Raw genomic sequence first — 135,791 nt, forward strand, 5'->3', positions numbered from 1 at the left:
ATACATAGAACAAAACAATCATCACCATCAGATGGCTTATTGGTCCATGTTATATGAGCACCGTCAAAGGAATCATGCACGGTATCACCGGGCCCCAGGTGGAGGTTGAATCCATTGGTGTTGTTACTGTTACTACTGTAAGCACAAGAAAAGAAAGATGCTGAATCAGATTTCTCCAAGATAGGGAGAGAGGAGATATATGTTGCCACCTTGTGGTACAAAGGATTCTCATGAGAATCAGGTCGGTACCGTGGCACGGTGAAGTGTTGGTACGCTTGGAGGTGCTTGCCTACCAACCGCCAGCACCGGCTTAAGCAATGGAGGAGGAAGCGATGCGAGCATATGATGCGTAGGAGAGAGACGATGACAATGAAGGAAACAAGAGGAGAGAGGAAAGTCAGGTTTGGAGGCACCATTGCTATCATGACAATGATGAAAACAAGAGAAGAGAAGATAGTCAGGTTTGGAAGCGCCATTGCCATGGTGTCTAATTTTTGGTGCAACCTATTAAAATTAGAGCTGTCAACTAGTATCATACGGATCGGGTTAAAGCATTTTCATATTTGTACCCGTTAAGTTATACAAAAAAAAAACTTTATTAGTACTTATCCGATAAGTAAATAATTTTATTTATCTGTATCTATTTTATTGAATACGATACAGATCAGATAAACGGATAAAAAGATATTAAATAGATATATATGAACTATAAATAAAATTATATTATATCATGTATAGTACATATATAATATAATTACTTTATAAGTAACGGGTATGTAATAATTTTTATTTGCATGTATCCTTGTTATGTTAATCGAAAAAAAAAATTTAATTTTATCTGTATCCGATAAATTAATGAATAATAATTTTATAGAATACGACAAGGGTCGGGTAAACCGATGATAGAGTGCCATTAACACCTTTGATTATAACTTTTGCCTATGAACTCGTTTTTCAAAATAAATAAAAAAAAAAAAACTATTATTAGAATTTCAAAAAGGTCAAGTAGGCGGAAATAGCTTGCTAAAAAAGGACATCACTACAAATCGGCTAGACACTCCAAAGTTAAAATTAAAAAGGGTTTTGTCAAATAAAACAGAGAAAATATATATAGATAGGGACTAGATCCAGGAATAACATGATAGCTAAAAATGAGGAATAATGTAATTCTAAAAGGAGAAATGAGAGAGAGAGAGCATAATTTAACATTAGTATAAAAAAAACAAGAATTGTGGAGCAATAGACTTATCTAATTAGAACGAAGGAATTTAAGGAAATAAGATGAATAGTCCGATAGAATTATTTTTATATTCGAATTTGATTCCATATTATTAGTGTATATTCTACTTTTATCTTTTTAATTTTAGTCATATATATATATAGAGAGAGAGAGATAGACTACCATGATTTGCAAATTAAAAATTAAAGTGAGTATTCTAATTTGCACTCATATTTCTAGTTCCCAAGTTCAAATAGTCAATCCGAACTTCTCAACATATTCTTCATATTGAAATGTGCTTGGAGACCAAATTTTACATTTTTTTTTTATTATTTTTTAGAAATTTTCAAAATCAGTATTTTTCTGAATTAAAAAAATAATAAAAAATTCAGAAAAACACTAATTTTGAAAAAATCTAAAAAAATAGTAAAACACTGATTATACCTATTCTTTTTAGTTGCATTCGATTTATTAAGGATGTATGGTAGGAACGAAAGAAGCATGATGCCAGGATATTATTTATATTGAGATCTAACTGGTAAATACTTTGGATTGCTCTCTGCCAAATAGTTCACATAATTGCCTACTCGAAAGAGTTTAGCAGAAAAATTAAGCATTGTTAGATAACATTTCGAGTAATTAACGACGTATATAAACACAACTACTTTTACCAGAAAGAGATATCTTCACTATAAATGATATTGCTCGAACTAATACCATATAAAACAAACACAGAAACTGACTGGAATAACTAAAGAGCCAAAAGATGTAGCATACTTAGATTTATGCAACTGTAATCACCAAAATATACATGGTAAAGAATACGAACGAGAAATAGCAGGCTTCAGAGGCTGATGTTCCAAAAGACATCATAAAGTAACTTGTATCATCAGAAAAAAGAAAAAAAAAACCACATATCTTGTCAGTTGCCACTAAATATGATGTCAATTTTACCAATATATAGCCCAAATGAGCTATTACATCAACCTAACACAATAAACTTACTTTTTTCTTCGGCTGTTTTATCAAAAACCCTAGCTTCAAAGATCCACGAATTCAAATGCACCACATATTGATACTACAGTCGACCCGACTGTAAAATGAAATACTGTAATTATGTTATCAACAAATGACTATGTATCAAATCAACCATTCGGCAAAAATCAGAAGTGCTTCTTTGGCGATAATACAAAGTGAAAATAATAAGAGACTCAGTAGAAGAACCCAAGCAAGAGATTTTCTGAAATGAAATATTAACATAGCCAAAGTCAACAAATCAAACAGGTACAATAAAAATATTCCAACTAACACCACAAATGCACATAACAACAGAGAATAAACAACCTTTTTTTTTTTTCTTTGACTACATGTCACATTCTGAGATTTCACCCAGAGCATTAGCAACAAATTTTGAACTCGAAAAGAATTAAGTCATGAAAACTCATGTCTCGATTATTTAAGCCATAAGCCTCTTTTAAGAAATTTACCTTCAAAATCGGTACCGCAGCAATCCTGGCCAAGCGACCAAAAAAATTTGCCACAATTGTATAGTACTAACTACAAACCATAAATTAACAAAAGAGAAGTAATCTAGTATTTTAATTAATCCATAGCTAAGACCTAGAAAGGCACGTATCTCTTCACAGTCTGTTTGCCAGCCATTGCTGTCCCAGCAAGAATTCCTCCGATAGCACCGGCAATAGCAGCTGAGCGGGGCCCATTTGCAGCCCTAAAGAGAGCTCCTGTCCCAAGGCCTGCTACAACACTGTTGATCCAGTCATCTCTGTATTCACCAAAAAAAGAAAAATTCTTAGGTAATGTTCTCTATATAAGTTATATGATTTTTGAAGAAAAATGTATGCAAACCAAAGATATTGAAAAAACTCCGATACAATACAAGTACTATTCTGCAAACTAAAAGGATAGAAACGGAAAATTTTTAGTATATACCCTGAAGTAAAACTTCAAATACCCCTTCTATCCTTAAAATAATAAAATAAATCTTGCATGCCCTGTATTATATTCAGTGTCATTTCCTCATTTCATTAGAAGGTCATTAGTAGCCCAGGTGTCACATTTTAACCATATTATTGTAGATTAGAGAGTGAGGTTAGGGGCATTTGAGCATCTTTCCAAGAAAATAGGTCCAAATGAGGCATATAGTTAATTGTAATTCATATCGTGACTCTTTTTTAATTTGAATTGAAGCGGTGAATCGTGAATTGAAACAAATTGTAAGAAAAAATTAACAAAAACAACCAATTAGAACATACAGGAAAGTTTCATCCAGAAACCATTATAATGCCACATAATATCATGTCTATGTGGTTTAACACTAAGAAATGGATATTCAAGCATGCATGCAATTAATAGACACTGCATAACTGTAATTTCACAATGTAACCCACGTGATTTATAATTTTAAATGTCAATGTTTTAATATACACTGAGACAAGTTATGACTTCTGAAACGCCATCACATATGTTGCGTTTTGTATTGTGCGAGCATGATTGGAAAATAATTAATTCAGGTAATAAGAATAACAATTGGATATTAAATAAGTTCAATAAGCACAACGTTATCATTTGTATCAGGAGACTAATATTTTCCATATGAATACTGTATTTACTACACTCTTTTGTTAAAGTCAATAAAGTGCCGTTCTAGCACACAGAAATTATATGACCAATCAATAGATTGTCATGGTTTCGCATAAACCAACAAGAAATTATATTTTTTAAGAATATGTGAACCATGTCTAATCAAAATATTTATACTAGTTCTCCTTCCTGCCCAAGCCAGCCATCATTCCTACCTATATTATTTCTACAATTGTATAGACATCTCACCGTTATAAATAAAATTAATAGCAAGTCAAGAAAGAAAGGACAAATATGACTCCAATCTAGGTGAAACACCATTTCCTTATATCATCCCTCTCTTCATACCTTCACGGCTAGGGTTTTAGTCCAAAAAACGAAGTCAGAAATATGAAATAGACAACTGATGAGTGGGTTCGATCCCAGCAAAAGTGAATCAACAGAATCAAACAATTCAGCTACCGTGAATCGTTACCATAAATGGATTCGGCTGAAACAATTCAGCGGTCCAGCGATTCTAAGGCGATATGCATCAACAAGGGTGACAACATAATCAAATCGTGCAAATAAGAATCGTGAACCACACGACTCTAATCACAGTGGAACTCGCATCTGACACATATTGGATGCAGATATACGTCAATTCACCTATAATGCATGTCATATCGATATGCCTATCGCCAGATATCTGGCTGAAAAACACTACCACAAGTGGACTCCACAACACTAGGGAGATTAATTTAAGGTAAGGCGATGGTTTTTATAGGCACACGAGTGATCCAGACATTGTTCCTATTCCATGTGGGACTAATAAAGTTGTGCAAAACCGGAGTAACTCAAGGAGTCCCCTCCTATGTAGTGAGTCGATGCTTCCATTTATAAATATGCCTTTTTTGGTTTAGCCCCAATTTTTTTTAAAAATCTACCAGTCCTATGAATGTTTTGTTTTATCCCTGAACTTCAAATTTCAGCTTTGTTTTGTCTCTAAAAGTTCTATCACCTATCCAGCATTTTATTCAAAATAATTACATGTGCCTTTTTGTTTGACTATTCATATTCATAAAACTAGAATTTTAGTCAATTTTTTTGTATAAAAACAATTTATATTTATACATGTATAACTTATCATATCCTTGAATTTCATAGCATGCCGTATCGCCGCATCCATCTTATCATATCCTTGAATTTTGTAGCATGCCGTATCGCCGCATCCATAGTGTATCCGACGTGATACTTGCATATGTATCCGTGCAACAGAGACCGAGCTTTTCGTGTTATTTAGGAAATGCACACACGATGCATCAAGGGATGTATAGGTTAACTTCCTTGTCTTTTAGAGGTTACAAATGATACTTTTAAGCCTTTTAAAATGCATGCATGGTATTTTCTAAAGTGTGTGTGACAAGTATAATATTTCAAACTTTGCATCAATGCACGGATATGATTTGTTAATCAACAAAGGTAAAGATCCAAGTAATTTCTAGTCTAACAGTCAACTGCCGAACCAACTAAAGAATGTAACTGGTATTATTTCTGTTAAAAACACTGGTATTATCTAACCATTGACTAATATTAATTGATACAGTTGAAGAAATCAGTGTCAATTCAATAAGAACTAAAGCTGAAAGATAAGATCAAATTGAAATAACCTGTCACGAACCGCGACCATGCCACTCTCCATACCAGCATAAAGCAACCCGATCACTCCTAGCTTATTCCCAAATCTCCTCCCATCCTGACCACACGAATTGAGAACACGGTTGAGACGAAGCTTCGTAGTCTCTCCTGGTTCAGCAGCCTTTACAGCACGGCGGAGTCCTACAGCGGCGCCACTCACAGCACCACCGAGGTATCCAACCCCGGTGTAATAGGTGAGGTTCTCGCCCCAGGAGCGTCTCTGAGCAAGCGCTTCCTCTTGAAAGAGATACTCTGGTGAAGTAGGGAGATCGTATATGGTTCGATAGGGAATGTTGAGGTCTTGATAGGGGTTATATTGTCGACGCCCCGATTCGGTGGGGTGATCGCGATCGGATTGACTGTCGAAGAGTCTTGGATCCGCCATTGTTTAGGGGTTAAGGGTTAGATTGTTCTCTTAGTTGAAGGTGGAATCGGAGGCGAGAGAGGCGAGAGACGGCGGAGAAGAAAGGGAGCGGCGAGGAATGCCTCTTGACCGAGACTTTACAAATATGCCCCTTTGCTTGACCTACTGTAGCCTAGAGGAGTCCAGGAGAGGGCAAAAGGGATTCTTTTGATATTCTGAACTTAAGTCTCAAGTTCTCAACAACACTTGAACAGCCGACATTCTCATTTTTGGGCTCTATTTTCTTTTGGGCCAGAGTCATGCTCGAAGAGGCCCACAGGCATCGAACTCTCTGCTGGGTAATCCACTAACCAGCCCGGCCCGCTTTGTACCATCTGTTTTGATAGATTCTCCTTCTGACGGCTAGCTAGTTCAGATGGTTGATATATATAGATGTGGGTTTATTTCATAGAGTAGATTGTGATACGTCCTAACTCCATCATATTAATTCTAGGTATTGAGATAGGTTGGTTGATGAAAAAACCTGCATCAAACCTATCTCTGAAATTAACACACCCTTTAATAGGGTCTCCTTATCGACTCCTTGTTCGGTTTATGGGATCCGAAGAGATTAAAGCGCAGTAGGTCTAAGTACGTTCTAACCGAGAGGGTTTAGTCTGTGCGAGTTAGTTGTGTATTTATTATGTATCCAGGTGAAACCAAGTGCATATTTGATAGGTACGTTATTCTATCCTCTATGTATCGTGTATTGCTGAGTTTGTGGTCCCCGAGCTCAGTGAACTTTGGAGTATTTATAAGCCAATTAATATGTCAGTTGGGTCTCGTTCGGGCATTCGGCTGGGCTTTCCTCACAGCCCGAGCAGTCGGTTCAAGTCTCGTACGGATGACTCGAACTGACTTAACTCGCAGGCTGGTAAGCCGATTGGAGTTGCATACGGACAACTTGTACATGCCTGCTTCTTGGGCTTGCTATCTGGGCTTAGTACTTTGCTCATAATGGTTTTATAAGGCTTTTTAATTAGTACATGCATGGCCCTATCATTAGCCCCTGAAACCGGAATGTATCAGTGTAATATTTTCGGCGAATCAGCCCCTAAATATTTTGTATTGCGGTTCAACTAAGTGAGGCTAACTCAGTCATAAAAGAACAACCTTATAAAGAAACACGGACAGGGAGACCCAAAATGTCTTTTATGTTCACATGAAGATAAATCCATCAACTACCTGTTCCTTAATTAATTGCCCCAAAACAAAGCAAATATGTTCAACAGTGTGACACATGTACAGATATCACACACTTTGCACTAACCTAGCTTAGCTCCCACTTATAGAACTGCTTTATTATTAGTGTATACACTTTGCACTAACCTTAGCTCCCACTTATAGAACTGCTTTATTATTAGTGTATAGTGTTGTATGCTGGACTATGTTACCACCCGATACTCCAATATACGGCCTGTACCCCCGTATCGGACAAGCGCACGTCCGATACATATCTGTATCCATCGATACGGATCAGTCTGTCTGGACAAGCATCCGACACGCACGATAAACCAGCGACTAATCCATGCACCGCGCATGAACAGAAGTATAAAATTTTCTTTTAGGCGCTGTTGCAGGATTCGAACCCAAGGTAGAAATTTCAGCGCCAAGGACTTTTCCACTAAGCAGCTAAGCCACTTCAATATTTTTGTTAAACTTGAGTATCTTTTGATATATAACATATACTTTCGTTATTGTGCCCAGTATTTTTTACATTTATATAATTGAATTAATATTATAATTAAATTAATAAAAAATATATAATAGACATATTGTATCCTGGATTTTTAAAATTGTCGTATCCGTATCGTATCCAATACGATACCCGTACCCGTATCCATGCAACATAGATTTTGGATAATATAGAAATACAGAAATGACATTTGTTTTAAACAAACATCTTCTAAATCTGCTAGAAATATAATTTTACTGATTATGTCTTTGGTTGCTTATTGGACATATAATGTGAGGGGAGGAAGGAGAGCTGGACATACCCTCTCAGAGGAGCCAGACGAGCACTGACATCTGGATGATAATTGCAGCAGATCCCATTTTGCAACCTGACTTACCTCTAGCCCTCAAATGAGAGGCTTAGTTCTAATTTACCTTCCTGACTTTTGGTTATACATTGAACAACATTTTATATGGTTATCTGTTTAATTTGTTATGCATGCTTTTAGCACAGCTGTTGTGCTATATTTTGGAAGAATAACTCTGGTTTACATGCTGTTTGTAATTTAACTTTGTTTCATTAATGTGAAACGGACTTTTTAGTCCCTTTTTTTTCCAATATATATATATATATATATAGAGTTAGGCTGGGGTGCTATGGATAGCATAGTGGCCTCCCGTGCTACGGCTCAATATTCAAGTTTTCAAAATCCAAACGGTCCATCCGAACCGTTCATCTTATTCTCCATATTAATATCTGCTTGGAGACCAAATTTTATAATTTTCTGAATTTTTTTACTATTTATTAAGTATTTTACAAAATTGTTGATCCAACGGTGGCTGCACAAAACAGTAAAACCGTTGGATTAGCGATTTTCAAAGTGGCTTAATAAATAGTAAAAAAATTCAGAAAATTATAAAATTTGGTCTCCAAGCAGATATTAATATGGAGAATAAGATGAACGGTTCGGATCGACCGTTTGGATTTTGAAAACTCGAATATTGAGCCGTAGCATAGAGGCCACTATGCTATCCATAGCACCCCAGCCTAACTCTATATATATATATATATATATATATATATAGAGTTAGGCTGGGGTGCTATGGATAGCATAGTGGCCTCCCGTGCTACGGCTCAATATTCAAGTTTTCAAAATTCAAACGGTCGATCCGAACCGTTCATTGTTTAATCCATATTGAAATGTGCTTGGAGACCAAATTTTACATTTTTTGGAATTTTTTTGCTATTTATTAAGATGGTTTCAAAACGCTGTTTTCCAGTGGTGCAGAATTTTAATAAAAACAGCAATTTTGAAACCATCTTAATAAATAGCAAAAAAATTCCAAAAAATGTAAAATTTGGTCTCCAAGCACATTTCAATATGGATTAAACAATGAACGGTTCGGATCGACCGTTTGAATTTTGAAAACTTGAATATTGAGCCGTAGCACGGGAGGCCACTATGCTATCCATAGCACCCCAGCCTAACTCTATATATATATATATGATAGGTCTGTATATATATACCATTGGCAATACAAGTATTATCCGTGTTTAGTTATTCTTGAATAACTCTGTAGGAATTTCTTTGGAGAAATTTCATCCTGAATTAAAATGAAAAACAAGGGAAACACAATTATACATATATATACAAGCAACTATGTGCTCCTATGGTACTGACTTGCTTTTGTAAAAAAATAATGAGACTCTAGCTACTAGCTAGGTTTTATTTTTTTTTCTCTCTCTTTTTCCCCACAAAAAGGTTGTGTTCTAACCAAGCTGGCCGGTGCACATGTAATTATATATATTATTCTCTTTCCGAATAACTCTATTAATTGAACCAATAGACCCTATTAATTTTACCAGTAATAGGAGTTCTGGTTTGGAAAACTGATCTTCAAAAGAACCATTTGGCTTAGGATATATTTTTTCAATCTACCAGATTGAATGGAAATGGACAAAGTATTGGCCGACATTATAGGGGCCTCATCCGACTCATCCTCCTTAGCTCGGGCAAAGGCACCGGAACTCGAATCCCCATCCAAAAAGTTCACCACAAACATTGAGCTTTCGGGTGGCACATACACCGGCGTGCGACCTTCCAACATCTCAACCACCTCTGTCATGCCGGGTCTTAGAATTGGGTTCTCTTGAATGCACCAAAGAGCCAGTCGAGTTAAGATTGTAACTTCTTCTTCTCTTATCTCTTCATTCTTGATCAAGCTCTGGTCGACTACCTCCATTAACTCACCTTGCATCATTTTCTCTCTGACGATTTTTGGGAAATACGAGTTCCGTCTTTGTTGAGTCTCTCCATCCGTCACCAATATCAAGTTCCTTCGCCCACCAACCAACTCAAAAAGCACCATTCCGTAGCTATAGATGTCAGACTTGGTCGAGATAGCATTAGGTACCAGCATCTCAGGAGCTAGGTATCCAACCTGTTTCATATGGTAAGATGTTTTTGAAATATACAAAGTAAACTAGGATAACTCGATATAAATTTGGTTTTAGAAAAATAAGGTTTGGCATGTAACCAAAGAGATAAATTAATAATAATAAATAAACAAAACAATTTGAGTCACCAAAATACAACAATTAATCATTAATTTTATAAATAATTAATAATTACCGTTCCCCTTGCTCTGGTCATGACACTACTCTCATCCTTCCCAATTAGTTTTGAGATACCGAAATCTGATAGCAGGGCCCGGAAGTCTCCATCGACAAGAATATTTGCTGGTTTGACATCGAGATGCAAAATCCGATGATGGCATTCATGGTGGAGATATGCAAGTGCCTTGGCAACATCAATTGCAATGCGATACCTTAATGCCCATGTTAAACGGCTTCTCTTTCCATCGTCACTGAAAATCCATGCATCAAGAGACCCGTTTTCATGGAACGGATAGATAAGGTAGCGGTCCCCTCTTGTAGAGATGCAAAACCCCAGAAGGCGCACTAAATTGACATGTTGCCTACTTGCGATAATTGTCATCTCTGTTCTAAATTCTGTTTCACCACTAGGCTGCCATTTGATCCGCTTTACCGCAATGGTAGAACCATCTGCTAGTGTCCCCTTGAACACTGCACCAGAAGCACCTTCACCTATGGGTGATTGAAAGTTTGTTGTTGCTGTTTCAAGATCTTGGATTGTGAACCTAGTGGGTAATCCGGCCATCTCGAGGAAATCGTATTGCTCGTCTTGGGTTTCCTGCCCATTGTAGACTTGCCACCATGCCTTTATTTTTGGCGCACACATTAGCCACAACCACGGCACGAGGGAGAAACAACCAATGATGCTAGCAATCCATATAAATAATATTTCCTTGTCATACCAGTAGAAGCGGAGAAGAATACCTAACATCAAGGTTGCAAGGAAAAGTGATGCAATGGCTGCTACCTTCCTCCTTCGGTCCCAGATTTGCTTTACATGATAAATAGTGAGTATTACATATACTATAATTGATACGATCACCGTGAAAATTTGATTAAATTGTCCGGAACCAGAACGATTATCGAATATCAGAAGCATATCTGTTATGATTGCTGTGGATAGAACCGTGCGCCGCCTCCAATCATGTGAAAATCTCATCATCAAAAAGTGATGCATGGTCACCACGTCGATACCATTGATTAGGCGGGCTACAAATGCCCATGTCCATGGACTGATATAGAAATGATTTGCAAATATCAGTATGATTAAACCCAGGGATAAAACTACCATCAAACTTCTCCATTTCGTAGTAGATATTTGGTTGGCTTCGAGATAACAAATGGCAAAGTATATCAAGGTATCAAGTATACTAGTTCCTAGATTGTTTTTTATTATATTTGCAGAGTTTAGGATAAATTGAACTGGTAGTAAGACAACTACTACAATTGAGATTATGATCTCTAATTTTTGCATGGCTATATGATTATTTTTTCCCTCAATTTTGATGTACTTTTTCAGAGTTGGAATGGGCCTTATACCTTGAAAACAGAGTTTATTAGAAAAATTATAAAAAAAGTAAAATTTCTTAGTCTAGTCACCTCGCTTCACTGTCTTGATTTACTTAGTCTATTGAAATTCCTTAGTCTAGTAAAATTCCTTAGTCTATTCAATTTCTTTGGAAGGAATAGTTAGTGGACCCACAATTCACGGTATTGATTTACTTCGCTTCATCTGTGATTCTGTGTAGATAAGGATATTAATATAGTTTTACATTTCAATTATAGGGAGTGCTATTCTAAGATCACAAATTGAAGTTTTGAGCGCTGAGAAAGAACTTTATATATAAATACCTAATTTACCCTTTCTCTCTCATATTAACTAATATATAAATTAATGCATCTAATAAAATAAGTGAGAGAGATATTACCAAATTAAACAAGGTTCTGAATTATTCAACCGACCACCAAATATTATATTCTTGTTTTTTTATGAATATCTTTTATGTACTAAATATTATATTCAACTACAAAAGCATGTTCGTATCATAACATAAAGTGTTCATCTACATTAACAATAGCATACTACATAATAACATAACAACGGCCATAGCTAGCATTCTGATCGGCAAAATCCACCTGTTCATGCAACGAATGGCAAACTTCCGTATAAACCATTTTCTTAACAGATCACTTGTTATTCTACTTCGGGTTTTAGCTTAGCTTATAACTACGTACACATTCTCAACCAAAGTTCTTCATCTTTCATACCACATTGATCATTCCCTCTGGCTCTCATACTCTTTTCTCAATTGTCAAAGTCTTTCGTGCTTGTTTAAAGTCAAAGAGTATTTGGAATCAATTAAGAGATTGCTCTTAATTTGTTCAATCAAGAAAATTTTCTTTGTAATGTTACGTTTCCCACTCTTCGGACAAAATTGCAATCTTCTTGTTCAATGAATGTGAAACCGAATCGTCTGCCCCCGGGGGGCAGAAAATTCCTGCCCCCAGAGTCTCTGCGGGGTGGGACCGGTTACTGTTTAAGGGTTTAACTATTGTTACTGTTTTTAAATGGGCCCCATCCGCAGAGACTCTGGGGGCAGACAATTCGGTCTCAATGAATGTAGTATAGTACTATATATGGCTAGCAAAAATATGGAGGCTAGACCCGATACAAGCAGAATCATACCAAAATTTTTACGCCAACATTGACTATTTTTAACCATCAGTGTAGGGTACCTACAGTGACTGTTTTTAAAAAACAGTCAGTGTAGAGTGCTTACAGTGACTGTTTTTTAAATCGTCAGTGTAGGCTATCTACACTGACAGTTTTTTACTCGTCAGTGTTGAGTATCTATACTGGCGGCGCCATCACTGATGCCTCAATAACAATCAGTAAAGGGGTTTTTTAACAGTCAGTAAAGGGGTTTTTTGTACTAGTGTATAGTCTGAAAGATTACTAAACTAAAATTGAAAATATTTAATACTTCTGAAAATAAAGAACAAAGAGAAATGTGGGGGTATAATTAAAAATAATAATTAAAATAATTGTGATCAATTTTATTGATTGAGATTCATTTTAATCAATTAATCATGATGACTAATTAGCTTACATGATTCATAAGATGTCAATCTGATTATTTGATATATAACAACATAATATGAGGGTTCGAATGTTTATTTAAATATTTATAAACCTATCCTAAGTCATATATGGCATGAAGGTCATAAATGGATTAACTAACTTTTAATTGCACAATGTTGATTATGAGTTTCATAAAATGATAGAATGATCTTATATATAGTAAATTGTGGGGATTAAAATATTATGAAAATATTAAACTAATCCTATGATATGTATGACATAAATATTGATATAGATGTTCTTAATTTTATGAGAAATTATGATAAGAATACGAAATGTGGGGGTGTGAAATAAAATGTACACATTTAATTGATCATAATAACTAATATATATATATTTGATTATGATTATGGCTAATATGTATTAAATGAGATTATATTATAGTTTTCTTGTATATTGCAAAACATGTGAGAATTTAAATTATCATATATTATGACATGACACGAGGTGATAAAAATTTATTGAGATATACTATGCTTAATATATCCTTATGTCTTAAATTACTTTGATTGTATTAGAATGCATGATTTTGACATTCTATTGAAAATACTATTTTTGTCAGCTCATATATTTTATTCTAGGGAAAATTAGATCTATGCCACCCCAAAACTATGAATTTAGAAAAATACCACCCCAAAATTCAACTTTTGCTAAATGCCACTCCAAAACACTGATTTTCAGAAATTTGCCACAAATACCATACTATTATACATTTGTAAATAAATAATATACAGTAAAATTGAACTGACCAAAATAACCTTCTTCAATTGCAGTATGAGCATTTTGACCTGCATTCTTTTCTTTAGTAGCAGATTCATTATTTGGCAAATTCAAAGTTGAAAACCAAATTGGAGGGTATCGGATTTCCAGTATGATCATTTTTGTCAGCATCAATGGATGCAACTTCTGTAACATTATTTTTCCTGCGCCTTCTTCTCACCAAACTACCAGTGCTTGTACCAATGGCGTCATTATTAGAATTAGAAAGGCCAAATATATTCTTTGACATGTTAACTGGAATGTTATCTGTATATGTAGTTGTAGGAGGATAACTTTGCACTACAGCAAAATGATCCATCTGTGACTGATTTTTGGGACCAGTCCGATCGTTGGTCACAGAAGATCCAAAAAAATAAAAAAAAACGAAAGAAAAAAAAGGCAACGGGGACAGATTTAACTCACAGCCTTCTGGGACCGGCGCCCACACCCTTGTTTCCAAATATACTGGTACTGGTACACTTAGATTTGTTTCCAAATTGAAATGATTTCTGTTGTACAAGAAATAGGTACAAGTATTTGAGTGGCCATACACACGTGTGATGTCTCGAATTATGTCCCAATCTGGACCATTAATGAGGCACCTTTGAAGCATTTGTTCTGTATCAGCCAAATCTAAAGACTGAATTTGAACATCATGAGTTTTTAACCATCTTGGAATTGCTTCTAAATCATAGTCAAATATCTGTACAGATTTCAAATTTTGGAAATCTTATCTCTGGACAGCTCTCTAATTAATGAGGTAGAAATCTTATCTCTGGACAGCTCTCTAATTGAAATGCTTTCAAGCAAGGCATCATATCAGGTCTTTCTATAATCCAGTCCATGACTCCAAATTATTCAAGCTTTGAATGTGCTGCTTTTCCAATTTTGGAAATGCAATTTCTTGGCCAGTGCCCGTAATATCAGGTTCGATATCTCTTAAATCGGAAGCATTGGCTATATATAGAAAAACCAATTTCGGTAGTTCGCCAAGTGGGGGTAGGGTTTGGCAGAACTGTTTTATCGCAGCACAAATTGAACGGAGAAAAGGTCAGAGAAAAATAAATTTTGAAGATGAAGGTTATTTTGGTCAGTTTAATTTTACTGTATATTATTTATTTACAAATGTATAATAGTATGGTATTTTTGGCAAATTTCTGAAAATCAGTGTTTTGGAGTGGCATTTAGCAAAAGTTAAATTTTGGAGTGGCATTTTTCTAAATTCATAGTTTTGGGGTGGCATGGATCTAATTTCCCCTTTATTCTAAAGTATGTGTGATTAATTTTATGTCACATGATGCTACAAAATTAATGATATGTTTTTAAAAACATTATTTCTAATTATTTTATGTGGTGAATACTATTTTGCAAGTTTCTTTGACAAATAAGAGAAAAAAAATACTTGCATTCTCGAGCAATAAATAATAATTCATTGACATTAAAATGTTGATGATGGACTAAAAAAATTAAAGTCCTTATATAGGACGAAAGTCCTAGAGTCATCGAGGGGGGTGGGATTTAGCCTAATGGGCCAATCTGGTGTGGGAACCCAACCTCTGTGATGGGCAATCCCCTGAAGGGGGTTCAATGGGTAAGAACAAGCAGATAGGTTGGCCAAGGAGCACAAGAATATTTTAGATATGGAACTTCCGTTCCAAACCCATCCCTACGGTGATCAGTGCTCCTGTGTAGTGTAATAAGATGAGTGTCCCAAGTCGATAATTCGCGAGATGTGACTCTACACACATCCCAGATGGAACTCTTCTATATGAGAACGACCGTATATAAAAGGCCGCGGCTACTGAATTTAGGCAACCCGTAGAATATTCTCATGAAAAAATCGAGTTAATGTGCATGGCCTCAAACGCACAACCCGCGATGTAGTTTTTCTGTACTGTGTGTGTAATAATGTAAGTTCCGATCAAAGGAATCGTTGTTCAAGACCTGGTTCACTCCGATCTCCTCGGACTGAAATTATTGACACTAAGCGAAATCAAAACATTTTGCCCAATGCACAGTATAAACAATGGTAGCAGAAATATTTATATATATGTTTTTTAGTTTATTTATTTATTTTAAATTAAATTTTGAATTTTGTGGGGGATTGTTAGAAATTTATTTTAAAACTCAAGATTTAAATAAGAGTGATGCTTCTATGGACATAAGGACCTATTTGTAAAATGAACATATTTTTATTTTCAAAGCTCAAGCAGTCGATCCGAACCGTTCATCTTGTTCTCCATATTAATATGTGCTTGCAGACCAAATTTTACATTTTTCTGAATTTTTTTACTATTTATTAAGATGGGTAAAAAATTCAATGGTCTGAATTTGATATTTTTTGTACCCATCTTAATAAATAGTAAAAAAATTCAGAAAAATGTAAAATTTGGTCTGCAAGCACATATTAATATGGAGAACAAGATGAACGGTTCGGATCGACTGCTTGAGCTTTGAAAATAAAAATATGTTCATTTTACAAATAGGTCCTTATGTCCATAGAAGCCTTTGCCTTTAAATAATATTTATCTTAATATTAATGGTTTTTGACATTATGATTTATAGAGCTAATTGTGAATTAATTCATTTAATTCAGTTTCTACATAGATGTTCATTATCTATTGCCTCAGAAAATCAAATCCAATAGATATTGAATATGAGCTGTGCGTGGCATACTGTTCTTCATTTTAATCAATTGAAAAGCATAGCACAGCACTTTGCGCAAGTAACCGTTTGAGCTAATACGTACATGATGACCATTCATTTCTCAAATTCAATTTCTTTAATATATATAAAAACTGAAATAGAGAATGAATGACTATGTTAATTGTCATAAATGCACATATTTATCTTGTGTTAATGTCATTTGTCTATAAATAACACATGATACTTCAAGAAATGATCATCCAACAATCCATTCAACAATTCACATTCTCTTGCTCTTCCTATTAATTAGCTCTATAATTCATAAATTCAATTTCTATTCTCCCACAAATAAATATTTTATTTATAGAAAACATATTATTCTGCTATCATTGTTGAAAGAAGCTACATCAACCTCTACCACGGTTGCACCCGAAGGTAGAGGAATACCGGCGTAACTTGGGGCAAGCCTAACCGATTATTCCTGTGCTTAGGACAGGAAGTTGCCTTAGGTCCGCATTTTGCAGCTTCGGGTAATAAAGTTTTTATTATATTCTTGATTATATTTTTTAATATAATTGTTATTTATTTAATGATCAAAATTCAGATTTAAAACTAGTTGGTTAGTAAATATTTTCCAACACAAAACAGTTGAGCTCAAGAAAGTCTAGAACAAAGTAAATTAACTAAAAACAGGTAAAACTTAGTAAATTGCAAAGACAAAAATCTCTCCCAGTAGATATTGGTTTTCTTTGTTCTCTGACCACCATTGGCTTGTACCAGTACCCTTTTTCTTGTACCGCTTACTGCCTTTACATTTTGTTTCTCTGTCTATTTTCCTTCGTTTTCATTAACTTCCATAATAATATATGTCTTCTTTGGCAATATCTTAAAAATGGATTTTTCTCTCACTTTTTTTTATTAGCTGCATTAATTTCTTAATTACTTAATATGAGAGACAAAGGGCAAAATAGACATTTATGGAGAAAGTTTTCTCTCAGCCCTCAAAACTTTAATTTGTCCTCTTAGAATAGGACTCCCCCTTCAATTATCTGTATCCGAATAGTAGATATATAATATATATTTTAATATATATTATAAAAAAATTATGTTATTTACTATTATAATTAGAAAAATATTTTATGAACTTTAATATTTTTATATTATTTTAATAAATATTCAATCTGATTCAGATCCATATTCGTATTTATATGATATATCTGATATCCACTTTGTATTTGTATTGAAAAAAAATGTAGATATAATTTTATCACTATCCGCTCCGTATAAGCTCCGTTTTCAACCCTACTGGCTCCAAGATTTTTATATTTACCCCAAAAAAAATATTTTTTATTAAAAATAACCACGATTTGGCAAAATTTTTAAAAATACCCAACCCGCGAAAAAAATCCGCGGCCCGGGATTTTTTATTCCGCCCCGTGGAAAAAATCCGCTGCCCGGAAATTTTAATTTTTTTTTTTTTTTGGAGATTATGCTTTTGAGCCCAACTTTGCACCTCTGGTTAACATAGCAAACCATCTTCAAAAATCATGAAAATTGACCGACATGCAGTCTTAACATCGTAAAACAAGACTGTAAAGTTTCACACAAAATCTCAAAACAGATCACAAGAGATCATCTCTTAAATATTGCCCGAACTGCTGAAGGAGTGCTTCTGAGCCCAACTTTGCACCTCTGGTTAACATACCAAAGCATCTTCCAAAATCATGAAAATTTACCGACATGTAGTATTGACATCGTAGAACAAGTCTGTGAAGTTTTATTTAAAATCTCTGAACAGATCGTGAGATATCATATCTCAAAAATTGCCCGAACTGCTGAAGGAGTGCTCGTGAGCCCAACTTTGCACATCTGGTTAACATAACAAAGCATCTTCAAAAATCATGAAAATTGACGGACATACAGTCTTAACATCGTAGAACATGACTGTGAAGTTTCACAAAAAATCTCAAAACATATCGCGAGATATCATATCTCAAAAATTGCCCGAACTGCTGAAGGAGTGCTTCTGAGCCCAACTTTGCACCTGTGGTTAACAGAGCAAAGCATCTTCAAAAATCATAAAAATTGACCGACATACAGTCTTAACATCATAGAACATGACTGTGAAGTTTCACAAAAAATCTCAAAACAGATGGCGAGATACCATATCTCAAAAATTGCCCGAACTGCTGAAGGAATGCTTCTGAGCCCAACTTTGCACCTTTGGTTAACATAGCAAAACATCTTCAAAAGCATAATCTCCAAAAAAAAAAAAAATTATTAAAATTTCCGGGCCGCGGATTTTTTCCACGGGGAGGAATAAAAAATCACAGGCTGCGGATTTTTTCCGCGGGTTGGGTATTTTTAAAAATTTCGCCAAATCGTGGTTATTTTTAATAAAAAAATATTTTTTTTGGGGTAAATATAAAAATCTCGGCTACCGGCTGAAGTCTATATATGTTATTTTGGTAAATTCTCAAATTTTGATGTGACAAATTTAAATATTCTTAATGCTAAGAAAAATGGGCCCAATTAAGTCAAGTTTAGCCTCCGAAATTTCTCACGGTTATTCCGCACTGACGCACTCCACCATTTCTCGAATATTTAATTGAGGGAAAAATTATAGAAAAATAAAATTTCCTTGATGTAGTTGTCTCGCTCTCTATTCAATTTCTTCTTGAAGGAATAGTTGGTGGATCCACGATTCACCGTTTTGATATACTTGGAAATAAATATGCTGTTATATTCCTAACAAGAACCTGTTATTCTGATTTTAACTGTTGATTTTTATTGAAATTTGCGCTTAAAATATTTCCTTTTTGAGATTCACGTACAAACAAATTTGAATGGTTAAGATCAGAATAACAGATTCATATCATTCTTTTGAAATAACAACATATTTATTTTCAGTTTACTTGGCTACATTCATGTAGGATTGTTATAGATTAGTTTTTCTTACAGCTGTGAAAAATCCGGCTTGAAAAATGTTGATCTGAGTTATTTGTGGCGGTATTTCTAATAAATCAAATTATATAGTATTTCATTTATTTTTAAAGAAATATATCAAATATTTCTAGTATTTCAATAAACAATTATAAATATTAATATTTATATTTAATTAAAAAATTTGGAAAATAAAAACCGCTAAATTTTTTTGTGGTTTAAGAATTCCTATTTTGAAACCACAAATATTTTTTTGTAGTTTTAGACTGAATTACTGCAAAAAAAATTGCAGTTTGGGTAGATTTAAAAAAAACTCGAAAACCTGGGTAGTTTCTGAAATTTCATATTTTTTGGATATTAATAAAAATTTCGGCTAATATGGTTTTACATTTCAATTATCCGTATTCAAATGGTATATATATATATATATAGAGTTAGGCTGGGGTGCTATGGATAGCATAGTGGCCTCTATGCTACGGCTCAATATTCGAGTTTTTAAAATCCAAACGGTCGATCCGAACCGTTCATCTTATTCTCCATATTAATATCTGCTTGGAGACCAAATTTTACATTTTTCTGAATTTTTTTACTATTTATTAAGTATTTTACAAAATTGTTGATCCAACGGTGGCTGCACAAAACAGTAAAACCGTTGGATTAGCGATTTTCAAAGTGGCTTAATAAATAGTAAAAAAATTAAGAAAATTATAAAATTTGGTCTCCAAGCAGATATTAATATGGAGAATAAGATGAACGGTTCGGATCGACCGTTTGAATTTTGAAAACTCGAATATTGAGCCGTAGCATAGAGGCCACTATGCTATCCATAGCACCCCAGCCTAACTCTATATATATATATATACCATATATTTTAATATATTTATGAAAAATTTATGTTATTCACCATTATAATTAGATAAATATTATGAACTTTAATATTTTTTTATTATTTTAATAAATATCCGATCTAATTTGAATCCGTCTGATATATCTGATATATGCTCCATATCAGTATCCACATGATGGAAAAATGATGTGAATATGATTTTACCACTATCCGCTCCTTTTTCACCCCTACCGGTAGGGGTGCAAACGGATCGGATACGGATTGGATAGTGGTAAAACCATATCCGTATCCGTTTTTATTTTCCAAATACGGATACGGATCGGATATTAGATGGATACGGATACAGATCAGATATTAACCGGATACGGATACAGACATCCGCTTTTTATAATAGTGAATAACATAATTTTTTTCATAATTCATATTAAATTATATAATATATATTTACTATTTGGATACAGATAATTAAAATTCAAAACTATATCCGTATCTGTATCCGCACGGATATTCGGATATCGGATATCCGTATTAAATTTTCGGATACGAAGTCGGATACAGTCGGATAATATCCAACCCGTTTGCACCCCTACCTACCGGCTGAAGTCTATATATATGTTATTTTGGAGGACCTATATATATGTTATTTTGGTAAATTTTCAAATTTTGATGTGACAAATTTAAATATTCTTAATGCTAAGAAAAATGGGCCCAAGTCAAGTCTCGCCTCCGAAATTTCTCACGCTTAATTCCGCACTACGTACTCCATATAATTCTCGAATATCTAGTTGTCTCGCTCTCCTCTCTCTTCAATTTCTTCTGGAGGGAATATATATATATGAGGAGGGTTCAAATGCCTCCATGTTTTTGTGCCTCCATCATGCCTCCATCTCTCTCCATCATTTTCAAAGTTCAAACAGTCGATCCGAACCGCTCAATCTAACCTCCATACTAAAATATGTTTGGAGACCAAATTTTATATTTTTAGGAATTTTTTTACTATTTTTTTAGATAGGTACAAAAATACTATTTTTAGATAGTTCAGATTTACTGATTTTGTACCTATCTAAGAAAATAGTAAAAAAATTCCTAAAAATATAAAATTTGGTCTGCAAACATATTTTAGTATGGAGGTTAGATTGAGCGGTTCGGATCGACTGCTTGAACTTTGAAAATGATAGAGAGAGATGGAGGCATGATGGAGGCACAAAAACATGGAGGCATTTGAACCCTCCTCTATATATATATATATATATATAGAGGTTGGCTAAGATCAAAGTGGTAGTTCCTGAGCTTTGGTGCTACCAATTCGTTTTTAAATTTTTAAAGTTCAAAACGTTGATCCGAACCGTTCAAGTTGTTCTCCATATTAAATTGTGCTTGGAGACCAAATTTTATATTTTTCTGAATTTTTTTACTATTTATTAAGCCACTTTGAAAACAGATGATCCAACGGTGGCTTCTGATTTTACTGTTTTGTTATGCCACCGTTGGATCAGCGATTTTCAAAGTGGCTTAATAAATAGTAAAAAAATTCAGAAAAATGTAAAATTTGGTCTCCAAGCACAATTTAATATGGAGAACAACTTGAACGGTTCGGATCGACGTTTTGAACTTTGAAAATTGAAAAACAAATTGGTAGCACCAAAGCTCAGGAACTACCACTTTGATCTTAGCCAACCTCTATATATATATATATATATATATATATATAGTTGGTGAATCGACGATATTTCACGGTCTTGATTTAATTACTTGGAAATAAATCTGTCGTTATTCTTAACCGGAACCTGTTATTCTGATCCCAACTGTTGCACATGGAATACTTTCTTTTTAATATTCATGCATAACAAAATTTGAATGGTTGAAATCAGAATATATAACAGATTCATGTTATTCTTTTGAAATAACAGCAGATTTATTTCTAATTTACTTGGCTAGCTACATTCATGCAGGACTGTCATAATTTTAAAAAAAAATATTACCTTCTGACTTGTGAGTACAGTAGTTGACTCATAAAAAGGGAAGAAACAATTCCTAATTCTTGGAATTTACTCAATTGACCTCAAAATTAATACAGTTTACTCAACTAATTAATTATTTTTACATGCTTTTCTCTACTGTAACAAATTAAACCATATTCTCAAACAGGTTCTGTTAGTGTTGGCAAAAAAGTTTGTGGCTCGTGTTTCGATCGTAAGTCATAACTGACTTGTTCGATGACAGCTCATTCGTAACTAGTTCGGTTTAGAATTAACAAGTTCAAGTTGGAACTAAGCTTGCGAGCTAGTTTGCGAGCTAGCTCGGCTAGGCATCAAGTTGTGTATTTCTTTGAATTTATGTGCATTTTATACTGTTAAGTTCAAAAAATTTGTAGAATTTATTTTGTTCTTAAAACAAGGTCTAGTCAGACACAACAAGCCAGTTTATCGACTCGAACTGAGATTTAAGCTCAAATCTCTAAAGTCATCTCGCTCGTGACTCAGACTGAATCAGCTCATGATCGACGAGTTTGAACAAGGCGGTTGCCACCCCTAGTTTCTGTGATGCAGTATTTTTTTTTTCTCCTGTGTTTTTATTTTCGGATAGTGATAAAATCAGAATTTAAACTATTTGACTAGTATTATTATCAAGGGTGAAAACGGAGGGGACAGTACGATAAAACCATATCCATATCTCTTTTATTATTTTTCGGATACGGATACAGATATGAGGGCGAATCATATCGGATATTAATTAAAATAATATTAACAAATATTAAAAAATATTTATCTAATTATAATGATTAATAACATAATTTTTTCATAATATATATTAAATATAGTATATATCTACTATTCGGATACATAAAATTGAAATGTAAAACCATATCAGTATCTTTATCCATGCGGATATTTGAATATCAGATATCCATATCTAAGTTCTTGAATACGGATCAAATACGAATTGGATATTATCCATACCATTTTTACCCCTAGTTATATATATTACAAAATATCTAGCTAAGTTACCGTTTTGTTACAGTTTGTACTGTTTCTACTTTTGGTACGTGTACACTGTGCAATATACCATTGGTATATTCTCTAGAAAACAAATATGCCAACTCAATGATGAGCGACTGAGATCAAATTCCTTCTATATCTTTATTTTTTTCAAATAAAATATCCGTGTGAATAAAGATAATATTATTATTTAACATTTCAATTATCTGTATCTGAATAATAAATATATACTATATATTTTAATATATATTATAAAAATTTATATTATTCATCATTATAATTAGATAAATATTATGAATTTTAATATTTTTTTAATATTATTTTATATTATTTTAATAAATATCTAATCTAATCCGGATCCGTATCCGTATCCATCTGATATATCTGATATCTGTTTTGTATGTGTATCTAAAAAATAAAAAATAAATATAAATATAGTTTGACCACTCTCCGTTCCGTATCCGCTCCGTTCTAATATAACGATAGGAGTTGTTAACAAAAACATATCAATAGATATTTTACAAATATACCTTTTTGCGTTTGCTTGATCTTCTGTAGCGAATCGCTAGGGCCTAGAGTAGTCCAGGATATGAGAAAAGGCAAAGTTATCATTTTTGGGCTCTCGTTTTGTTTACATTTTATTTTGGGCCAGAGTCATGGCCCAAGAGCCCCACAGGCATCTAGCTCTCTGCTGGATAATTCACTAACCAGCCCGGCCCGCTTTGTACCTCTTACTGTCCTACAGGACAACTCGGTCACGTCTCAAGTTTGAGACTACTGCCTGGAACTAATTTAATTTTACGGCCTCTTCACTTCTCAGTGACGGACTCATGATTTTTATTGGACCGGTAAAAAATTATCAGATCCGATTTAAATGCTAATTGGATTTAAACCCATTAATTGATTAGTTACTCAATGAAAAAAATAATGTTTTAACTTATACTTTCAAATACTCTGACTTGTAATTTTTTATTCTTTAATTTATAATTCTAACTATCAATTATAATTCAAAAAAATTATTTTAATTTTAACTCTAAATTTAACCTGAAGAGAGCTACCCCTCCCCAGGACAATGTGGGTTCGCCCCGGCCTCTCCTGCTACAAATCAAACATCCAGAAGAGAGCTCTCCCCCCCACCCACCCACCCCAGACCATGTGGCTCCGCCCCTGGCCTCTCCTGCTGCATCTGGTGGTGGTGGTGCACCATCTGTTTTGAGAGATTCTTGTTCTGGCAGCTAGTTCAGATGGTTGATATTAGATGTAGGTTTATTTCATAGAGTAGATTGCGTATGAATTAGGTGTCTTTGTTCATAATGAAAATAATTTTGAATCCTTTTAGTACTGGTATTGGCAAAATTGTGAACAAATTACTACTTTTGAATGGTCTACAATCTTTAGATCAAGTGATTTTCTACTATAATCTAAAAAAAATAATCATGTTGAATATTTCAGATCATCTATTTGAACTTTGAAAACAAAGATATTGATGCATAAAGCGCTATGCATAGTATTTTAGTACCATAGCCTCACTCTTTCAAAGAGAAAATAATGTTGAGAAAAATTGGCTTGCTTGTGGGACAGTAGTTATACCGTATGGTATTTGAAAATTTTGGTAAATTAATTAAGGTGCTAGTTTGACTTGAAGAACATAGGCTACAAGCTTAATCCTTGTAAGGAGATTCTTGTAAAATCATCGCTCAAGAAATGATAAAAAAATAAATGCATTAAAATTAATTTAAAAAAAAAACTCCCGTATTTGACCATTTGACTTGATACTAAATAAATTCGAAAAATTATAAATCTTGTATGGAAATTAACACGCTATCTATGAAGTAGATATGTTTGAACGTAGTTTGAAGATGATTCGACAGGTCTTGGAGTTGGCAATGTGAAAATTTTAATGAACTACAGTTGATTATCTTACAATTCATTATTAGGCAAACAACTTAATGCATTACCTTCCATATTGATGTTATAAGGATTTTTTGGGTTTTATATAATTGAAATATAAAAGATATCTAAGTTACCATTCTACTTTTGGTACCTGTGTATATAGTGTGTATCGTTGGTATTATTGTCTAAAATTAATAGATGTTATCTTTCTTATCTAATTCTAATTGCTTGATTGATGATGAACAGTTGAGATTAAAACCCCTTCTATATCCTTATTTTTTTTCAACACAGTCGCTTTCTCTCATTTTTCCCTCTTCTGATTTTTTTCTTCCCTTTGAAACTTTCATTGCAAGTCTGCAAGTATATGAGTCTATCCAATTAAAAGGTGTTCACATCATTCCCCGCGCAATGGACTTATCAAACATAGGTAACAATTAATAATAATAAGAAGTTAATAAAAAAAATATTATTATTAGTAGTACTATTATTATAAACAAAAATTATAGTAATTATATAAAACTACTAAGAGTCAAACAAGATATAAAATTTTGGAAAATATTTGTATCACACTCAAACTTCAATTTAAAAGGCATGCACTATATATGTTACTTGTTTTATCTTACTTATTTTGTTTTACATCTAGTTTCACTGTTTAAGTAATGATTTAAATTAATTTGTTTGAATAAGAGAGCAATTTAGAAATAAATTTTTGCTGAAAGTGGACTCTATAGACAGAGTAAGTTTAAAGCAAACTAATAGTATAAAAAAAAAATTAACTTATTCCACTGCATTTTAGAAGATGACCCCTACTATTTTACATTTTTATCGCCGCAATCAAACATATTTGCTATTTAAATTTAAGGAGAATTAGATTACTTGCTCTATTTACTCATGTTTTACATCCTCATTTGAAACAGCTTAAATCATGACATAATTATTTCGTCCGAAAAGTAAAAGATAGAAAAGTAAGTATGTATCTATGACAGTTCTACATTAATGTAGTCAATTAAATCAAGAAGAAATTGAATAGAGAGCGAGATAACTAGACCAAGGATTTTTTTTTTTTTTTTAATAATTTTTCTCTCAATTAAGTATTCGAGAAACTTGACTTGGGCCCAATCAAAATTTGAAAAATTTACCAAAATAACATTGACTTCAGCGTAAAATTAATTATCTTTGAGGGTTCAAATGCCTCTATTTTTTGTGCCTTTATCATGCCTCTATTTTTAAAAACTTTAATAACTCAAAATTTAAATTTTAAAATTCAAAATAAAACCGTTGGATATGAATTACATCATTTTATTTATGCATGTGTGAAAAAATATTGCATTTTAACTTTTTTTGGTTGTCATCTTGAGCTTGTAAAAATGTATACTAATGTGGATAATTTATAGACGTTGATTTTTCAACTTATTGATTCATATAAAAGAAAATTCAAAATGTGATAATTTTTTATAGGCACATAGAGAAAATAACATAGATCACATTTAACGGTTTTATTTTAAACTTTGAGTAATTTAAGTTTATAAAAATGAAAGCATGATGGAGGCACAAAAAATAGAGGCATTTGAACTGTCCTCATTACCTTTACTAATAAACCATTTAGAGAAAATTCAAAGTCTCCCCAGTCCCCAACAAGTGGGTATGGTATCTTAGTAGTTAGTTCCTGGTTTCTACCCATGTATAATCTCTGTTTTAAAGGTAAAGCCCATTCCATCTCTGAAAAAGCACATCAAAATTGAGGGAAAAAAGAATCATATAGCCATGGAAAAATTAGAGATCATAACCTCAGCTATAATAGCTGTTTTACTCACAGTTCAATCTTACCTAACCTCTGCAAATTTAATCTCAAACAATCCAGGAACCAGTATATTAAATACCTTGATATACTTTGCCATTTGTTATCTCCAAACCAACCAAATATCTACTAAGAAATGGAGAACTTTGATGGTAGTTTCATCCCTGGGTTTAATCATACTGATATTTGCAAATCATTTCTATATCAGTCCATGGCAATGACAATTTGTTTCCCGCCTTATCCATGGTATCGACTCGGCAGCTATTGAGCATTTTTTGATGATGAAATTCTCACATGATTGGAGGACCACGGTTTTATCCATAGTAGGAATTATCGGTATGGGGATCGGGATCGGTCCCGGCCAATACTGATATGGGATCAAGGTATCGGATCGGTATCAGCTCAGAATCGGCTCAGGATCGGAATTTTTTTTTCTTTTTCTTTATGATTTGCTATGTGAGGATCGGCTCAGGATCCGATCGGGGTAGGCCGATACCGATACATATCGGCCGATCCGTATCGGTATCGGCCGATATTTCCTACTATGGTTCTATCTGCAGTAATCACAACAGATGTGGTTCTGATATTCAATAATCGTCAAGATTCAAGAAAATTTAATAAAATTTTCACGGTGATCATATCAATTTTAGTATATGTAATGCTCGCTTTTTTTTCATGTAAAGCAAATCTTGGACCGAAGGAGGAAGGTAGCGGCCATTGCATCATTTTTCATTGCAAGCTTGATGTTAGGTATTGTCCTCCGCATCTACTGGTATGACAAGGATAAGTTATTTGTATCAATTGCAAGCATCATTGGTTGTTTCGATCTTATGCCATGTTCTCAAAGGATTCTTTTGATATTCTGAAACTTTCAACTCTCAAGTTCTCAGCACTTGAACAGCCGACATTCTCAATAGATATAAATTATGAACTGGGAAAGTTATCATTTCTGGGCACTCATTTTGTTTTTGTTTTTTGTTTCTTTTGGGCCAGAGTCATGCTCAAAGCCCCACCGGCCCAGCCAAGCCCAGCCCAGCCCATTTTGTACCTCGTACAAGACAAAAATAATTAAAATGTTTTTATTAAAATTCTGAAGCATTGAAAAACAACAATTTTCAAATTATCTTAATAAATAGTAAAAAAAATTCAAAAAAATGTAAAATTTGGTCTCCAAACACATTTTAATATAGATTGAACGTCTAACGGTTTGGATCGACTGTTTTGACTTTGGAAATTGGAAAACCGAGTCGTTTGTTCCGGAGACTAGGAAAAAACATTTTAATATAGATTGAATATATATGTCTGTATATACCATTGGCAATACAAGTATTATCCGTGTTTAGTTATTCTTGAATAACTTTGTAGGGATTTCTTTGGAGAAATTTCGTCCTCAATTAAAATGAAAAATAAACGAAAACACAATTAGACATATACAAGCAACTATGTGCTCCTATGGTACTGACTTGCTTTTATGAAAAATAATGATACACTTCTAGGTTTTTTTTTTTTTCTCTCTCTCTTTTTCCCCACATAAAGGTTGTGTTCTAACCCAGCTGGTGCACCTGTAATTATATTATTCTCTTTCCGAATCACTCTATTAATTGAATCAATACAGACTCCATTAATTTTACCAGTAATAGGAGTTCTGGTTCGGAAAACTGATCTTCAAAAGAACCATTTGCCTTAGCATATAATTGTATTCTATCTACCAGATTGAATGGAAATGGATAAACTATTGACCGACATTATAGGGGCCTCATCCTCCTCATCAGCTCGGGCAAAGGCACCAGAACTGGAATCCCCATCCAAAAAGTTCACCACAAACATTGAGCTTTCGGGCGGCACATGCACCGGCGTGCGACCTTCCAGCATCTCCACCACCTCTATCATGCCGGGTCTTAGAATTGGGTTCTCTTGAATGCACCAAAGAGCCAGTCTAGTTAAGATTGTAACTTCTTCTTCTCTTATCTCTTCATTCTTGATCAAGCTCTCGTCGACTACCTCCATTAACTCACCTTGCATCATTTTCTCTCTGACGATTTTCGGGAAATACGAGTTCCGTCGTTGTTGAGTCTCTCCATCCATCACCATTATCAAGTTCCTTCGCCCACCGACCAGCTCAAAAAGCACCATTCCATAGCTATAGATGTCAGACTTGGTCGAGATAGCATTAGGTACCAGCATCTCAGGAGGTAGGTATCCAACCTGCTTCATATGGTAAGATGTTTTTGAAATATACAAAGTAAACTAGGATAACTCGATATAAATTTGGTTTTAGAAAACTAAGGTTTGGATTTTTTTACCGATCAATCAAATTGGGGCTTGACCCCTATTTCTTGCTCAAAAAAAAGGTTTGGCATGTAACCAAACAGATAAATTAATAATCATAAATAAACAAAATCATTTTGAGTCACCAAAATACAACAATTAATCATTAATTTTATAAATAATTGATAATTACCGTTCCCCTTGCTCTGGTCATGACACTACTCTCATCCTTCCCAATTAATTTTGAGATACCAAAATCTGATAGCAGGGCCCGGAAGTCTCCATCGAGAAGAATATTTGCTGGTTTGACATCGAGATGCAAAATCCGATGATGGCATTCATGGTGGAGATATGCAAGTGCCTTGGCAACATCAATTGCAATGCTATACCTTAATGCCCATGTTAAATGGCTTCTCTTTCCATCGTCAGAGAAAATCCATGCATCAAGAGACCCGTTTTCCTGGAACGGATAGATAAGGTAGTGGTCCCCTCTCGTAGAGATGCAAAACCCCAAAAGGCGCACTAAATTGACATGTTGCCGACTTGCGATAATTTCCATCTCTGTTCTAAATTCGGTTTCACCACTAGGTTGCCATTTGATCCGCTTTACCGCAATGGTAGAGCCATCTGCTAGTGTCCCCTTGAACACTGCACCAGAAGCACCTTCACCTATGGGTGCTTGAAAGTTTGTTGTTGCTTTTTCAAGATCTTGGATTGTGAACCTAGCGGGTAATCCGGCCATCTCGAGGAAATTGTATTGCTCGTCTTGGGTTTCCTGCCCGTTGTAGACTTGCCACCATGCCTTTATTTTTGGTGCACATATTAGCCACAGCCACGGCACAAGGGAGAAACAACCAATGATGCTAGCAATTGATACAAATAATTTTTCGTTGTCATGCCAGTAGAAGCGGAGAAGAATACCTAATATCATAATTGCAAGGAAAAGTGATGCAATAGCTGCTATCTTCCTCCTTCGGTCCCAGATTTGCTTTACATGAAAAAGAGTGAGTATTACATATACTATAATTGATACGATCACCGTGAAAATTTGAGCAAATTGTCCGGGATCTTCAAGATTATTGAATATCAGAATCACATCTGTTATGCTTGCTGTGGATAGAACAATGCGCCGCCTCCAATCATGTGAAAATTTCATCATCAAAAAGTGCTGCATGGTCGCCAAGTCGATACCATAGATAAGGCTGCCTACAAATTCCCATGTCCATGGACTGATATAGAAATGATTTGCAAATATCAGTATGATTAAACCCAGGGATAAAACTACCATCAAACTTCTCCATTTCTTAGTAGATATTTGGTTGGTTACGAGATAACAAACGGCAAAGTATATCAAGGTATCAAGTATACTAGTTTCTAGATTGTCTGCAATTAAATTTGCAGAGTTTAGGATAAATTGAAGTGGGAGTAAGACACCTACTATAGCTGAGATTATGATCTCTAATTTTTGCATGGCTATATGATTCTTTTTTCCCTCAATTTTGATGTACTTTTTCTGAGATGGAATGAGAGTATGAGATACCATACCTACTTAGGGAGAGTTTCAATTTTCTCTAAATGGTTTATTAGAAAAAGCCAAACCCGCTTACAACTTATCCAAACCCGAGATGTTTGTGTATATTAGAAGACGCTGAAGTCTATATATGTTATTTTAGTAAATTTTCAAATTTTGATGTGACAAATTTAAATATTCTTAATGCTAACAAAATGGGCCCCAGTTTCGCCTCCGAAATTTCCACCGTTATTCCGCACTGACTCCACCATAATTCTCGAATATTTAATTGAGGGAAAAATTAAAAAAAATTAAAAAATAGGTATGATCCATGTTTCATAATTTATTTGATGCCAGCAAATTTAATTATTAGATCTAAAGCTCATTGCAGTCTTCTCTTTCTGATGTGAATTCTGGTGCGAAACTCTAATATCATCATCTATCATAGTCTTGTCAATTGCAATCCAAACTTACCTGCCTGTCTGGTCGGCCCTAAGGTACCTCATCCTTTGTGTTTGAGTTCGGTCCGTCTGTTACATGTTTACACAAATCTCAAAGCGGACCATAATTACATGTTTGGGCCAGATTGATCTGACCCGAATTATGATCGGAGGGCTCAAAATGAAACTAAAACCATAGTAGGAAATATCAGTATCGGGATCAGGATCGGTCCCGGCCGATACCTATCTGGTATCGGTCGGTATCAGTCGATTCTAATAGAAAAATTGGATTTTTTGGCCAGAAGTTTGTTTTACACTAAAAAAATAATTTGTCAATAATTTATGTTTAGATAAATTATTACAATTAATGAAATAATCCACTAATATAATATAATACAAGCATTAAAACTATAAACATACTCTTTCACTGTCAGAAACTATTTCGTACTGGTGGGATCACTTCATCGTCATATGTATTATGATAAAAATGAGAATATTGTTGTCCGAAACTAAAAAAAGAAAACATTGTAGACCCAAATAATTATACCCCCCACTAAACATTGATGTACTCAACATCTCATCATAAGAAATAACATTTTGACGTGTTGTTAGTTCATTGGTATTTTTAAATCGAGTTTTCCTTAGTTCAATTCCTGAGGTAGAGCCCCGTACGTGATTGTTCTTTGACTTTCTGCATATGTACTGGCTAGGGACGGCATCAACTGAACTGTCATCATGACTTCTTGAACCATTGCTTTCATGATCACTGTTGCGTGCATTATGTTTATCATTGGAGGTTTCCTCATTTAGCCACGAGTTATCTCTATCCTCAAGGACAACGACTTCATTCTCTCTAATATTAAAATAATTAATGATTAAAATTTAATTGCTTATTTATTTCATAAATTTTAATCTCATAAAATAAATTTAGCACCTGATCCAAGATTGAAGGGGGGTCATCTTCGTGGAATATTTGATCAAAGTGAGGCAAAACTTGAATTGTTAAATTGGCACTGGCAGCATGTGTGTATATATATAGTTGGCAGCATGTGCATATATAGTTCTATTTAATCACGGATTGGTAGCATAGTTGGCACTTGGCAGCATGTTCTATTTAGTTGGCAGTATGTAATTAATCACGGGTTCAAAGTTGGCAGCATGTTCTATTTAAAGTTTGGATGCATAGTTTGGCAGCATGTTAATCATGGATTCAAAGTTTGGATATGACGGCCGGGTTCAAAGTTTTCAGCATGTGGATATATCGTTGATACACTATTTAATTAATTATGGATTCATAGTTCTCAGTATAGTTGATACTTGATACTCTATTTAATCAATGAATGTCACGAGTTTTCAGCATGTGCATAGTTTATACTTTATTTAATCAATTATGGGTTCAAGTTTTCAGACAAATAATGACTAGAATCGGATCAAAATAGTTAAAATTGGACGAAAAACACAAACCGCAAATATTGGTTTGGTATCGGATCGATATCGGCCGATATTTCCTAATATGACTAAAACTGTGAGGTAATACATATGATCCGGACTCACTTTCGGCACCTACATTATTCAAACATGAAGCAAATAATTCCTGAGTCATCCATCTTTTAATGTGTGCAAATCCTCTGCATTACCTCATCGTTTAAGTTTAAATTCGAATTGTCTGATTATAAAAACCCAAACCCGCTTACAACTTACCCAAACCCGAGATGTTTGTGTATATTAAAAGACGCTGAAGTCTATATATATGTTATTTTCGTAAATTTTCAAATTTTGATGTGACAAATTTAAATATTCTTAATGCTAAAAAAACCGATTTTTTTAAAAATACCCATTTTAATAAAAAAATTATTAAAAATAACCAGTTGTTAGAAAGAATTTTAAAACTGCCCAAACCGTAAGGAAATCATACGGTCCGAATTAAAATTTCAAACCGTAAGGAAATCTTACGGCTCGAAAACGGGTTTAAACCCATTAGCTTCTCCCTCTCTTCTCCCCTGCGTGGCCTCTCCGACAGAAAACAGAAAAAGAAAAAAAAAGAGGAGAAGAGTGCGCTCCGTCCCTCCGCCCGTAGCCGCCAGTGACGCCTCTCCCTCGCCGCCACTCTCTCCACTCCGCTGCCACCTCGCCCTTCACTGCTGCCCTTGACCAGGTACCAGGTCTCTCTTATTTTCCTTAGCCTAAATGATAAGAGAATGAGTGTTTATATGGACTATATTAGAGCATGTCCATTGGTGCAAGGATTTTTAATTGCAAAACAGTTATTGAATCAAAAAAGTTTGGTAAATTGATGAAATTTACTTCGTATATATCTAAATTGATAAAGTTGAACATTTGCTCCTTCCCCCGGTATGGGATTTTTTATTTTATAACAATTTAGTTAAAATTTTCTCCTTCTGTAAATTAAGTTAGTTAAAATTTATTGCTATAATTGCAGGGTCCTGCCTACATGCCGCCATTGCCTGAGCCACATGAGTCTCCGGAGATCCACCCTATGGATGGGTCTTCTGACTTCCATGTCGGCGTTGATTATTTTGATTATCTTTCGCCTACGGCCGCCTCTCCGCATCAACCGTATCCAGCGATGGCTCACGATTGGGAGGCCTCTGGTAGCGGGACTCAGCCTGACTATGCGTCCCAGCTTGCGGATTCCCTATTCCATACCCCACTGCCACGATGAGCGCCAGATCCATGGAGTGTGGCACTCACGATGAGCGCACGAGCCGAGCCTGTGGAGCAGGTTACACCAGCTCTCAGAGCGCAGGATGACGAACCACAGTGGGCTCCCTGGCGTGAAAGGAATTTCAGTAGGGAAAATAGGGGTCGACCACCTCGCCGATTTAGCCATTCGGAATTCGATTGAGATAGAGTTTATTTATAGTTTTTGTTTTGTAGTTCTTGTTTTAGTGTAGTTTAGTTTCATTATGTTTTATCATGTTTGAGTTTTGTTTTATATATATATATATAGAGAGAGAGAGAGAGTTAGGCTGGGGTGCTATGGATAGCATAGTGGCCTCTATGCTACGGCTCAATATTCGAGTTTTCAAAATCCAAACGGTCGATCCGAACCGTTCATCTTATTCTCCATATTAATATCTGCTTGGAGACCAAATTTTATAATTTTATGAATTTTTTTATTATTTATTAAGCCACTTTGAAAATCGCTAATCCAACGGTTTTACTGTTTTGTGCAGCCACCGTTGGATCAACAATTTTGTAAAATACTTAATACATAGTAAAAAAATTCAGAAAAATGTAAAATTTGGTCTCCAAGCAGATATTAATATGGAGAATAAGATGAACGGTTCGGATCGACCGTTTGGATTTTGAAAACTCGAATATTGAGCCGTAGCATAGAGGCCACTATGATATCCATAGCACCCCAGCCTAACTCTATATATATATTTTGAGTTTAGTCTCGTTATGTTTTATGCTCTGTTTTTAGTTTTATAGTTTTTGTTTTAGCGTAGTTTACTTTCGTTATATTTTATTATGTTTTGCGTTGAACTATGTTATATATCATTATTGCGTTGAGCTTATTGTTGTACTCTAAAAAGTTGGCATCTCGAAATAACTAAAAGGGTTTAATCATGAAAATATGAGTCACGGCTCAAAGCCCCAATCAAGGATTATTTGATGAATTTTAATACTTTTGATCTTTTCTCATGTGATTCTGGTACCAGATCTCTTTCTCAGATCTCACTCAGATCGTATAAGCCAAAAAACGGTTTTTTTAAAAAAAAAAAAATTAGAACCGTAAATAATATTTACAGTTTGAATTGTTAATTATAACCGTAAATGATATTTACGGTTTGAATGGTTAATTCGAACAGTAAATAATATTTACGGTTTGAATTGTTAATTCGCACCGTCAATAATATTTACGGTTTGAATTGTTAATTCGAACCGTAAATATTATTTACGGTTTGGGTAGAAATAAATTTTTTTCGTGATTTTAGTTATTTATAATAAAATAATTTATTTTTTGAGTAAAATTAAAAATATCGGCTAAAAAAAGGGGCCCAAGTCAAGTCTCGCCTCCGAAATTTCCACGGTTATTCCGCACCTACTCCACCATAATTCTCGAATATTTAATTGAGGGAAAAATTATAAAAAAATAAAATTCCTTGGTCCAGTTCCTCGCTCTCTATTCGATTTCTTTTGGAAGGAATAGTTGGTGGATCCACGATTCACCGCCTTGATTTACTTGGAAATAAATCTGCTGTTATTCCTAACAGGAACTCTTATTTCTATCCCAACTACCAGGCGCGGATCTACTGTAGCACAGGGGGGGTCAGCTGCCTCCCGCTGGATTTTCAAAAATAGTGCTAAAAATCTGTTTTCCGGACCTCTGCCCCTCTCTGGAATTCAAATTGCCCCCCTGTAGCCCATTTTGGAATTCTAATAGACGGAACGGAGCCCATATAAACTCTGAGCGAAACAAATTAGCGGAGCCCAAATAGGCGCTGATCTCAAATAGCGAAAATTAGTTGAACCAAAATGTTTTTATTTTTTATTTTGTTTTAATTCAAAGGCAGAGGCTGCCAAGTTGAACCAAAATGTTGATTTCAAATTTCCTATAAATGTTGATTTCAAATTTCCTATAAATGTTGATTTCAAATTTCCTATAAATGTTGAATTGTTGATTTTTTTCAAGTAATTTAGGATTTTTTTTTATATTGATTGGTACTTTTTTTTTGTTATGTTGAATTGTTTCTGATAAACTATTGGGTTTGAACCCGATAAGCTATTTGCATCCGATTATTGCCCCACCCTGACAAAAATTCTGCGTCCGCCCCTGCCAACTATTGATTTTCATTGAAATTTGCACGTGAGATACTTTCTTTTTGAGATTCACACATAAAAAATTTAAATGGTTGAGATTGGAATAACAGATTCATGTTATTCTTTTGAAATAACAGCAGATTTTTTGCCAATTTACTTGGCCATTCATGCACTGCACGACTGTCATAGATATAGATTTATTTTTCTAACTTTGATTTTTTGAACATAATAATTTAAGTCATGATTTAAGTTGTTTTAAATAAGGATGTAAAACATGAGTAAATTAAAGTTAATTTAATCCTCCTTAAATTTAACAATCATGTTTGATTGCAGAGCGCAAGGTAGAATAATCTTTTTATTCCACACTTATAAGTTGTCAAATAAAATGTAGAACAATAACGTAAGATGTTCTACAAGTAAGATGCGGTGGAATAAGTTAAACTTCTAATTTAGACGATTAGTTTACTTCAAACTTACTCTACTTGTAGGTCCATTATCATATACAAAAAAATGTTTTCAAATTGCTTTCTCCTTGAAATAAATTAATTTAAATTATTACATCAACAGTGAAACTAGATGTAAAATAAGGAACATAATGCATGCCTTTCAAATTCCGAAATTTTTATTAATATCATAAAAAAAAAATAAACCAAAACACCTTCAAAATAGAGAAATTTCACATTTACCCAGGCCGTTAAGCCAATATGCGGCACAATTATGGGAGGGTGGGGCCGCAGATTATTGACTTGGCGGCCCCCCAAAAAGCCCAAAAAATACATCGTAATATTGAATATATATATAAGTTTTGAGGGACTTCTAAGCCAATCAGCGCCCCCCCTTAAATGAGCTCAGATTGACTTTGCGGCCCGGATAAATGTGAAATTCCCTCCATCAAATTACGTTTATAACCTAGCTACATCTAAATCAATTAACTAGATTCAACTGCAATAGAGCTCATCCAATCCAAGAACGCTCACTCGAACTCGCAAATATACCCGAAAAATAAAGATACATTTCTTACATTTTTTTTCTAAGCTGCTTGGAGTAACACCCGCTTGCTGGGTAGAGAAAACTAATGCATAAACTACCGGATAACTAGGGCTGCCAAAAAAAATTGTAGTTCGTAATTCGATTGATCACTTTGATTCGAAAAATGTGTAGTTTGCAATTAATTCGATTCGAAACAAATCAAATCCAGTTTGGTTCGAATCTTATTCAAAATCAAACTCAAATTCAAACTAGAGTAATTAAGTTCAATTCGGTTTGATTCGTTGCCACCTCTACATCATCCTCATCTTATTTTTTATTCTTTCTTTAAAAAGAACGTTTAACAAACTTTAGGGCAGATCACCTGCCCCCCGGGGTGCAGGAAAATTCTGCCCCCTCAGTCACTGCAAGTGGAACCGGTCACTGTTACTTTTTAAAATGGAGGCCCACCAACAGTGACTCTGGAGGCAAGAATTTCCTGCCCCCAGGGGGACAGACGATTCGATCTCAACAAACTTATCGTGACTTCTTTTTTTGGTGACAAGAGTTGACAGGGGGTTGGTACTCTCTAAACAAAGAAAACCTAGCATACAGAAGCTAGGTTATGAGAGCATGCAAAATGGCTGATTTTTTATTAGTTGATTGAGGCTATGGTTCTATGTATAATCAATTAATCAGTACTATCAAATTAATATTTTTGTTTTGAACGCTCGAGTGGTTAATTTTTTAAGACTAAATTTTATATTTTTTAGAAACTTGTTACTATTTTTTAGATAAGTAGAAAATTACTACTTTTGAATGGTCTAAACTTTTTAGATCAAGTGACTTTCTACCTACTTCCAAAAATTACAAAAAATGTAAAATTTGATTTATAAAGTACAATTTCTTGTGAAAATTGTTGAACGGTTTTGATCGACTGTTTAGATTTTTTATACGAAAATATTAATCCATGATAGATACTATTCCGCACCATGTATAGTACCATATCGTTACTCTTATTAGTTATCTCCGGGACACAGAAAATAAAGTTATTAGTTTGAGTTTTTTTAAACTCACAAAAATGTTCATGTGTTCCAATTTTAGAATTAGTGATCAAATTTAATCCATAAAAGAAGTTATTAGTTTGAGTTTTCTTAAGCTCACAAAAATGTTCATGTGTTCCAATTTTAGAATTAGTGATCAAATTTAATCCATAAAAGAATTAATTTTCAAATTTTTGGTTAGGATAATCATGTCAAATTACAACGACGTGCCAAGCATATCATTATCCAGTAATTCAATAATAGATTTATGGAATAAATATTATCCAATCCGTTTCCATTTTTAAACCACACCGATAAAATCCAATAACTATACTAGACACTGACAGACGGAAGAGATTTACATTTTTTTTTTTTTTTGGTTAGGATCATGTTATTGTCAAATTGGAGCGACGGGCCAAGCACATCATTATCTTTGACACCAAGAAAGATGCATCCGGAGCAAGAGACAACAAAAGGTTATAATTTACAATTCATTTTGACAATGAAACAGATGCATCCGGAGCAGGGGTGAAAACGGATCGAATACGGATCGGATAGTGATAAAACCATATTCGTATCCGTTTTTATTTTCCAGATACGGATACGAATCGGATATTAATCGGATACGAATACGGATCGGATACGAATACGAATTGAATATTAGTCGAATACAAATATGAATACGGATATAAATCGAATTTCTAATTCGGATATATATATTACAACAAGATTGTATAACATCAGTGGAGTGAATTAAAATTTTTAATTGTAAAATAACAAGTATCAACATTTAAAATCAGAACAAAACTAATTAACTAATGTGTTATTTAATAAAAATAAAATGACCCATCATAAACAATAAATTACATCAAAACTCAATTAATTAAATGAGAAAATAATTAAAAAGAATGATTATTAGTATTTTTGAAAATTTATTATAGATTTTTAAATCTAAGATTTAACTTAATGAGAGAAATAAAAATTCAAGATGTTATTTGAATGACGATGGTGTCTCATAGCATGAATTCTCACTCACGAATGACCACATAGATCCCACCTCTTAATTCTCCTATCCCTATTTCTATTACAGGTGGACCCCACCTGTATCCGAATATCCGAAAAATTATCCGAAAAATTCAAAAATCCGGATATCCGAAAGAATATCCGATTATCCGAAAAATAAAAAATTCGGATATCCGAAAAATCAACATATCCGGATTCGGATAATTATCCGAATCCGTATCCGTATTCGCTTCTGAAATTAAAACCGAATTCGTATCCGTATCCGGATAAATCATATCCGTATCCGTATTCGTATTCGTATCCGTAAATTATCCGTATCCGACTATCCGAATCCGAAAAATTCGAATATGAATTCGAATTTGGTCGGATAATATTTGACCCGTTTTCACCCCTAATCCGGAGCAAGAGACAAGAAAAGGCATTTGCCTTTTGTCGGCTTATTCATGAGAGTATGAGACATCATAGAGCTATTATCCCGATTTTTTTATTTTTATCCAAAAATTAAATTGAATTTCAAAAATCAACCGAACCGCATTTCAAATTTTAAAAGTACCCAAACCGCTAAACGGTTAACCGGACCCTAGGTTCGGTTAACGGTTTAGCGGACCAAGGTCGGTTAACCGTTTAGCGAACCCTTGGTTCGGTTAACCGTTTAGCGGACCAAGGGTTTGGGTTCGGTTAACGGTTAACCGGATTCGTTGGTTCGCTGAACCGTTAACCGAACCCATTTTTTTTTTTTTTTTTTTTTTTTACTTTTTTTTACTTTTTTTTAAAACAGAAAATTTTCAATTTTTTTTTCTATTTAAAATATACATGAAAATTCGTATTTAGATTTATCAAATTTACACCAAAAATTTTTGTAAATCAAATATGAAATTTAAAATTATAGAAAAATACACATACACATACACATATACATATACATAAATAATATACAGTTACCAATTTTTTTTACTTTTTTTTTACTTTTTTTTACTTTTTTTGAAATATACAGTTACTAATTTAAACTGAGAAATTCATTTTGATGGTTCATGATTACGGATCTTATACGACGAATTTAAACTGAGAAATTCATTTTGGACGAATTTTGGATTAATCCGAGAGTAAATTTTTTTTTGGGATTAATTACTAATTTTAATCGGAGAATTATTAATTTTATTTAATTCTTTGGTTCGTATAAATTTTGAGAATTATTATTCTTGAATCAATTCATAATTATTCTCTATTATTAAAATTTATGGGAGATGCAAAAGTTGGAGACCTTTAACCTCCCAAGAGGCCTCACATGTGCATCTCTATTTTTGCTATATTGGATCTAATACAACTTAAGATGAACAAAAATTCGGTCCAACCTCAATGACAGCCATGCATTTTGGCAAAATGGGCCGAACTTGCTGAATTTTGGCCAAAAGTTGATTGCATGGCTAATAAAGGGGAAGGACCGAACTATGTGTTATATGTGTTGTATTGGATCTTGACTATATGTTATATGATAGGATAAGATGGGATTGCATGTACAAAAAACTATATGTGTGTATATGTTGCACAAATTGTATTATGTTGGTATTTTCTATGATTTTATATGAATTCATATATAATTTTCGGCCTAATTAATTTTCTGTTGCAGAAATTTATTATATATATTTTCATATAAATAATTTTAGACCTTATTATTATTATTATTATTATTATTATTTTAGACCTTAATAATTGGATGTTGCAGAAACTATATATATTCTGTCGGAATATTTATTTTATTAATATTCTATATAATCTATATACACTAACCCTAAACCCTAAACACTATATATTCTATATAATCTACATATACATATAAAATAAAATTCGTATTTAGATTTATCAAATTTACACAAAAAAAATTTGTAAATCAAATCTGAAATTTAAAATTATAGAAAAATATACATACACATATACATATACATATAAAATAAAAAAATACATATACATATGCATTTAAAATTTTCTGTTTTAAAAAAAAAAAAAAAAAAAAAATTGGGTTCGGTTAACGGTTCAGCGAACCAACGAATCCGGTTAACCGTTAACCGGACCCATGGTTTGGGTCCGGTTAATGGTTAACCGAACCATTTTGAAAAGGTCCGGTTAACCGTTAACCGGAAATTTGGTCCGGTTAACGGTTAACCGGTTTGGGTAGATTTCAAATTTGACATCCGGTTCGGTTATTTTTTGAAATTTAATTTAATTTTTGGATATAAATAAAAAAATCGGATCAGTCCTCCCCCAAACTTTATATTATAAGTTATAAGCATTAAAATGCCGATTTTTTTATTTATATCCAAAAATTAAATTAAATTTCAAAAAATAACCGAACCGGATGTCAAATTTGAAATCTACCCAAACCGGTTAACCGTTAACCGGACCAAATTTCCGGTTAACGGTTAACCGGACCTTTTCAAAATGGTTCGGTTAACCATTAACCGGACCCAAACCATGGGTCCGGTTAACGGTTAACCGGATTCGTTGGTTCGCTGAACCGTTAACCGAACCCAATTTTTTTTTTTTTTTTTTTTTTAAAACAGAAAATTTTAAATGCATATGTATATGTATTTTTTTATTTTATATGTATATGTATATGTGTATGTATATTTTTCTATAATTTTAAATTTCAGATTTGATTTACAAATTTTTTTTGTGTAAATTTGATAAATCTAAATACGAATTTTATTTTATATGTATATGTAGATTATATAGAATATATAGTGTTTAGGGTTTAGGGTTAGTGTATATAGATTATATAGAATATTAATAAAATAAATATTCCGACAGAATATATATAGTTTCTGCAACATCCAATTATTAAGGTCTAAAATAATAATAATAATAATAATAATAATAAGGTCTAAAATTATTTATATGAAAATATATATAATAAATTTCTGCAACAGAAAATTAATTAGGCCGAAAATTATATATGAATTCATATAAAATCATAGAAAATACCAACATAATACAATTTGTGCAACATATACACACATATAGTTTTTTGTACATGCAATCCCATCTTATCCTATCATATAACATATAGTCAAGATCCAATACAACACATATAACACATAGTTCGGTCCTTCCCCTTTATTAGCCATGCAATCAACTTTTGGCCAAAATTCAGCAAGTTCGGCCCATTTTGCCAAAATGCATGGCTGTCATTGAGGTTGGACCGAATTTTTGTTCATCTTAAGTTGTATTAGATCCAATATAGCAAAAATAGAGATGCACATGTGAGGCCTCTTGGGAGGTTAAAGGTCTCCAACTTTTGCATCTCCCATAAATTTTAATAATAGAGAATAATTATGAATTGATTCAAGAATAATAATTCTCAAAATTTATACGAACCAAAGAATTAAATAAAATTAATAATTCTCCGATTAAAATTAGTAATTAATCCCAAAAAAAAATTTACTCTCGGATTAATCCAAAATTCGTCCAAAATGAATTTCTCAGTTTAAATTCGTCGTATAAGATCCGTAATTATGAACCATCAAAATGAATTTCTCAGTTTAAATTAGTAACTGTATATTTCAAAAAAAGTAAAAAAAAGTAAAAAAAAAGTAAAAAAAATTGGTAACTGTATATTATTTATGTATATGTATATGTGTATGTGTATGTGTATTTTTCTATAATTTTAAATTTCATATTTGATTTACAAAAATTTTTGGTGTAAATTTGATAAATCTAAATACGAATTTTCATGTATATTTTAAATAGAAAAAAAAATTGAAAATTTTCTGTTTTAAAAAAAAGTAAAAAAAAGTAAAAAAAAAAAAAAAAAAAAAAAATGGGTTCGGTTAACGGTTCAGCGAACCAACGAATCCGGTTAACCGTTAACCGAACCCAAACCCTTGGTCCGCTAAACGGTTAACCGAACCAAGGGTTCGCTAAACGGTTAACCGAACCCTTGGTCCGCTAAACCGTTAACCGAACCTAGGGTCCGGTTAACCGTTTAGCGGTTTGGGTACTTTTAAAATTTGAAATGCGGTTCGGTTGATTTTTGAAATTCAATTTAATTTTTGGATAAAAATAAAAAAATCGGGCTATTATCTATAGCACCCCGAACTCACAAAATATACTTGTAAATTAGAAGAAAATAATATCTTTCAGTTACAGACTTGTAAATATTTTTCATCATTCGAAATATACCGAAAATCTGAATACTGAAGGCATCATTAATTAAATGAAACCAATATTTATGTCCATAAAAAAATTGAGAACTTAAAATAAATCCATTTGGCGCATGTAATACTAGGGGTGTCAATGGCACCCTTTTATCCGTTTACCCGACCCGTACCGTATTCGATAAGATGGGTATGGGTAAGATTTTTTTTCCGTAAACTTATCGGGTACGGGTACGGGTAAAGATTTTTTTTCGTTATCAAAACGGGTAAGGGTACGGGTAGAGCCTATTTCGTACCCGTTACCCGATCGGGTAATTATATAAAAAAGTTGTATATATTATATATCTTAATGAGCATTGAATTACTATCCCTCTCCAACAGTCCAACTGACAACTACTCTTAATCTTAGAAAATAAAATTTATTAAATTTTCTAAGTTGAACAATTGACCATTTATGTAACTGTGTTAAACATAATCACCGTTAAAGTACTTGAACAATTGACCATCTTGCTTTTATTTGCATACCTGATTTTTTTAATTAAAGAACAGAGATATTTTTTTTTTAGATTTGTGTTTTGATAAAAATCAATATAGTTAGAATTAATTTTCATATTAGTAGTGTGATTATATATGTGACAAATAAATGTGTCTTAGTGTTTTATTTAATAAATAATAAAAATAATTATTATACAAGTATTAACCGTTATTTACCCGCTACCGTTTCGTTATCCGACAACTATAACGGGTAAGGGTAGGGTACGGGTAAGGCAATTTGTAACGGGTAAGGGTAGGGTACGGGTAAGGATAATTTGTGACGGGTACGGGTATGAAAATGCTTCCACCCGATCCTTACCGTACCCGTTGACACCCCTATGTAATACGTACAGTTGAGAAAATATGTCATTGACTTGTTAAAAAAAAATGATAAATTATGAGCTAAGCTAGCTAGTATCTCAATGAAAACAAATGTTAAATTGAGGTTAGAAGATGGTGAACTACTACCTGATATAGAACAATATCAAAGACTGGTTGGAAAACTAATATATCTTACGGTTATCAGACTTGATATTACATTTGCAGTTATTGTTGTAAGTCAATTTATGCATGCTCCGCGTACCAGTCACTTGAGTGCAATTGATAGGATACTTAGATACCTTAAATGCACTCTAGGTCAAGGAATTTGGATGAGAAAAAATAATTCTAATGATGTGGTTGGTTTTTCTGATGCAGATTGGGCCAGGAGCTGTGACAGAAAATCAACCAATGGCTTTTGTACCTTTGTAGGTGGCAACTTAGCCACCTGGAAAAGCAAGAAGTAGAATGTTGTGGCTAGATCAAGTACAGAAGTAGAATATCGAGCCATGGCATCCACCGCAAGTGAGCTTATCTGGATTAAGCAGTTACTCAGTGACATGAAGATAGAGCACAAAAGAACCATGAAAATGTACTGTGATAATCAAGCTGCACGACATATTGCATCCAATCCAGTCTTCCACAAGACGACAAAACATATAGAGGTAGACTATCACTTTGTCAAAGAAAAAGTGCAGTCGGGAAAAATAGAAACTCCATTTGTCAGAAGTAAAGAGCAACAGACAGATATTTTCACTAAGACACTTGACAAGGCTAGCTATCTAAACATACTCGGCAAGTTAGGTTCAATAAATTTATTCGAACCCCACTTGAGGGGGAGTGTTGAAAAATATAAATGATATCTTTAAAATATCCATCATGGGCAGTAAATAGGAACAAATAACAGCTAGCATCCATGATATAGCTGTCAAAGCTATACTTGGTACCTAGCATGTAATTAGGGTGTAAATAGGCAAAGTATCCAACAATTGTATTTTAGGAAACAGCCCAAACGGCTAGTAGAATTAGGCTATAAATATCATGTACAGATAGCTTGTAGGAAATCAGAAAAAAGCAATAAAATACATCTTTTCATCATATTCTGTCTCTCTCTGATTTTCATTAGAAATAAATTTTTTGAATTGTGATTGGTAATTATAATTATAGGTTAAAGCATCAGAAATTACAAGTCAAAAGTACAAGTTAAAACATTTTTTTTTTATCAAGCATCCGATACCATATTTATTTGAGTGATGCTTCTATGGACATAATGACCTATTTGTAAAATGAACATATTTTTATTTTCAAAGTTCAAAGTGTCAATCCAAACCGTTCATCTTGTTCTCCATATTAATATGTGGTTGAAGACCAAATTTTACATTTTTCTGAATTTTTTTTACTATTTATTAAGATGGGTACAAAATTCAATGGTCTGAATTTGATATTTTTTGTACCCATCTTAATAAATAGTAAAAAAATTCAGAAAAATGTAAAATTTGGTCTCCAAGCACATATTAATATGGAGAACAAGATGAACGATTCAGATTGACTCTTTGAACTTTAAAATTAAAAATATGTTCATTTTACAAATATGTCTTTATGTCCATAGAAGCCTTTCCTATTTATGTTTTCCCTTTTTGCGTGGGGAATGATGATCCGAACCTTGAAATTGGGTACACTCATATTATTTACCGACTTCTCAGCACTGTAGAATCAATTGCTCTTGTTTATTCTAAGCTATGTTGCATGGATACGGATACGGGTATTGTATCGGATACGATACGGATACGGGTATTGTATCGGATACGATACGGATACGGCGATACGGCGATACGGCAATTTTTAAAAATCAAAGATACGATACGTCTATTATATATATTTTTTTTATTATTTTAATTATATTATTAAAACACTTGTATACAGTAAATATAATAAATATATAGCTACTAATTTCTAGTAACAAACGGGAATTAGCCTAGTAGTCAAGAGGAGTGCTAATTGGTCCTGAGAACCTTGGTTCGAATCCTCCTGGCGTAAGAAAAGTTGGTATTTGGCAGGTGGTCCACGTGCGGTCTATGGCTTGGAGTATTGTCCGCTGGTGTACACGCAGTGCACACTTGATTAGATTATGCAGAGCCGTATCATAGCCGTATTCAGATGTGTCTGATCCGTATCCAGACGAGTCAAAGCCGTATCGAGGACTGTATAGGATACGCCACGTAAGCCGATACGCCAGCTGGCGTATCGGATACGTATCGTGGCCGTATCGGATGCGTATCGGTATCCGATACGTATCCGATACGGGTACGGCGACTAAATAGCCGTATCCGAGTAACACAGATTCTAAGCCTTCCGAGACAGCTGTTGGCAGATAAAGAGCATGAGCTGACGAGATAGGGGCCAATTGACCTCGAGGCACACAGTAGTTGCAGTCAATGCAATTTCGAACTGGAGACAAGAAATTGACACTCACGTGATTATTTCTTATAAGGAGAGATATGTGGTCCCCTCTCTTGTGACTTTTGAAATGAACGATTCTTGATACATCATTAAACAATATCTGATTTTGTTTGAATTTTGATTATTAACCTATAAGTATGTTTAATAGCATATCTATAGTATATTTTACTTTTTTACTTTTATTTATTTTATTTTAATTTATTATCAAATATTGTTAAAATAATATAATACACAAGCAATATGTTATCTTCAAAGGAACCGTCAGGGAATCGCCAGTAAATTGTGATGGTTCAAGAGAGAAGAAATGAAAAAGTAAATTTTTTGTCGGACTTAAGGATTTTTTTTTACATTTAAAAAAAAAAAGAGATGGAATAAGTGACGTGAGGATGCTAGAAATTTAAGTAGTAATCAAGAATGTTTTAGCATACACAATTCATATGTTGGATATGAGAATGTTAGTAATTTTTCATTTGACACTACATTAATATTTTTATTTTTTGACTCTGTATAACAATATTCTCGTTCATATTTTAATATAGAGAACGATGAGATGATTCAGCCAGCTCGGCATAGCTTCTGGCAATAAAAGTGTGTTCTATTTGTAATACATTATATAATTAGTGGATTATTTGAGTGTAATATTTTATCTTAACATAGTTTTCTTACAAATTTTTTTTTTTTTATCAATTTTTCCTATATTTTGACTACAAAATAAACTTCTACCAAAAAAATCCGAGTTTCCGATCCGATTCTTCCGATTCCGACCGATTCATCCGATTCTGATTCCACGGTCAAGTATCCAATTCTGATTCCGAGTTTCAGAACATGAGTCCAGGAGACGGGAAAAGGTATTCTTTTGATATTCTGAACTTTCAAATCTCTACACTTGAACAGCCGACATTCTCAATAGATATAAATTATGAATTGGGAAAGTTATCATTTTTGGGCTCTCATTTTGTTTTTTGTTTTTTATTTTGGGCCAGAGTCATGCTCCAAATTAAAGCCCGCCAGGCATCGAGCTCTCTGCTGGGTAATCCACTAACCAGCCCGGCCCTTTTTGTACCTCCTGTCTGTCCTACTGGACAACTCGGTGTTGGTGCACCATCTGTTTTCAGCATGGTTGATATTAGATGTGGGTTTATTTCTTTTTTAATGGTTGGCTACAATTACTGTCAACGGATATATTGATTAAAAAAGGTTTAATTACAAAGCTTTTACAGAAACGAAATATAAACAAGCTCCCCCCAGGAGCCAAGGATGTGGGTTTATTTCATAGAGTAGATTGTGATACGTTCCAACTCCGGAGAGATTAAGGCGTAGCAGGTCTAAGCACGTCGTAACCGAAAGGATTTAGTCTGTATGAATTAGTTGTGTATTTATTACATGTTCAGATGAAACCGAGTGCAGATCCGGTAGGTACATTACTCTATCCTTTATGTACCGTGTATTGCTGAGTTTGTGATCCCCAAACTCAGTGAACTTTGAGGTATTTATAGGCAAATAGCTCGGTAGGGTCTTGTACGGGAATTCGGCTGGACTTTCCTCGCAGGCCGGGCAGTCGGTTTCAGTCTCATATGGACAACTCGAATGGGCTTAACTCACGGGCTGGTAAGCTGAACGACTTGTTACTTAATTGCCCCAAAACAAAGCAAATATGTTCTGGTTAGGAAAAAGTTAGGATTATATGCAACAGTTCGACACATGTCAGATATCGACAATTCGACATTTGTTTTAAACAAGCATCTTCTAAATCTGCTAAAAATATAATTTTACTGATCATCTCTTTAGTTGCTTATTGGACAGATAATTAATGTGAGCAAACGGGTAAAGAATGTTGCAGCCCTTTGGTTACTAGGGACCATAAATGCCATGTCACTCAACACTCTGGCACCAAGAGAGGAGGAAGGAGAAAGGAGAGCTGGACATACCCGAACTAGCCGGCTCAGAGGAGCCAGACGAGCACTGACATCTGGATGATAATTGCAGCAGATCCCATTTGGCAACCTGACAATACCTCTAGCCCTCAAATGAGAGGCTTAGTTCTAATTTACCTTGCCAACTTTTGGTAATACATTGAACAACCTTTTATATGGTTATCTGTTTTGTTATGCATGCTTTTAGCACAGCTGTGGTGCTATATTTTGGAAGAATAACTCTGGTTCACATACTGTTTGTAATTTAACTTTGTTTCATTAATGTGAAACGGACTTTTTAATCTCTTTTTTTCCAATATATATATATTATAGGTCTGTATATACCATTGGCAATACAAGTATTATCGGTGTTTAGTTATTCTTGAATAACTCTCTAGGGATTTCTTTGGAGAAATTTCATCCTCAATTAAAATGAAAAATTAACGAAAACACAATTAAACATATACATACACAATTATACATATATATACAAGCAACTATGTGCTCCTATGGTACTGACTTGCTTTTATGAAAAATAATGAGACTCTACTAGTTTTTTTTTTTCTCTCTTTTTCCCCACAAAAAGGTTGTGCTCTAACCCAGATGGTGCACATGTAACTATATTATTCCCTTTCCGAATCACTCTATTAATTGAATCAATAGACTCCATTAATTTTACCAGTAATAGGAGTTTGGTTCAGAAAACTGATCTTCAAAAGAACCATTTGGCTTAGCATAAAATTGTTTTCTATCTACCAGATTGAATGGAAATGGACAAAGTATTGGCCGACATTATAGTGGCCTCATCCTCCTTATCTTGGGCAAAAGCACCGGAACTCGAATCCCCATCCAAAAAGTTAACCACAAACATCGAGCTTTCGGGCGGCACATGCACTGGCGTGTGACCTTCCAGCATCTCCACCACCTCTGTCATGCCAGGTCTTAGAATTGGGTTCTCTTGAATGCACCAAAGAGCCAGTCGAGTTAAGATTGTAACTTCTTCTTCTCTTATCTCCTCATTCTTGATCAAGCTCTGGTCGACTACCTCCATTAACTCACCTTGCATCATTTTATCTCTGACAATTTTTGGGAAATACGAGTTTCGTCGTTGTGGAGTCTCTCCATCCATCACCAATATCAAGTTCCTTCGCCCACCGACCAGCTCAAAAAGCACCATTCCGTAGCTATAGATGTCAGACTTGGTCGAGATAGCATTAGGTACCAGCATCTCAGGAGCTAGGTAACCAACCTGTTTGTTGTACAAAATATGTTGATATGGTAAGTTGTTTTAGAAATATACAAAGTAAACTAGGATAACTGTCTATAAATTAGGTTTTAAAAAAATAAGCTTTGGCATGTAACCAAAGAGGTAAAATTAATGATCATAACTAAACAAAACATTTTGAGTCAGCAAAATACAACAATTAATCATTAATTCTATCAATAATTAATAATTACCGTTCCCCTTGCTCTGGTCATGACACTACTCTCATCCTTCCCAATTAATTTTGAGATACCAAAATCTGATAGCAGGGCTCGAAAGTCTCCATCGAGGAGAATATTTGCAGGTTTGACATCAAGATGCAAAATCCGATGATGGCATTCATGGTGGAGATATGCAAGTGCTTTGGCAACATCAATTGCAATACGATACCTTAATGCCCATGTTAAATGGCTTCTCTTTCCACTGTCAGAGAAAATCCATGCATCAAGAGACCCGTTTTTGTGGAACGGATAGATAAGGTAGCGGTCCCCTCTCGGAGAGATGCAAAACCCCAGAAGGCGCACTAAATTGACATGTTGCCGACTTGCGATAATTGTCATCTCTGTTCTAAATTCTGTTTCACCACTAGGTTGCCATTTGATCCGCTTTACCGCAATGGTAGAGCCATCTTCTAGTGTCCCCTTGAACACTGCACCAGAAGCACCTTCACCTATGGGTGCTTGAAAGTTTGTTGTTGCTGTTTCAAGATCTTGGATTGTGAACCTAGCGGGTAATCCGGCCATCTCGAGGAAATCGTATTGCTCGTCTTGGGTTTCTTGCCCGTTGTAGACTTGCCACCATGCCTTTATTTTTGGCGCACACATTAGCCACAACCACGGCACAAGGGAGAAACAACCAATGATGCTAGCAATTGATAGAAATAAGTTTTCCTTGTTATACCAGTAGAAGCGGAGAAGAATACCTAACATCAAGGTTGCAAGGAAAAGTGATGCAATGGCTGCTACCTTTCTCCTTCGGTCCCAAATTTGCTTTACATGGAAAAGAGTAAGTATTACAAATGCTATAATTGATATGATCACCGTGAAAATTTTATTAAATTGTTCGGAATGTCTACGATTATTGATTATCAAAATCACATCTGTTATGCTTGCTGTGGATAGAACCGTGCGCCGCCTCCAATCAGGTGAAAATCTCATCATGAAAAAATGCTGCATGGCTGCCATGTCGATACCATAGATAAGGCGGCCTAGAAATTGCCATGTCCATGGACTGATATAGAAATGATTTGCAAATATCAGTATGATTAAACCCAGGGATAAAACTACCATCAAACTTCTCCATTTCTTAGTAGATATTTGGTTGGTTTCGAGATAACAAATGGCGAAGTATATGAAGGTATCAAGTATACTAGTTCCTAGATTGTTTTTTACTATATTTGCAGAGTTTATGAAAAATTGAAGTGTGAGTAAGACAAATACTATAGCTGAGATTATGATCTCTGATTTTTGCATGGCTATATGATTCTTTTTTCCCTGAATTGTGATGTACTTTTTCAGAGTTGGAATGGGCCTTATATATACCTTGAAAACAGAGTTTGAATTTTCTCTATATGGTTTATTAGAAAAATTATAAAAAAAAGTAAAATTCCTTGGTCTAGTTACCTTGCTTCAGTCTTGATCTACTTAGTCAAGTAAAATTCCTTAGTCTAGTTACCTCGCTTCACTGTCTTGATCTACTTAGTCAAGTAAAATTCCTTAGTCTATTCAATTTCTTTGGAAGGAATAATAGTTGATGGATCCACGATTCACGGTCTTGATTTACTTGGCTTCATCTGTGTGGATAGAGTGATGATATTGACACAATAATTTATTTTATTAAAACAACAACTTCAGATTCTTTTATTTGTATGGACAAATTTATCCTTACCTAAAATTCTCTCTAGATATCATATCTTTTCCTAACATAGTGCTTTCTTTAATATATAAAGGTCACTGATTATTTATTTTTATTTCTATAACTAAACATCTAGTAAAAATTTTATGATATGTTTCGTTTTTCAAATTTGAGAAGTATAATAACAAAAATTTAAGCAATCATTTTTTGCAGCAAAAAAAAATAGAGAAAAATAAACTTTCTTTTTAGTGACTTTAGTTGAATTTATATCATTAAATACTTCATTTCATGCATCGCAATTTGTTTTGTTTTTCTCACTTTTATTGAAGTGATTTCTTAAAAACTTTACATTGTTGAGTTTCGAAAAAAGATTACAAACTACATTCATATATATTATCATAATTGAACAAAAAAAATAATAAAAACTCTATTAATTGTAAATACACTTCGCACTGACGCAAAAGTATTATCTAACAGAGTTGTTTAACAAAATATTTTTTACATCTGTAAAGAATGAATTTTTTAATTTATTATTTTCTATTCTTTGAAACTAAAATGTTTTAGAGGTAAGTTTAAGTTATGAAAATAAATAACATATAACCACTAATATGAATAAATAAAAATATATTTATCTAATTGGTTAACCATCCCTATACAATTTGCTCCTTCTTTACTATCTACTTTCACAATTTCTAATTAATTGTTTATCTTTTTTTGCTCGCATGTTTAGTTCATCAAAATAAATATGTATTTCAATGTGATTTTTATTTTGATAGAAATTAATCTAAATATTTTTTATGCAATATTAATTTATTAATTGTCTTGATTTTTTGAGACATAAAATCAATTATTAAATCATATGACAACAAAATATATGACCATATCAAAATATCATATGAACATAAATGCTTCAAGATAATATAAAAGAATACGTTAAATTAATAAACTTGTGTTAATATTAGAAATAATTAATCTTTTACCTATTCATAAATTAATGTATTAAATAGTTCATCCTACGACTTCTCTCAAGTCTCAACATTATTTTGAAATTAAGCTTCATTGTTGAGTTGAAAAAACATAAATTATAATTTATTCTTTCTATGTTATTAAAGCATAATATTTGGTTAGCACTAATAATTTTATTCTTTTATTGCAACTTTTTTTTTCAAGTGGTGGTTAGATTGATTTGTATATGCGATTACTATAAAATAAACTAAGCAAGTTAAATTTGTTAAACAAAAAATGATATATCATATAGTAAAATTTATTTTTATATTTCTCATACAAACTAAATATTTTGAAACAAAAGAGGACCGAAATGCATATGTAACGAAAGTTAAAATCATTGATATACAACCTTTGATGTGTTGGTTTTTCCATTTTGTTATTATTTCAAATTAGATAAAAATCTAACAATGAAGTATATATAGTATCTCATAAATGACCCTTGTGATAAAAGATTGCATAATCACGGGAGATAAAAAATAACATTTGAAAGGAAATATATATAGAGGGCAAAATTGTCTATAAATTTTGAAAATTTAAAATTGTTGTGTTAAAATAAAAGTCATTGTTTTAGTATCAGCACCCGTGTGGATAAAGATACTAATATAGTTTTACGTTTCAATTATCTGTATCTGAATAGTAGATATATACCATATATTTTTATATATATTATAAAAAATTATGTTATTTATCATTATAATTAGAAAAATATTATGAACTTTAATATTTTTATATTATTTTTAATAAATATTCAATCTAATTCAGATCCATATCCGTATCCGTATCCATATGATATATCTGATATCCACTCTGTATTTGTATTCGAAGAAAAAAAAAATGTAGATATAGTTTTATCACTATCCGCTCTGTTTTCACCCCTATGGCCCTATCGGCTATGGCCCTATCGGCTGAAGTCTATATATATGTTATTTTGATAAATTTTCAAATTTTGATGTGACATTTTTAAATATCTAAGAAAAATGGCCCAAGTCAAGTTTGGCCTCCGAAATTTCTCGCGGTTATTCAGCACTGACGTACTCCATAATTCTCGAATATTTAATTGAGGAAAAATTATAAAAAATAAAAATTCCTTGGTCTAGCCAGTGTTGTAAAAAACATCCATGACGGCCGATTAATCGGCCGATTAATCAGTAATGGTGGCCAAACCGTCATGCATACTCTTAACGGAGGCATGTTTGCGGTTTTTCCCGATTAATCGGCCATTTAATCGGCCGTTTAATTAGCTGTTTTACTGATTAATAGAGAACGTTTGATCGACTGTTTTACCGTTTAATCCACCCCCTACATCATCCTGAACTTATTTTTTATTCTTTCTTTAAAAAGAACGTTTAACAAACTTATAATGACTTCTTTTTTTGGTGACAAGTGTTGACAGGGGGTTGGTACTCTCTAAACAAAGAAAACCTAGCATACAGAAGCTAGGTTATGAGAGCATGCAAAATGGCTGATTTTTTATTAGTTGATTGAGGCTATGGTTCTATGTATAATCAATTAATCAGTACTATCAAATTAATATTTTTATTTTGAACGCTCGAGTGGTTAATTTTTTAAGACTAAATTTTATATTTTTTAGAAACTTGTTACTATTTTTTAGATAAGTAGAAAATTACTACTTTTGAATGGTCTAAATTTTTTAGATCAAGTGACTTTCTACCTACTTACAAAAATTACAAAAAAATGTAAAATTTGATTTATAAAGTACAATTTCTTGTGAAAATCATGTTGAACGGTTCTGATAGACTGTTTAAATTTTTTATACGAAAATATTAATCCATAATACATGCCATTCCGCACCATGCATGTATAGTACAATATCGTTACTCTTATTAGTTATCTCCGGGACACAGAAAATAAAGTTATTAGTTTGAGTTTTTTTAAACTCACAAAAATGTTCATGTGTTCCAATTTTAGAAGTGATCAAATTTAATCCATAAAAGAATTAATTTTCAAATTTTTGGTTAATTAGGATAATCATGTCAAATTACAACGACGTGCCAAGCATATCATTATTCAGTAATTCAATAATAGATTTATGGAATAAATATTATCCAATTCGTTTCCAATTTTAAACCAATAACTATACTAGACACTGACAGACGGAAGAAGATTTACATTTTTTTTTTTTTTGTTAGGATCATGATATTGTCAAATTGGAGCGACGGGCCAAGCATATCATTATCTTTGACACCGAGAAAGATGCATCCGGAGCAAGAGACAAGAAAAGGTACTAATTTACTATTCATTTTGACTTTGAAACAGATGCATCCGCAGCAAGAGACAAGAAAAGGCATTTGTCTTTTGTCGACTTATTCATGAGAGTATGAGACATCATAGAGCTATTATCTATAGCACCCCGAACTCACAAAATATACTTGTAAATTAGAAGAAAATAATATCTTTCAGTTACAGACTTGTAAATATTTTTCATCATTCGAAATATACCGAAAATCTGAATACTGAAGGCATCATTAATTAAATGAAACCAATATTTATGTCCATAAAAAAATTGAGAACTTAAAATAAATCCATTTGGTGCATGTAATACGTACAATTAAGAAAATATGTCATTAACTTGTTAAAAGAAACTGGTAAATTAGGAGCTAAGCCAGCTGGTACTCCAATGAAAACAAATGTTAAATTGAGGTTAGAAGATGGTGAACTACTACCTGATATAAGACAATATCAAAGACTGGTTGGAAAACTAATATATCTTACGGTTACCAGACCTGATATTATATTTGCAGTTAGTGTTGTAAGTCAATTTATGCATGCTCCGCTACCAGTCACTTGAGTGAAATTGATAGGATACTTAGATACCTTAAATGCACTCCAAGTCAAGGAATTTGGATGAGAAAAAATAATTCTAATAATGTGGTTGGTTTTTCTGATGCAGATTAGGCCGGAAGCTATGACAGAAAATCAACCACTGGCTTTTTGTAGCTTTATAGGTAGCAATTTGGCCACCTGAAAAAGCAAGAAGCATAATGTTGTGGCTAGATCAAGTGCAGAAGCAGAATATCGAGCCATGACATCCACCGCAAGTGAGCTTATCTGGATTAAGCAGTTACTCAGTGATATGAAGATAGAGCACAAAAGAACCATGAAAATATACTGTGATAATCAAGCTGCACGACATATTGCATCCAATCTAGTCTTCCACGAGAGGACAAAACATATAGAGGTAGACTATCACTTTGTCAAATAAAAAGTGCAGTCGGGGGAAATAGAAACTCCATTTGTCAGAAGTAAAGAGCAATTGGCAGATATTTTCACCAAGGCACTTGACAAGGCTAGCTATCTGAACATACTCGGCAAGTTGGGTTCAATAAATTTATTCGAATCCCACTTGAGGGGAAGTGTTGAAAAATAGAAATGATATCTTTAGAATATCCATCATGGACTGTAAATAGGAACAAATAACAGCTAGCATCCATGATACAGCTGTCAAAGCTATACTTGGTACCTAGCATGTAATTAGGGTGTAAATAGGCAAAGTATCCAGCAATTGTATTTTAGGAAACAGCCCAAACGGCTAGTAGAATTAGGCTATAAATATCATGTACAGAGAGCTTGTAGGAAATTAGAAAAAAAAAAGCAATAAAATACATCTTTTCATCATATTTTGTCTCTCTCTGATTTTCATTAGAAATAAATTTTTTGAATTATGATTGGTCATTATAATTATAGGTTAAAGCATCAGAAATTACAAGTCAAAAGTACAAGTTAAAACATTTTTTTTATCAAGCATCCGATACGATATTTATTTTAGTGATGCTTCTATGGACATAAGGACCTATTTGTAAAATGAACATATTTTTATTTTCAAAGTTCAAAGAGTCGATCCGAACCGTTCATCTTGTTCTCCATATTAATGTGCTTGGAGACCAAATTTTACATTTTTCTGAATTTTTTTACTATTTATTAAGATGGGTACAAAATTCAATGGTCTGAATTTGATATTTTTTGTACCCATCTTAATAAATAGTAAAAAAATTCATAAAAATATAAAATTTGGTCTCCAAGCACATATTAGTATGGAGAACAAGATGAATGGTTCGGATTGACTCTTTAAACTTAAAAAAAAATATATTCATTTTACAAATAGGTCCTTATGTTCATAGAAGCCTTTGCCTATTTATTTTTTCCCTTTTTGCGTGGGGAATGACGATCGGCACCTAGTGGTTTGCTTTTACCCGAACGGGTATGATCCGTTTTACCCGACCTGTACCCGTTACCCGAGGTACCTGTACCCGTGCCCGGGTATAGGCGGGTACACGGGTACGGGTTTGAGACGGACCGGACTCAATGATTCGGGAAAAAACCCGCCCAACCCGTACCCGTTTTACCTGTACCCGAAACCCGTCTACCCGCACCCGTTTTACCTGTACCCGCACCCGTTTACCCGACCTACTTTACCCTTTTACCCGTGTACCTTTACCCGTTTACCCGTTTTTTTTAAATTCAAAATTCAAAATTATTTTGCCGCCGAAAAAAATAATATTAAAAACAGAAAAAAAACTAAAAAACAGTATTAAAAATGAAAAAAACCAAAAATAAAAATAATACCCGTACCCTACCCGCCCTACCCGACTACCCGTACCCGTTACTCGAGACGGGCACGGGTTTGAAACGGGTAGGGTACACTCTTTTAAAAACCTACCCGACCTACCCGTACCCGTCTACCCGACTACCCGTCCTACCCGTACCCGCTCTACCCGACTACCCGACACGGGTATACCCGAGGTACCCGTACCCTACCTGTTAACAAACCACTATCCGCACCTTGAAATTGGGTACACTCATATTATTTACCGACTTCTCAGCACTGTAGAATCAATTGCTCTTGTTTATTCTAAGCCTTCCGAGACAGCTGTTGGCAGATAAAGAGCATGAGCTGACGAGATAGGGGCCAATTGACCTCGAGGCACACAGTAGATGCAGTCAAAGTTCGAAGAGAAGAGGGGAATGGAATGATGATACTGTCTCCTTTTAATTGGGTACACTTATATTCATATAGCTGCGTCAAAGTTTCAAGGGAAGAGAAAAATGAGAAGAGGGGAATGAGAGAGAGTGACTCGCACTCATAAGTGAGAGCAACTGTATTGAAAAGAATAAAGATCTAGAAGGGATTTGATCTCAATCTTTCATCATTGATCAAGCGGTTAGGATTTTTTTTAGACAATAATATCAATGCACTGTACAGTGTACACAAGTACAGAAACTAGATACAGTAGAAACTGTAACAAAACGGTAACTGAGCTAGATATTTTGTAATATATATAACGATAGGAAATTGTAACAAAACATATCAATATATATTTTACAAATATGCCCCTTTGCTTGATCTTCTGTAGCAAATCGCTAGAGCCTAGAGGAGTCCAGGCATGGTTCGAAAAAACAGCCGATTTCAAGACAACTTGGCCGAGTTAACTCGGAATCGGACGGGACCAGGTCGAGTTTTATCCGAGTCTCGTGCCTATGCGAGTTTCTCAGCAAAAATTGGATGAACAGTGCTTGACTCGGCCGATTTTCCGGCCGAGTCAAGCCGAGTTATACCGAGTTTTAAACCAACTTACACGGCGAGCAAGTTTTCTTTGAAAATCTTGGTTGAAAAGTGATGAATCGGCCGAGTGAAGCAAGTCTACACTGATTCCAGACAGATTCTCACATTTTGGGTTGATTGTCTCACCGATTTTGCATTTTATTTTTTTTCAATTTGGTTTTGCCAAGTAACTAGCAGAGGCAAGGGCGAACGGGTGAAGAAGAAGAAAGAGATATGAGTGGGTCAGTCAATGCGTAAAGGAGCAGGGGCAGCGTAAATGAGAACGGGTGAAGAAGAAGAAGTAAGAGCAACGCGTAAAGGAGAGATATGTGGGCTCCTCTCTTGTGACTTTTGAAATGAACGATTCTTGATACATCATTAAACAATATCTGATTTTGTTTGAATTTTGATTATTAACCTATAAGTATGTTTAATAGCATATCTATAGATTTATATTTTACTTTTTACTTTTATTTATTTTATTTTAATTTATTATCAAATATTGTTAAAATAATATAATACACAAGCAATATGTTATCTTTAAAGGACCCGTCAGGGAATCGCCAGTAAATTGTGATGGTTCAAGAGAGAAGAAATGAAAAAGTAAATTTTTTGTCGGACTTAAGGAATTTTTTTTACATTTAAAAAAAAAAAGAGATGGAATAAGTGACGTGTGGATGCTAGTAATTTAAGTAGTAATCAAGAATGTTTTAGCATGCACAATTCATATGTTGGATATGAGAATGTTAGTAATTCTTCATTTGACACTACATTAATATTTTTATTTTTTGGCTCTGTACAACAATATTCTCATTCGTATTTTAATACAGAAAACGATGAGATTATTCAGCCAACTCGGCATAGCTTCTGGCAATAAAAGTGTGTTCTATTTGTAATACATTATATAATTAGTAGATTATTTGAATGTAATATTTTATCTTAACATAGTTTTCTTACAAATTATTTTTTTTTATCAATTTTTCCTATATTTTGACTACAAAACAAACTTTTGTCAAAAAAAATCCGAGTTTCTGATCCGATTCTTCCGATTCTGACCGATTCATTTGATTATGATTTCACGGTCAAGTATCTGATTCCGATTCTAATTCCGAGTTTCAGAACCATGAGTTCAGGAGACGGGAAAAGGTATTCTTTTGATATTCTGAACTTTCAAATCTCTACACTTGAACAGCCGACATTCTCAATAGATATAAATTATGAATTGGGAAAGTTATCATTTTTGGGCTCTCATTTTGTTTTTTGTTTTTTCTTTTTTCTTTTGGGCCAGAGTCATGCTCCAAAAGCCCGCCAGGCATCGAGCTCTCTGCTGGGTAATCCACTAACCAGCCCGGCCCTTTTTGTACCTCCTGTCTGTCTTACTGGACAACTCGGTGTTGGTGCACCATCTGTTTTCAGCATGGTTGATATTAGATGTGGGTTTATTTCTTTTTTAATGGTTGGCTACAATTACTGTCAACGGATATATTGATTAAAAAAGGTTTAATTACAAAGCTTTTACAGAAACGAAATATAAACAAGCTCCCCCCAGGAGCCAAGGATGTGGGTTTATTTCATACAGTAGATTGTGATACGTTCCAACTCCGGAGAGATTAAGGCGTAGCAGGTCTAAGCACGTCGTAACCGAAAGGATTTAGTCTGTACGAGTTAGTTGTGTATTTATTACATGTTCAGATAAAACGGAGTGCAGAACCGGTAGGTACATTACTCTATCCTTTATGTACCGTGTATTGCTGAGTTTGTGATCCCCAAACTCAGTGAACTTTGAGGTATTTATAGGCAAATAGCTCGGTAGGGTCTTGTACGGGCATTCGGCTGGACTTTCCTCGCAGGCCGGGCAGTCGGTTTGAGTCTCATATGGACCACTCGAATGGGCTTAACTCGCGGGCTGGTAAGCTCAACGACTTGTTCCTTAATTGCCCCAAAACAAAGCAAATATGTTCTGGTTAGGAAAAAGTTAGGATTATATGCAACAGTTCGACACATGTCAGATATCGACATTTGTTTTAAACAAGCATCTTCTAAATCTGCTAAAAATATAATTTTACTGATCATCTCTTTAGTTGCTTATTGGACAGATAATGTGAGCAAACGGGTAAAGAATGTTGCAGCCCTTTGGTTACTAGGGACCATAAATGCCATGCCACTCAACACTCTGGCACCAAGAGAGGAGGAAGGAGAGCTGGACATACCCGAACTAGCCGGCTCAGAGGAGCCAGACGAGCACTCACATCTGGATGATAACTGCAGCAGATCCCATTTGGCAACCTGACAATACCCCTCAAATGAGAGGCTTATATTAGTTCTAATTTACCTTGCCAACTTTTGGTGATACATTGAACAACCTTTTATATGGTTATCTGTTTTGTTATGCATGCTTTTAGCACAGCTGTGGTGCTATATTTTGGAAGAATAACTCTGGTTCACATACTGTTTGTAATTTAACTTTGTTTCATTAATGTGAAACGGACTTTTTAATCTCTTTTTTTTCATATATATATATATATATATTATAGGTCTGTATATACCATTGGCAATACAAGTATTATCCGTGTTTAGTTATTCTTGAATAACTCTGTAGGGATTTCTTTGGAGAAATTTCATCCTCAATTAAAATGAAAATAAACGAAAACACAATTATACATATACATATACATATACAATTATACATATATATACAAGCGAATATGTGCTCCTATGGTACTGACTTGCTTTTATAAAAAAATAATGAAACTCTACGTACTAGGTTTTTTTTTTCCCACAAAAAGGTTGTGTTCTAACCAAGCTGGTGCAGCTGTAATAGGAGTTCTGGTTCGGAAAACTGATCTTCAAAAGAACCATTTGGCTTAGCATATAATTGTTTTCTATCTACCAGATTGAATGGAAATGGACAAAGTATTGGCCGACATTATAGTGGCCTCATCCTCCTTAGCTCGGGCAAAGGCACCGGAACTCGAATCCCCATCCAAAAAGTTCACCACAAACATTGAGCTTTCGGGTGGCACATGCACCGGCGTGCGACCTTCCAGCATCTCAACCACCTCGGTCATGCCAGGTCTTAGAATTGGGTTCTCTTGAATGCACCAAAGAGCCAGTCGAGTTAAGATGGTAACTTCGTCTTCTCTTATCTCTTCATTCTTGATCAAGCTCTGGTCAACTACCTCCATTAACTCACCTTGCATCATTTTCTCTCTGACGATTTTCGGGAAATACGAGTTCCGTCTTTGTTGAGTCTCTCCATCCATCACCAATATCAAGTTCCTTCGCCCACCGACCAGCTCAAAAAGCACCATTCCGTAGCTATAGACGTCAGACTTGGTTGAGATAGCATTAGGTACCAGCATCTCAGGAGCTAGGTATCCAACCTGTTTCATATTGTAAGATGTTTTTGAAATATACAAAGTAAACTGGGATAACTCGATATAAATTGGTTTTAGAAAAATAAGGTTTGACATGTAACCAAAGATATAAATTAATAATCATAACTAAACAAAACATTTTGAGTCACCAAAATACAACAATTAATCATTAATTTTATAAATAATTGATAATTACCGTTCCCCTTGCTCTGGTCATGACACTACTCTCATCCTTCCCAATTAATTTTGAGATACCGAAATCTGATAGCAGGGCCCGGAAGTCTCTATCGAGAAGAATATTTGCTGGTTTGACATCGAGATGCAAAATCCGATGATGGCATTCATGGTGGAGATATGCAAGTGCCTTGGCAACATCAATTGCAATGCGATACCTTAATGCCCATGTTAAACGGCTTCTCTTTCCATCGTCACTGAAAATCCATGCATCAAGAGACCCGTTTTCATGGAACGGATAGATAAGGTAGCGGTCCCCTCTTGTAGAGATGCAAAACCCCAGAAGGCGCACTAAATTGACATGTTGCCTACTTGCGATAATTGTCATCTCTGTTCTAAATTCTGTTTCACCACTAGGCTGCCATTTGATCCGCTTTACCGCAATGGTAGAACCATCTGCTAGTGTCCCCTTGAACACTGCACCAGAAGCACCTTCACCTATGGGTGCTTGAAAGTTTGTTGTTGCTGTTTCAAGATCTTGGATTGTGAACCTAGCGGGTAATCCGGCCATCTCGAGGAAATCGTATTGCTCGTCTTGGGTTTCCTTCCTGTTGTAGACTTGCCACCATGCCTTTATTTGTGGCGCACACATTAGCCACAACCATGGCACAAGGGAGAAACAACCAATGATGCTAGCAATTGATAGAAATAAGTTTTCCTTGTTATACCAGTAGAAGCGGAGAAGAATACCTAACATCAAGGTTGCAAGGAAAAGTGATGCAATGGCTGCTATCTTCCTCCTTCGGTCCCAGATTTGCTTTACATGATAAATAGTGAGTATTACATATACTATAATTGATACGATCACCGTGAAAATTTGATTAAATTGTCCGGAACCAAAACGATTATGGAATATCAGAACCACATCTGTTATGATTGCTGTGTATAGAACCGTGCGCCGCCTCCAATCATGTGAAAATTTCATCATCAAAAAGTGCTGCATGGTCACCACGTCGATACCATTGATAAGGCGGGCTACAAATGCCCATGTCCATGGACTGATATAGAAATGATTTGCAAATATCAGTATGATTAAACCCAGGGATAAAACTACCATCAAAGTTCTCCATTTCTTAGTAGATATTTGGTTGGTTTCGAGATAACAAATGGCAAAGTATATCAAGGTATCAAGTATACTAGTTCCTAGATTGTTTTTGATTATATGTGCAGAGTTTAGGGTAAATTGAACTGCTAGTAAGACAACTACTATAGCTGAGATTATGATCTCTAATTGTTGCATGGCTGTATGATTATTTTTTCCCTCAATTTTGATGTACTTTTTTCTGAGATGGAATGAGAGTATGAGACTTATACCTTGAAAACAGATATTATAGGGAAAACTAGGAACTAAGATACCATACCCACTTGTTAGGGAGAGTTTGAATTTTCTCTAAATGGTTTATTAGAAAAAGCCAAACCCGCTTACAACTTACCCAAACCCGAGATGTTTGTGTATATTAGAAGACGCTGAAGTCTATATATGTTATTTTTGTAAATTTTCAAATTTTGATGTGACAAATTTAAATATTCTTAATGCTAAAGAAAATGGGCCCAAGTTTCGCCTCCGAAATTTCTCACGGTTATTCCGCACTTACTCCACCATAATTCTCGAATATTTAATTGAGGGAAAAATTATAAAAAAAATAAAATTCCTTGATCTAGTTACCTCACTCTCTATTCAATTTCTTCTGGAAGGAATAGTTGGTGGATCCACGATTCACTGTTATTCCGTGAAATTTGAATGTGAAATACTTTCTTTTTTTGATTCACACAAAAAAATTTGAATGGTTAAGATCGGAATAACAGATTCATGTTATTCTTGTAAAATAACAGCAGATTTATTTCCAATTTACTTGACTACATTCATGGAAGACTGTCATAGATATAGATTTATTTTTCTAACTTTTATTTTTCGAACATAATAATTTAAGTCATGATTTAAGCTATTTTAAATAAGGATGTAAAATAGACTTAATTTAACCCTTCTTAAATTTAACAATCATGTTTGATTGCAGAGCGCAACGTCGAATAACTTTCTTACTCCACACTTAAGTTGTCAAACAAGATGCAGAACAATAAAAGTAAGATGTAAGTTAAACCTCTATTTTAGACCATTAGTTTACTTCAAACTTACTCACTTGTAAGGTACATTGTCACATGTAAAAATATATTTCCAAGTTGCTTTCTCCTTCACACAAATTAATTTAAATTATTACATCAACAGTGAAACTAGATGTAAAACAAAATAACATAAAACAAGTATCATAATGCATGACTTTCACATTCCGAAATTTTTATTAATAGCATAAAAATATAAATGAAAACATCTCCAAAATAGGGGAACTCCAGATTTATTTGGGCCAATCTGCGACCCACTTATGGGGGGGGGGGGGTTGGTTTAGAGGCCCAAAAAAATACACTGTAATGTTGAATATATATAAGTTTTGAGGGACCAATAAACCAATTTGAGCCCCCTGCTCCCCATAAATGAGCTACATATTGGCTTAACGGCCCGGATAAATGTGAAATTATCTCCATCAAATGTTTATAACCTACATCTAAATCAATTAACTAGATTCAACTGCAATAGAGCTCATCCAATCCAAGGACGCTCACTCGAACTTGCAAATATACCCGAAAAATCAAGATACATTTCTTACATTTTTTTCTAAGCTGGTTGGAGTAACACCCGCTTGCTGGGTAGAGATCACATTTTCCCCAACAAAGTTAAATAATTTAGGCTAGAATACAGTAATTAACTAAGAGCTTCTTCATCTCTGATATTATTAGAGTTTATAATATAAAGTGACAGTTTTTATTTAGATTTCATGAATGTACGAATTTCTTATTCAAAAACTATGGAGGAAAGTTTCTTATTAAAAAATCATTTATAAACTCATCCACATTGGTGAAATAATTGGTTGAAATTTCTTTCTCCTGAAAAGAAATGAGTCTATTTTCAATTAATTGCTAATGTAGCTTTAATAGAAACTCTGATTTCAACTTTAGAGATGTGGGCATTTATAAATTAAGAGAGACTTAATTTCTATTTAGTAGTTAATAATTATTTAGTATGATACAAATATTTCCCAAAATTTTATATCTTGTTTGATTCTTTAGTAGTTTTATATATTATTTTGCTTTTTGTTTATAATAATAATAATAATTTTATTAATTACTATTATTATTATTATTATTATTATTATTATTATTATTATTATTATTACCTATGTTTGATAAGTCCACTGCGTGCAGGGTGGACTAACATGGTTCCAGTCCGTAGTCGTCTCCTCTGGATTTTGAGTTTTAGTGGCGATTTATCAGTTCCAATCGAATTTATCCCCTCTGAAATTTGTTTTTCCTCCCTCTGGATGTTTAATTTGTAATTTGAGCTAAATTTAGTATTAAAATCCAAATAAATTTCTTAAATTATGATTGGTAATTAGAATTATAAATTAGAGTATTAGAAATTACAAGTCAAATCATTATGTTTTTTACAAATATCAAATTAGTTAATGGACTTAAATCCAATTAGATATTTAAAACCGATATAATATTTTTTTATTAAATTATGAATCCATCCCTTACTGCTTGGGGAATGATGCGGACACCTTGCAATTGGGTACACTCATATTATTGACCGACTTCTCGAGCACTGTAGAATAATGTGCTCTATTCTAAGCCTTCCGGGACAGCTGTTGGCAGAGGAAGAGCATGAGCTGACGAGATAGGGGCGCATGCATTGACCTGGAGGCATTCAGTAGTTGCAGTCAAAGTTCGAAGAGAAGATAAAAATGAGAAGAGGGGAATGATGATACGGTCACCTTTTAATTGGGTACACTTATATAGCCGCGTGAAAGTTCCAAGGGAAGAGAAAAATGAGAAGAGGGGAATGAGACAGAGCGACTTGCTCTCATGAGCGAGAGCAACTGTATTGAAAAGAATAAAGATATAGAAGGGATTTGATCTCAATGACATAACAGTTAGGGCACTTAATTTGATGATTCTCTTTATTAAAGCCTTAAATTGTTTCATTATTTTCAACATGTGTTACTCGAGCTGGAGGATACAGCGATCGACCATGCTCACAAGAGAGGGATACACTAAAGAGCACCTTAATTACCTCACGGACGCCTCAAGTCTCTTATGAATTATAGTATTATACAGTCTTGTAAATAGATGTTATCTTTCTTATCTAATCCAAATTGCTTGATTGATGATGAACGACTGAGATTAAAATCCCTTCTATATCCTCATTTTTTTCAACACAATCGCTCTCTGTCATTTTCCCCTCTTCTGATTTTTTTCTTCCCTTGAAACTTTCATTCTTTCACTGTAACTATATGAGTGTACCCAATTAAAAGGTGTCCGCATCATTCCCCACGCAGTGGACTTATCAAAGATTTAACTTTGTCTGAGCTCTATTGCAAGTAGAATCTAGTTAATTTATTTAGATGTTTGATTGCTACTTCAATTTAAAAGGCATACATTATGTTACTTGTTTTATCTTCCTTATTTTATTTTACATCTAGTTTCACTGTTTAAGGGATAAATTAAATTAATTTGTTTAAATAAAAGAGCAATTTAGAAATAAATTTTTGCTGACAGTGGACTCTATAAACAGAGTAAGTCTGAAGTAAACTAATAGTATATAAAAAAAAATTAACTTATTCCACTGCATTTTACAAGATGATCGTACTGTTTTACATTTTTATATATCTCTGGAATCAAGTATAGTTGCTATTTAAATTTAAGGAGAATTAAATTGCTTACTCTATTTTACTCATTTGAAACAACTTAAATCATTATTTAAATTATTTCGTCCCAAAGTGAAAAATAGAAAAGTAAATCTATATCTATGACAATTCTACATGAATGTAGTGAAGTCAATCAAGAATAAATTGAATAGAAAGCGATATAACTTGACCTGGACCCATTTGTTTTTAGTATTAAGAATATTTATATGAGCAAGGATCAAGTTACAACAAGTTATCACAACTATTTTTTACATTTTCAAAATCCAAATCGTCGATTCAAACCGTTAGATGTGATCTCTACAATAAAATGTGTTTGGAGACCAAATTTTATATTTTTTGAAATTTTTTTTACTATTTATTAAGATGGGTACAAAAACTAGTCAAATTCAGACCATTGAATTTTGTACCCATCCTAATAAATACAAACAAAAATTTCAAAAAATGTAAAATTTGATTTGGAAACACATTTTATTGTGGAAATCACATCTAACAGTTTGGACAACGATTTGGACATTGAAAATGTAGAAAATAGTTGTGGTAACTTGTTGTAACTTGATTCCTCCTCTATTTATATTTGTCACATCAAAATTTGAAAATTTTACCAAATCAAAATTTGAAAAATTTATCAAAATAACATTGACTTCAGCGTATAATTAATTACCTTTTGTAATAAACGATTTAGAGAAAATTGAAGTCTCCCCAACAAGTAGGTACGGTATCTTAGTTCCTAGTTTTACATATATATAATCTATGTTTTCAAGGTAAAGCCCATTCCATCTCTCAAAAAGTACATCAAAATTGAGGGAAAAAAGAATCATATGGCCATGCAAAAAGTAGAGATCATAACCTCAGCTATAGTATTAGTTTTACTCCAAGCTCAATTTTACCTAACCTCTGCAAATTTTATCAAAAACAATCTAGGAACTAGTATATTTGATACCTTGATATACTTTGTCATTTGTTATCTCCAAACCAACCAAATATCTACTAAGAAATGGAGAACTTTGATGGTAGTTTTATCCCTGGGTTTAATTATACTGATATTTGCAAATCATTTCTACATCAGTCCATGGCAATGGGAATTTGTAGCCCGCCTTATCCATGGTATCGACTCGACAGCCAATGCACATTTTTTGATGATGAAATTCTCACATGATTGGAGGACCGCGGTTCTATCCACAGCAGCCGTAATAGATGTGGTTCTGATATTCAATAATCGTCAAGATTCAGGAAAATTTAATAAAATTTTCACGGTGATCGTATCAATTTTAGTATATGTAATACTCGCTGTTTTTCATGTAAAGCAAATATGGGACCGAAGGAGGAAGGTAGCGGCCATTGCATCACTTTTCCTTGCAACTTTGATGTTAGGTATTGTCCTCCGCATCTACTGGTATGACAAGGATAAGTTATTTGTATCAATTGCTAGCATCATTGGTTGTTTCTCCCTTGTGCCTTGGCTGTGGCTAATGTGTGCCCCAAAAATAAAGGCATGGTGGCAAGTCTACAACAAGCAGGAAACAATCCAAGACGAGCAATACGATTTCCTCGAGATGGCCGGATTACCCGCTAGGTTCACAATCCAAGAACTTGAAACAGCAACAGCAAACTTTCAAGCACCCATAGGTGAAGGTGCTTCTGGTGCAGTGTTCAAGGGGACACTAGCAGATGGCTCTACCATTGCGGTAAAGTGGATCAAATGGCAGCCTAGTGGTGAAACAGAATTTAGAACAGAGATGACAATTATCGCAAGTCGGCAACATGTCAATTTAGTGCGCCTTCTGGGATTTTGCATCTCTCCGAGAGGGGACCGGTACCTTATCTATCCGTTCCACGAAAACGGGTCTCTTGATGCATGGATTTTCTCTGACGATGGAAAGAGAAGCCGTTTAACATGGGCATTAAGGTATCGCATTGCAATTGATGTTGCCAAGGCACTTGCATATCTCCACCATGAATGCCATCATCGGATTTTGCATCTCGATGTCAAACCAGCAAATATTCTCCTTGATGGAGACTTCCGGGCCCTGCTATCGGATTTTGGTATCTCAAAATTAATTGGGAAGGATGAAAGTAGTGTCATGACCAGAGCAAGGGGAACGGTAATTATGATCCGCCCCTTTTTGCGTGGGGAATGATGATCCGCACCTTGAAATTGGGTACACTCATATTATTTACCGACTTCTCAGCACTGTAGAATCAATTGCTCTTGTTTATTCTAATCTAAGCCTTCCGAGACAGCTGTTGGCAGATAAAGAGCATGAGCTGACGAGATAGGGGCCAATTGACCTGGAGGCACACAGTAGATGCAGTCAAAGTTCGAAGAGAAGAGGGGAATGGAATGATGATACGGTCTCCTTTTAATTGTGTACACTCATATTCATATAGCTGCGTCAAAGTTTCAAGGGAAGAGAAAAATGAGAAGAGGGGATTAATATTTTTTGACACTACATTAATATTTTTATTTTTTGGCTCTGTACAACAATATTCTCATTCGTATTTTAATACAAAAAACGATGAGATGATTCAGCCAACTCGGCATAGCTTCTGGCAATAAAAGTGTGTTCTATTTGTAATACATTATATAATTAGTGGATTATTTGAGTGTAATATTTTATCTTAACATAGTTTTCTTACGAATTATTTTTTTTATCAATTTTTCCTATATTTTGGCTACAAAACAAGATTTTGACAAAAAAAAAATCTAAGTTTCTGATCTGATTCTTCCGATTCTAGCCAATTCATCAAATTCTTATTCCACGGTCAAGTATCCGATTCCGATTCCAAGTTTTAGAACCATGAGTCCAGGAGACGGGAAAAGGTATTCTTTTGATATTCTGAACTTTCAAATCTCGACACTTGGAACAGCCGACATTCTCAATAGATATAAATTATGAATTGGGAAAGTTATCATTTTTGGGCTCTCATTTTGTTTTTAATTTGTTTTTTCTTTTGGGCCAGAGTCATGCTCCAAAAGCCCGCCAGGCATCGAGCTCTCTGCTGGGTAATCCACTAACCAGCCCGGCCCTTTTTGTACCTCCTGTCTGTCCTAGTGTGATATAAACAAGCTCCCCCCAGGAGCCAAGGATGTGGGTTTATTTCATAGAGTAGATTGTGATACGTTCCAACTCCGGAGAGATTAAGGCGTAGCAGGTCTAAGCACGTCGTAACCGAAAGGATTTAGTCTGTATGAATTAGTTGTGTATTTATTACATGTTCAGATGAAACCGAGTGCAGATCCGGTAGGTACATTACTCTATCCTTTATGTACCGTGTATTGCTGAGTTTGTGATCCCCAAACTCAGTGAACTTTGAGGTATTTATAGGCAAATAGCTCGGTAGGGTCTTGTACGGGAATTCGGCTGGACTTTCCTCGCAGGCCGGGCAGTCGGTTTCAGTCTCATATGGACAACTCGAATGGGCTTAACTCACGGGCTGGTAAGCTGAACGACTTGTTACTTAATTGCCCCAAAACAAAGCAAATATGTTCTGGTTAGGAAAAAGTTAGGATTATATGCAACAGTTCGACACATGTCAGATATCGACAATTCGACATTTGTTTTAAACAAGCATCTTCTAAATCTGCTAAAAATATAATTTTACTGATCATCTCTTTAGTTGCTTATTGGACAGATAATTAATGTGAGCAAACGGGTAAAGAATGTTGCAGCCCTTTGGTTACTAGGGACCATAAATGCCATGTCACTCAACACTCTGGCACCAAGAGAGGAGGAAGGAGAAAGGAGAGCTGGACATACCCGAACTAGCCGGCTCAGAGGAGCCAGACGAGCACTGACATCTGGATGATAATTGCAGCAGATCCCATTTGGCAACCTGACAATACCTCTAACCCTCAAATGAGAGGCTTAGTTCTAATTTACCTTGCCGACTTTTGGTAATACATTGAACAACCTTTTATATGGTTATCTGTTTTGTTATGCATGCTTTTAGCACAGCTGTGGTGCTATATTTTGGAAGAATAACTCTGGTTCACATACTGTTTGTAATTTAACTTTGTTTCATTAATGTGAAACGGACTTTTTAATCTCTTTTTTTTCCAATATATATATATTATAGGTCTGTATATACCATTGGCAATACAAGTATTATCGGTGTTTAGTTATTCTTTAATAACTCTCTAGGGATTTCTTTGGAGAAATTTCATCCTCAATTAAAATGAAAAATTAACGAAAACACAATTAAACATATACATACACAATTATACATATATATACAAGCAACTATGTGCTCCTATGGTACTGACTTGCTTTTATGAAAAATAATGAGACTCTACTAGTTTTTTTTTTTTTCTCTCTTTTTCCCCACAAAAAGGTTGTGCTCTAACCCAGATGGTGCACATGTAACTATATTATTCCCTTTCCGAATCACTCTATTAATTGAATCAATAGACTCCATTAATTTTACCAGTAATAGGTGTTTTGGTTCAGAAAACTGATCTTCAAAAGAACCATTTGGCTTAGCATAAAATTGTTTTCTATCTACCAGATTGAATGGAAATGGACAAAGTATTGGCCGACATTATAGTGGCCTCATCCTCCTTATCTTGGGCAAAAGCACCGGAACTCGAATCCCCATCCAAAAAGTTAACCACAAACATCGAGCTTTCGGGCGGCACATGCACTGGCGTGTGACCTTCCAGCATCTCCACCACCTCTGTCATGCCAGGTCTTAGAATTGGGTTCTCTTGAATGCACCAAAGAGCCAGTCGAGTTAAGATTGTAACTTCTTCTTCTCTTATCTCCTCATTCTTGATCAAGCTCTGGTCGACTACCTCCATTAACTCACCTTGCATCATTTTATCTCTGACAATTTTTGGGAAATACGAGTTTCGTCGTTGTGGAGTCTCTCCATCCATCACCAATATCAAGTTCCTTCGCCCACCGACCAGCTCAAAAAGCACCATTCCGTAGCTATAGATGTCAGACTTGGTCGAGATAGCATTAGGTACCAGCATCTCAGGAGCTAGGTAACCAACCTGTTTGTTTTACAAAATATGTTGATATGGTAAGTTGTTTTAGAAATATACAAAGTAAACTAGGATAACTCTCTATAAATTAGGTTTTAAAAAAATAAGCTTTGGCATGTAACCAAAGAGGTAAAATTAATGATCATAACTAAACAAAACATTTTGAGTCAGCAAAATACAACAATTAATCATTAATTATATCAATAATTAATAATTACCGTTCCCCTTGCTCTGGTCATGACACTACTCTCATCCTTCCCAATTAATTTTGAGATACCAAAATCTGATAGCAGGGCTCGAAAGTCTCCATCGAGGAGAATATTTGCAGGTTTGACATCGAGATGCAAAATCCGATGATGGCATTCATGGTGGAGATATGCAAGTGCTTTGGCAACATCAATTGCAATACGATACCTTAATGCCCATGTTAAATGGCTTCTCTTTCCACTGTCAGAGAAAATCCATGCATCAAGAGACCCGTTTTTGTGGAACGGATAGATAAGGTAGCGGTCCCCTCTCGGAGAGATGCAAAACCCCAGAAGGCGCACTAAATTGACATGTTGCCGACTTGCGATAATTGTCATCTCTGTTCTAAATTCTGTTTCACCACTAGGTTGCCATTTGATCCGCTTTACCGCAATGGTAGAGCCATCTTCTAGTGTCCCCTTGAACACTGCACCAGAAGCACCTTCACCTATGGGTGCTTGAAAGTTTGTTGTTGCTGTTTCAAGATCTTGGATTGTGAACCTAGCGGGTAATCCGGCCATCTCGAGGAAATCGTATTGCTCGTCTTGGGTTTCTTGCCCGTTGTAGACTTGCCACCATGCCTTTATTTTTGGCGCACACATTAGCCACAACCACGGCACAAGGGAGAAACAACCAATGATGCTAGCAATTGATAGAAATAAGTTTTCCTTGTTATACCAGTAGAAGCGGAGAAGAATACCTAACATCAAGGTTGCAAGGAAAAGTGATGCAATGGCTGCTACCTTTCTCCTTCGGTCCCAAATTTGCTTTACATGGAAAAGAGTAAGTATTACAAATGCTATAATTGATATGATCACCGTGAAAATTTTATTAAATTGTTCGGAATGTCTACGATTATTGATTATCAAAATCACATCTGTTATGCTTGCTGTGGATAGAACCGTGCGCCGCCTCCAATCAGGTGAAAATCTCATCATGAAAAAATGCTGCATGGCTGCCATGTCGATACCATAGATAAGGCGGCCTAGAAATTGCCATGTCCATGGACTGATATAGAAATGATTTGCAAATATCAGTATGATTAAACCCAGGGATAAAACTACCATCAAACTTCTCCATTTCTTAGTAGATATTTGGTTGGTTTCGAGATAACAAATGGCGAAGTATATGAAGGTATCAAGTATACTAGTTCCTAGATTGTTTTTTACTATATTTGCAGAGTTTATGAAAAATTGAAGTGTGAGTAAGACAAATACTATAGCTGAGATTATGATCTCTGATTTTTTGCATGGCTATATGATTCTTTTTTCCCTGAATTGTGATGTACTTTTTCAGAGTTGGAATGGGCCTTATATATACCTTGAAAACAGAGTTTGAATTTTCTCTATATGGTTTATTAGAAAAATTATAAAAAAAAGTAAAATTCCTTAGTCTAGTTACCTTGCTTCAGTCTTGATCTACTTAGTCAAGTAAAATTCCTTAGTCTAGTTACCTCGCTTCACTGTCTTGATCTACTTAGTCAAGTAAAATTCCTTAGTCTATTCAATTTCTTTGGAAGGAATAATAGTTGATGGATCCACGATTCACGGTCTTGATTTACTTGGCTTCATCTGTGTGGATATATAGGGTGATGATATTGACACAATAATTTATTTTAATTTATTTTATTAAGACAACAACTTCATATTCTTTTATTTGTATGGACAAATTTATCCTTACCTAAAATTCTCTCTAGATATCATATCTTTTCCTAACATAGTGCTTTCTTTAATATATAAAGGTCACTGATTATTTATTTTTATTTCTATAACTAAACATCTAGTAAAATTTTTATGATATGTTTCGTTTTTCAAATTTGAGAAGTATAATAACAAAAATTTAAGCAATCATTTTTTGCAGCAAAAAAAATAGAGAAAAATAAACTTTCTTTTTAGTGACTTTAGTTGAATTTATATCATTAAATACTTCATTTCATGCATCGCAATTTGTTTTGTTTTTCTCACTTTTATTGAAGTGATTTCTTAAAAACTTTACATTGTTGAGTTTCGAAAAAAGATTACAAACTACATTCATATATATTATCATAATTGAACAAAAAAAATACTAAAAACTCTATTAATTGTAAATACACTTCGTACTGACACAAAAGTATTATCTAACAGAGTTGTTTAACAAAATATTTTTTACATCTATAAAGAATGAATTTTTTAATTTATTATTTTCTATTCTTTGAAACTAAAATGTTTTAGAGGTAAGTTTAAGTTATGAAAATAAATAACATATAACCACTAATATGAATAAATAAAAATATATTTATCTAATTGGTTAACCATCCCTATACAATTTGCTCCTTCTTTACTATCTACTTTCACAATTTCTAATTAATTGTTTATCTTTTTTTGCTCGCATGTTTAGTTCATCAAAATAAATATGTATTTCAATGTGATTTTTATTTTGACAGAAATTAATCTAAATATTTTTTATGCAATATTAATTTATTATCCGTCTTGATTTTTTGAGACATAAAATCAATTATTAAATCATATGACAACAAGATATATGACCATATCAAAATATCATATGAACATAAATGCTTCAAGATAATATAAAAGAATACGTTAAATTAATAACCTTGTGTTAATATTAGAAATAATTAATCTTTTACCTATTCATAAATTAATGTATTAAATAGTTCATCCTACGACTTCTCTCAAGTCTCAACATTATTTTGAAATTAAGCTTCATTGTTGAGTTGAAAAAACATAAATTATAATTTATTCTTTCTATGTTATTAAAGCATAATATTTGGTTAGCACTAATAATTTTATTCTTTTATTGCAACTTTTTTTTTCAAGTGGTGGTTAGATTGATTTGTATATGCGATTACTATAAAATAAACTAAGCAAGTTAAATTTGTTAAACAAAAAAATGATATATCATATAGTAAAATTTATTTTTATATTTCTCATACAAACTAAATATTTTGAAACAAAAGAGGACCGAAATGCATATGTAACGAAAGTTAAAATCATTGATATACAACCTTTGATGTGTTGGTTTTTCCTTTTTGTTATTATTTCAAATTAGATAAAAATCTAACAATGAAGTATATATAGTATCTCATAACTGACCCTTGTGATAAAAGATTGCATAATCACGGGAGATAAAAATTAACATTTGAAAGGAAATATATATAGAGGGCAAAATTGTCTATAAATTTTGAAAATTTAAAATTGTTGTGTTAAAATAAAAAGTCATTGTTTTAGTATCAGCACCCGTGTGGATAAAGATACTAATATAGTTTTACGTTTCAATTATCTGTATCTGAATAGTAGATATATACCATATATTTTAATATATATTATAAAAAATTATGTTATTTATCATTATAATTAGAAAAATATTATGAACTTTAATATTTTTATATTATTTTTAATAAATATCCAATCTAATTCAGATCCATATCCGTATCCATATGATATATCTGATATCCACTCTGTATTTGTATTTTTATATTATTTTTAATAAATATCCAATCTAATTCAGATCCATATCCGTATCCATATGATATATCTGATATCCACTCTGTATTTGTATTCGAAGAAAAAAAAATGTAGATATAGTTTTAGAGTGATGCTTCTGTGCATACAAGGACCTATTTGTAAAATGAACATATTTTTATTTTCAAAGTTCAAACAGTCGATCCGAACCGTTCATCTTGTTCTCCATATTAATATGTGCTTGGAGACCAAATTTTACATTTTTCTGAAATTTTTTACTATTTATTAAGATGAGTACAAAAAATATCAAATTCAGACCATTGAATTTTGTACCCATCTTAATAAATAGTAAAAAAATTCAGAAAAATGTAAAATTTGGTCTCCAAGCACATATTAATATGGAGAACAAGTTGAACGGTTCAGATCGACTGTTTGAACTTTGAAAATAAAAATATGTTCATTTTACAAATAGATCCTTGTATGCACAGAAGCATTTGCCATAGTTTTATCACTATCCGCTCTCTTTTCACCCCTATGGCCCTATCGGCTAAAGTCTATATATATGTTATTTTGGTAAATTTTCAAATTTTGATGTGACATATTTAAATATCTAAGAAAAATGGCCCAAGTCAAGTTTGGCCTCCGAAATTTCTCGCAGTTATTCAGCACTGACGTACTCCATAATTCTCGAATATTTAATTGAGGAAAAATTATAAAAAATAAAAATTCCTTGGTCTAGCCAGTGCTGTAAAAAACGCCCATGACGGCCGATTAATCAGCCGATTAATCAGTGATGGTGGCCAAACCGTCATGCATACTTTTAACGGAGGCATGTTTGCGGTTTTTCCCGTTTAATCGGTTGTTTTACCGTTTAATCCACCCCCTACATCATCCTGAACTTATTTTTTATTCTTTCTTTAAAAAGAACGTTTAACAAACTTATAATGACTTCTTTTTTTGGTGACAAGTGTTGACAGGGGGTTGGTACTCTCTAAACAAAGAAAACCTAGCATACAGAAGCTAGGTTATGAGAGCATGCAAAATAGTACAGCAAGTGTGGCTGATTTTTTATTAGTTGATTGAGGCTATGGTTCTAAGTATAATCAATTAATCAGTACTATCAAATTAATATTTTTATTTTGAACGCTCGAGTGGTTAATTTTTTAAGACTAAATTTTATATTTTTTAGAAACTTTGTTACTATTTTTTAGATAAGTAGAAAACTATTACTTTTGAATGGTCTAAATTTTTTAGATCAAGTGACTTTCTACCTACTTACAAAAATTACAAAAAATGTAAAATTTGATTTATAAAGTACAATTTCTTGTGAAAATTGTTAAACAGTTTTGATCAACTGTTTAGATACGAAAATATTAATCCATAATACATACCATTCTTCACCATGTATAGTACCATATCGTTACTCTTATTAGTTATCTCCGGCACACAGAAAATAAAGTTATTAGTTTGAGTTTTTTTAAACTCACAAAAATGTTCATGTGTTCCAATTTTAGAAGTGATTAAATTTAATCCATAAAAGAAGTTATTAGTTTGAGTTTTCTTAAGCTCACAAAACTGGTCATGTGTTCCAATTTTAGAATTAGTGATCAAATTTAATCCATAAAAGAATTAATTTTCAAATTTTTGGTTAATTAGGATAATCATGTCAAATTACAACGACGTGCCAAGCATATCATTATCCAGTAATTCAATAATAGATTTGTGGAATAAATATTATCCAATCCGTTTCCAATTTTAAACCAATAACTATACTAGACACTGACAGACGGAAGAAGATTTACATTTATTTTTTTTTTGTTAGGATCATGATATTGTCAAATTGGAGCGACGGGCCAAGCATAGAGTTTGAATAAAACCCGGGTCGGGTATACCCGACCATACCCGCCCGTACCCGCTGCCCGGGGTACCCGTGCCCGAGCCCGGGTATGGGTCGGGTACTCGGGTACGGGCAAAAACCGGACCGGACCCGTTATTTTGGACCAATACCCGACCATACCCTACCCGAATTTACCCGTACCCGACTACCCGAGTACCCGTATACCCGACCACTGTTCATCCCATTTCAAAATTCAAAAAATCTGATTTTTTCCCCCCCAAACCGGTGCCATCCCATCCGGACCCGACCGGCCGGACCCACCCGGACCGGACCGGACCGACCGGATGGGACGGGTTTTTTAAAAAAAACAGCAAAAAAAAAAACCAACAAAAAAACCAAAAAAAAGACAGCAAAAAAAAAAAAAATACCTGTACCCGCCCTACCCGTATCCGTACCCGCCTTACCCGTCAAGGGTACACGGGTAAGGGTATATGACGGGTAGGGTATGGTTTTTGAAAATTATACCCGTCATACCCGTACCCGTATACCCTTGTACCCGAGTATACTCGTACCCGAGACGTACCCGTACCCGCCCGAGTGTAAATACACTAGCCAAGCATATCATTATCTTTGACACCGAGAAAGATGCATCCGGAGCAAGAGACAAGAAAAGGTACTAATTTACTATTCATTTTGACTTTGAAACAGATGCATCCGGAGCAAGAGACAAGAAAAGGCATTTGTCTTTTGTCGACTTATTCATGAGAGTATGAGACATCGTAGAGCTATTATCTATAGCACCCAAGCTTCTAAATAGCTAGCTATAGCGCCGCTATAGCGGTTTTGGACCCAGAAAGCTAATCTACGAGCTAAAACTGCGCTAATCAAGCTACGACCGCTATAGCGGTAATAGCGGTCCGCTATAGCGCGTAGCGGCAATAGCGGTCCGCTATGCTACATGGGTTATGATTTTGCAAAAAAAAAATTCTGAAAACATGATTTTGCAATTTTAATGGGCCTTAATATCTAGATTGGTTTTTTTTTTTTTACTTTATTAAGCTATATCAATAAAATGGAACATGTGCGGGCTATACCGCTATATCAATTAAATTTTGTATCATGCATTAATATATGGTAATGGTATATTTTGAATATAAAATATATCGATAGTTTTTGAATTAGGGATATTTTGAATGACAATTTGAACTTTGTATTGGTTTAATATGAATAATATTAGAACTTCTTAATTAATTTGATATTTTTTTTTCTTGATGAGACATTTTTACTAGGCAAAGCCTTCTATGGACATAAGGACCTATTTGTAAAATGAACATATTTTTATTTTTAAAGTTCAAACAGTCGATCCGAACCGTTCATCTTGTTCTCCATATTAATATGTGCTTGAAGACCAAATTTTACATTTTTCTGATTTTTTTTACTATTTATTAAGATGGGTACAAAATTCAATGGTCTGAATTTGATATTTTTTATACCCATCTTAATAAATAGTAAATAAATTCAGAAAAATGTAAAATTTGGTCTCCAAAGATATATTAATATGGAGAACAAGATGAACGGTTCGGATCGGCTGTTTGAACTTTGAAAATAAAAATATATTCATTTTACAAATAGGCCCTTATGTCCATAGAAGCATCACTCTTTTTACTATTAGTAGAAATATAAAATATAATTTTTGAAATAAAAAAACACTATTTATAATAGCTTTCGCTATAGCTCCGCTATTCGCTAAAGCTTTTGTTTTTTGTCTCCCCGCTACACCGCTATAAACGCTATTTAGAAGCTTGATAGCACCCCTAACTCACAAAATATACTTGTAAATTAGAAGAAAACAATATCTTTCAGTTACAGACTTGTAAATATTTTTCATCATTCGAAATATACTGAAAATCTGAATACTGAAGGCATCATTAATTAAATGAAACCAATATTTATGTCCATAAAAAAATTGAGAACTTAAAATAAATCCATTTGGTGCATGTAATAGGTACAATTGAGAAAATATGTCATTGACTTGTTAAAAGAAACTGGTAAATTAGGAGCTAAGCCAGCTGGTACTCCAATGGAAACAAATGTTAAATTGAGGTTAGAAGATGGTGAACTACTACCTGATATAAGACAATATCAAAGACTTGTTGGAAAACTAATATATCTTACGGTTAGCAGACCTGATATTACATTTGCAGTTAGTGTTGTAAGTCAATTTATGCATGCTCCGCTACCAGTCACTTGAGTGCAATTGATAGGATACTTAGATACCTTAAATGCACTCCAAGTCAAGGAATTTGGATGAGAAAAAATAATTCTAATGATGTAGTTGGTTTTTCTGATGCAGATTGGGCCGGAAGCTATGACAGAAAATCAACCACTGGCTTTTTGTACCTTTATAGGTAGCAACTTGGCCACCTGAAAAAGCAAGAAGCATAATGTTGTGGCTAGATCAAGTGCAGAAGTAGAATATCGAGCCATGACATCCACCGCAAGTGAGCTTATCTGGATTAAGCAGTTACTCAGTGATATGAAGATAGAGCACAAAAGAACCATGAAAATATACTGTGATAATCAAGCTGGACGACATATTGCATCCAATCTAGTCTTCCACGAGAGGACAAAACATATAAAGGTAGACTATCACTTTGTCAAAGAAAAAGTGCAGTCGGGGGAAATAGAAACTCCATTTGTCAGAAGTAAAGAGCAATTGGCAGATATTTTCACCAAGGCACTTGACAAGGCTAGCTATCTGAACATACTCGGCAAGTTGGGTTTAATAAATTTATTCGAATCCCACTTGAGGGGAAGTGTTGAAAAATAGAAATGATATCTTTAGAATATCCATCATGGACTGTAAATAGGAACAAATAACAGCTAGCATCCATGATACAGCTGTCAAAGCTATACTTGGTACCTAGCATGTAATTAGGGTGTAAATAGGCAAAGTATCCAGCAATTGTATTTTAGGAAACAGCCCAAACGGCTAGTAGAATTAGGCTATAAATATCATGTACAGAGAGCTTGTAGGAAATCAGAAAAAAGCAATAAAATACATCTTTTCATCATATTCTGTCTCTCTCTGATTTTCATTGGAAATAATTTTTTTGAATTATGATTGGTAATTATAATTATAGGTTAAAGCATCAGAAATTACAAGTCAAAAGTACAAGTTAAAACATTTTTTTTATCAAGCATCCGATACGATATTTATTTTAGTGATGCTTCTATGGACATAAGGACCTATTTGTAAAATGAACATATTTTTATTTTCAAAGTTCAAAGAGTCGATCCGAACCGTTCATCTTGTTCTCCATATTAATGTGCTTGGAGACCAAATTTTACATTTTTCTGAATTTTTTTACTATTTATTAAGATGGGTACAAAATTCAATGGTCTGAATTTGATATTTTTTGTACCCATCTTAATAAATAGTAAAAAAATTCAGAAAAATGTAAAATTTGGTCTCCAAGCACATATTAGTATGGAGAACAAGATGAATGGTTCGGATTGACTCTTTAAACTTTAAAAATAAAAATATGTTCATTTTACAAATAGGTCCTTATGTCCATAGAAGCCTTTGCCTATTTATTTTTTCTCTTTTTGCGTGGGGAATGATGATCCGAACCTTGAAATTGGGTACACTCATATTATTTACCGACTTCTCAGCACTGTAGAATCAATTGCTCTTGTTTATTCTAAGCCTTCCGAGACAGCTGTTGGCAGATAAAGAGCATGAGCTGACGAGATAGGGGCCAATTGACCTGGAGGCACACAGTAGATGCAGTCAAAGTTCGAAGAGAAGAGGGCAATGGAATGATGATACGGTCTCCTTTTAATTGGGTACATTCATATTCATATAGCTGCGTCAAAGTTTCAAGGGAAGAGAAAAATGAGAAGAGGGGAATGAGAGAGACTGACTCGCACTCATAAGTGAGAGCAACTGTATTTGAAAAGAATAAAGATCTAGAAGGGATTTGATCTCAATCTTTCATCATTGATCAAGCGGTTAGAATTTTTTTTAGACAATAATATCAATGCACTGTACAGTGTACACAAGTACAGAAACTAGATACAGTAGAAACTGTAACAAAACGGTAACTTAGCTAGATATTTTGTAATATATATAACGATAGGAAATTGTAACAAAAACATATCAATATATATTTTACAAATATGCCCCTTTGCTTGATCTTCTGTAGCAAATCGCTAGAGCCTAGAGGAGTCCAGGCATGGTTCGAAAAAACAGCCGATTTCAAGACAACTTGGCCGAGTTAACTCGGAATCGGACGGGACCAAGTCGAGTTTTATCCGAGTCTCGTGCCTATGCGAGTTTCTCAGCAAAAATTGGATGAACAGTGCTTGACTCGGCCGATTTTCCGGCCAAGTCAAGTCGAGTTATACTGAGTTGAGCCGAGTTTTAAACCAACTTACACGGCGAGCAAGTTTTCTTTGAAAATCTTGGTTGAAAAGTGATGAATCGGCCGAGTGAAGCAAGTCTACACTGATTCCAGACAGATTCTCACATTTTGGGTTGATTGTCTCACCGATTTTGCATTTTATTTTTTTTCAATTTGGTTTTGCTAAGTAACTAGCAGAGGAAAGGGCGAACGGGTGAAAAAGAAGAAAGAGATATGAGTGGGTCAGTCAATGCGTAAAGGAGCAGGGGCAGCGTAAATGAGAACGGGTGAAGAAGAAGTAAGAGCAACGCGTAAAGGAGAGATATGTGGGCCCCTCTCTTGTGACTTTTGAAATGAACGATTCTTGATACATCATTAAACAATATCTGATTTTGTTTGAATTTTGATTATTAACCTATAAGTATGTTTAATAGCATATCTATAGATTTATATTTTACTTTTTACTTTTATTTATTTTATTTATTTTATTTTAATTTATTATCAAATATTGTTAAAATAATATAATACACAAGCAATATGTTATCTTCAAAGGATTCCCGTCAGGGAATCAATCGCCAGTAAATTGTGATGGTTCAAGAGAGAAGAAATAAAAAAATAAATTTTTTGTCGGACTTAGGATTTTTTTTTACATTTAAAAAAAAAGAGAGATGGAATAAGTGACGTGAGGATGCTAGTAATTTAAGTAGTAATCAAGAATGTTTTAGCATACACAATTCATATGTTGGATATGAGAATGTTAGTAATTCTTCATTTGACACTACATTAATATTTTTATTTTTTGGCTTTGTACAACAATATTCTCATTCGTATTTTAATACAGAAAACGATGAGATGATTCAGCCAGCTCTGCATAGCTTCTGGCAATAAAAGTGTGTTCTATTTGTAATACATTATATAATTAGTGGATTATTTGAGTGTAATATTTTATCTTAACATAGTTTTCTTATAAATTATTTTTTTTTATCAATTTTTCCTATATTTTGACTACAAAACAAGCTTTTGTAAAAAAAAATCCGAGTTTCCGATCCGATTCTTCCGATTCTGACCGATTCATTTGATTCTGATTTCACGGTCAAGTATCCGATTCCGATTTCAATTCCGAGTTTCAGAACCATGAGTTCAGGAGACGGGAAAAGGTATTCTTTTGATATTCTGAACTTTCAAATCTCTACACTTGAACAGCCGACATTCTCAATAGATATAAATTATGAATTGGGAAAGTTATCATTTTTGGGCTCTCATTTTGTTTTTTGTTTTTTCTTTTGGGCCAGAGTCATGCTCCAAAAGCCTGCCAGGCATCGAGCTCTCTGCTGGGTAATCCACTAACCAGCCCGGCCCTTTTTGTACCTCCTGTCTGTCCTACTGGACAACTCGGTGTTGGTGCACCATCTGTTTTCAGCATGGTTGATATTAGATGTGGGTTTATTTCTTTTTTAATGGTTGGCTACAATTACTGTCAACGGATATATTGATTAAAAAAGGTTTAATTACAAAGCTTTTACAGAAACGAAATATAAACAAGCTCCCCCCAGGAGCCAAGGATGTGGGTTTATTTCATACAGTAGATTGTGATACGTTCCAACTCCGGAGAGATTAAGGCGTAGCAGGTCTAAGCACGTCGTAACCGAAAGGATTTAGTCTGTACGAGTTAGTTGTGTATTTATTACATGTTCAGATAAAACGGAGTGCAGAACCGGTAGGTACATTACTCTATCCTTTATGTACCGTGTATTGCTGAGTTTGTGATCCCCAAACTCAGTGAACTTTGAGGTATTTATAGGCAAATAGCTCGGTAGGGTCTTGTACGGGCATTCGGCTGGACTTTCCTCGCAGGCCGGGCAGTCGGTTTGAGTCTCATATGGACCACTCGAATGGGCTTAACTCGCGGGCTGGTAAGCTCAACGACTTGTTCCTTAATTGCCCCAAAACAAAGCAAATATGTTCTGGTTAGGAAAAAGTTAGGATTATATGCAACAGTTCGACACATGTCAGATATCGACATTTGTTTTAAACAAGCATCTTCTAAATCTGCTAAAAATATAATTTTACTGATCATCTCTTTAGTTGCTTATTGGACAGATAATGTGAGCAAACGGGTAAAGAATGTTGCAGCCCTTTGGTTACTAGGGACCATAAATGCCATGCCACTCAACACTCTGGCACCAAGAGAGGAGGAAGGAGAGCTGGACATACCCGAACTAGCCGGCTCAGAGGAGCCAGACGAGCACTCACATCTGGATGATAACTGCAGCAGATCCCATTTGGCAACCTGACAATACCCCTCAAATGAGAGGCTTATATTAGTTCTAATTTACCTTGCCAACTTTTGGTGATACATTGAACAACCTTTTATATGGTTATCTGTTTTGTTATGCATGCTTTTAGCACAGCTGTGGTGCTATATTTTGGAAGAATAACTCTGGTTCACATACTGTTTGTAATTTAACTTTGTTTCATTAATGTGAAACGGACTTTTTAATCTCTTTTTTTTTCATATATATATATATATATATTATAGGTCTGTATATACCATTGGCAATACAAGTATTATCGGTGTTTAGTTATTCTTGAATAACTCTGTAGGGATTTCTTTGGAGAAATTTCATCCTCAATTAAAATGAAAATAAACGAAAACACAATTATACATATACATATACAATTATACATATATATACAAGCGAATATGTGCTCCTATGATACTGACTTGCTTTTATAAAAAAAATAATGAGACTCTACTAGGTTTTTTTTTTCCCACAAAAAGGTTGTGTTCTAACCAAGCTGGTGCAGCTGTAATAGGAGTTCTGGTTCGGAAAACTGATCTTCAAAAGAACCATTTGGCTTACCATATAATTGTTTTCTATCTACCAGATTGAATGGAAATGGACAAAGTATTGGCTGACATTATAGTGGCCTCATCCTCCTTAGCTTGGGCAAAGACACCGGAACTCGAATCCCCATCCAAAAAGTTCACCACAAACATCGAGCTTTCGGGTGGCACATGCACCGGCGTGCGACCTTCCAGCATCTCAACCACCTCTGTCATGCCAGGTCTTAGAATTGGGTTCTCTTGAATGCACCAAAGAGCCAGTCGAGTTAAGATGGTAACTTCGTCTTCTCTTATCTCTTCATTCTTGATCAAGCTCTGGTCAACTACCTCCATTAACTCACCTTGCATCATTTTCTCTCGGATGATTTTCGGGAAATACGAGTTCCGTCTTTGTTGAGTCTCTCCATCCATCGCCAATATCAAGTTCCTTCGCCCACCGACCAGCTCAAAAAGCACCATTCCGTAGCTATAGACGTCAGACTTGGTTGAGATAGCATTAGGTACCAGCATCTCAGGAGCTAGGTATCCAACCTGTTTCATATTGTAAGATGTTTATGAAATATACAAAGTAAAATGGGATAACTCGATATAAATTTGGTTTTAGAAAAATAAGGTTTGACATGTAACCAAACATATAAATTAATAATCATAACTAAACAAAACATTTTGAGTCACCAAAATACAACAATTAATCATTAATTTTATAAATAATTGATAATTACCGTTCCCCTTGCTCTGGTCATGACACTACACTCATCCTTCCCAATTAATTTTGAGATACCGAAATCTGATAGCAGGGCCCGGAAGTCTCAATCGAGAAGAATATTTGCTGGTTTGACATCGAGATGCAAAATCCGATGATGGCATTCATGGTGGAGATATGCAAGTGCCTTGGCAACATCAATTGCAATGCGATACCTTAATGCCCATGTTAAACGGTTTCTCTTTCCATCGTCACTGAAAATCCATGCATCAAGAGACCCGTTTTCATGGAACGGATAGATAAGGTAGCGGTCCCCTCTTGTAGAGATGCAAAACCCCAGAAGGCGCACTAAATTGACATGTTGCCTACTTGCGATAATTGTCATCTCTGTTCTAAATTCTGTTTCACCACTAGGCTGCCATTTGATCCGCTTTACCGCAATGGTAGAGCCATCTTCTAGTGTCCCCTTGAACACTGCACCAGAAGCACCTTCACCTATGGGTGCTTGAAAGTTTGTTGTTGCTGTTTCAAGATCTTGGATTGTGAACCTAGCGGGTAATCCGGCCATCTCGAGGAAATCGTATTGCTCGTCTTGGGTTTCTTGCCCGTTGTAGACTTGCCACCATGCCTTTATTTTTGGCGCACACATTAGCCACAACCACGGCACAAGGGAGAAACAACCAATGATGCTAGCAATTGATAGAAATAAGTTTTCCTTGTTATACCAGTAGAAGCGGAGAAGAATACCTAACATCAAGGTTGCAAGGAAAAGTGATGCAATGGCTGCTATCTTCCTCCTTCGGTCCCAGATTTGCTTTACATGATAAATAGTGAGTATTACATATACTATAATTGATACGATCACCGTGAAAATTTGATTAAATTGTCCGGAACCAAAACGATTATCGAATATCAGAACCACATCTGTTATAATTGCTGTGGATAGAACCGTGCGCCGCCTCCAATCATGTGAAAATTTCATCATCAAAAAGTGCTGCAAAGTCACCACGTCGATACCATTGATAAGGCGGGCTACAAATGCCCATGTCCATGGACTGATATAGAAATGATTTGCAAATATCAGTATGATTAAACCCAGGGATAAAACTACCATCAAACTTCTCCATTTCGTAGTAGATATTTGGTTGGCTTCGAGATAACAAATGGCAAAGTATATCAAGGTATCAAGTATACTAGTTCCTAGATTGTTTTTTATTATATTTGCAGATTTTAGGATAAATTGAAGTGAGAGTAAGACAACTACTATAACTGAGATTATGATCTCTAATTTTTGCGTTGCCATATGATTCTTTTTTCCCTCAATTTTGATGGACTTTTTCTGAGATGGAATGAGCCTTATACCTTGAAAACAGTTATTATAGGGAAGACTAGGAACTGAGATACCATACCCACTTGTTAGGGAGAGTTTGAATTTTCTCTAAATGGTTTATTAGAAAAAGCCAAACCCGCTTACAACTTACCCAAACCTGAGATGTTTGTGTATATTAGAAGACGCTGAAGTCTATATATGTTATTTTTGTAAATTTTCAAATTTTGATGTGACAAATTTAAATATTCTTAATGCTAAAGAAAATGGGCCCAAGTCAAGTGTCGCCTCCGAAATTTCTCACGGTTATTCCGCACTTACTCCACCATAATTCTCGAATATTTAATTGAGGGAAAAATTATAAAAAAAAATAAAATTCCTTGATCTAGTTAAAAATTATAAAAAAAAATAAAATTCCTTGATCTAGTTACCTCACTCTCTGTTCAATTTCTTCTGGAAGGAATAGTTGGTGGATCCATGATTCACCGTCATGATTTACTTGGAAATTAATCTGCTGTTATTCCTAACAGGAACTGTTATTCCGATCCCAATATTGTTGATCTTCATTGAAATTTGAACGTGAAATACTTTCTTTTTGGGATTCACACAAAAAAATTTGAATGGTTAAGATCGTAATAACAGATTCATGTTATTCTTTTAAAATAGCAGCAGATTTATTTCCAATTTACTTGACTACATTCATGCAGGACTGTCATAGATATAGATTTATTTTTCTAACTTTTATTTTTCGAACATAATAATTTAAGTCATGATTTAAGCTATTTTAAATAAGGATGTAAAATAGACTTAATTTAATCCTTCTTAAATTTAACAATCATGTTTGATTGCAGAGCGCAACGTCGAATAACTTTCTTACTCCACACTTAAGTTGTCAAACAAGATGCAGAACAATAAAAGTAAGATGTTCTACAAGTAAGATGCAGTGGAAATAAGTTAAACCTCTATTTTAGACCATTAGTTTACTTCAAACTTGCTCACTTGTAAGGTACATTGTCAAATGTAAAAATATATTTCCAAGTTGCTTTCTCCTTCACACAAATTAATTTAAATTATTACATCAACAGTGAAACTAGATGTAAAACAAAATAACATAAAACAAGTAACATAATGCATGACTTTCAAATTCCGATTTTTTTATTAATAGCAGAAAAATATAAACGAAAACATCTCCAAAATAGGGGAACTCCAGATTTATTTGGGCCACTAAGCCAATCTGCGACCCACTTATGGAGTGGGGGGGGGGGGGGGGGGGGGGGGGGGTCACAGATTGGTTTGGCGGCCCAAAAAAATACACTGTAATGTTGAATATATATAAGTTTTAGAGGGACCAATAAGCCAATTTGAGCCCCCTGCTCTCCATAAATGAGCTACATATTGGCTTAACGGCCCGGATAAATGTGAAATTATATCCATCAAATGTTTATAACCTACATCTAAATCAATTAACTAGATTCAACTGCAATAGAGCTCATCCAATCCAAGGACGCTCACTCGAACTTGCAAATATACCCGAAAAATCAAGAAACATTTCTTACATTTTTTTCTAAGCTGGTTGGAGTAACACCCGCTTGCTGGGTAGAGATCACATTTTCCCCAACAAAGTTAAATAATTTAGGCCAGAATACAGTAATTAACTAAGAGCTTCTTCATCTCTGATATTATTAGAGTTTTTAATCTAAAGTGACAGTTTTTATTTAGATTTCATGAATGTACGAATTTCTTATTCAAAAACTATGGAGGGAAGTTTCTAATTAAAAAATCATTTATAAACTCATCCACATTGGTGAAATAATTGGTTGAAATTTCTTTCTCCTGAAAAGAAATGAGTCTAATGGTTCCAGTCCGTAGTCGTCTCCTCTGAATTTTGAGTTTTAGTGGCGATTTATCAGTTCCAATCGAATTTATCCCCTCTGAAATTTGTTTTTCCTCCCTCTGGATGTTTAATTTGTAATTCAGGTTAAATTTAGTATTAAAATCCAAATAAATTTCTTAAATTATGATTAGTAATTAGAATTATAAATTAGAGTATCAGAAATTACAAGTCAAATTATTTTTTTTTTCTATTGAATATCAAATTAATTAATGGGCTTAAATCCGATTAGATATTTAAATCCAATATGATATTTTTTTTTATTAAATTATGAATCTGTCCCTTACTGCATGGGGAATGATGCGGACACCTTTGCAATTGAGTACACTCATATTATTTATCGACTTCTCGAGCACTGTAGAATAATGTGCTTTATTCTAAGCCTTCCGGGACAGCTGTTGGCAGAAGAAGAGCATGAGCTGACGAGATAGGAGCCCATTGACCTGGAGGCATTCAGTAGTTGCAGTCAAAGTTCGAAGAGAAGATAAAAATGAGAAGAGGGGAATGATGATACGGTCACTTTTTAATTGGGTACACTCATATAGCCGCGTGAAAGTTCCAAGGGAAGAGAAAAATGAGAAGAGGAAAATGAGAAGAGGGGACTTTCACTGTAACTATATGAGTGTACCCAATTAAAAGGTGTCCGCATCATTCCCCACGCAGTGGACTTATCAAACATTTAGCTTTGTCTGAGCTCTATTGCAAATAGAATCTAGTTAATTTATTTAGATGTTTGATTGCTACTTCAATTTAAAAGACATACATTATGTTACTTGTTTTATCTTCCTTATTTTGTTTTACATCTAGTTTCACTGTTTAAGAAATAATTTAAATTAATTTGTTTGAATAAAAGAGCAATTTAGAAATAAATTTTTGCTGACAGTGGACTCTATAAACAGAGTAAGTCTGAAGTAAACTAATAGTATAAAAAAAAAATTAACTTATTCCACTGCATTTTACAAGATGATCGTACTGTTTTACATTTTTATATATCTCTGCAATCAAGCATATTTGCTATTTAAATTTAAGAAGAATTAAATTACTTACTCTATTTTACTCATTTGAAACAATTTAAATTATTTCGTCCGAAAGTGAAAAATAGAAAAGTAAATCTATATCTATGACAATTCTACATGAATGTAGTGAAGTCAATCAAGAAGAAATTGAATAGAGAGCGATATAACTTGACCTGTACCCATTTTTTTTTTAGTATTAAGAATATTTATATGAGCAGGGATCAAGTTACAACAAGTTATCACAAATATTTTTTACATTTTCAAAATCCAAACAGTTAGATGTGATCTCTACAATAAAATTTGCTTGGAGACCAAATTTTACATTTTTTGAAATTTATTTACTATTTATTAAGATGGGTACAAAAACCAGTCAAATTCAGACCATTGAATTTTATACCCATCTTAATATATTTTTTTGACACTGTTGGTAGAAGCTACCAAACCAAAAGATGGAAAAAAAATAATAAAAATTACATCCATTGCCTCTCCTTGCAACCTCTCACATCTATGTCAATTTGCCCTTGCAAAATTTCATCCACAACATTCTCTCTTCATGAATTTGATCAACTAAATTCATTGAAGGCAACACCTTATCTCTAAAGACCTTCTTATTCCTTTGCTTCCACACAAACTACATGGTTATGCTAAACCATACAATCCAATCTCTTTCATTTTGAATTCCAGCTGCCATAGCAAAAATTTCAAAAAATGTAAAATTTGATCTGGAAACACATTTTATTATGGAGATCACATCTAACAGGTTGGACAACGATTTGGACTTTGAAAATATAGAAAATGGTTGTGGTAACTTGTTGTAACTCAAAAATTGTTGTAACTTGATCCCTACTCTATTTATATTTGTCACATCAAAATTTGAAAAATTTACCAAATCAAAAGTTGAAAAATTTATCAAAATCACTACTACATAATAAGTGATTGTACACGAACATAAACAAGAGAGCTACACGGATTTCCTGCCGTGTGGAATGCGAGGGTGTAGAAATTCCTGAATATTTACACATGGATATTTACCTGGTTCGATTAGAAGAGAGCTACACGGATTATTACATAAACAACCATGTACAAACGCTTGCCAGCGTCGCTCTCAAAATAACCGAGCTACACAGACTTTAGTTAAATGTCCGTGTAGAATTGTCTTATTTTTTATTTATTTTTTTGTGGCTAGCCTCCAGTTTTGCTAGCCATTTAAAATCAGAATTTCAAAACAGAAAAACATTAAATAGAGGCCTTTTAAACTCATAATTCCAAAACTATACAACAGTATAAATAATTTATGTACACTATATTATACAAAATTATACAAATTCATATTTAGCATTACAAAATTCTTCTTGAAACCACCATGCCTACATACATCTGCTCCTTGGAGTAACACTTTTGCTTTGGTCCCTACAATTATAATTTGGTATACATCTGCTCCTTGGAGTAACATTTTGCTTTGGTCCCTACAATTATAATTTGGTATTAGTTAGTAAGAAGAAAAGGTAGATGTAGCAAATATCAATTACTATTAATAAAATGAAAACTATAAGTAAAATAATATGAAAATCATAAAAAATTGTTATCCGTGGTAACCGAAAATTCTATCCGGTTACATTTTTTTACAAAAGGATAACTGAACAAAATTTTTGGTTACCAAATATGTAACCGAATAAAATTCTCAGTACTTATGTTTTTTGTATTTTGGAAAGTAATCAACAAGTTTTATGATTTATTTTTTGTTTTCGTTTTATAAAAAAAATAATCCTTTCGTGAAGGTTAGTTGGGTGTGGACCCATCCCGCATTTAATTGAGATCTTAATTTATATAAGTTCATCCAGCTTCTTTCTGAAAGATGCTGATAGAAAGCAGATTAAAGACGAAATAGTCTTAATAATTCATGAGGTGTTTTGCAATTAAAATATACAACCAATCCAGAATCTGTAAATCCAAAATAAAATAGCAAAGTAATTTAAATCTTACAGGTCTGAAGTGCAGACATCTTTAGGCGGAAGCGTTAGTATTGACCTAATTAATAAGCAATAATAAGCTAGTAACAGAAAATTAGAGGAAGAAAAGAGAAATATATATATATATAGAGATGGGCTATGGTGCATTGCAATGCATGAATCCCCTTATGCATTGCAATATAAATCATGGATTTAAAGTCTAAACGACCGATTAGGACCGTTCATCTTATTCTTCATATTAATATGTGCTTGGGGACCAAATTTTACATTTTTTTGGAATTTTTTTACTATTTATTAAGCAATTTTGAAAGTCGCTGATCTGATGGTCTAGAAAATTTTACTGTTTTTTACTGTTCACAGCAAAACAGCAATTTTCAAAAATGCTTAATAAATAGTAAAAAAATTCCAAAAAAATGTAAAATTTGGTCTCCAAGCACATTTCAATATGGATTAAACATCTAACGGTTCGGATCGGTCATTTGGACTTTAAATCGTGATTTATAGTGCAATGCATAAGGGGTTCATGCATTGCAATGCACCATAGCACATCTATATATATATATATATATATATATATACTAGTATCATACTCGTGCGTTGCAACGGAGACATATTATAAGAAAAAAAAATATCAAAGAAAATAATAATAATTACTCAAAAATTAAGACACATGTTAATAGAAAATTTATATGATGTTGTATTTTTAATTAACTTTAATCATGATCTCTGATAACAATTTGATGATGTGATGATTCTTTATTTTTAAGTACCAATGATATCAAATAATAGCTCGATTCAAATCTAATATCAAATATCGTACAACAATTCAATATCAACATATAATATGATATCAAAAAACATAAATAAAAAGTGTTATCGTGTGTATGTATAGGATATACACACACATATTATAAGAGAAATATATATTCACACACATGTTTCAATTTATATTCTTCTTTGTTTCCAATTTATATTCTTCTTCTTCTTTGTTTCCAATTTAGAATATATATATACACACACACACACACATTGATATATTATATATTGGAAATATATTCTAAATTGCCTACAACAATATGTATAGAAACAAAGAAAGAGAAATAAGGAAAAAAAAATGATTTCCATTGTGATCCGTATAGAAACAAAGAAGAAGTAAGGAAGCAAAGAATAAGAAAATGGAAGGTGGAGTTTTCTTAATTGAAGATGAGAAATATGGAAACAAATAAATAAGGAAATTGATATAAATATCGCTAAATTTCAGAGTTTGTTCAATTTTAATTGTAACGTATCGCGTGGCAGCACATGTGGTGAGTATGTTTTTAATTAAATTTAGACTTGTATACATAAAACATATGCATTTAATCTAAAGAAGACAAATTATGTAATTTGAGAGCTGAGATCAAATCCGAAGTTTCATCTTTCAATCGTAACCGTTGGCGGATCGGACACCCAACGTGCTTAATAATAGAATGGAGATATATATATATATATATATATATATATAGAGAGAGAGAGAGAGAGAGAGAGAGAGAGATGGGCTATGGTGCATTGCAATGCATGGAGGGGTTTGTGCATTGGACCATAAATCTAAAATTCAAAATCCAAATGACCGATCCAAACCGTTCATCTTGTTCTCCATATTAATATGTGCTTGGAGACCAAATTTTATATTTTTCTGAATTGTTTTACTATTTATTAAGTATTTTACAATATGGTTGATCCAACGGTGGCTTAACAAAACAGTAAAATCAGCAGCCACCGTTGGATCAACAATTTTGTAAAATACTTAATAAATAGTAAAAAAATTCAGAAAAATATAAAATTTGGTCTCCAAGCACATATTAATATGGAGAACAAGATAAATGGTTTGGATCGGCCATTTGGATTTTAAATTTTAGATTTATGATCCAATGCACAAACCCCTCCATGCATTGCAATGCACCATAGCCCATCTCTCTCTCTCTCTCTCTCTATATATATATATACATGGCTAAGCTTAGCAAGATAGAGAGGAGAAATACAAATTAACTTCAAAGATCTCAGATCCTAGCTCCTTGTGCACAGAAATCAGAACGGCGCTGCTGGAAGGAGAGAGAGAGAGAGAGAGAGAGAGTATTAATTGATCAAAACAGCGCTGCTGGAAGGAGAAAGTATTTTATATAATAAAAACCCTAGAATAACCTTTCTACACGTATTTTTAAGTAAAAATCCGTGTAGCTCTCTCAAAGCTTTCTATACTGTTATTTAAACAAAAAACCGTGTACAATTTCCACCTTTCTACACGGCTCTTTATTAAACGTCCGTGTTGCTCTCTCAAGCTTTCTACACTAATATTTAAACAAACATCCGTGTATAATTCTTACCTTTCTACATGGTTCTTTAATAAATATCCGTGTAGCTCTCTGAAGGCTTTTTATACTATTATTTAAACAATAATCCGTGTACAATTCCTAATAAACGTCCGTGTAGCTCTCTCAAGTCTTTCTACACTAATTCTTTAATAAACATCCGTGTAGAGATCCCACAGATATTTCGGGCTTCCAAAAAATTACAATTCATCCACGGTTTTTATATAAAATTGTCAAATCCGTGCACAATGTGCAGTGTACAATGACCATTTTTGTAGTAGTGAATAACATTGACTTCAGCTTATAATTAATTACCTTTTCTAATAAACGATTTAGAGAAAATTCAAATTAAGTCTCGGCCCCAACAAGTGGGTACGGTATCTTAGTTCCTAGTTTTACCTATATATAATCTATGTTTTCAAGGTAAAGCCCATTCCATCTCTCAAAAAGTACATCAAAATTGAGGGAAAAAAGAATCATATGGCCATGCATAAAGTAGAGATCATAACCTCAGCTATAGTATTTGTTTTACTCCAAGTTCAATTTTACCTAACCTCTGCAAATTTAATCAAAAACAATCTAGGAACTAGTATATTTGATACCTTGATATACTTTGTCATTTGTTATCTCCAAACCAACCAAATATCTACTAAGAAATGGAGAACTTTGATGGTAGTTTTATCCCTGGGTTTAATTATACTGATATTTGCAAATCATTTCTACATCAGTCCATGGCAATGGGAATTTGTAGCCCGCCTTATCCATGGTATCGACTCGACAGCCAATGCACATTTTTTGATGATGAAATTCTCACATGATTGGAGGACCGCGGTTCTATCCACAGCAGCCGTAATAGATGTGGTTCTGATATTCAATAATCGTCAAGATTCAGGAAAATTTAATAAAATTTTCACGGTGATCGTATCAATTTTAGTATATGTAATACTCGCTGTTTTTCATGTAAAGCAAATATGGGACCGAAGGAGGAAGGTAGCGGCCATTGCATCACTTTTCCTTGCAACTTTGATGTTAGGTATTGTCCTCCGCATCTACTGGTATGACAAGGATAAGTTATTTGTATCAATTGCTAGCATCATTGGTTGTTTCTCCCTTGTGCCTTGGCTGTGGCTAATGTGTGCCCCAAAAATAAAGGCATGGTGGCAAGTCTACAACAAGCAGGAAACAATCCAAGACGAGCAATACGATTTCCTCGAGATGGCCGGATTACCCGCTAGGTTCACAATCCAAGAACTTGAAACAGCAACAGCAAACTTTCAAGCACCCATAGGTGAAGGTGCTTCTGGTGCAGTGTTCAAGGGGACACTAGCAGATGGCTCTACCATTGCGGTAAAGTGGATCAAATGGCAGCCTAGTGGTGAAACAGAATTTAGAACAGAGATGACAATTATCGCAAGTCGGCAACATGTCAATTTAGTGCGCCTTCTGGGATTTTGCATCTCTCCGAGAGGGGACCGGTACCTTATCTATCCGTTCCACGAAAACGGGTCTCTTGATGCATGGATTTTCTCTGACGATGGAAAGAGAAGCCGTTTAACATGGGCATTAAGGTATCGCATTGCAATTGATGTTGCCAAGGCACTTGCATATCTCCACCATGAATGCCATCATCGGATTTTGCATCTCGATGTCAAACCAGCAAATATTCTCCTTGATGGAGACTTCCGGGCCCTGCTATCGGATTTTGGTATCTCAAAATTAATTGGGAAGGATGAAAGTAGTGTCATGACCAGAGCAAGGGGAACGGTAATTATGATCCGCCCCTTTTTGCGTGGGGAATGATGATCCGCACCTTGAAATTGGGTACACTCATATTATTTACCGACTTCTCAGCACTGTAGAATCAATTGCTCTTGTTTATTCTAATCTAAGCCTTCCGAGACAGCTGTTGGCAGATAAAGAGCATGAGCTGACGAGATAGGGGCCAATTGACCTGGAGGCACACAGTAGATGCAGTCAAAGTTCGAAGAGAAGAGGGGAATGGAATGATGATACGGTCTCCTTTTAATTGTGTACACTCATATTCATATAGCTGCGTCAAAGTTTCAAGGGAAGAGAAAAATGAGAAGAGGGGATTAATATTTTTTGACACTACATTAATATTTTTATTTTTTGGCTCTGTACAACAATATTCTCATTCGTATTTTAATACAAAAAACGATGAGATGATTCAGCCAACTCGGCATAGCTTCTGGCAATAAAAGTGTGTTCTATTTGTAATACATTATATAATTAGTGGATTATTTGAGTGTAATATTTTATCTTAACATAGTTTTCTTACGAATTATTTTTTTTATCAATTTTTCCTATATTTTGGCTACAAAACAAGATTTTGACAAAAAAAAAATCTAAGTTTCTGATCTGATTCTTCCGATTCTAGCCAATTCATCAAATTCTTATTCCACGGTCAAGTATCCGATTCCGATTCCAAGTTTTAGAACCATGAGTCCAGGAGACGGGAAAAGGTATTCTTTTGATATTCTGAACTTTCAAATCTCGACACTTGGAACAGCCGACATTCTCAATAGATATAAATTATGAATTGGGAAAGTTATCATTTTTGGGCTCTCATTTTGTTTTTAATTTGTTTTTTCTTTTGGGCCAGAGTCATGCTCCAAAAGCCCGCCAGGCATCGAGCTCTCTGCTGGGTAATCCACTAACCAGCCCGGCCCTTTTTGTACCTCCTGTCTGTCCTAGTGTGATATAAACAAGCTCCCCCCAGGAGCCAAGGATGTGGGTTTATTTCATAGAGTAGATTGTGATACGTTCCAACTCCGGAGAGATTAAGGCGTAGCAGGTCTAAGCACGTCGTAACCGAAAGGATTTAGTCTGTATGAATTAGTTGTGTATTTATTACATGTTCAGATGAAACCGAGTGCAGATCCGGTAGGTACATTACTCTATCCTTTATGTACCGTGTATTGCTGAGTTTGTGATCCCCAAACTCAGTGAACTTTGAGGTATTTATAGGCAAATAGCTCGGTAGGGTCTTGTACGGGAATTCGGCTGGACTTTCCTCGCAGGCCGGGCAGTCGGTTTCAGTCTCATATGGACAACTCGAATGGGCTTAACTCACGGGCTGGTAAGCTGAACGACTTGTTACTTAATTGCCCCAAAACAAAGCAAATATGTTCTGGTTAGGAAAAAGTTAGGATTATATGCAACAGTTCGACACATGTCAGATATCGACAATTCGACATTTGTTTTAAACAAGCATCTTCTAAATCTGCTAAAAATATAATTTTACTGATCATCTCTTTAGTTGCTTATTGGACAGATAATTAATGTGAGCAAACGGGTAAAGAATGTTGCAGCCCTTTGGTTACTAGGGACCATAAATGCCATGTCACTCAACACTCTGGCACCAAGAGAGGAGGAAGGAGAAAGGAGAGCTGGACATACCCGAACTAGCCGGCTCAGAGGAGCCAGACGAGCACTGACATCTGGATGATAATTGCAGCAGATCCCATTTGGCAACCTGACAATACCTCTAGCCCTCAAATGAGAGGCTTAGTTCTAATTTACCTTGCCAACTTTTGGTAATACATTGAACAACCTTTTATATGGTTATCTGTTTTGTTATGCATGCTTTTAGCACAGCTGTGGTGCTATATTTTGGAAGAATAACTCTGGTTCACATACTGTTTGTAATTTAACTTTGTTTCATTAATGTGAAACGGACTTTTTAATCTCTTTTTTTTCCAATATATATATATTATAGGTCTGTATATACCATTGGCAATACAAGTATTATCGGTGTTTAGTTATTCTTGAATAACTCTCTAGGGATTTCTTTGGAGAAATTTCATCCTCAATTAAAATGAAAAATTAACGAAAACACAATTAAACATATACATACACAATTATACATATATATACAAGCAACTATGTGCTCCTATGGTACTGACTTGCTTTTATGAAAAATAATGAGACTCTACTAGTTTTTTTTTTTCTCTCTTTTTCCCCACAAAAAGGTTGTGCTCTAACCCAGATGGTGCACATGTAACTATATTATTCCCTTTCCGAATCACTCTATTAATTGAATCAATAGACTCCATTAATTTTACCAGTAATAGGAGTTTGGTTCAGAAAACTGATCTTCAAAAGAACCATTTGGCTTAGCATAAAATTGTTTTCTATCTACCAGATTGAATGGAAATGGACAAAGTATTGGCCGACATTATAGTGGCCTCATCCTCCTTATCTTGGGCAAAAGCACCGGAACTCGAATCCCCATCCAAAAAGTTAACCACAAACATCGAGCTTTCGGGCGGCACATGCACTGGCGTGTGACCTTCCAGCATCTCCACCACCTCTGTCATGCCAGGTCTTAGAATTGGGTTCTCTTGAATGCACCAAAGAGCCAGTCGAGTTAAGATTGTAACTTCTTCTTCTCTTATCTCCTCATTCTTGATCAAGCTCTGGTCGACTACCTCCATTAACTCACCTTGCATCATTTTATCTCTGACAATTTTTGGGAAATACGAGTTTCGTCGTTGTGGAGTCTCTCCATCCATCACCAATATCAAGTTCCTTCGCCCACCGACCAGCTCAAAAAGCACCATTCCGTAGCTATAGATGTCAGACTTGGTCGAGATAGCATTAGGTACCAGCATCTCAGGAGCTAGGTAACCAACCTGTTTGTTGTACAAAATATGTTGATATGGTAAGTTGTTTTAGAAATATACAAAGTAAACTAGGATAACTGTCTATAAATTAGGTTTTAAAAAAATAAGCTTTGGCATGTAACCAAAGAGGTAAAATTAATGATCATAACTAAACAAAACATTTTGAGTCAGCAAAATACAACAATTAATCATTAATTCTATCAATAATTAATAATTACCGTTCCCCTTGCTCTGGTCATGACACTACTCTCATCCTTCCCAATTAATTTTGAGATACCAAAATCTGATAGCAGGGCTCGAAAGTCTCCATCGAGGAGAATATTTGCAGGTTTGACATCAAGATGCAAAATCCGATGATGGCATTCATGGTGGAGATATGCAAGTGCTTTGGCAACATCAATTGCAATACGATACCTTAATGCCCATGTTAAATGGCTTCTCTTTCCACTGTCAGAGAAAATCCATGCATCAAGAGACCCGTTTTTGTGGAACGGATAGATAAGGTAGCGGTCCCCTCTCGGAGAGATGCAAAACCCCAGAAGGCGCACTAAATTGACATGTTGCCGACTTGCGATAATTGTCATCTCTGTTCTAAATTCTGTTTCACCACTAGGTTGCCATTTGATCCGCTTTACCGCAATGGTAGAGCCATCTTCTAGTGTCCCCTTGAACACTGCACCAGAAGCACCTTCACCTATGGGTGCTTGAAAGTTTGTTGTTGCTGTTTCAAGATCTTGGATTGTGAACCTAGCGGGTAATCCGGCCATCTCGAGGAAATCGTATTGCTCGTCTTGGGTTTCTTGCCCGTTGTAGACTTGCCACCATGCCTTTATTTTTGGCGCACACATTAGCCACAACCACGGCACAAGGGAGAAACAACCAATGATGCTAGCAATTGATAGAAATAAGTTTTCCTTGTTATACCAGTAGAAGCGGAGAAGAATACCTAACATCAAGGTTGCAAGGAAAAGTGATGCAATGGCTGCTACCTTTCTCCTTCGGTCCCAAATTTGCTTTACATGGAAAAGAGTAAGTATTACAAATGCTATAATTGATATGATCACCGTGAAAATTTTATTAAATTGTTCGGAATGTCTACGATTATTGATTATCAAAATCACATCTGTTATGCTTGCTGTGGATAGAACCGTGCGCCGCCTCCAATCAGGTGAAAATCTCATCATGAAAAAATGCTGCATGGCTGCCATGTCGATACCATAGATAAGGCGGCCTAGAAATTGCCATGTCCATGGACTGATATAGAAATGATTTGCAAATATCAGTATGATTAAACCCAGGGATAAAACTACCATCAAACTTCTCCATTTCTTAGTAGATATTTGGTTGGTTTCGAGATAACAAATGGCGAAGTATATGAAGGTATCAAGTATACTAGTTCCTAGATTGTTTTTTACTATATTTGCAGAGTTTATGAAAAATTGAAGTGTGAGTAAGACAAATACTATAGCTGAGATTATGATCTCTGATTTTTGCATGGCTATATGATTCTTTTTTCCCTGAATTGTGATGTACTTTTTCAGAGTTGGAATGGGCCTTATATATACCTTGAAAACAGAGTTTGAATTTTCTCTATATGGTTTATTAGAAAAATTATAAAAAAAAGTAAAATTCCTTGGTCTAGTTACCTTGCTTCAGTCTTGATCTACTTAGTCAAGTAAAATTCCTTAGTCTAGTTACCTCGCTTCACTGTCTTGATCTACTTAGTCAAGTAAAATTCCTTAGTCTATTCAATTTCTTTGGAAGGAATAATAGTTGATGGATCCACGATTCACGGTCTTGATTTACTTGGCTTCATCTGTGTGGATAGAGTGATGATATTGACACAATAATTTATTTTATTAAAACAACAACTTCAGATTCTTTTATTTGTATGGACAAATTTATCCTTACCTAAAATTCTCTCTAGATATCATATCTTTTCCTAACATAGTGCTTTCTTTAATATATAAAGGTCACTGATTATTTATTTTTATTTCTATAACTAAACATCTAGTAAAAATTTTATGATATGTTTCGTTTTTCAAATTTGAGAAGTATAATAACAAAAATTTAAGCAATCATTTTTTGCAGCAAAAAAAAATAGAGAAAAATAAACTTTCTTTTTAGTGACTTTAGTTGAATTTATATCATTAAATACTTCATTTCATGCATCGCAATTTGTTTTGTTTTTCTCACTTTTATTGAAGTGATTTCTTAAAAACTTTACATTGTTGAGTTTCGAAAAAAGATTACAAACTACATTCATATATATTATCATAATTGAACAAAAAAAATAATAAAAACTCTATTAATTGTAAATACACTTCGCACTGACGCAAAAGTATTATCTAACAGAGTTGTTTAACAAAATATTTTTTACATCTGTAAAGAATGAATTTTTTAATTTATTATTTTCTATTCTTTGAAACTAAAATGTTTTAGAGGTAAGTTTAAGTTATGAAAATAAATAACATATAACCACTAATATGAATAAATAAAAATATATTTATCTAATTGGTTAACCATCCCTATACAATTTGCTCCTTCTTTACTATCTACTTTCACAATTTCTAATTAATTGTTTATCTTTTTTTGCTCGCATGTTTAGTTCATCAAAATAAATATGTATTTCAATGTGATTTTTATTTTGATAGAAATTAATCTAAATATTTTTTATGCAATATTAATTTATTAATTGTCTTGATTTTTTGAGACATAAAATCAATTATTAAATCATATGACAACAAAATATATGACCATATCAAAATATCATATGAACATAAATGCTTCAAGATAATATAAAAGAATACGTTAAATTAATAAACTTGTGTTAATATTAGAAATAATTAATCTTTTACCTATTCATAAATTAATGTATTAAATAGTTCATCCTACGACTTCTCTCAAGTCTCAACATTATTTTGAAATTAAGCTTCATTGTTGAGTTGAAAAAACATAAATTATAATTTATTCTTTCTATGTTATTAAAGCATAATATTTGGTTAGCACTAATAATTTTATTCTTTTATTGCAACTTTTTTTTTCAAGTGGTGGTTAGATTGATTTGTATATGCGATTACTATAAAATAAACTAAGCAAGTTAAATTTGTTAAACAAAAAATGATATATCATATAGTAAAATTTATTTTTATATTTCTCATACAAACTAAATATTTTGAAACAAAAGAGGACCGAAATGCATATGTAACGAAAGTTAAAATCATTGATATACAACCTTTGATGTGTTGGTTTTTCCATTTTGTTATTATTTCAAATTAGATAAAAATCTAACAATGAAGTATATATAGTATCTCATAAATGACCCTTGTGATAAAAGATTGCATAATCACGGGAGATAAAAAATAACATTTGAAAGGAAATATATATAGAGGGCAAAATTGTCTATAAATTTTGAAAATTTAAAATTGTTGTGTTAAAATAAAAGTCATTGTTTTAGTATCAGCACCCGTGTGGATAAAGATACTAATATAGTTTTACGTTTCAATTATCTGTATCTGAATAGTAGATATATACCATATATTTTTATATATATTATAAAAAATTATGTTATTTATCATTATAATTAGAAAAATATTATGAACTTTAATATTTTTATATTATTTTTAATAAATATTCAATCTAATTCAGATCCATATCCGTATCCGTATCCATATGATATATCTGATATCCACTCTGTATTTGTATTCGAAGAAAAAAAAAATGTAGATATAGTTTTATCACTATCCGCTCTGTTTTCACCCCTATGGCCCTATCGGCTATGGCCCTATCGGCTGAAGTCTATATATATGTTATTTTGATAAATTTTCAAATTTTGATGTGACATTTTTAAATATCTAAGAAAAATGGCCCAAGTCAAGTTTGGCCTCCGAAATTTCTCGCGGTTATTCAGCACTGACGTACTCCATAATTCTCGAATATTTAATTGAGGAAAAATTATAAAAAATAAAAATTCCTTGGTCTAGCCAGTGTTGTAAAAAACATCCATGACGGCCGATTAATCGGCCGATTAATCAGTAATGGTGGCCAAACCGTCATGCATACTCTTAACGGAGGCATGTTTGCGGTTTTTCCCGATTAATCGGCCATTTAATCGGCCGTTTAATTAGCTGTTTTACTGATTAATAGAGAACGTTTGATCGACTGTTTTACCGTTTAATCCACCCCCTACATCATCCTGAACTTATTTTTTATTCTTTCTTTAAAAAGAACGTTTAACAAACTTATAATGACTTCTTTTTTTGGTGACAAGTGTTGACAGGGGGTTGGTACTCTCTAAACAAAGAAAACCTAGCATACAGAAGCTAGGTTATGAGAGCATGCAAAATGGCTGATTTTTTATTAGTTGATTGAGGCTATGGTTCTATGTATAATCAATTAATCAGTACTATCAAATTAATATTTTTATTTTGAACGCTCGAGTGGTTAATTTTTTAAGACTAAATTTTATATTTTTTAGAAACTTGTTACTATTTTTTAGATAAGTAGAAAATTACTACTTTTGAATGGTCTAAATTTTTTAGATCAAGTGACTTTCTACCTACTTACAAAAATTACAAAAAAATGTAAAATTTGATTTATAAAGTACAATTTCTTGTGAAAATCATGTTGAACGGTTCTGATAGACTGTTTAAATTTTTTATACGAAAATATTAATCCATAATACATGCCATTCCGCACCATGCATGTATAGTACAATATCGTTACTCTTATTAGTTATCTCCGGGACACAGAAAATAAAGTTATTAGTTTGAGTTTTTTTAAACTCACAAAAATGTTCATGTGTTCCAATTTTAGAAGTGATCAAATTTAATCCATAAAAGAATTAATTTTCAAATTTTTGGTTAATTAGGATAATCATGTCAAATTACAACGACGTGCCAAGCATATCATTATTCAGTAATTCAATAATAGATTTATGGAATAAATATTATCCAATTCGTTTCCAATTTTAAACCAATAACTATACTAGACACTGACAGACGGAAGAAGATTTACATTTTTTTTTTTTTTGTTAGGATCATGATATTGTCAAATTGGAGCGACGGGCCAAGCATATCATTATCTTTGACACCGAGAAAGATGCATCCGGAGCAAGAGACAAGAAAAGGTACTAATTTACTATTCATTTTGACTTTGAAACAGATGCATCCGCAGCAAGAGACAAGAAAAGGCATTTGTCTTTTGTCGACTTATTCATGAGAGTATGAGACATCATAGAGCTATTATCTATAGCACCCCGAACTCACAAAATATACTTGTAAATTAGAAGAAAATAATATCTTTCAGTTACAGACTTGTAAATATTTTTCATCATTCGAAATATACCGAAAATCTGAATACTGAAGGCATCATTAATTAAATGAAACCAATATTTATGTCCATAAAAAAATTGAGAACTTAAAATAAATCCATTTGGTGCATGTAATACGTACAATTAAGAAAATATGTCATTAACTTGTTAAAAGAAACTGGTAAATTAGGAGCTAAGCCAGCTGGTACTCCAATGAAAACAAATGTTAAATTGAGGTTAGAAGATGGTGAACTACTACCTGATATAAGACAATATCAAAGACTGGTTGGAAAACTAATATATCTTACGGTTACCAGACCTGATATTATATTTGCAGTTAGTGTTGTAAGTCAATTTATGCATGCTCCGCTACCAGTCACTTGAGTGAAATTGATAGGATACTTAGATACCTTAAATGCACTCCAAGTCAAGGAATTTGGATGAGAAAAAATAATTCTAATAATGTGGTTGGTTTTTCTGATGCAGATTAGGCCGGAAGCTATGACAGAAAATCAACCACTGGCTTTTTGTAGCTTTATAGGTAGCAATTTGGCCACCTGAAAAAGCAAGAAGCATAATGTTGTGGCTAGATCAAGTGCAGAAGCAGAATATCGAGCCATGACATCCACCGCAAGTGAGCTTATCTGGATTAAGCAGTTACTCAGTGATATGAAGATAGAGCACAAAAGAACCATGAAAATATACTGTGATAATCAAGCTGCACGACATATTGCATCCAATCTAGTCTTCCACGAGAGGACAAAACATATAGAGGTAGACTATCACTTTGTCAAATAAAAAGTGCAGTCGGGGGAAATAGAAACTCCATTTGTCAGAAGTAAAGAGCAATTGGCAGATATTTTCACCAAGGCACTTGACAAGGCTAGCTATCTGAACATACTCGGCAAGTTGGGTTCAATAAATTTATTCGAATCCCACTTGAGGGGAAGTGTTGAAAAATAGAAATGATATCTTTAGAATATCCATCATGGACTGTAAATAGGAACAAATAACAGCTAGCATCCATGATACAGCTGTCAAAGCTATACTTGGTACCTAGCATGTAATTAGGGTGTAAATAGGCAAAGTATCCAGCAATTGTATTTTAGGAAACAGCCCAAACGGCTAGTAGAATTAGGCTATAAATATCATGTACAGAGAGCTTGTAGGAAATTAGAAAAAAAAAAGCAATAAAATACATCTTTTCATCATATTTTGTCTCTCTCTGATTTTCATTAGAAATAAATTTTTTGAATTATGATTGGTAATTATAATTATAGGTTAAAGCATCAGAAATTACAAGTCAAAAGTACAAGTTAAAACATTTTTTTTATCAAGCATCCGATACGATATTTATTTTAGTGATGCTTCTATGGACATAAGGACCTATTTGTAAAATGAACATATTTTTATTTTCAAAGTTCAAAGAGTCGATCCGAACCGTTCATCTTGTTCTCCATATTAATGTGCTTGGAGACCAAATTTTACATTTTTCTGAATTTTTTTACTATTTATTAAGATGGGTACAAAATTCAATGGTCTGAATTTGATATTTTTTGTACCCATCTTAATAAATAGTAAAAAAATTCATAAAAATATAAAATTTGGTCTCCAAGCACATATTAGTATGGAGAACAAGATGAATGGTTCGGATTGACTCTTTAAACTTAAAAAAAAATATATTCATTTTACAAATAGGTCCTTATGTTCATAGAAGCCTTTGCCTATTTATTTTTTCCCTTTTTGCGTGGGGAATGACGATCGGCACCTAGTGGTTTGCTTTTACCCGAACGGGTATGATCCGTTTTACCCGACCTGTACCCGTTACCCGAGGTACCTGTACCCGTGCCCGGGTATAGGCGGGTACACGGGTACGGGTTTGAGACGGACCGGACTCAATGATTCGGGAAAAAACCCGCCCAACCCGTACCCGTTTTACCTGTACCCGAAACCCGTCTACCCGCACCCGTTTTACCTGTACCCGCACCCGTTTACCCGACCTACTTTACCCTTTTACCCGTGTACCTTTACCCGTTTACCCGTTTTTTTTAAATTCAAAATTCAAAATTATTTTGCCGCCGAAAAAAATAATATTAAAAACAGAAAAAAAACTAAAAAACAGTATTAAAAATGAAAAAAACCAAAAATAAAAATAATACCCGTACCCTACCCGCCCTACCCGACTACCCGTACCCGTTACTCGAGACGGGCACGGGTTTGAAACGGGTAGGGTACACTCTTTTAAAAACCTACCCGACCTACCCGTACCCGTCTACCCGACTACCCGTCCTACCCGTACCCGCTCTACCCGACTACCCGACACGGGTATACCCGAGGTACCCGTACCCTACCTGTTAACAAACCACTATCCGCACCTTGAAATTGGGTACACTCATATTATTTACCGACTTCTCAGCACTGTAGAATCAATTGCTCTTGTTTATTCTAAGCCTTCCGAGACAGCTGTTGGCAGATAAAGAGCATGAGCTGACGAGATAGGGGCCAATTGACCTCGAGGCACACAGTAGATGCAGTCAAAGTTCGAAGAGAAGAGGGGAATGGAATGATGATACTGTCTCCTTTTAATTGGGTACACTTATATTCATATAGCTGCGTCAAAGTTTCAAGGGAAGAGAAAAATGAGAAGAGGGGAATGAGAGAGAGTGACTCGCACTCATAAGTGAGAGCAACTGTATTGAAAAGAATAAAGATCTAGAAGGGATTTGATCTCAATCTTTCATCATTGATCAAGCGGTTAGGATTTTTTTTAGACAATAATATCAATGCACTGTACAGTGTACACAAGTACAGAAACTAGATACAGTAGAAACTGTAACAAAACGGTAACTGAGCTAGATATTTTGTAATATATATAACGATAGGAAATTGTAACAAAACATATCAATATATATTTTACAAATATGCCCCTTTGCTTGATCTTCTGTAGCAAATCGCTAGAGCCTAGAGGAGTCCAGGCATGGTTCGAAAAAACAGCCGATTTCAAGACAACTTGGCCGAGTTAACTCGGAATCGGACGGGACCAGGTCGAGTTTTATCCGAGTCTCGTGCCTATGCGAGTTTCTCAGCAAAAATTGGATGAACAGTGCTTGACTCGGCCGATTTTCCGGCCGAGTCAAGCCGAGTTATACCGAGTTTTAAACCAACTTACACGGCGAGCAAGTTTTCTTTGAAAATCTTGGTTGAAAAGTGATGAATCGGCCGAGTGAAGCAAGTCTACACTGATTCCAGACAGATTCTCACATTTTGGGTTGATTGTCTCACCGATTTTGCATTTTATTTTTTTTCAATTTGGTTTTGCCAAGTAACTAGCAGAGGCAAGGGCGAACGGGTGAAGAAGAAGAAAGAGATATGAGTGGGTCAGTCAATGCGTAAAGGAGCAGGGGCAGCGTAAATGAGAACGGGTGAAGAAGAAGAAGTAAGAGCAACGCGTAAAGGAGAGATATGTGGGCTCCTCTCTTGTGACTTTTGAAATGAACGATTCTTGATACATCATTAAACAATATCTGATTTTGTTTGAATTTTGATTATTAACCTATAAGTATGTTTAATAGCATATCTATAGATTTATATTTTACTTTTTACTTTTATTTATTTTATTTTAATTTATTATCAAATATTGTTAAAATAATATAATACACAAGCAATATGTTATCTTTAAAGGACCCGTCAGGGAATCGCCAGTAAATTGTGATGGTTCAAGAGAGAAGAAATGAAAAAGTAAATTTTTTGTCGGACTTAAGGAATTTTTTTTACATTTAAAAAAAAAAAGAGATGGAATAAGTGACGTGTGGATGCTAGTAATTTAAGTAGTAATCAAGAATGTTTTAGCATGCACAATTCATATGTTGGATATGAGAATGTTAGTAATTCTTCATTTGACACTACATTAATATTTTTATTTTTTGGCTCTGTACAACAATATTCTCATTCGTATTTTAATACAGAAAACGATGAGATTATTCAGCCAACTCGGCATAGCTTCTGGCAATAAAAGTGTGTTCTATTTGTAATACATTATATAATTAGTAGATTATTTGAATGTAATATTTTATCTTAACATAGTTTTCTTACAAATTATTTTTTTTTATCAATTTTTCCTATATTTTGACTACAAAACAAACTTTTGTCAAAAAAAATCCGAGTTTCTGATCCGATTCTTCCGATTCTGACCGATTCATTTGATTATGATTTCACGGTCAAGTATCTGATTCCGATTCTAATTCCGAGTTTCAGAACCATGAGTTCAGGAGACGGGAAAAGGTATTCTTTTGATATTCTGAACTTTCAAATCTCTACACTTGAACAGCCGACATTCTCAATAGATATAAATTATGAATTGGGAAAGTTATCATTTTTGGGCTCTCATTTTGTTTTTTGTTTTTTCTTTTTTCTTTTGGGCCAGAGTCATGCTCCAAAAGCCCGCCAGGCATCGAGCTCTCTGCTGGGTAATCCACTAACCAGCCCGGCCCTTTTTGTACCTCCTGTCTGTCTTACTGGACAACTCGGTGTTGGTGCACCATCTGTTTTCAGCATGGTTGATATTAGATGTGGGTTTATTTCTTTTTTAATGGTTGGCTACAATTACTGTCAACGGATATATTGATTAAAAAAGGTTTAATTACAAAGCTTTTACAGAAACGAAATATAAACAAGCTCCCCCCAGGAGCCAAGGATGTGGGTTTATTTCATACAGTAGATTGTGATACGTTCCAACTCCGGAGAGATTAAGGCGTAGCAGGTCTAAGCACGTCGTAACCGAAAGGATTTAGTCTGTACGAGTTAGTTGTGTATTTATTACATGTTCAGATAAAACGGAGTGCAGAACCGGTAGGTACATTACTCTATCCTTTATGTACCGTGTATTGCTGAGTTTGTGATCCCCAAACTCAGTGAACTTTGAGGTATTTATAGGCAAATAGCTCGGTAGGGTCTTGTACGGGCATTCGGCTGGACTTTCCTCGCAGGCCGGGCAGTCGGTTTGAGTCTCATATGGACCACTCGAATGGGCTTAACTCGCGGGCTGGTAAGCTCAACGACTTGTTCCTTAATTGCCCCAAAACAAAGCAAATATGTTCTGGTTAGGAAAAAGTTAGGATTATATGCAACAGTTCGACACATGTCAGATATCGACATTTGTTTTAAACAAGCATCTTCTAAATCTGCTAAAAATATAATTTTACTGATCATCTCTTTAGTTGCTTATTGGACAGATAATGTGAGCAAACGGGTAAAGAATGTTGCAGCCCTTTGGTTACTAGGGACCATAAATGCCATGCCACTCAACACTCTGGCACCAAGAGAGGAGGAAGGAGAGCTGGACATACCCGAACTAGCCGGCTCAGAGGAGCCAGACGAGCACTCACATCTGGATGATAACTGCAGCAGATCCCATTTGGCAACCTGACAATACCCCTCAAATGAGAGGCTTATATTAGTTCTAATTTACCTTGCCAACTTTTGGTGATACATTGAACAACCTTTTATATGGTTATCTGTTTTGTTATGCATGCTTTTAGCACAGCTGTGGTGCTATATTTTGGAAGAATAACTCTGGTTCACATACTGTTTGTAATTTAACTTTGTTTCATTAATGTGAAACGGACTTTTTAATCTCTTTTTTTTCATATATATATATATATATATTATAGGTCTGTATATACCATTGGCAATACAAGTATTATCCGTGTTTAGTTATTCTTGAATAACTCTGTAGGGATTTCTTTGGAGAAATTTCATCCTCAATTAAAATGAAAATAAACGAAAACACAATTATACATATACATATACATATACAATTATACATATATATACAAGCGAATATGTGCTCCTATGGTACTGACTTGCTTTTATAAAAAAATAATGAAACTCTACGTACTAGGTTTTTTTTTTCCCACAAAAAGGTTGTGTTCTAACCAAGCTGGTGCAGCTGTAATAGGAGTTCTGGTTCGGAAAACTGATCTTCAAAAGAACCATTTGGCTTAGCATATAATTGTTTTCTATCTACCAGATTGAATGGAAATGGACAAAGTATTGGCCGACATTATAGTGGCCTCATCCTCCTTAGCTCGGGCAAAGGCACCGGAACTCGAATCCCCATCCAAAAAGTTCACCACAAACATTGAGCTTTCGGGTGGCACATGCACCGGCGTGCGACCTTCCAGCATCTCAACCACCTCTGTCATGCCAGGTCTTAGAATTGGGTTCTCTTGAATGCACCAAAGAGCCAGTCGAGTTAAGATGGTAACTTCGTCTTCTCTTATCTCTTCATTCTTGATCAAGCTCTGGTCAACTACCTCCATTAACTCACCTTGCATCATTTTCTCTCTGACGATTTTCGGGAAATACGAGTTCCGTCTTTGTTGAGTCTCTCCATCCATCACCAATATCAAGTTCCTTCGCCCACCGACCAGCTCAAAAAGCACCATTCCGTAGCTATAGACGTCAGACTTGGTTGAGATAGCATTAGGTACCAGCATCTCAGGAGCTAGGTATCCAACCTGTTTCATATTGTAAGATGTTTTTGAAATATACAAAGTAAACTGGGATAACTCGATATAAATTGGTTTTAGAAAAATAAGGTTTGACATGTAACCAAAGATATAAATTAATAATCATAACTAAACAAAACATTTTGAGTCACCAAAATACAACAATTAATCATTAATTTTATAAATAATTGATAATTACCGTTCCCCTTGCTCTGGTCATGACACTACTCTCATCCTTCCCAATTAATTTTGAGATACCGAAATCTGATAGCAGGGCCCGGAAGTCTCTATCGAGAAGAATATTTGCTGGTTTGACATCGAGATGCAAAATCCGATGATGGCATTCATGGTGGAGATATGCAAGTGCCTTGGCAACATCAATTGCAATGCGATACCTTAATGCCCATGTTAAACGGCTTCTCTTTCCATCGTCACTGAAAATCCATGCATCAAGAGACCCGTTTTCATGGAACGGATAGATAAGGTAGCGGTCCCCTCTTGTAGAGATGCAAAACCCCAGAAGGCGCACTAAATTGACATGTTGCCTACTTGCGATAATTGTCATCTCTGTTCTAAATTCTGTTTCACCACTAGGCTGCCATTTGATCCGCTTTACCGCAATGGTAGAACCATCTGCTAGTGTCCCCTTGAACACTGCACCAGAAGCACCTTCACCTATGGGTGCTTGAAAGTTTGTTGTTGCTGTTTCAAGATCTTGGATTGTGAACCTAGCGGGTAATCCGGCCATCTCGAGGAAATCGTATTGCTCGTCTTGGGTTTCCTTCCTGTTGTAGACTTGCCACCATGCCTTTATTTGTGGCGCACACATTAGCCACAACCATGGCACAAGGGAGAAACAACCAATGATGCTAGCAATTGATAGAAATAAGTTTTCCTTGTTATACCAGTAGAAGCGGAGAAGAATACCTAACATCAAGGTTGCAAGGAAAAGTGATGCAATGGCTGCTATCTTCCTCCTTCGGTCCCAGATTTGCTTTACATGATAAATAGTGAGTATTACATATACTATAATTGATACGATCACCGTGAAAATTTGATTAAATTGTCCGGAACCAAAACGATTATGGAATATCAGAACCACATCTGTTATGATTGCTGTGTATAGAACCGTGCGCCGCCTCCAATCATGTGAAAATTTCATCATCAAAAAGTGCTGCATGGTCACCACGTCGATACCATTGATAAGGCGGGCTACAAATGCCCATGTCCATGGACTGATATAGAAATGATTTGCAAATATCAGTATGATTAAACCCAGGGATAAAACTACCATCAAAGTTCTCCATTTCTTAGTAGATATTTGGTTGGTTTCGAGATAACAAATGGCAAAGTATATCAAGGTATCAAGTATACTAGTTCCTAGATTGTTTTTGATTATATGTGCAGAGTTTAGGGTAAATTGAACTGCTAGTAAGACAACTACTATAGCTGAGATTATGATCTCTAATTGTTGCATGGCTGTATGATTATTTTTTCCCTCAATTTTGATGTACTTTTTTCTGAGATGGAATGAGAGTATGAGACTTATACCTTGAAAACAGATATTATAGGGAAAACTAGGAACTAAGATACCATACCCACTTGTTAGGGAGAGTTTGAATTTTCTCTAAATGGTTTATTAGAAAAAGCCAAACCCGCTTACAACTTACCCAAACCCGAGATGTTTGTGTATATTAGAAGACGCTGAAGTCTATATATGTTATTTTTGTAAATTTTCAAATTTTGATGTGACAAATTTAAATATTCTTAATGCTAAAGAAAATGGGCCCAAGTTTCGCCTCCGAAATTTCTCACGGTTATTCCGCACTTACTCCACCATAATTCTCGAATATTTAATTGAGGGAAAAATTATAAAAAAAATAAAATTCCTTGATCTAGTTACCTCACTCTCTATTCAATTTCTTCTGGAAGGAATAGTTGGTGGATCCACGATTCACTGTTATTCCGTGAAATTTGAATGTGAAATACTTTCTTTTTTTGATTCACACAAAAAAATTTGAATGGTTAAGATCGGAATAACAGATTCATGTTATTCTTGTAAAATAACAGCAGATTTATTTCCAATTTACTTGACTACATTCATGGAAGACTGTCATAGATATAGATTTATTTTTCTAACTTTTATTTTTCGAACATAATAATTTAAGTCATGATTTAAGCTATTTTAAATAAGGATGTAAAATAGAGTTAATTTAACCCTTCTTAAATTTAACAATCATGTTTGATTGCAGAGCGCAACGTCGAATAACTTTCTTACTCCACACTTAAGTTGTCAAACAAGATGCAGAACAATAAAAGTAAGATGTAAGTTAAACCTCTATTTTAGACCATTAGTTTACTTCAAACTTACTCACTTGTAAGGTACATTGTCACATGTAAAAATATATTTCCAAGTTGCTTTCTCCTTCACACAAATTAATTTAAATTATTACATCAACAGTGAAACTAGATGTAAAACAAAATAACATAAAACAAGTATCATAATGCATGACTTTCACATTCCGAAATTTTTATTAATAGCATAAAAATATAAATGAAAACATCTCCAAAATAGGGGAACTCCAGATTTATTTGGGCCAATCTGCGACCCACTTATGGGGGGGGGGGGGTTGGTTTAGAGGCCCAAAAAAATACACTGTAATGTTGAATATATATAAGTTTTGAGGGACCAATAAACCAATTTGAGCCCCCTGCTCCCCATAAATGAGCTACATATTGGCTTAACGGCCCGGATAAATGTGAAATTATCTCCATCAAATGTTTATAACCTACATCTAAATCAATTAACTAGATTCAACTGCAATAGAGCTCATCCAATCCAAGGACGCTCACTCGAACTTGCAAATATACCCGAAAAATCAAGATACATTTCTTACATTTTTTTCTAAGCTGGTTGGAGTAACACCCGCTTGCTGGGTAGAGATCACATTTTCCCCAACAAAGTTAAATAATTTAGGCTAGAATACAGTAATTAACTAAGAGCTTCTTCATCTCTGATATTATTAGAGTTTATAATATAAAGTGACAGTTTTTATTTAGATTTCATGAATGTACGAATTTCTTATTCAAAAACTATGGAGGAAAGTTTCTTATTAAAAAATCATTTATAAACTCATCCACATTGGTGAAATAATTGGTTGAAATTTCTTTCTCCTGAAAAGAAATGAGTCTATTTTCAATTAATTGCTAATGTAGCTTTAATAGAAACTCTGATTTCAACTTTAGAGATGTGGGCATTTATAAATTAAGAGAGACTTAATTTCTATTTAGTAGTTAATAATTATTTAGTATGATACAAATATTTCCCAAAATTTTATATCTTGTTTGATTCTTTAGTAGTTTTATATATTATTTTGCTTTTTGTTTATAATAATAATAATAATTTTATTAATTACTATTATTATTATTATTATTATTATTATTATTATTATTATTATTATTACCTATGTTTGATAAGTCCACTGCGTGCAGGGTGGACTAACATGGTTCCAGTCCGTAGTCGTCTCCTCTGGATTTTGAGTTTTAGTGGCGATTTATCAGTTCCAATCGAATTTATCCCCTCTGAAATTTGTTTTTCCTCCCTCTGGATGTTTAATTTGTAATTTGAGCTAAATTTAGTATTAAAATCCAAATAAATTTCTTAAATTATGATTGGTAATTAGAATTATAAATTAGAGTATTAGAAATTACAAGTCAAATCATTATGTTTTTTACAAATATCAAATTAGTTAATGGACTTAAATCCAATTAGATATTTAAAACCGATATAATATTTTTTTATTAAATTATGAATCCATCCCTTACTGCTTGGGGAATGATGCGGACACCTTGCAATTGGGTACACTCATATTATTGACCGACTTCTCGAGCACTGTAGAATAATGTGCTCTATTCTAAGCCTTCCGGGACAGCTGTTGGCAGAGGAAGAGCATGAGCTGACGAGATAGGGGCGCATGCATTGACCTGGAGGCATTCAGTAGTTGCAGTCAAAGTTCGAAGAGAAGATAAAAATGAGAAGAGGGGAATGATGATACGGTCACCTTTTAATTGGGTACACTTATATAGCCGCGTGAAAGTTCCAAGGGAAGAGAAAAATGAGAAGAGGGGAATGAGACAGAGCGACTTGCTCTCATGAGCGAGAGCAACTGTATTGAAAAGAATAAAGATATAGAAGGGATTTGATCTCAATGACATAACAGTTAGGGCACTTAATTTGATGATTCTCTTTATTAAAGCCTTAAATTGTTTCATTATTTTCAACATGTGTTACTCGAGCTGGAGGATACAGCGATCGACCATGCTCACAAGAGAGGGATACACTAAAGAGCACCTTAATTACCTCACGGACGCCTCAAGTCTCTTATGAATTATAGTATTATACAGTCTTGTAAATAGATGTTATCTTTCTTATCTAATCCAAATTGCTTGATTGATGATGAACGACTGAGATTAAAATCCCTTCTATATCCTCATTTTTTTCAACACAATCGCTCTCTGTCATTTTCCCCTCTTCTGATTTTTTTCTTCCCTTGAAACTTTCATTCTTTCACTGTAACTATATGAGTGTACCCAATTAAAAGGTGTCCGCATCATTCCCCACGCAGTGGACTTATCAAAGATTTAACTTTGTCTGAGCTCTATTGCAAGTAGAATCTAGTTAATTTATTTAGATGTTTGATTGCTACTTCAATTTAAAAGGCATACATTATGTTACTTGTTTTATCTTCCTTATTTTATTTTACATCTAGTTTCACTGTTTAAGGGATAAATTAAATTAATTTGTTTAAATAAAAGAGCAATTTAGAAATAAATTTTTGCTGACAGTGGACTCTATAAACAGAGTAAGTCTGAAGTAAACTAATAGTATATAAAAAAAAATTAACTTATTCCACTGCATTTTACAAGATGATCGTACTGTTTTACATTTTTATATATCTCTGGAATCAAGTATAGTTGCTATTTAAATTTAAGGAGAATTAAATTGCTTACTCTATTTTACTCATTTGAAACAACTTAAATCATTATTTAAATTATTTCGTCCCAAAGTGAAAAATAGAAAAGTAAATCTATATCTATGACAATTCTACATGAATGTAGTGAAGTCAATCAAGAATAAATTGAATAGAAAGCGATATAACTTGACCTGGACCCATTTGTTTTTAGTATTAAGAATATTTATATGAGCAAGGATCAAGTTACAACAAGTTATCACAACTATTTTTTACATTTTCAAAATCCAAATCGTCGATTCAAACCGTTAGATGTGATCTCTACAATAAAATGTGTTTGGAGACCAAATTTTATATTTTTTGAAATTTTTTTTACTATTTATTAAGATGGGTACAAAAACTAGTCAAATTCAGACCATTGAATTTTGTACCCATCCTAATAAATACAAACAAAAATTTCAAAAAATGTAAAATTTGATTTGGAAACACATTTTATTGTGGAAATCACATCTAACAGTTTGGACAACGATTTGGACATTGAAAATGTAGAAAATAGTTGTGGTAACTTGTTGTAACTTGATTCCTCCTCTATTTATATTTGTCACATCAAAATTTGAAAATTTTACCAAATCAAAATTTGAAAAATTTATCAAAATAACATTGACTTCAGCGTATAATTAATTACCTTTTGTAATAAACGATTTAGAGAAAATTGAAGTCTCCCCAACAAGTAGGTACGGTATCTTAGTTCCTAGTTTTACATATATATAATCTATGTTTTCAAGGTAAAGCCCATTCCATCTCTCAAAAAGTACATCAAAATTGAGGGAAAAAAGAATCATATGGCCATGCAAAAAGTAGAGATCATAACCTCAGCTATAGTATTAGTTTTACTCCAAGCTCAATTTTACCTAACCTCTGCAAATTTTATCAAAAACAATCTAGGAACTAGTATATTTGATACCTTGATATACTTTGTCATTTGTTATCTCCAAACCAACCAAATATCTACTAAGAAATGGAGAACTTTGATGGTAGTTTTATCCCTGGGTTTAATTATACTGATATTTGCAAATCATTTCTACATCAGTCCATGGCAATGGGAATTTGTAGCCCGCCTTATCCATGGTATCGACTCGACAGCCAATGCACATTTTTTGATGATGAAATTCTCACATGATTGGAGGACCGCGGTTCTATCCACAGCAGCCGTAATAGATGTGGTTCTGATATTCAATAATCGTCAAGATTCAGGAAAATTTAATAAAATTTTCACGGTGATCGTATCAATTTTAGTATATGTAATACTCGCTGTTTTTCATGTAAAGCAAATATGGGACCGAAGGAGGAAGGTAGCGGCCATTGCATCACTTTTCCTTGCAACTTTGATGTTAGGTATTGTCCTCCGCATCTACTGGTATGACAAGGATAAGTTATTTGTATCAATTGCTAGCATCATTGGTTGTTTCTCCCTTGTGCCTTGGCTGTGGCTAATGTGTGCCCCAAAAATAAAGGCATGGTGGCAAGTCTACAACAAGCAGGAAACAATCCAAGACGAGCAATACGATTTCCTCGAGATGGCCGGATTACCCGCTAGGTTCACAATCCAAGAACTTGAAACAGCAACAGCAAACTTTCAAGCACCCATAGGTGAAGGTGCTTCTGGTGCAGTGTTCAAGGGGACACTAGCAGATGGCTCTACCATTGCGGTAAAGTGGATCAAATGGCAGCCTAGTGGTGAAACAGAATTTAGAACAGAGATGACAATTATCGCAAGTGGGCAACATGTCAATTTAGTGCGCCTTCTGGGATTTTGCATCTCTCCGAGAGGGGACCGGTACCTTATCTATCCGTTCCACGAAAACGGGTCTCTTGATGCATGGATTTTCTCTGACGATGGAAAGAGAAGCCGTTTAACATGGGCATTAAGGTATCGCATTGCAATTGATGTTGCCAAGGCACTTGCATATCTCCACCATGAATGCCATCATCGGATTTTGCATCTCGATGTCAAACCAGCAAATATTCTCCTTGATGGAGACTTCCGGGCCCTGCTATCGGATTTTGGTATCTCAAAATTAATTGGGAAGGATGAAAGTAGTGTCATGACCAGAGCAAGGGGAACGGTAATTATGATCCGCCCCTTTTTGCGTGGGGAATGATGATCCGCACCTTGAAATTGGGTACACTCATATTATTTACCGACTTCTCAGCACTGTAGAATCAATTGCTCTTGTTTATTCTAATCTAAGCCTTCCGAGACAGCTGTTGGCAGATAAAGAGCATGAGCTGACGAGATAGGGGCCAATTGACCTGGAGGCACACAGTAGATGCAGTCAAAGTTCGAAGAGAAGAGGGGAATGGAATGATGATACGGTCTCCTTTTAATTGTGTACACTCATATTCATATAGCTGCGTCAAAGTTTCAAGGGAAGAGAAAAATGAGAAGAGGGGATTAATATTTTTTGACACTACATTAATATTTTTATTTTTTGGCTCTGTACAACAATATTCTCATTCGTATTTTAATACAAAAAACGATGAGATGATTCAGCCAACTCGGCATAGCTTCTGGCAATAAAAGTGTGTTCTATTTGTAATACATTATATAATTAGTGGATTATTTGAGTGTAATATTTTATCTTAACATAGTTTTCTTACGAATTATTTTTTTTATCAATTTTTCCTATATTTTGGCTACAAAACAAGATTTTGACAAAAAAAAAATCTAAGTTTCTGATCTGATTCTTCCGATTCTAGCCAATTCATCAAATTCTTATTCCACGGTCAAGTATCCGATTCCGATTCCAAGTTTTAGAACCATGAGTCCAGGAGACGGGAAAAGGTATTCTTTTGATATTCTGAACTTTCAAATCTCGACACTTGGAACAGCCGACATTCTCAATAGATATAAATTATGAATTGGGAAAGTTATCATTTTTGGGCTCTCATTTTGTTTTTAATTTGTTTTTTCTTTTGGGCCAGAGTCATGCTCCAAAAGCCCGCCAGGCATCGAGCTCTCTGCTGGGTAATCCACTAACCAGCCCGGCCCTTTTTGTACCTCCTGTCTGTCCTAGTGTGATATAAACAAGCTCCCCCCAGGAGCCAAGGATGTGGGTTTATTTCATAGAGTAGATTGTGATACGTTCCAACTCCGGAGAGATTAAGGCGTAGCAGGTCTAAGCACGTCGTAACCGAAAGGATTTAGTCTGTATGAATTAGTTGTGTATTTATTACATGTTCAGATGAAACCGAGTGCAGATCCGGTAGGTACATTACTCTATCCTTTATGTACCGTGTATTGCTGAGTTTGTGATCCCCAAACTCAGTGAACTTTGAGGTATTTATAGGCAAATAGCTCGGTAGGGTCTTGTACGGGAATTCGGCTGGACTTTCCTCGCAGGCCGGGCAGTCGGTTTCAGTCTCATATGGACAACTCGAATGGGCTTAACTCACGGGCTGGTAAGCTGAACGACTTGTTACTTAATTGCCCCAAAACAAAGCAAATATGTTCTGGTTAGGAAAAAGTTAGGATTATATGCAACAGTTCGACACATGTCAGATATCGACAATTCGACATTTGTTTTAAACAAGCATCTTCTAAATCTGCTAAAAATATAATTTTACTGATCATCTCTTTAGTTGCTTATTGGACAGATAATTAATGTGAGCAAACGGGTAAAGAATGTTGCAGCCCTTTGGTTACTAGGGACCATAAATGCCATGTCACTCAACACTCTGGCACCAAGAGAGGAGGAAGGAGAAAGGAGAGCTGGACATACCCGAACTAGCCGGCTCAGAGGAGCCAGACGAGCACTGACATCTGGATGATAATTGCAGCAGATCCCATTTGGCAACCTGACAATACCTCTAGCCCTCAAATGAGAGGCTTAGTTCTAATTTACCTTGCCAACTTTTGGTAATACATTGAACAACCTTTTATATGGTTATCTGTTTTGTTATGCATGCTTTTAGCACAGCTGTGGTGCTATATTTTGGAAGAATGACTCTGGTTCACATACTGTTTGTAATTTAACTTGGTTTCATTAATGTGAAACGGACTTTTTAATCTCTTTTTTTTCCAATATATAAATAGAGGAGGGTTCAAATGCCTCCATGTTTTTGTGCCTCTATCATGTCTCCATCTCTCTCCATCATTTTCAAACTTCAAACAGTCGATCCGAACCGCTCAACCTAACCTCCATACTAAAATATGTTTGGAGACCAAATTTTATATTTTTAGGAATTTTTTTTACTATTTTTTTAGATAGGTACAAAATCAGTAAATCTGAACCATCTAAAAACAATATTTTTGTACCTATCTACAAAAATAGTAAAAAAATTCCTAAAAATATAAAATTTGGTCTCCAAACATATTTTAGTATGGAGGTTAGGTTGAGCGGTTCGTATCGACTGTTTGAAGTTTGAAAATGATGGAGAGAGATGGAGGCATGATGGAGGCATTTGAACCCTCCTCATATATATATATATATATATATATATTATAGGTCTGTATATACCATTGGCAATACAAGTATTATCGGTGTTTAGTTATTCTTGAATAACTCTGTAGGGATTTCTTTGGAGAAATTTCATCCTCAATTAAAATGAAAATAAACGAAAACACAATTATACATATACATATACAATTATACATATATATACAAGCGAATATGTGCTCCTATGGTACTGACTTGCTTTTATAAAAAATTAATGAGACTCTACTAGGTTTTTTTTTTCTTTTTTTTTCCCACAAAAAGGTTGTGTTCTAACCAAGCTGGTGCAGCTGTAATAGGAGTTCTGGTTCGGAAAACTGATCTTCAAAAGAACCATTTGGCTCAGCATATAATTGTTTTCTATCTACCAGATTGAATGGAAATGGACAAAGTATTGGCCGACATTATAGTGGCCTCATCCTCCTTAGCTCGGGAAAAGGCACCGGAACTCGAATCCCCATCCAAAAAGTTCACCACAAACATCGAGCTTTCGGGTGGCACATGCACCGGCGTGCGACCTTCCAGCATCTCAACCACCTCTGTCATGCCAGGTCTTAGAATTGGGTTCTCTTGAATGCACCAAAGAGCCAGTCGAGTTAAGATGGTAACTTCGTCTTCTCTTATCTCTTCATTCTTGATCAAGCTCTGGTCAACTACCTCCATTAACTCACCTTGCATCATTTTCTCTCTGACGATTTTCGGGAAATACGAGTTCCGTCTTTGTTGAGTCTCTCCATCCATCACCAATATCAAGTTCCTTCGCCCACCGACCAGCTCAAAAAGCACCATTCCGTAGCTATAGACGTCAGACTTGGTTGAGATAGCATTAGGTACCAGCATCTCAGGAGCTAGGTATCCAACCTGTTTCATATTGTAAGATGTTTTTGAAATATACAAAGTAAACTGGGATAACTCGATATAAATTGGTTTTAGAAAAATAAGGTTTGACATGTAACCAAAGATATAAATTAATAATCATAACTAAACAAAACATTTTGAGTCACCAAAATACAACAATTAATCATTAATTTTATAAATAATTGATAATTACCGTTCCCCTTGCTCTGGTCATGACACTACTCTCATCCTTCCCAATTAATTTTGAGATACCGAAATCTGATAGCAGGGCCCGGAAGTCTCTATCGAGAAGAATATTTGCTGGTTTGACATCGAGATGCAAAATCCGATGATGGCATTCATGGTGGAGATATGCAAGTGCCTTGGCAACATCAATTGCAATGCGATACCTTAATGCCCATGTTAAACGGCTTCTCTTTCCATCGTCAGAGAAAATCCATGCATCAAGTGACCCGTTTTCCTGGAACGGATAGATAAGGTAGTGGTCCCCTCTCGTAGAGATGCAAAACCCCAAAAGGCGCACTAAATTGACATGTTGCCGACTTGCGATAATTTCCATCTCTGTTCTAAATTCGGTTTCACCACTAGGTTGCCATTTGATCCGCTTTACCGCAATGGTAGAACCATCTGCTAGTGTCCCCTTGAACACTGCACCAGAAGCACCTTCACCTATGGGTGCTTGAAAGTTTGTTGTTGCTGTTTCAAGATCTTGGATTGTGAACCTAGCGGGTAATCCGGCCATCTCGAGGAAATCGTATTGCTCGTCTTGGGTTTCCTTCCTGTTGTAGACTTGCCACCATGCCTTTATTTGTGGCGCACACATTAGCCACAACCATGGCACAAGGGAGAAACAACCAATGATGCTAGCAATTGATAGAAATAAGTTTTCCTTGTTATACCAGTAGAAGCGGAGAAGAATACCTAACATCAAGGTTGCAAGGAAAAGTGATGCAATGGCTGCTATCTTCCTCCTTCGGTCCCAGATTTGCTTTACATGATAAATAGTGAGTATTACATATACTATAATTGATACGATCACCGTGAAAATTTGATTAAATTGTCCGGAACCAGAACGATTATCGAATATCAGAACCACATCTGTTATGATTGCTGTGGATAGAACCGTGCGCCGCCTCCAATCATGTGAAAATTTCATCATCAAAAAGTGCTGCATGGTCACCACGTCGATACCATTGATAAGGCGGGTTACAAATGCCCATGTCCATGGACTGATATAGAAATGATTTGCAAATATCAGTATGATTAAACCCAGGGATAAAACTACCATCAAACTTCTCCATTTCGTAGTAGATATTTGGTTGGCTTTGAGATAACAAATGGCAAAGTATATCAAGGTATCAAGTATACTGATATAGCAAAGTATTTTGTTTGCGATTGAATTTACAGAGATTAGGTAAGATTGAACTGGGAGTAAAACAACTATTATAATTGAGGTTATGATCTCTAACTTTTGCATGGCCATATGATTCTTTTATCCCTCAATTTTGATGTACTTTTTCAGAGATGGAATGGGCTTTACCTTTAAAACAGAGATTATATATGGGTAAAACTAGGAACTAACAACTAAGATACCGTACCCACTTGTTGGGGAGACTTTGAATATTCTCTAAATCGTTTATTAGTAAAGGTAATTAATTATACGTTGAAAGTCTATGTTATTTTGGTAAGTTTTTCAATTAAATTTTGATGTGACAAATATAAATATTCTTAATGCTAAATAAAAATGGGCCCAAGTCAAGTTTAATCTCCGAAATTTCTCACGGTTATTCCGCACTTAATTAATTAATTACTCCATTTTTTTTTTTATAAAAGTGGTATATACCACCTGTTTCCATAGAAGCACAAATGTTCTTACAAACAATTCATAGAGTTCAAAAGCAGATAACTACTACATGTATGGATCTTCCTAATTGTAAAGCAATTAGGAGATATCTAATAAAGCAGAGGAAAGAGTTTATTTAGACACTACATAAGTCCTATTACAAAAAAACAGCTGAGACAACTACTCAGAAATTGAAACTAGGAAGCAACAGATGAACTGGTATAAGAAGTACTTGGTTGACCAGGGGGGTTGGCAGATGAGAGGAATGCAGCATCAAGCGCATCATATTAATTACTCCATCATAATTCTCGAATTTAATTGAGAGAAAAATTATAAAAAGATAAAATTCCTTAATTGGTCTAGTTATCTCGCTCTCTATTCAATTTCTTCTCTATTTACTTGGGCTACATTCATGTAGAACTGTTATAGATATATATAGATTTATTTTTCTATCTTTTACTTTTCGGACGAAATAATTTAAGTAAACTATGAATAACATATGAATAAAATAGAGTAAACTATGAATAAGTTTTTTAAAACGAGAATGTAAACTATGAATGAAATAGAGTAAACAGTTAATCCTTCTTAAATTTAAATAGTAATTCTGTTAATTTGATTGTGGAGAGTAAGATGGAATAACATTCTTACGTACTCTCCACTTAAGTTGTCAAATAATATATAAAACAATAAAATAAGTAAGATTTAGTGGAATAAATTAAACCTCCTTTTTTAGGGGTGTAAACGGTCGGATACAGATCGGATATAGTGGTCTTACCATATCCGTATCCATTATAATTTTTCAGATACGGATACGGATACGGATAATATCGGATATGGATACGGATCAGATATCGGGCAGATACAAATATTTTTCATAATTAGCTTGTTAGTTATAAAACATCTATTATATTATTAAAATATTAGTCACTAATTATGTCATAGTGTTATATTGTTCATCAAAATATATATCTATATGCAATTTAATAAATTATTCGTACAATATGCAATTTAATAAATCAATTAAGAACATATATCACATTTGTTGTGATTTAAAAGTGTAAATGGTCGGATACGAATAGTTAAAAGTCTTACCATATATGTTATAATTTTTCGGATATGTGATGCAACCAATTTCAAAATATTAATAAGGAAAGCACGGGTGGTGTTCGCTAGATAATAGCATTCAAAAGGGCCAATTTGAAGGAGGAGACCATGCATATTAATGAGGGAAATATAATTAAATTTTGTTGGATGTTTTACCTTATATATATATCACAATCTTCTATAATAGTTAGTTTTTTTTTATTATAAATAAGCCCCTACAGTAGAGAAAAAGAAGATGAGATGAGAGTTATTTCATTTTTGTCTTAGTGTGATGCTAAGTTTAGGGTGAGTGAGCATTAGATTCCGGTTGGATGAGCAAGTCCCTTAAGAGTTGAGTGAGTTCTCTTTTGGTTGATTAGTCCCAACAAATATCTTGTATCGTTATTATTTTATCAATCTAATTTTCTGTTTTTTAAGTTTTCGCAATCTCCATTATGTTTGCAATATTTTCCGCTATCAATATAGATAAGGATAGTCTCGGATACGGATATAGATACGGATCAGATAATTTAACTACATTTTCAGATTCGAATTCGAACGAAATTGGATATCATCCGATCCGTTTACACCCCTACTCCTTTTAGACTATTAGTTTATATTGCTCTCTTATTCTATACTCTCTTATTCAAACAAATTAATTTAAATCATTACTTAAACAATGAAACTAGATGTAAAACAATATAAGCAAGATAAAACAAGTAACATAATGCATGCCTTTTTTAAATTGAACTACCAATCAAACGTTAACGTACATCTAAATCAATTAACTAGATTCAACTGCATTAGAGCTCCGACAAAGCTAAATAATTTACTCCGGGATATAATCACTACAACAAAACAGATTTTCTGCGACCGTTATCAGCGACCGGTTAAGGCGCCGGTCGCAGAAAATTATTTCCCCCCCCCAAAAAAAGAAAAACCAATATTCTCCGGCGATTAGTATTTTCTGCGACCGGTTATTTCGCCGGTCACAGAAAGTATTTTTTCCCGAAAAAAAAAGGCGCCACACAGCATCGCGCCGAAAAGCCTTTCTCTTCTCTCTCGCTCTCTGTCTCCATCGACCGATCGCTCCGCCTAAACCCTAACCCTAAACTCGTGCCTCTTCTTCTCACCCCGCTTCTCTCCCGTTAGTTAGGTGAAACAAGCGAAGGTCCGCTCCTCTCCTCTTCTTCTTACGTCGGTTTTGTCCTCTTCTTTCCGAGCAGCCGTGCCATCCTGTGCCAGTCCGTTGCCTCTGCCTGCGTGAAGAAGAAAGATCAACTCGCTCGCCCCCCGCCGCTGCCTCAGGTACATTTCTCTTCTCTTTTCTTCTTCGCCACTTATGTGTGCATGGAATTCATATGACCTAATTTACCTCAAATTTTGAGTGAGTTTTGATCCCAACCGTCCTATGATCTGCCGTAGATTTTTTTGACTGATTGTGGTTATGAAGAAATTCATAGACGGAGGGAGAAAAACATGATCTGCGGGAATTTTTTATTTGTAGAAATTATAATAAAATAATATAGGTTATTAGACTGATTGTGGTTATGAAGGCCCAATGACGCGTAACCAAGGGTAAGAACTAATTCTCTGTTGGAGACGATAAGAATGTAACTTTTATTTAACCTTGAAAGGTCGATTATACATGATCACTAATAAAGCATAATTTGGAAAATTGCTGAAATATATGTTTTAAATTCAGAATTTCATGAGACATCATATCAATTTTAGTTATGGGTGTTTGGTATAAGGTGTCAAGGACATCTATGACTGACTTTACAATTTTTAGAATTTTATTTATATTTTTAAAATATTTGATTTAAACAGGGAGGGCATTATAGTCCATGAGTTGCAGAAATTTTATGTTTAGTTTGGATTAAATTAAACATTTTATTTAGAGTTGAATATAAACCCAAATGATGCAAATGAAATGTCCATTTTGATCAGCTTGGAGTAATCTACCTATTTGTAATTTTTATTTTACAGTTTGGTCCCTGTAAAATCATCAAAAGGCAGTGCGGACAGCACAGGTTATGTGCACTGTTTTTTTCTGCATTTTCCAGATTCAAATGTCCAACTTTGAAAATTCATTAAAAATCGAAATAAAATCATAAAAATGTAAAACTTGTCTTGAACTTGTGTATTTTTGAGTCCTTTATTTGACTGTAATTTTAGATTTGCATTTGAGCCCCTGTTTTGGTATATATTTGCTGTTTTGTCAGTAGGGGTCAAACCAGCCCTTTTTGAAGGCTTTGCTTGTACCAGTGGTGCATGTACCACTAGTGGCTACTAAGTGCATGTACCCCTATTCCAACGTCATATTGATCTTACAGGTACAAAGGAGATAATTTGTGGTATAGACGAGCAAATTGTCTCTCTCTCGGGTCTGTCTCTCTCACGCCTCACCATCCTCTCTTTGATGAGATGATATACAGTTTCTTGATCTTTATATTATATGTGATTTGCATGCTTATGTTATATGCGATGTTTCTGTTGTATGCAATTATTATGTTATTTTTGTATCGATTTTTATATTTATGTTATGATTTATGTTTATGTTATGATGTATGTTATATGCGATGTTTCTGTTGTATGCGATTGTTACGATGTTTCTGTTGATACGTGTAATAGCAATTAATTAAATGGTGCAAATATAAATAACAAAAACAAATATCAAAAACCTAAAATAAGATATCTGCGACCGGAATATTATATCAGCGACCGTTTTTCGAACGTTTTGTTGGTCGCAGAAATTCTTTTCTGACGTCAGAAAAAACTTTCAGAGACCGTTATTTCGTTTCAGCGACCGTTTTCTGTCATCGCAGAAACTTTTTCATGACGTCAGCAAGAAAAACAGCGACGAAAAAAAATGGTCGCAGAAAAAATTATCAGCGACCGGCTGACGTATTTCAGCGACCGTTGACGTCAGCCGAAGAGTAACTGCGACGAGGCTTACAGCGACCGGGTTTTCAGCGACCGGAATATTAGATCAGCGACCGTTTATCCTATCTGAGACCGGCGACTCAACTTTCTGCGACCGGAATTCCGGTCGCAGAAAATCCTTTCTGCCGTAGTGAATCATGCATGTTGAAAGGTTTGGATCGACTATTTGGACTTTAAAATTAAAAAACCGAATTGTTCGAATTAAGATGTTATAAGTGGATTCCTTCTCATATTATTATTATTATTATTAATTGTTACCTACCTATGTTTGATACTGCGTAGACTCATAAAGTTTCAAAGGAAGAGAAAAATCAGAAGAGCGGAAAATGAGAGAGAGCGACTGTGTTGAAAAAAATAAAGATATAGAAGAGATTTTAATCTCAGTCGTTCATCATCAATCAGCGATTAGGATAAAAAAGATAACATTTATTTTAGACAATAATACCAATGGTAGACTGTACACAGCTACCAAAAGTAGAACGAACTTAGATATCTTTTATATTCAATTATATAGGGAATTGCTATTCTAACCGCATAAATTCTACTTTTGAGGGCTAAGATAATACTTTTGCTTTAAATCCAATTTTACCCCTTAATAAATACCTTTTTATTATAATTCTAATTAATTCTTGCTATCAATTATGGAAGGATAATTCCTGTTATTAACATCTGGTAGCAGGGAGAGGGGGGTGTCCGATGGGCATCGGACCAAATCCGGTTCGATGGGGGGTTTAAACCGTCAGATCTGCTTTAGGATTCGTGTGTACGGATTTTAAAGCAGACGCGAAATTGCGGGTGCGAATCCTAAAGCAGATCTGACGGTTTAAACCCCCCATCGAACCGGATTTGGTCCGATGCCCATCGGAAACCCCCCTCTCCCCTGGTAGCAAGGTATTATTGCGCGCTATAGCGCCGTTATAGCGATTTCAAACCATAAAAACTATGGTGCTATCAGCGCTATAGTTATTTCGCGCTATAGCGGCGCTATATGGCCATAGCACCATTCTTTTAACCATGCCACTATGACACGATAAAGGCTATTTAAATCTTTGCCTAGCAGTCTCTACCTGGATATCAAGAAAAAAAAATCCTGCCATTAATTACTGGATATCAAGAAAAAAAATTCCTGCCATTAATTACTGCCTATCAGTCAGGTACAACTTTATATTGATTCAAATTTTCAACCGTATGAAAGAAATTTTTTTTATAGGTAATTAAATGATGAATAAATTCATTCAGACTAGTAAAAAAATTAATGGTGAACAAATTTTCACTATTTGATCTAACGAAAATGATATGAATAAAAAAATATGATCAAATTTTGTTAGTTCCAATATGTGTAATTAAAATTATGAAAAAATATAATATGTTAAATTATGAAACTTCCTTAAAAGTTAATAAACATTTTGTAATTTTTGTAAGTATTGTATTTGTAAATTAAATAGATAATTTCATTTTGTGGAGATCGTTTATTGTCATGTAATGGGTATATTTTTATTTTTTTCAATTTTTGTGTCCTTTTGTAGTCCAAAGTAAAAGTAGTTAGATTAATTATAATTTGAAGAATCGCCAGTATGCCACTAGTACATACCTTAGTTCGAACATATTTTGCTACCAGTGTTACTCATATGAAACAAAGATGACACTGAGGTGTTACAAAATAAGGTTTGATTTAGTTTCAAGAGATCTCTCTCTTTCTTTCTTTCAATTTTCTTTTCCTTTTAATTGTAATCATGATCATATGAATAAAAGTCTAAAATAATTACATTTTATTAATGAATCCATAAATATATAAGATATGTTATTTGTATTGTTAAGTCTCAAATGTTTCCTTTGATAACAATAACTTACTTTAAAAAAAAGATTGGAAGAAAATTTATTAAGGGCAAAATTGGTACAAAAGAGAAAAAAATTTCTCTCAGCTCTCAATAATAGAAATCTTGCATTCAAAATAGCACTCCCCAATCCGAAATTTTTAAATATACCATTTTAAAAAAATAAATAAACCAAAACACCATCGGTGGCTGGATTTAATAAAAATAGCATGGCCGCTTTGGCGCGAAGCGGGTACCCTGAACGTGGCCGCTATGGTGGGAATCGGCCACTATATTGGGCCGGCTTTAGGCCCAGCGGGGTGGCCGCTTTGGGGGGTAGCGGCCAGGGCCGCTTCCTGGGGTAGAGGGCACCCTGATAAAATATATATATATACAGAGTTGTATTATTGAGGAGAGAGATATTCATTTGACGCACAGAGGTCATATGCCACTAGTGCCGCTTCAGCTGTAAGTATTTTATTTTCTTTCTTATAAAAAAAAATTAGTATTTATAATTAATTTAATTAATTTTTAATTTTAGGTTTTCTTATACTCATACCAAATGGCTGTTATGGTATCTATTTACACTGGTGGTGAGATTTTAACAGGCCCTAATGGGGTTTATTACAGTATCGGGCCTGTTTCTGTGATACCTGTAATCTCGGGTACTGATTTGTTGGTTCTGAAATCGATTATTTCTCAGAACCTCGGATTGAATCAGGATCGATATGACCTTGATATTCAGGCCAAAATTAGCATGCCCACTGGTTCAGGCCAAACTTGGTTCCAACTTTTTCCTGTTCAGAATGATGGAGTCTGGCAGGTACTGTACAACCAGACAATTAGTTTTTCTGGGGGTGGATACAAGATAATTGAACTCTTTGTGGAGATTAACCGAGTCCAGCGTCCTAACCCCCTTGCAAGGTTAATCCAGGGTGCTATTCGGGCTAATGCCTCAACCTCCTCAAGTCCAGTGTCCCAACCCCCTTTCCAGATTGACATGCCTGAAAGTAGTAATGCCCCAGTTCAGGAGGGCCGACGGTCTACTAGTCGGCCCTCCCGTCGGTCCCGAATCCCTTTGCCGATTGACATGCCTGAGAGTAGTCAAGCCCCAGTCCAGAGGGACCGACCGTCTAATAGTCAGCACTCCCATCGATCCCGAGCCCAGCCTTGTGATCCGGAGGAAACTGAGGAGACGGTGGATCCGGAAATACAAGAGGCAGAGGAAAATTGGGGGGATGTTGATCCTGATTGCATGAGCGATCACAGTGACACAGCAGATACGAGGCCTGTGCTCGGGCAGACAAAAAAATTCAAGGTTGATAAAGGGTTTCGGATAATGGGTCGCGGGGTTGAGCACCCGATTGCAGCTTTCAATGACCTGTCAGGTTTTCAGGAAGCAAATGTGGGGTTATTTGGTAGACATGCAGAGTTTGAAAATGAATTGTCAGAGGGACAAACCTATGATTCAAAGGAGGAAATGAAAGCTACAATTTACAAGTTTCACATTCTTTGTAATAAAGAGATTAAGAATACGCACAGTGACAAACAACGGATTAGGTTCAAGTGCAAGGACCCCAGATGTGGTTGGTACATTAATGCAAGGGTCACTGGTTTTGGTACACAATGGAAAGTATCCAAGTGCCCAACAAAACATGTTTGTCATGCGGATGCCACAAGAATAGATCATGCACAGTTGACCGCTGTTATGGTTGCCGATTGCATCTCGGCGCACATGAGAAATGACGTAGATTTAAGTATCACTTCTGTCAGAATAGCTTGTGCACAAACGTACAACGGTCAGGTACCAGCGTACAATAAATTGTGGCGTGGAAGGGAGTTGGCAATTGCCCGCCAATTTGGTAGTTAGGAGGGGTCATATGCGCTTATAGTCCCCTTATTGGAGGCAATTAAGCGAAAAAATCCAGGTACATTGTTTGATGTTACCTCATATCCAACTGGTGAGCCTGGACCTTACAGGTACTTTAATAGGGCGGCTTGGGCATTTTGACCATGCATAGAGGCTTTCCAACACCTGAGACCTGTCATCACTGTTGATGCCTGTTTCTTAGCAGGCCGGTACAAAGGTAAAATGTTGATTGCAACCGGGTACGATGCAGAAAATCAGCTCCTCCCGTTGGCTTTTTCATTGGTAGATACAGAGAATTTTGAAGATTGTGCATGGTTCATGCAATGGTTGAGGCGCAATGTAATTCGCTCCAGGTTTGTGTGTGTCATCACTGATAGGGGTAAGGGCATAAAAAAGGTGTTTCGACAGGATGATCTGGGATGGAATGAGGAAGATGAGGATGAGTGCGTTCACCGTCTTTGTGCTACTCACATAGCAGAAAATATGAAAAAGAATCATTGCAATGAAGAAGCAATCAAGTACTTCAGTATATGTGTGGCGAAGAGAAAGATGAGGAGATATGAGCAAGGAATGCAAGCAATGGGAGATGTATGTGATCGGGCTCTGAATTGGTTGGATGGTGTGGGTAAGTATCTAGATCAAGATGAGAACAAATGTCCTAAACCATGGAAGATATTCCAGGCATTGGATGGGGGTTTCCGTTGGGGAATTATGACGACGAACGGGTCCGAGTCGCTCAATAATGTTTTTAGATCTTCTCGTAGGTTGCCGGTAGCAGCAATAATTGAGGACACGTTTTACAAATGTCAGCAATGGTTTGCTCAAAGGAGGGCAAAAACGCAATTTGAAGCAAGCCAGGGTCAACAGTTCTCATGTCGTGTGCACGAGGTATGTTATTTTAATTAAATTATTTTATTTTTGTAATTTTTATTAATTTCAAGCAATGTATTTTTCGTAGTTGATTAACAAACGGTGCGGGAGGTCACAATCTATGACGACGCTCGGTGGATTTGGCAACTGGAACGAGTTTGAGATAACATCCACACAAGAGAAAGTTAATGCATACATGAAAGACGCTTCTGGCCGGTCTACCAAAGCGAATTATAAATACACGGTGGTAATCATGGATGAGAACACGGTTACATGCACATGCCAGAAGCCGCAATTAAACAGAATACCGTGTTCTCATGTTCTGGCAGTGTGCCGTCTCCGTGGCATTGACCCTGGAAGGTTTGTACATTACTACTACCACATACAGACACTTATCAACACATGGCTGGGTGAATGGCATGTGTATGACAATCAGTCTGATTGGCCGGAAAATGAAGGCCCAATCCTTGTTCCAAATGACAAAAATATTACCTTGGGTCGAAGGCGAGTTAATAGGATTCCGATGTGGCTTGATTTACTTCATAATAGAAGGAGAGGACATCAGACTCGCCGGGATACACAAGAACAACAAAATAGAGCTGCTCAAGATGCACGAGGTAGTTAACTCATACATTTTTGTTATTAAATTTTCAGGTTGAGAAAGAGGAGTAACAATACATTTTTGTTATTAAATTTTCAGGTTGAGAAAGAGGCAAGCAATGTATTTTTATCCGACGGTCAAGTTTAGATTTGTGATTTATTGTTTGTTTACTCGTTTATTGTATTAACATGCATACACCTATTTAGGCGCACTATTATTGTTTGTTTTGATTTATTTGTGATTTATTTGTTGTTTTATTGTTTGTTTTACAAATCGTTACGTTCAGATTTACTGTGACGAAAAATGATGAAAGATAAAAGCAAAATAGTACAATAAATAACAACATGAAAGAAAGATAAGCATCCTGATATAACAAATCACAGTATATGACAACACTAGAGTAAAAAAAAGTACAAAAACAAACAACAGGGTGAAGCGGCACTAGTGGCATATGACCTCTGTGCGTCAAATGAATATCTCTCTCCTCAATAATACAACTCTGTATATATATATATATTTTATCAGGGTGCCCTCTACCCCAGGAAGCGGCCCTGGCCGCTACCCCCCAAAGCGGCCACCCCGCTGGGCCTAAAGCCGGCCCAATATAGTGGCCGATTCCCACCATAGTGGCCACGTTCAGGGTACCCGCTTCGCGCCAAAGCGGCCATGCTATTTTTATTAAATCCAGCCACCGATGGTGTTTTGGTTTATTTATTTTCTTAAAATGGTATATTTAAAAATTTCGGCTCCCCAATTATATAAAACCCAAAAAATCCTTATAATTAATTGTAAGATAATCAACTGTAGTTCAATAAAATTTTCAGATTGCCAACTCTAAGATCTATCGAATCGTATTCAAACTACGTTCAAACCAATCTACTTCATAGGTGGTGTGTTTTAATGTAATATTTATAATTTTTCGAATTTATTTAGTATGAAGTCAAGCAATCAAATATGAAAAAAAATTTAAGTTAATTTTAATACATTCATTTTCTTTTATCATTTTCAACCGCTTGATTTGGTACTAAAATAATTTTGCAAACTTTGCATGATTTTACAAGAATCTCCTTACAAAGATTAAGCTTGTAGCCTATGTTCTTCAAGTCAAACTAGCACCTTAATTTACCAAATTTTCAAGTACCATACGGTATAATTACTGTCCCGCAAGCAAGCCAATTTTTCTCAACATTATTTTGTCAACAACATTATAGTTATTGAAGTTTCAAACATGAGTTTAGGATAAATTGAACTGGTAGTAAGCAACAACTATAACTGAGATTATGATCTCTAATTTTTGCATGGCTATATGATTCTTTTTTCCCTCAATTTTGATGTACTTTTTCAGAGTTGGAATGGGCCTTATACCCTGAAAACAGAGTTTGAATTTTCTCTATATGGTTTATTAGAAAAATTATAAAAAAGTAAAATTCCTTTAGTCTAGTTACGTCGCTTCACCGTCTTGATTTGCTTAGTCTAGTGAAATTCCTTAGTCTAGTAAAATTCCTTGGTCTATTCAATTTCTTTGGAAGGAATAGTTAATGGACCCACGATTCACGGTCTTGATTTACTTCGCTTCATCTGTGTGAATAAGGATACTATAATTATATAATTATATAGTTTTATGTTTTAATTATATAAATTCAAATAGTAGATATATATCATATATTTTAATATATATTATAAAAAATTTATGTTATTTACCATTATAATTAGAAAGATATTATGAACTTTAATATTTTTATATTATTTTAATAAATATTCAATCTGATTCAGATTCATATCCATATCCGTATGATATATCTGATATTCACTCTGTATTTGTATTGACAAAAAAATGTAGATATATTTTTATCCAGTGTTTTAAAATGCGGCCGCATGGTCCGCATATGCTTATGCTATGGTCTTCCGCATACAAAATCTCATACACTCAAGTTCATGCGGTTTTGAATATATGCAAACATATACAGTCCATGCGGATCTAAAAAAAAACCTAAAAACTATTTTGCAATGGAGGAAATTAGAATTTATATCCTTTATAATATGATAAAGAGGACAAACCACTAGACTAAACAAGTCTTTAGATATAAATTAGTTTTATTTTATCTATATTTATTTAAAAAAGCATAGTAAAATTGCATATGTACTTTTGCATACAAATTCGTATATACGGCCGCATGCCGCATATACACTATGTAGTGATCTTCTGCATGCATGAACAAAATCGCATTTTAAAATACTGGTTTTACCACTAGCCGCTCTCAGTATCCGCTCCGTTTTCGCCCCCTTCGCTGAAGTCTATATATGTAATTTTGGTAAATTTTCAAATTCGATGTGACAAATTTAAATATTGTTAATGCTAAGAAAAATGAACCCAAGTCAAGTTTCGCCTCTAAAATTTTTCACGGTTATTCCGCACTGACGTACTCCATAATTCTCGAATGTTTAATTTTTTTTTTGAGACAGATTCTCGAATGTTTAATTGAGGGAAAAATTATAAAAAAAGAAAAGAAAAAAGAATTCCTTGGTCTAGTTATCTCGCTCTCTATTCAATTTCTTCTGGAAGGAATAGTTAGGTGGATCCACGATTCACCGTCTTGATTTACTTGGAAATTAATCTGCTGTTATTCCTAACAAGAACCTGTTATTTTGATTTCAACGGTTGATTTTTATTGAAATTTGCGCTTAAAATATTTTCTTTTTGAGATTCACGTATAAAAAAAATGTGAATGGTTAAGATCAGAATAACAGATTCATGTCAATCTTTTGAAATAACAACACATTTACTTTCAGTTTACTTGACTACATTCATGTAGTTTTTCTTACAGCCGCAAAAAATTCAACCTGAAAAATGTTGATTCGAGTTATTTGTAATAGTCTTTCTAATTAAGAAATCAAATTATATAGTATTCCATCTATTTTTAAAAATATATCAAATATTTCTAATATTTCAATAAAAATAAAAATATATATATTTAATTAAAAAATATGGAAAATGGAAACCACTAAAATATTTTGCAGTTTAAGAATAATATTTTTTTGCAGTTTTAGACTGAATTACTGCAAAAAAATTGCAGTTGGGGTAGATTTAAAAAAAAAATACGAAAACCTAGATAGTTTCTGAAATTTCATAGTTTTTGGATATTAATAAAAATTTCGTCTAATATGGTTTTACATTTCAATTATCCGTATTCAAATAGTAGATATATATCATATATTTTAATATATATTATGAAAATTTTATTTTATTCACCATTATAATTAGATAAATATTATGAACTTTAATATTAATTTTCTAACTTTAAAAAAAGAGAACTTTAATATTTTTTTATATTATTTTAATAAATATTTGATCTGATCCGGATCTGTACGTCTAATATATATGATATCTGCTCCATATCAGTATCCACAAAATGAAAAAATGATGTGAATATGATTATACCTAGGGGTGTTCATCGGTTCGGTTCGGTTGAAACCGAACCGAACTTGGAAAACCAAAGTTATAATTCGGTTTTAAAAATAGAACCGAACTGAACCGAATTAGCATTGCAATCGAACCGAACCGAACCAAAGTTTTATTTCGATTTGTTCAATTCGGTTCAAACCAAAATATATTAATTTTTTTATTTAAAACAATTGATTTATAATAAACCGAAGTATATTAAGAAATAAACCGGAGTATTAAGAAATAAACTAAGATATTTAGAAATAAACCAAGTATTTAAAGCAATTGATTAAGAAATAAACCGGAGTATTAACAAATAAACCGGAGTGGTTCCGATCAAATTCATATTATATGAAAGTTCGGTCGGTTCGGTTATTTCGGTTTTGAAATTTTTCAAACCGAACCGAACCGATCTAATAAACCGAAATAACCGAACCGTTTAAAGCGAACTAATTCGGTTCGATCCAAAACCGATTAAACCGAACCGTTTGAACACTCCTAATTATACCACTTTCCGCTCCGCGCTGAAGTCTATATATGTTATTTTGGTAAATTTTCAAATTTTGATGTGACAAATTTAAATATTCTTAATGCTAAGCAAGTCAAGTCTCGCCTCCGAAATTTCTCACGCTTAATTCCGCACTACCTACTCCACCATATAATTCTCGAATATCTAGTTGTCTCGCTCTCCTCTCTCTTCAATTTCTTCTGGAGGGAATATATATATATAGTTGGTGAATCGACGATTTGATTTACTTGGAAATAAATCTGCCGTTATTCTTAACCGGAACCTGTTATTTTGATCCCAACTGTTGCACATGGAATACTTTCTTTTTAATATTCATAAATAACAAAATTTGAATGGTTGAAATCAGAATATATAACAGATTCATGTTATTCTTTTGAAATAACAGCAGATTTATTTCTAATTTAGCTGGCTACATTATAGACATAGATTTAGATTTATAATTTAAGTCATGATTTAA

General features: G+C 34.3%; 14 protein-coding genes across 14 annotated transcripts in view; 3 read left to right on the forward strand and 11 right to left on the reverse strand.

Annotated features, from left to right (window-relative positions):
• The window catches only part of LOC144549355 (AAA-ATPase At2g46620-like), a 1,437-nt gene extending 955 nt beyond the window's left edge, over nucleotides 1-482 (reverse strand). The window contains exon 1 of the mRNA XM_078298062.1: nucleotides 1-482. This exon is cut by the window's left edge and continues 955 nt beyond it. Coding sequence (XP_078154188.1) covers nucleotides 1-482 — 482 coding nt within the window.
• Nucleotides 483-2,483: 2,001 nt separating this feature from the next.
• Nucleotides 2,484-6,015, reverse strand: LOC144549539 (mitochondrial import inner membrane translocase subunit TIM23-2-like). The gene is made up of 2 exons (XM_078298305.1): nucleotides 5,470-6,015; nucleotides 2,484-3,002 (listed from the first exon to the last, which is right to left on the reverse strand). The coding sequence occupies exons 1-2, from the start codon at nucleotides 5,880-5,882 to the stop codon at nucleotides 2,840-2,842; spliced, it is 576 nt and encodes a 191-aa protein (XP_078154431.1). The 5' UTR covers nucleotides 5,883-6,015; the 3' UTR covers nucleotides 2,484-2,839.
• Nucleotides 6,016-9,384: 3,369 nt separating this feature from the next.
• LOC144549495 (putative receptor-like protein kinase At5g20050) lies at nucleotides 9,385-11,498 on the reverse strand. Its single transcript, XM_078298248.1, has 2 exons — nucleotides 10,208-11,498; nucleotides 9,385-10,016 (listed from the first exon to the last, which is right to left on the reverse strand). Exons 1-2 carry the CDS (start codon nucleotides 11,483-11,485, stop codon nucleotides 9,435-9,437), a joined length of 1,860 nt encoding a protein of 619 aa, XP_078154374.1. The 5' UTR covers nucleotides 11,486-11,498; the 3' UTR covers nucleotides 9,385-9,434.
• A 17,055-nt stretch (nucleotides 11,499-28,553) lies between these two features.
• LOC144549246 (putative receptor-like protein kinase At5g20050) lies at nucleotides 28,554-30,828 on the reverse strand. The gene is made up of 2 exons (XM_078297968.1): nucleotides 29,500-30,828; nucleotides 28,554-29,243 (listed from the first exon to the last, which is right to left on the reverse strand). The coding sequence occupies exons 1-2, from the start codon at nucleotides 30,775-30,777 to the stop codon at nucleotides 28,740-28,742; spliced, it is 1,782 nt and encodes a 593-aa protein (XP_078154094.1). The 5' UTR covers nucleotides 30,778-30,828; the 3' UTR covers nucleotides 28,554-28,739.
• Nucleotides 30,829-48,951: 18,123 nt separating this feature from the next.
• Nucleotides 48,952-51,109, reverse strand: LOC144549538 (putative receptor-like protein kinase At5g20050). Its single transcript, XM_078298304.1, has 2 exons — nucleotides 49,911-51,109; nucleotides 48,952-49,701 (listed from the first exon to the last, which is right to left on the reverse strand). The coding sequence occupies exons 1-2, from the start codon at nucleotides 51,003-51,005 to the stop codon at nucleotides 49,201-49,203; spliced, it is 1,596 nt and encodes a 531-aa protein (XP_078154430.1). The 5' UTR covers nucleotides 51,006-51,109; the 3' UTR covers nucleotides 48,952-49,200.
• Nucleotides 51,110-60,930: 9,821 nt separating this feature from the next.
• Nucleotides 60,931-63,035, reverse strand: LOC144549540 (putative receptor-like protein kinase At5g20050). Its single transcript, XM_078298306.1, has 2 exons — nucleotides 61,712-63,035; nucleotides 60,931-61,521 (listed from the first exon to the last, which is right to left on the reverse strand). Exons 1-2 carry the CDS (start codon nucleotides 62,987-62,989, stop codon nucleotides 61,021-61,023), a joined length of 1,779 nt encoding a protein of 592 aa, XP_078154432.1. The 5' UTR covers nucleotides 62,990-63,035; the 3' UTR covers nucleotides 60,931-61,020.
• Nucleotides 63,036-67,252: 4,217 nt separating this feature from the next.
• Nucleotides 67,253-68,980, forward strand: LOC144549565 (putative receptor-like protein kinase At5g20050). The gene is made up of 2 exons (XM_078298339.1): nucleotides 67,253-67,899; nucleotides 67,997-68,980. Exons 1-2 carry the CDS (start codon nucleotides 67,816-67,818, stop codon nucleotides 68,642-68,644), a joined length of 732 nt encoding a protein of 243 aa, XP_078154465.1. The 5' UTR covers nucleotides 67,253-67,815; the 3' UTR covers nucleotides 68,645-68,980.
• A 1,923-nt stretch (nucleotides 68,981-70,903) lies between these two features.
• LOC144549552 (putative receptor-like protein kinase At5g20050) lies at nucleotides 70,904-72,907 on the reverse strand. Its single transcript, XM_078298320.1, has 2 exons — nucleotides 71,712-72,907; nucleotides 70,904-71,502 (listed from the first exon to the last, which is right to left on the reverse strand). The coding sequence occupies exons 1-2, from the start codon at nucleotides 72,804-72,806 to the stop codon at nucleotides 71,002-71,004; spliced, it is 1,596 nt and encodes a 531-aa protein (XP_078154446.1). The 5' UTR covers nucleotides 72,807-72,907; the 3' UTR covers nucleotides 70,904-71,001.
• Nucleotides 72,908-84,236: 11,329 nt separating this feature from the next.
• Nucleotides 84,237-85,948, reverse strand: LOC144549595 (putative receptor-like protein kinase At5g20050). Its single transcript, XM_078298376.1, has 3 exons — nucleotides 85,720-85,948; nucleotides 85,014-85,622; nucleotides 84,237-84,822 (listed from the first exon to the last, which is right to left on the reverse strand). Exons 2-3 carry the CDS (start codon nucleotides 85,032-85,034, stop codon nucleotides 84,322-84,324), a joined length of 522 nt encoding a protein of 173 aa, XP_078154502.1. The 5' UTR covers nucleotides 85,035-85,622; nucleotides 85,720-85,948; the 3' UTR covers nucleotides 84,237-84,321.
• A 7,968-nt stretch (nucleotides 85,949-93,916) lies between these two features.
• On the forward strand, nucleotides 93,917-95,656 carry LOC144549536 (putative receptor-like protein kinase At5g20050). The gene is made up of 2 exons (XM_078298303.1): nucleotides 93,917-94,601; nucleotides 94,699-95,656. The coding sequence occupies exons 1-2, from the start codon at nucleotides 94,518-94,520 to the stop codon at nucleotides 95,344-95,346; spliced, it is 732 nt and encodes a 243-aa protein (XP_078154429.1). The 5' UTR covers nucleotides 93,917-94,517; the 3' UTR covers nucleotides 95,347-95,656.
• Nucleotides 95,657-97,461: 1,805 nt separating this feature from the next.
• LOC144549661 (putative receptor-like protein kinase At5g20050) lies at nucleotides 97,462-99,609 on the reverse strand. The gene is made up of 2 exons (XM_078298432.1): nucleotides 98,411-99,609; nucleotides 97,462-98,201 (listed from the first exon to the last, which is right to left on the reverse strand). Exons 1-2 carry the CDS (start codon nucleotides 99,503-99,505, stop codon nucleotides 97,701-97,703), a joined length of 1,596 nt encoding a protein of 531 aa, XP_078154558.1. The 5' UTR covers nucleotides 99,506-99,609; the 3' UTR covers nucleotides 97,462-97,700.
• Nucleotides 99,610-109,265: 9,656 nt separating this feature from the next.
• On the reverse strand, nucleotides 109,266-111,525 carry LOC144549662 (putative receptor-like protein kinase At5g20050). The gene is made up of 2 exons (XM_078298433.1): nucleotides 110,212-111,525; nucleotides 109,266-110,021 (listed from the first exon to the last, which is right to left on the reverse strand). Exons 1-2 carry the CDS (start codon nucleotides 111,487-111,489, stop codon nucleotides 109,521-109,523), a joined length of 1,779 nt encoding a protein of 592 aa, XP_078154559.1. The 5' UTR covers nucleotides 111,490-111,525; the 3' UTR covers nucleotides 109,266-109,520.
• A 4,220-nt stretch (nucleotides 111,526-115,745) lies between these two features.
• Nucleotides 115,746-117,495, forward strand: LOC144549573 (putative receptor-like protein kinase At5g20050). The gene is made up of 2 exons (XM_078298347.1): nucleotides 115,746-116,399; nucleotides 116,497-117,495. Exons 1-2 carry the CDS (start codon nucleotides 116,316-116,318, stop codon nucleotides 117,142-117,144), a joined length of 732 nt encoding a protein of 243 aa, XP_078154473.1. The 5' UTR covers nucleotides 115,746-116,315; the 3' UTR covers nucleotides 117,145-117,495.
• Nucleotides 117,496-119,771: 2,276 nt separating this feature from the next.
• LOC144549500 (putative receptor-like protein kinase At5g20050) lies at nucleotides 119,772-121,650 on the reverse strand. Its single transcript, XM_078298258.1, has 2 exons — nucleotides 120,530-121,650; nucleotides 119,772-120,339 (listed from the first exon to the last, which is right to left on the reverse strand). The coding sequence occupies exons 1-2, from the start codon at nucleotides 121,622-121,624 to the stop codon at nucleotides 119,839-119,841; spliced, it is 1,596 nt and encodes a 531-aa protein (XP_078154384.1). The 5' UTR covers nucleotides 121,625-121,650; the 3' UTR covers nucleotides 119,772-119,838.
• Nucleotides 121,651-135,791: the final 14,141 nt, after the last annotated feature.

This window comes from Carex rostrata, chromosome 35 (genome assembly GCF_964058835.1).
Source record: "Carex rostrata chromosome 35, lpCarRost1.2, whole genome shotgun sequence".
Lineage (NCBI taxonomy): Eukaryota > Viridiplantae > Streptophyta > Magnoliopsida > Poales > Cyperaceae > Carex > Carex rostrata.

Excerpts from the sequence above, each read along its gene's own strand:
- LOC144549661 (XM_078298432.1), bottom strand. The coding sequence starts at position 99,505 with ATGGTAGTTTTATCCCTGGGTTTAATCATACTGATATTTGCAAATCAT. Across the intron at positions 98,202-98,410 it reads TGACCAGAGCAAGGGGAACG|GTTGGTTACCTAGCTCCTGA; the intron begins GTAATTATTAAT and ends TACAACAAACAG.
- LOC144549662 (XM_078298433.1), bottom strand. The coding sequence starts at position 111,489 with ATGCAACAATTAGAGATCATAATCTCAGCTATAGTAGTTGTCTTACTA. Across the intron at positions 110,022-110,211 it reads TGACCAGAGCAAGGGGAACG|GTTGGATACCTAGCTCCTGA; the intron begins GTAATTATCAAT and ends AATATGAAACAG.
- LOC144549595 (XM_078298376.1), bottom strand. The coding sequence starts at position 85,034 with ATGACCAGAGCAAGGGGAACG. Across the intron at positions 84,823-85,013 it reads TGACCAGAGCAAGGGGAACG|GTTGGATACCTAGCTCCTGA; the intron begins GTAATTATCAAT and ends AATATGAAACAG.
- LOC144549540 (XM_078298306.1), bottom strand. The coding sequence starts at position 62,989 with ATGCAACAATTAGAGATCATAATCTCAGCTATAGTAGTTGTCTTACTA. Across the intron at positions 61,522-61,711 it reads TGACCAGAGCAAGGGGAACG|GTTGGATACCTAGCTCCTGA; the intron begins GTAATTATCAAT and ends AATATGAAACAG.
- LOC144549500 (XM_078298258.1), bottom strand. The coding sequence starts at position 121,624 with ATGGTAGTTTTATCCCTGGGTTTAATCATACTGATATTTGCAAATCAT. Across the intron at positions 120,340-120,529 it reads TGACCAGAGCAAGGGGAACG|GTTGGATACCTAGCTCCTGA; the intron begins GTAATTATCAAT and ends AATATGAAACAG.
- LOC144549495 (XM_078298248.1), bottom strand. The coding sequence starts at position 11,485 with ATGCAAAAATTAGAGATCATAATCTCAATTGTAGTAGTTGTCTTACTA. Across the intron at positions 10,017-10,207 it reads TGACCAGAGCAAGGGGAACG|GTTGGATACCTAGCTCCTGA; the intron begins GTAATTATTAAT and ends CATATGAAACAG.
- LOC144549536 (XM_078298303.1), top strand. The coding sequence starts at position 94,518 with ATGGGACCGAAGGAGGAAGGTAGCGGCCATTGCATCACTTTTCCTTGC. Across the intron at positions 94,602-94,698 it reads ATTGTCCTCCGCATCTACTG|GCATGGTGGCAAGTCTACAA; the intron begins GTATGACAAGGA and ends CCAAAAATAAAG.
- LOC144549539 (XM_078298305.1), bottom strand. The coding sequence starts at position 5,882 with ATGGCGGATCCAAGACTCTTCGACAGTCAATCCGATCGCGATCACCCC. Across the intron at positions 3,003-5,469 it reads ATGGTCGCGGTTCGTGACAG|AGATGACTGGATCAACAGTG; the intron begins GTTATTTCAATT and ends TGGTGAATACAG.
- LOC144549538 (XM_078298304.1), bottom strand. The coding sequence starts at position 51,005 with ATGGTAGTTTTATCCCTGGGTTTAATCATACTGATATTTGCAAATCAT. Across the intron at positions 49,702-49,910 it reads TGACCAGAGCAAGGGGAACG|GTTGGTTACCTAGCTCCTGA; the intron begins GTAATTATTAAT and ends TACAACAAACAG.
- LOC144549246 (XM_078297968.1), bottom strand. The coding sequence starts at position 30,777 with ATGCAAAAATTAGAGATCATAATCTCAGCTATAGTAGGTGTCTTACTC. Across the intron at positions 29,244-29,499 it reads TGACCAGAGCAAGGGGAACG|GTTGGATACCTACCTCCTGA; the intron begins GTAATTATCAAT and ends CATATGAAGCAG.
- LOC144549565 (XM_078298339.1), top strand. The coding sequence starts at position 67,816 with ATGGGACCGAAGGAGGAAGGTAGCGGCCATTGCATCACTTTTCCTTGC. Across the intron at positions 67,900-67,996 it reads ATTGTCCTCCGCATCTACTG|GCATGGTGGCAAGTCTACAA; the intron begins GTATGACAAGGA and ends CCAAAAATAAAG.
- LOC144549552 (XM_078298320.1), bottom strand. The coding sequence starts at position 72,806 with ATGGTAGTTTTATCCCTGGGTTTAATCATACTGATATTTGCAAATCAT. Across the intron at positions 71,503-71,711 it reads TGACCAGAGCAAGGGGAACG|GTTGGTTACCTAGCTCCTGA; the intron begins GTAATTATTAAT and ends TAAAACAAACAG.
- LOC144549573 (XM_078298347.1), top strand. The coding sequence starts at position 116,316 with ATGGGACCGAAGGAGGAAGGTAGCGGCCATTGCATCACTTTTCCTTGC. Across the intron at positions 116,400-116,496 it reads ATTGTCCTCCGCATCTACTG|GCATGGTGGCAAGTCTACAA; the intron begins GTATGACAAGGA and ends CCAAAAATAAAG.